Raw genomic sequence first — 140,601 nt, 5'->3', positions numbered from 1 at the left:
AAAAAATTACCATTGCAGATGCAACCAACTCTATTAGAAAACAAAAGTGTACCACACGGACCCTGGAATTGCATTTGCATCAAAGCAGACAAGAATTAAATTCACTGCTTCCACTGTTTATCTTAGACTTTTCTTTTAAACTTAGACAGTTAAATGTAGATCCATGCTTGTGTTCATAGTACAGGCATTGGCTGGGTGAAGTCCGAGGCTGGCTGTGACCATCATCTATATAATTTTAATGTATCAATACCTGTTTTCCTGATGGAGGTAACATACCTTTTTTCCCTCCCTTTTTACACCCACCATGGGAAAAATTACCTTCCTTACGACAGCAGTTTCCAACTCTGTAAAGACAGCAGTTGCCAACTCTGTTAATAAATATCTATCAAATTACAGAGATGAAAACTGGCTGCCAAAAATAAAGCCCAACCAGCAGCCAGATCAGAAATGAGGGTCGTTTTAAGTAGGTAAAGTTCCCCCACCTGACTTTGACACACGGAGCACATTCAGCCTGGGTATTTGTCAGTGCTCTTCTCCTTCTGATGGTTTTATTTGTTGGCTGCAAGTTAAGGCTTCCCCTTGCAGGACCTCTCTGGGTTCCTTCCACCAGTTCCCTTCTGCTTTGGACTGACTGTCAGCCTTGCATTTTCCTGGCTTGAAGGTAGTGAAGACCACTGGATTGGGAGACAGCCAGCAAAACAGCTCAGCCACGGTGCTCGCAGCCCTGGAACTTCAGCATGGATGACGTGTGCTCCAGTGGCAGAAAAACCTCCTCATGCCCTGGCTGTGTCAGCTCCAGGCTGAAAGTGGGGGACAGGTTCAGGGTACCCTGAATTTACTTGATGACTTCGGCTGGCTGGTCCACAGGTGGCTGTATTTCAAAGGGTGCCATTTCTTGCGTTGCCGTTTTTTATTTTCAGCACTGAAGTCAGTGGGGTTGTGCAGGGCTGGTCACTTGTTTTTGAGGTCTTTTCGGAAATAGGTGATACTAAAATGGGGACGGGATGATTTCTAATGTTAATTGCCTGGGAATAGAAAGTAAAACAAGTTTTGCTTTCTAACAAGCCAGTGTCTTCCCTTTAAGTGTTCATGTGCTCCGATTCTCATAGAGCATGTGCTGTGGCACTGCTGCTCTAACTTACAATGAGACTCTTTTGTACTTTTCCCATGGAATGGCATAATCGCAGAATCAATTAGGTTGGAAAACACCTCTGAGATCATTGAGCCCAACTATAAACCTATAAATCACAACAAAGTTAGAGTCAGAGCCATGCTTTAGATGCAGGCTCTGAGTGCATGTTAACCAAGTTTGCACACAGAAGGATTTAGCCCATAACCTTGCTTCAGGTGTCCAGGGAGAAGTGCTTTTTATGAAATTCCATGTCCAGTAAGAAGTGCTTTCTATAAAATTTCCTCTGTAGTTCAGGTTTAATTATCTCCTACAAAAATTTGCAGTAATTGCATATGTTTCAGCTCACATTTTTAGATAGTCTCTCAGTGGCCCCACCTTTTATTTTTTTTTTTCTTTTAATCTCATGGCAAATTTTTGACCTAATTTGAAGAGGGGACAGTTTTACCTGGGTGAAAACTGAGTGAGGGTGGCAAGGCTTGTCTTGTTGTCATGGTAGAAGGAGAGATAGAGGTTTATAGTTGAAAATAGCATGTAAAAAGCTTGGTTTGAATTTCTCAATGGAATCTAAGAGGCTGGGGGGGCCGGTTCTGCATCCCCTCAGATACGGTACTTAGTATTTATGCTTTCACTGCACCTTGAAAAACATTTCACGTAGTTATTGCTTTGCTTGAATATGGAAATATGTTAATTATGGCCTTTATTGCGCTGCCTGCTCTTTTCCTCAGCCTTTTCTATTCAACCCTCTAGGTGGCCCAGCACAATGTGGCTTCTTTTCTTTCAATGAGCTCTTTCCACACTAATAGGGTCCAGGGTGATGTGGAGAACCATGTGCACAAAATTGGTGCACCACCCCCCATTCCTTTGTGGGCATGTCAGGTTAAATTCATATCAGCAGGAGGGTCACTGCCATGATTTTCAATAGCTCGAGATGAGGTGATGACTTCAGACAATGGTGCCACACTCTCCAGTTGGAGACACTTGCCTCACCAGTTGCAGTAGTTAATTAATATGCTAAAAATAGAAGCCAGTGATACAAATCGCTGCCTGTTGTACAACAAAGACTGGGCATGTGTAGCTTTGATAGCCAAGTTTATGGTGCTTGTTATGGAGGGAAGTTAGTTTAGAGCTAGAGGCAATGTAAGACTTTCTGGATGCTGAGCTTTAGTCACTCTGGGCCTCTGGCCATTCGCTCGCTGTCTCATTTGCATTATGAATGACATTAAGGGAGCTAACAAGGTTATTGGGCATAGAAATGTTCGCATGTGACCCCACGTGGAAGCAGACCTACAGCAGTGCTAGTTGGCAGGGACACTGTGCCTCTTTATTCAGCTTCCGAGGAAGACAGTTTCTGGGAGTGGATCTAAAATCAGCCACGAGAACACCGGTGTTCGGATAACGTGGAGGTCGTGATGCGAGGCAAGGAATTTCAGAGGGCAGGTGGAGCTCTGTCCTTTGCTCAGCCTGTTCTGCCTGGACATGGACCCTCCCTCCCTGCACCAGCTTTTTACTGCATCCTGCCTGAAACTCAGAACAAGGAGGGGAAAATTACGCAAAGTCAATTGCTACCTGTAGTTCCCAGGCATAAGTGAGAGTGGTACGTCCAAGATAAAACATGGGAGCTGCTTCCCAGCTTAGGGGTGTGGTTATCCCTTAGGTGTGTTTGTATAAATCCACGTGAAGTAAACATGAAAATGATTTTGATCATAGAATCATTAAGCTTGGAAAAGACCTCTAAGACTCCAACCCTAACCCAGCACTGCCATGTTCACCACTAAACCGTGACTCCCAAGTGCCACATCTGCATGTTTTTTGAGCACTTCCAGGGGGGGTGACTCCACCACTTCTTTGGGCAGCTGGTCCAATGCCTGATCATCCTGAAGAAATTCTTCCTAATATCCAATCTAGACCTCTCCTGGCACATCCTGAGGCTGTTTCATCTTGTCCTGTCCCTTGTTCTCTGGGAGCAGAGCCTGACCCACCCCTGGCTGCACCTTCCTGTCAGAGAAGTGTAGAGAGCAATAAGGCTCCCCTGAACCTCTTTTCCTCCCTCAGCCGCTCCTCTTCAGACTCGTGCCCAGCTTGCCTTGCCCAGCTCTGTTCCCTTCCCTGGACACGCTCCAGCCCCTCAATGTCCATCCTGCAGTGCCAGGCCCAGAACTGGACACAGCACTCGGGGTGAGGCCTCAGCAGTGCCCACGACAGGGGGCCAGTCCCTGCCCTGGTCCTGCTGGCCACTCCCCTGGTGACCCAGGCCAGGAGCCCTTGGCCTTCTTGCCCACCTGGACATGCACGATGGTGGCCAGGCACTATGGACCAGCAGACCCAGGCCCTCTCCTGCTGGGCTCTTCCCAGTCACTTTTCCCCAGCCTGGAACTGCTGGGCATTGTTGTGACCCAAGGCCAGGACCCAGCACTTGGTCTTGTCATATCTCTGGCCTGGGCCCATCAATCCAACCTGTCCAGATTCCTCTGCAGAGTCTTCCTGTCCTCAAGCAGATCAACACTCCCACCCAACTTGGTGTCACCTGAGAACTGACTGAGGGTGCACTCAATCGTCTCATCCAGGTCATTTATCAAAGGTAACTGGCCCCAACACTGAGCCCTGGGGGACAGCACTGGTGACTGGCAGAAAGTGCAATCCTGGAAGTGTAATTCCCATTCCCTTGAGATCAGCATACTCAGGGCTGTGTCCTGCACTGAGAATTTGGGGTCAAGGTTCTCCTGTTGTCAGTTTGGGAGTCAAGGTTTTCCTCGTTGTCTCACTCGGTGGTGGAGGGCAATGTAATTTCACTTCCAAGAATCAGCTTTCCTATGTACAGTGGGTTCTTGTATTACAATAGTGCATAAGTTATTATTTTTGTAAAAATGGCAGTCTGTATTCCTTACTTTAGCCAGTGGGAATTTGCCCTTCAAAAGTGTGTTTCAGAGTGTGATGTTTGGTAGGAAGCAGCGTGCAGTGTTGGGCTTGCAGGTGGGAACCTCCTGGTGGCTTTGTGAGACAGAGAAATCCATGTCAGGGTTTCAACTCCTCCTTTTATCTCCCCACTTCTAACACCACCATTCTGGTCCATCTGGGTGAATGTTATGTCCCAAGAGCCATTCTTACTGGACTGCTTCAATCCCAGGGATATATTCCAGCCTGGAGAAGAGCATGCTGTCTCCACAGCTATTGAAGTATGTGCCAGCTCTGAGTTTGGGAGTCTGAGAACAACTCTCCATGTGTCTAAAACCAGAGTGGTTACACCGACAGCAGCAGGGTTACAGAATTCGTGGACAGAGGGGATTTGGGATCTGCAGCTGGGCAGTTTTCTGTAATCTGTTTCTGTTGATGGAATGTATGCTTGTAATTTATTTCTTATTATGTATTACTTTGGTTTACCCTTCCTTCTACTCCAGTTCCCCCAGCTGAAAACTCATAGAGAAAGGTTTGCTAATACTGAAAATTGGTAGAGAAAGGTTTGTTAATGAGTTGTTGTTGAACCAAAGAACTTGCAAATCAAGTTTCATTTTAGGAATATATCAAGATGCAGGAGAGCTGGTATTTAGCAAGATAAACTAGTGCTGATAAACCAGTGTCTGTGGCAGCATCATAAACCATAAAAATGCCTTATAAAGATCACAGGATTTTATTTTAATTTCTCTTCTTATTTGACAGATGTGTGAGAGGAAGTTCTGAAGTGTATTTTTAACTTTTTTTATTAAGAATTAGTAGTAATAACAAATGTGATCTTTGTTCTTTGATTTCATAGCTATGGGCTGTAAGTGTTCTCACTTCCTAATTGCTAAGGTAGTAAAGATGAACCGTTAATTAAAATCTCTTTCCCGGACAGTTCTTTAAATGCTCGAATTAATTAACTCTTGAAAAATTGACGTGACTAAAAATCTCATTTTGGTCTTTTGTGATACCTTATTCCAGTTAGTTTTCTGGTTATACAGAGAGGTCTAATGTGACCAAGACCCAAATTTCTGACATAAATTACAGAAAGCCTCCTTCTTCTCTTTCCTTTTTCTTTAAAGCTAAGGAAAGACTATTAAAAATTGTCCAGGTTTACTTTATGCATCACTGAGAATAAAAGACTGAACCGCATTTCCATTTTAATTTGCAGGTCTGTTCCCCCTCCTTTGACTGCTTGTGATGAGCAGTGTGACTAATGAGCTCCATGGGACCAAAAAGAGTGGCACTTTTCCCTTTCTTCTACTTCCCCGGGTTTTATTCTTGGGTGTGGTTTTTTTATGTTGCTTGCCTCTGATGTTTTGCAGCTTTTCTGGTCTGGGCTTGGACTAATTCCCAGATCTGTTCTTGCAGATTTTAACTTTGCCATGTACCCACCATCAATGATAGCAACTGGAAGTGTGGGAGCAGCCATCTGTGGCCTTCAGCTCGATGATGGGGACAGCCTCACGGACCTCCTGGCCAAGATCACAAACACAGATGTGGTGAGTGTCCCACATTCCTCTTCTCCTTTCACTTCCCAGGGCATAGTGGAGAACTGGGCCTGATCCTGGAGGCTGAGTGGAGAGAAAGGAGGGGGTGCTTCTGCAGGGACAGCACTTTGGTTTGAGTCTCCAAAGCGGTGGCGAGAGCCTTTGCTTGCTCAAGCTGGTGGTGCAGCAGGCTGAGCCTCCTCAGGAGTCCTGCGTGATGGGGTGAGCAGGCAGCATTCCCTGGGGCATAAAGCAAACCAGGAGGTGTTGTGCTGCTGTTAGTCCTGTGCTTGCAACCTCTGAAACTGCTCTTCTGGTCCTCCTTCAGGTATCACCTAAAAATTCTTGTCTTGGAGGAAGTGAATAATGAGCTAATTTCGAGGCAGGATGTGAGACAGGCACAACTCAAGCTGTCCTTAATGTGTAATAATTTACTGGTTTTAATTCACAGAGTAAATGTTGTGGCATTATTACATCTGTGATAGCGCTGTAAAATGAAGATTTGGGTTTGTGATTTAGTTAAAAAGGAGTAATTAGTCCAGTTTACTTAAAAGGGGAGAATTTTGATGTTTCTCTTTTTTTCTTACAATCAAATTGATTCTAATTTTCAAATGCAGTTCTGGGGTTTCCCATTTATTCTAATTCAAGTCGGATTTGCACAGAAAAAAGAATATTTCCAATAGAGAGTGCATGAAGTCTAAACCGTAGAACCTCAGAATGGCCTGGGTTGGAGGGGACCTTAAAGATCATCTCATTCCAACCCCTCTGCCACAGGCATGGACACCTTCCACTATCCCTGGTTGCTCAGAGCCCCATCCAACCTGACCTTGGACACTGCCAGGGATGGGGCAGCCACAGCTTCTCTGGGCAACCTTGTGCCAGGGCCTCACCACCCTCACAGGGAACAATTTCTTCCTCATATCCCACCTAAACCTCCTCTCTGTCAGTGTGAAGCCATTGCCCCTTGTCCTGTCACTCCAGGCCCTTGTCAAGAATCTCTCTCCATCTTTCCTGTGGGCTCCCTTCAGGCACTGCAGGGCCACAATGAGGTCACCCCAAAGCCTTCTGTTCCCCAGGCTGAACAATCCAAATTCCCTCAGCCTTTCCTCCCAGCAGAGCTGCTCCATCCCTCTGATTATCTTGGTCCCTCTGAGAGGAGAGATACCTTCTGTGCCTGAGAGAATTGAATGTAAGGTCTATAAGGCCCTTTTGCTGCATCTTGCAATTTGGAAAACTTTTATCTACTGTGCTCGTCTTTTCTATCCAGGTTCTTTAAGTCTGAAAGAAAATACCTACAAAAACATCTTAGTAGTTCTTAAGTGGTCAGAAGATGGGGTTTTCATTTTGCAATGAAAATGCCTTCACACCTTTTCCTTTAAATTTAGCAGGGGTTTTGTTGTCAAAAGCATGCTTTTTGTCATCCTGGTGAAAATCTTCCCAGATCTGACTGAACCTACATTCCTTCAGAAGACAAAATTAATGCTCTTCCCAAATAACACAGAACTCCTAACATTTTACTGTTCACATCTCTCCAAGAGTCTGTCAGCACTGGGTAGAGACCAGCTTCCTTCTCTTTGCCCCTGGTCTCAGCCACGGGAGCACAGACTATAGAGGAGAGTCTCACTCATCCCCCAAATCAGAACAAACTTGAGACGAAAGGAGCTTGGGGATAATTTAATTGCTAAAAAATATAAGCGTTTGCAGAAATCAGAGGTGCTGTTATTTTTTTCAAGGTGTTTTCATTGTTGAGGCAGAGATAACCTTAACTCCCTGCAAGGTTTGAAGCCTCCGCCTAACCACAGGTTGCCGGTTGCCAGAGTTTTTGAGCTTGGGCAAGATAGTGTATTTTTCATTAGCCTGCTGTTTCAATTTGGGAGAAATATTTTGGTAGGTATTTTCTAGCAAATACAAAAGGGAAAAATACAAAAGGGCCCAGGACTGGAAACTTTCATCCCACATGATACAGCTTGAGAGAGAAGCAACTGAAAAATGGGGTCTCAGAGAAGTGTGGGGCAGGCTTAGCAATAGGTAGTAATACCAGCCTCATGTATAAAATGGATTATTGGAAAAAATGTCCTGTCTGGATTGTGTAAGAGTTGGCCCAAGGCTGTTTTAATAAAGAGTAAAGACTATTGTAATACATTTTACACTGGGACTTTAATTAAAGTTGAATGAAGAGCTTCAGTTCTCTCACTTCCGAATTTCTGATGCCTGAGAGCTGTTCCTGCAGTGGTACAATTAATTTCTTGTCACTGTGTGAATGATATTGTTTTCCAGTGGGGGCTTAGGCAAGAGAGAGAAAGGAGAGTTACTGGGCTTTAGGACCATCATGCAGGAGAAAAGTGGGGAACTCACAGAAATTAACAGTTCTGCAGAGAAAAACCTTCTGGCCCCCTGTGCCTCATGGTAGCCCACAGGAACTATCAGGCGGCTGGTGAAGAGTCCTTCTCAGCCAGAGGGTGCCAGGGCTTCTGCTTCTTTTTTGTTTTGGAGTGTGTGATTGCTTAGCATGGAAGCAGATGATAGGACCTTCCCACTGGCTTTTCAAAAAATGTCACTGTCTGAGGTGAAGCATGAAAAATCTCAGCTTCAAAGCTGCAAGTAGATGAAAAGAAAGAATGGTAATGAAACCCTGATGCAACTTAAGTACAGTGAGCTTTTCTGAACTTTCACTGTTTTATAATGATAATTTAAGGAGGCAGTCTATTTGCTGGGAAATAGCAGCATTAACCAGGAGGCTGAAATCAATGGTGTTATTTTATATTTACATTAGTGTAACTGAGACTGGATTTGGCATTTACAACTCAAATGAACCTTTTAAATTTAGAATTAGGCCAAAAATACGTTATTAATAAACAACATGTAATTTAGAGCCCAGCTGTTGGGTAAGCAGATAACCAGCACGAGTTCCTTTCAAAAACATGTTGGTGTTGGCTATCCTTGTATGAATCCAGAGACGTGAGATGGAGTTGTCCAAGGCACCCTGCCACTGTCATTTTAGGGATAACCAGTTATTTCTGGTAAATAGCAGCCCTGGGCTCTTTGGTGAGAGTTCAGTCACAGGCTGTAGAAAATGTGACAACAGGGCCAGGACAACCTGGTTTCATTACTCCTTTCACCAACCAAAATAAACAGCAGGGAGCTGCTCTTGGAGAAGCTCAGCAGCCTGAAGGGCAGTGAAAGTAGCTCTGCACAGTGCATCTGAACTGTCTTCTCTGATTGTTACTGTCCCTAAAAACCACTGAGAGCTAATCCCACACAACTGAGGGAGAGTATTCTCCCCCTCTGCTCTGTTCTTGTGAGGCTCCACCTGGAGTACTGCTTACATGTCCTGGTGCTCCCAACATAAGGAACTGTTGGAGCAAGTTCAGAGCAGGCCACGGAATTGATAAAGGGAACTGGAGAGCTCCCCTGTGGAGACACGACGGGAGAGTTGGAGCTGCTCAGCTTGGAAAAGAAAAAGTTGTGTGGAGACCTCAGAGCACCTTCCAGCATCTGTGAATGGGCGACAGGAAAGCTGGACAGGGACTTCTTGTTATGAACTGTAGTAACAGGACAAGGGGGAATGGCTTCAGACTGAAAGGGAGTAGGTTTAGATTGGATATTAGGAAGAAATTAGGAATTCAAATTAGATTACAATTAGAATTACAATTAGAATTACAATTAGAGAGGGTGGTGAAGCCCTGACACAGGTTTCCCAGAGAAACTGTCTGCCCCATCCTTGGAAGTGCTCAAAGCCAGGTTGGATGAGATCCTGAGCAACCTGGTCCAGAGCAAGCTGTCCCTGCCCATGGCAGGGGGGTGGAACAATATTACTTTTAAGGTCTGTTTGAACCCAAACCATTCTGTGCCTCTGATTCTAACTTCACACAGCTCTGTAGGATGGGGATTGCATGTTCCAGTCTGTTCTGCCAGGGGATGGGAACATTTCCTTTGTGGTTGCTTGAAGAGGAGAGGCTGGTGAGCGAAGAGTTAACAGACCTACTGGCAGGAAGCTGCAGAGCTCCCTGTGCATCTCTTGGTGGGTCATTGCAAAGGAAAAATAAACAACTCAGGAAGTCAGGAATTCCCATAGCATCCCAGACCAGCACTCCAGTGTGAGCAGTATCCTGTCCCTGGTGGAGCCAGATGCTTTGGAGGAGGATACAAGCATCCCTGCTGTGCACAATTACGGGATGTGAGGAAGGATAGCTGAATGGGTAGGGCACATTTTAAGACCTTGCAATCAGTATTCTGTTTTGCTTGAGACCTTCCTTGGGTAAATCTATTCCCTCGCCTCCTGGAAGAGCAGTTGTCCAGGTTGCATCTGATGACACACAAGAGTTGGTCTCCCCAGCATCAGCAAGCAGGGAGAGGTTTTCAGGTAGAGCCAATGCCTGTATGTGGGCAGAAGTCATCTCTAAAAGTCTGTTCCCAGAGGGTAACTGGTGTGTATTGTGTGGTTTGGAAAATCTAAAGCATATTTAAGGACCTGAAGTAGAAAAAAAGCAAGGAACCAAGCATTTTTTAAAGGCTTGTTGAAACAGCTGGCTGTGGGCCCTTAAAAACATGGAGTGGGGCTGTTTTGAAGACTGGATCCATAATAAATGGCATTTAAAATATCTCCACTTATATGTGCCACATATGTCAGTGCCGGGATTTTTTTTTATTCCGAAGATCAGAGACATCCCTTCATAAGGATCTGCAGATTTCTGCACAGAAACGGAAGTGAAGAACCACTCATGCTCAACAATTCAGAGCTGCAGTAAAAAAATCGTGGAAATCTATCTTGAATGGATTGCATTTGAACATTGTCCCTACAGCACATACACCATTTATCCCCTCCTTTGTAGTGTCTAGGGCCTGTGGTTTTGGAAGCAAGAAACAGGACTCGCTGTATCTTATCCTGCCTTATTTGTTGCAGACCGCATTTTGTATGCAAGGAAACAACAGGCGAAATAGCCTCCCAGAGAAAGGAAGAATGAGATAGTTTCCTAAGTTGTCTTTGCCTGAGTTGGCAGCTGCTCCGTTTCATTCAGCTTTTTGTTCCCCAGTGAGTGCTGTGCGTGTGTAGCAACAATGGGGTGATGCAGTGACACCGCGGGCTCATGGCGGAGTTCCGTCGGGTCCATTGACAGGCGCGGCCGCGGCCGGCGCGCCCAGGGAGCCGGGCCCCCGAGGAACGGCTCCCATGGATCCGCCGCTCCAGCAGGGAATCCCTGCTCGGCTCCTGCAGCTCTTTGGAATGCAGGCAGGTCCTCCCAGCGTTTTGGAAACCCCCTTTTCCACTAAACGCTCAGGGTGTTTGTTACAGCGGCATGAATCCCACACCTTTTCACCTTTTTATGTCTTCAAAGTATTATTACCTGGTAGAGATTACCGGAAATCCCAAGTCACACTGAGCAAGGAGTATCATGGCATCTGCCCCTGCATTGCCCTGCTGGTGTGTTGGCTTTATTTTCTCTTTTCCCTGTTCTGAAAACATTGTTCTCTCCTGTTTGCAATGAGAAATACCCACAGCAGCAACAGGAAAACAGAAAACTGAGTGGTGAAGCAAACAGTGGAACTGAATCTAGAAAGGACGCTGTTGAAACTGCTGAAAAGACCAAAAAATGGCAGAGAAAAATGCCCTGTATTTCAGATTCTTAATGTTAGTCACCTTATTTATTGCATTATTGCAATAACGTGGATACAGTTAGTGGAGGATCTCTGACACAAATTAAGTTTTTTGCGATTTTTTGTTTTGTTTTTTTGAATGAGATGTCCTTGTTAGTCCACACGGAGTGTCCTTTGGAACAGCAAATCAGTGTTTTCTATACTTCCAGATAGAAAAAGAGGCATTAGACACTTTGCTGTGAATTGATGCTCTTTGTCACAGTAGCAAAAACATGCATTCAGGAGGGAAAATATTTCTGTTTTTTAACTGCATCCATTAGATGTGAGATCACTGTAAATACAGTAAATGGATAAGATATTCCCACAGCAGCTTTCCAGGCTCTTGCTTTGGAGAAGGTCAGTGAGGTAAAGGCCAGTGCTCGGCACACAAAGGCCCCACTTTGGGAAGGAATCCCTGTTTATGTCAACAATGAAGCATGTGCTTTGGAGAGGTCTGAATTGGGGCTTAAATGTGAACCAGTGGAGGAATCCAGCCGGCTTTTGTGTGTAGGAGTACAGATGACATGTTCCACGCTGGAATTTATGTAAATCCCAACTCTTTAATGCATGTCTGATTGCTGCTTTCTTAGATTCTCCAAGCAACGCATACATGACCAGTGAACAGTACTATAATTTTGGGTATCTCCAGCATCCTTTGCATTTATCAAACCAGATCCCGCACCTAAAAAATACCCTTTTCTGATTTCCCTTTTGAAATTAGTTTTAAGAAAGAGGAAGAGCTTGGGGGCCTTAACACTTAGTTGTGAAGTAATTAATATATATGTGGAAAACTAACCACCCTCTAACACACAAATTCCAGAAGGCTTTTTTAGCATTCCCAGCTTTGGGATTTTGGGCAGTGCAAAGCAAGAGCCTGTTGGTTGAGTTGAGTTGGGTTGAGTGGGAGGCCTTCCCTCATTAGCTTGCCAGTGAACCATAAAAGCCAGTTTAAAGCTGGAAGCTGGGGGCCAGTATAGGACATGAGTATACCACAGAAGTGTTGAAAAGTTCAAGAAAGTGAATTATGTGTAATATTCTCCAGGATTTTCCCTAGGGCTAGTGCTTTCTTTCAAGATTGTCATGAATGGAAATTGAAACCTTCAATGATTATTGACTTCAGTAAGTAGCTCATGCCATAGAGCTGCTGATTCCTCCTCCCAGTTATTTTCACTGCCAGCCTTTCCACCGTGGCCAGGAGGCTGCCCCTCATCACACACAGGAAAGCTTTTCTTTTCCTTCAAATGCATTTCAAGTGTACTAGTAAAATCACCTAGGGATGAAAGAGTTTCAGAATGAAAAAAAAAAAGAAACCCCAAAGTTAATTGCCTTTTTAGTTCTGTACATTCTGAAGTAAAAATAAAACTATGGAATGGAAAGTACCAGAACTATTTTAATCATTAAAACTACTAGACCATATAGAAGAATGGGGAAGTTGATCCATGTGATACACACTTTTAAAAGTTTTTTATAAAAACAACAAAGGCAAACCCTGCAGTGTTCTGAAGGAATGGCATAGCCCTTGTATTGCAAAGTCGGGGGTCATACTGCAGTCCATTATAGTATTCTTTCAAGGAAGATTTGTTGAAAATAATGTAATTCATGGGTTTTTTCTTTGATATGTTCTTAAATCTTAATTCTCTGTTGTCAGAGCCATCTAGAGCTTGCAAAACGAAAGTCCACCAGTAAAATATGTGCACATGCAGCAAATCCTCATGAAACTTGGAGGGGTTAAAAATACTGTCATGGGAAGGCCAGGCTGTTCATCCTGATGGGTCTTTAGTAGTTTTTTGTTATCGTGTCCCTTAATTTTGGATTGACAGAAAGTTCCAGTGATGCCCTCATCTATACAATAAAGCCACTTACCTTATCATACTGTGACAGCTGAGCTGATAAGATACTCTAAATTAGGGGGGTTTTTTTCCTTTCACCTGAGAGATTTAACATCCAAGGGGCTTTGGTATGCAAATAGCAACACTTTTTTGGAAAACTATTTCATGATGAATGCAGTGTGGTGGTCATTTTTGCTGTAGGTTTCTTTGTTTTAAAGAATTCAGTGGTTTTAAGTTGAAAACCTAAGTGTAGACAGGAGAAGTAATACATGGTGGCCTGTGGATTCCCATATGGAATAAAATCCATGTGACAATTCCAGTTGAGGCCACTTTATAGATTATATGTACAAAATGAAGACACCAGAAATGACCCATTTCTCTATAGAGTTACCTGGAGATTCCAGCCTCTTCATACCTGAAATGAATCATCACGCTGCCCATCAGAAGTTTGTACAGGGATGGTGTAAATGATCATAACATGAGTGTGTTTAGGAACAGACAAAGCTGACTCCAAATGCTCCAGCCTCATGTTCTGCATGTCACCACCCTTCCTTCCCCAAGCCTGCCTGCAAGGAAATTGCCTCATTAAGCTTTTCAGACTGAAGCTGCTTAAAAAAAAATCTGGCTTGTTTTCAGAAGAACACAGTACTTTGAAACTGTGCTTTAAAAGAAGAGGTTCTTATACCCAAAAAAACCACATTACGAGTGTCGTTTGTTACAAAAGTCTCCAAACTGGTGCCCCCATGCTTAAAAATGCCTTGACCCACACAGTGATTTGTTGTCATTGCCCTCTTACACACAGGTGAATGCTTACAATGGACCTAAAGCCCTCCCTAGCTGATAATGAGGGATTTTCCTTTATCTGAGGACAGGATTTTGCAGCCAGCAGCTGCTGGCTGGTAGCCAAGAAAAATGGGTGTTCATTACGCACTGGAGCTAATTGTGCCCATCACAAATGTCAGCATTGCCAGCGTACAGCTCCTGTTCACTGGATGTGTTTTTCCCAGTCAGGCTGGGATGGCAAATCAGTCCTCCTCACATGAATATTTCAAACTCTCCCCCCATAACCAGGTACTGTGTAGAAAAGGGGGTGTGTTGGTCAGGGCCCAGCTCCTTAGTGTTGTAGTCACATCCCATAGTAGGTTCACAGGTGCCTGTGGAACCCTGTGGAGGTCACTGTCCAGCTCTGTTCTCCAGCTCCCCTGCCTGACAGTGGGAATGGTGATGCTCGGTCTCATCATCCCTGCCAGATGCTGTGGGGGCTCTGGTTAAAGCACTGTGCTGTTGAAATCCTCCTACCAAAACCTGTGTTGCTCTATTCCCTGAAGACTCCTGGAGAGAGAGACCCAGCTCTTGGGCAGGCTGAGGCCGCAGGAGGTTTACAGTATTAGTGCCTTTTCCAGAAGGATTCCTCAGGGCTGCCTTTAGAAAATGCCATTTCTGTAGCACCACTTGTCCCCCTGCACAGTGCTGGATTGATACTCCCAGTGCCAGCACACTGAACATGGCTGGCATTGTGTTCATACAGTCACAGCTTGGGTTTTAGGTTTCTCCTATAACTCAGGGTTTGTCAAGGTTTTCTCTCACTTTCTTTTCTGGTTAAAAAACCACATTATTTGGTCTTCCAGCATATTATCAAGAGTGTGGAACATCCTGTAAGTATTTTAATAGTCATCTTCTTCATCGCTGTGTCTGGTTTAAATGCAGTGAATCCTTTGCATTTATTTCTGTATTTATACTTCATGTTAATTGTGGGACTCCTGATGGACAGGCTCCCGTATTTATGTTGCTGTACTGTACCCTGCTGTTTCTCTGAACGTTCTGTAGTTTGTAATGCAGTGGTCCCTGGGAACTGGTTGTATGTTCAGAAAATGATTGGACATGGCATTCAGTGTCTGGTTGTCAAGGTGGTGTTTGCTCAAAGGTTGGACTTGATGATCTCAGAGGTCTTTTCCAACCTAAATGATTCTGCAGTTCAGTAATGCAGCTGCACGTTTGGAGCTTGTGTGAATTTTCTCTTGTGTGAATTTTCAGATGAACTGACCTTTTTGCCTCTGCCTGGAGGACCCAAATGTGTGACAGATAAAACTCAGCCCCAGAGCACCATGCTTGTTCAGAGACCTCAAAACTTCTCCAATTTCCCATCAGCTTGCTTTGTATAAAGTGCGTATGTCTGTGTGACCTTGGTACACCACATGGAGGTTATTTCAGAATAAAATTGCAACTTTTTTCTTTAGAGAAGACCAACTTATGTGGCTTAACCCTGCATAGGAGAGTGAAAAATTATTTCTCTGTAATACTTAGGTTGCTGCTCAAGAACCACATAAATCACATAATCATAGAGTCATGGAATAGGTTGGGTTGGAAGGGACATCAAAGCCTATCCAGTGCCACCCTCTGCCATGGGCAGGGACACCTGCCACTATCCCAGGTTGCTCAGAGCCCCATCCAACCTGACCTTGAACACTGCCAGGGATGGGGCAGCCACAGCTTCTCAGGGCAACCTGTTGATCAAATACCAGTAAAATATTAAGATTTAGGGCCTAATCAATACAGCATGAACAGTGTTTAACCCAGGGAGTTTGTACAGAGCAGTTACCTCTCAGAATTCAAGGTTGATTCGTGTCAGAGCAGGCACTTCTTGGAAATACCTGACCAATGCACTTCCAACTTCTGCTGGCTCAGTAAGGAAAAAATAACCACCTTTATCTTTACTAATAGGCAAATTTGCTTTCTTTTCTCTAGGACTGCCTTAAAGCTTGTCAGGAACAGATCGAGGCGGTGCTTGTGAACAGCCTGCAGCAAGTGCGGCAGCAGCAGCAGCAGAGCAACCCCTCCAAGACAGTGGATGAACTGGACCAGGCCAGCACTCCCACAGATGTGAGAGACATCAACCTGTGAGGACATCGGCACACAAAGTCACGCTTGCTCCCCCAGACCCTTTATTTTTGTTATTATTTTTAGAGTGATTTTTTTTTAATCTGCTCCCACATAGAACATATTTAAAGCTCTTTTAGGTATAAAGAAAAACAAAAAAAAAAAGTACAAAAACTGAATAATGAAAAAAAAAAAGCATTTGGTGCCTGTGATGTTCTACAGAAGGGAATCCCACAATATATTTGGTAATTGCTATTTGATTATGTATCAGTGATATTAAATGCTTATAAAAGCATACAAAGTAGCTAGTTCAATGTAAGCCTGCATTTGTGGGAACAAAGTAGAGTATACTTGTCTGTGTATTATGAACTAGTGCATACACCCCTTTTTTAGATTTAAGAAAGGAATCGTGTGTGCGATTTTATGGCTTGACTAGATTGCAAAGCAATAGAATAAGGGGTTTAGGGCAAAGTGGGAAAAGATCCCTGAAGCAATTGAACCATTTTGAATGCAGAAGAGATTTGCTGATCTGTCACCTCTGTTATTAGTCAGAAGTGTTTGTTGGATCTCTGTATGTTAGTTTTGTTTACTCTTGCTGTCTGTGGTAGCTGCTACCTAAGAAAGAAGATGCTTTATTTTACCAGCCAGAAGAGCAGGTGTCTTTTGGGCTTTTTTTTTTTAGTTGATTTATTTTTCTTTTTTTTTTTTTTTTTTTTTTTCCCAGCTTCCCCTCTGCCCCTTTTGACTTTTCATCTACTTTTCCTTCTGAAATGGTTCATTCTAAACACAGCAGCATCTTTGGCATGAGAGCAATTCCCTTTACCCAGCCGTGGGCCGAGCCAAAGTTCCCAAGCGTTCATGGTCAGTGGGGGGAATGCACGCATTGATCCCAACCTGTTGGCTGGGCAGACCACCTTCAACCTTTGGATTGCAAGATGTGGTGGATCATCTAGGGATAGCATTATACTCCTTTACAGTGCAAATGCTTCACGTCCATGTTAACTTCTGGCAGCTTCTTAGCTTGGCCACAAAGACATTTAAATGATGCTCTGTACATCTTCCCTAGTAATAGCCCCTCACTGTGTTAAAGAAGATGAGGTTTGGTTTGCTCCCTCGTCTCTCTTTCCCCCCACTCCCCCCGCACACTTTTTCAGCATTTCATTAACTTTATTGATCCACAGTGAGCGTTTTTGTAAACCATTTCATTCGAAAAGCACTTTGAAAATTCTTCCTAAGGGATTAAATGAGATGGTTTATGACAATTTTGCCGAGGAAAGAGAAACAAAAACAAAACAAAAAAACAAACAAAAAAAAGAGAAAAATAAAGGAAAAAAGAAAAAAAAAAAAGAAGTCACAAAAGCAAGGCTTTGTATAGCTTTTTATAGTCAATATTTTCCAGTATCTGGTGTACTCGCCTAGCTGCGGTGTTGCTGGAAATACCAACACCCGCTTCAGATGACATTCCTGTCATGACATTCCGGATAAAAGCCTGACCATCTGTATTGTTCAGTGTCACAGAAGGATCTTAATACCACCCATGTGTTTATCTATGGACAAGGAAAGAAAATTGCTGGTGCAACAGCCATGGTGGTAAACATCGAGGTGCGCAACGTGGAGTTGTATTACAAAGGTGTGTTCAGTGTACTTGAATTTATTTTCCTGCTCCACCTGTAATGAAGAGGCATTTAGATGGCAAAGGAGTTGGAGCAACTTTTGGGTTTTTTGTTTTGTTTGGGGGGGTTTTTTGTTGTAGTTTTTGGGGTTTTTTGTTTTGGTGGGAGTTTTTTGTGGGGGGTTTTTTTGTTTGTTTTGGGGGATTTTTTGGGTTTGTTTTTTTTGTTTTTTGTTGTTTTGGGTTTTTTTTTTTTTTTTTGCACAATTGTATTAACAGTTTGCAGATATCCAGTATGAAGCTGTTGGTTGAAATGTTAATGTTTGCATTTTTAACACGAAAATCCAGAAAGAACATGCTACTTGGAAGAATATTATATGTATGGACTCAGCCTATTTGGCTAGATGAGGGTAGAAAATGGAGTAAGATTCTAGGGTTTTGTTATTTTTTTGGTTTTGGGGGGTTTTTTGGTTTCGGGTTGGTTTTTTTTTTTTTGCGCTGCTAAGAAGCTATGATTTGTTTCATTCTTATTCACATTAACAGTACTTAGCTGTATTGTTTCACTGAGTGTGCTGCTATTTTATAAACATTTTTATAATATATTATTTTACTGCTTAAATTTCAAATCCTGAAGTAGATGGTTAAGTGGAGATATGATGAGTTCTTTGATTTACTGGAAATGCCCTGTACAGGTTTTTTTTCCCCTAATAGCATGTTCATGATTTTTTTTAAAATTTTATTTTATTTTTTCCTTCTTACTTCTTCCTTTTTTTTTTTTTTTTTTCTTATCTCCTTCCTTCCTGATCACATCCTGCAAAGACGGTATACTTACCTCAGGTTTGCTGGACAGGAAATGGTTCCCATTTTCACAATACCTCACACAGTGACAGTTTGGTTGCCCCGGGGCCCACCGGGGGAGAGGTTGCAAGCAGCTGAGGCGGGGCACTGGCTCCTTTTTGGTCTCTGGTATACTTTTCATAGTGGAAAAAATGCATTGACTCTCCACTGGTGAGCAGGTCTGTCCTCCCCAAAGCTGCTGCTGGGCACAGCCTTGGCCTGGCTTCCCGCCTCGACGTTCTTCATTGGGAGCACCCGGAATTCTGCGGCAGTGTCTCTGTCCTGGAGGAAAAAAGTAGCTGATGTTGAAGCCAGACTGCAGAGCCACACACAGATCAGATCATTTCTTGGCAGCCCTGCCCCATGGCTTCCTGGAGAGCTGTGGCAGAGGGTCCTGGTGGTGGGGTGACCTCTCTGAGCCCTGACACCATGTCCATCATGGTTTGCTCTGTGCCCTAGGCCAGGTGTAGGCAGGAACTGTGTTTAGGGTGCCTGCCCCTGCTCTTCGTCCAACCTCCTGCACACCCTGGTCCCACAGTGGCCATAGGATCATAGGGATGATCCCTGCCGTGGATCACTGGGGTGATGCCTACTGTGGAACACAGGGCTGATCCCAAAGTGTCACCCCTCCTGCAGAACTGAAGGGGCAGGGGCTGAGGGCCACCTCTGTGGTTGGCTCCTCTACGGCAGGGTGAGGGCAAGCTGGAAGGGGCAGCACCATTCAGCATTCCCAGTCCTCCGTGGGGTCCTGGTGGGTCTGTGTGTGTCCCCACTAGGTTGAGGAATGTCCTTGGCTGCAGTGACATGCTCAGCCAGTGCCAACCCTCTGGTTACAGCGTCCTTTATGAAGGCTGCAAACCCTACAACTTGAGCGCTTTCACAGTAGCTTTCAGAATAAAATGACTGCCTAATACTCTCTTTCAACAGATGTTAAAGTGTGTTGTTACTGCAAATGAGGTGTGAGATTTTTCCCCCCCCGAATTGCAGAAATCATCAACCTCCCAACTGATTGATTAAAAAAAGAATAGCAAATGTGTTGCTGATTCTGCCTTCCCAAATGCCAAAGAATTGATACAGTTGCTAAAAGCGTTTCTCTCTCACCTTCCCATTGATGGTACTTTGATGATCTTCTCCTCCTTCCTGTTACTGTAGTGTAGTGTAGGAGCACCTCGTAATGTATTTATTTGTATTTCCAACATGCTTATGAAAGAGAAAAAGAACGATTAATCCCATGTCGATGTCGATGATTTATGCTTGAGTAATCTGATAACGCCTAATTACTCAGCAAACCACCTGGCCACTGGATTTTTTCCACTATGTTTATTACCATGTTCTCATGTACCTCAGAAATCACTCTCGGTTGCACAGTTTCTGTTCTCAAACTTTTTTTGGGTTTTATTTTGGTTTTTTTTTGGTTGTTTTGGTTTTTTTGTTTTTGTTTTTGTTTTTGTTTTGGTTTTTTTTGGTTTTTTTGCTTTATTGAGTGTGATGCCATATCAAGTCAACGTTATTCTCTCACAAATGTGCTCTTTAAGAGGTGTGGATGTTTATGTGGTCAGGGGATGCTAGAAAGTGTGGTAGTAGACATCAGTGTAAACAAAAGTATTTAGAAAGTACACGAGGTTGTTTTTGATGGATAAGACTCTGATACGGTGTAGTCTTGATTGCCTTTTAAAAGGTCTTTGTTCAGTGTTGTCATTTTTATTAATAACCTATTGTTTTGACTAGTTTAAAGATGGTTCTAAGAAAAGTGTTTTGGCGGGATTAGGTATGCTGTATGGACAATAAACTCACCTTGACCTAAATTTACTTGCCTTGCTTTTATTCCGTTAGTGAACTCGGTTGTATCGCTCACTCCATGGTGGTGTTTCCTTGGTGGGATGTGATTCTAAAGTCTCTGATGTGAACAGGTGGTGTTAGCAGGTATATAAAATGAAGGCTGCAGTCACAGAATGAGCCTGCCTCTAAAATGTAGCTGCCTTCCCACTGGCATGTAATAGGCAAATTCTGGCATGTAATCCTGTGACATTCAAGGAGAACAAAGTCCTAAAAAGTGGTAAATTGCAGAATCAAAATATTTTGTGGTAATCAAATTGAGCTGGTGAAAAGCCACATGGAGTGCACATTTTTGCAATTAATTGAAATACGATTTAAATCTCCACTCAGTTGTTTGTTGCACTGGAACGTGACTGCAATAATCAGATTGTTTTTCTTTCTATAAACCTGGGGAAACCGTGAGTAAAAGGAGTGGGATTTGTGGTGAGGCCAGTGGGAAGAAATGAGTCCATTGTCCGGAGTCTGCTTCCTCAGCCTGTGGCCAAGAGGGCAGGATGCTCAACTTCTCCCTCTCCAACATCTGCTTGTAGATGCCTGCTGTGAAGTGACCAAGCTCCTGTGTGGTGTGTTTGGCCTGACCTCTCCTCCACTGCCATCCAGTAGCAGCCCTTTTTCACACCTGGGGAGAGCAAAGAGACCCTGAAGAATGTGGCATTTGAGCAGACATACTGAGGAAACATCATCATAAAGTGACTTACACTGCAAAACCCAAAGATGAATGAAAGTAAAAACCCCCCAAAAGACAAACTTCGAGATAAAATTAACAGGGAGAAGGAAAAAAATTCAAAAGGAAAAAACAAATGTTGCTAAAATGAAGAAACATGAGGAAAAATAAACAGAAGCAAATAGAAAAAATCATGGGTGGAAATACAAATTATGGAATGAATATGAATGAATGAAAAATGAATAGAAAATAGGTATTAAATCAGGAGGCTGGGGATCAGGAGATAGAGATCTTTCTAGCCATAATCACACAATCTTTGGACCTGTGGTTTTAGGGAAAGTCTCTGAAGACTTCCCTGCCAAATGTCTTGTGAGTCTCACATTTCCCAGCTTATCTGCACCAGAGGTAGAGATTCTAAAACATCACAAGTCCAAGGTTTTCTCTGACCACCACTGAACAACATGGCCAGCAATTTCTGGCATTTAGTAGGCTCAGCTTGGAGCCTGTGAGGGACTGGAACTGCACAGTGACCAAGCCCTGAACAGATTGTCTGGAGAGGATGTGGAATCTCCCTCGCTGGGGATATTCCAGAGCTGTCTGGACACAATCCTGTGCCCTGTGCTTTGGGATGCCCTGCTGGAGCAGGGAGACTGTACCAGATGCCCCACTGTGGTCTCTTCCAACCTGACCCATCCTGTGCTTCTGTGATTGTGATTCTATTTAAAAGGGTTCTCAAAGGTGATTTGCATTCCACCTGGGCAACTGATGTTCCTGCTGATGCAACCAGAAGACAACACTGAAACTTGTGGGAGTCTCTGTGAGGACACTTGCCAGAGAGAACATCAGGTCAGTGCTCTGCTGAGGCATCCCTCAGCAGCAGTGGCATTCAATCAAAACCTGTTAGAATTACAAATTAAGGTGAGTAAAGCTGAGGTGTTTACACTGAGGTAGGAAAAAAGACTGAGATTTGCTGCAACCTGCTAGAGGGAAAGGAGCTGATGCAAAGAAGAAAACAATAAAAGGGAAAATGTCTGTCTCCTTAAATGCCTGTCCTTCTGTGGAAATGATGTGGTGCTAGCTTGATCTTGCTATTGAGTTTTCTCTAAAAATAAACTGGGTTGTTATTTTGAGCTCTTCGAAAATGCAACATGCAGAAACTGCAAGAAGAATTAGGCCAGAGCAGTGAAGGAGAGAGGGAAAGGTCGTCAGACCAGTGGTGTTTGGCTCCTCAGATTACTCAGGAACCCTTAGAGCAAAAGCTCTGGTTCATCTGACAGGACTCGCAAGCATCCCTGAAGAGCAATAGATTGACCTTTCTGATGAGGGTTTTCAGAACTTGAACAAAGCTGTGAGTGGGACATAACCAACTGAAGGATGAGGGATGAAATCAGCATTGTCATCCAGCACACTCAAAAATTTATCTCAGTTTGTCCAGCTTCCTCACATTCTCTCTGAGGAGAGAACTCATCCCAGTCCGCAGCGTCCTCACGAGGGGAAGAGGAGGGGCAGGCCCTGATCTCTGCCCTGTGGTGACCAGGGACAGGACCCAGGGAACGGCTGGAGCTGTGTCAGGGGAGGGTTAGGGTGCTTGTAAGAAGAGGCTTTTCCCCCAGAGGGTGCTGGGGCACTGAACAGCCCCAAGGCTGCCAAAGCTCCAGAAGCATTTGGACAACACTCCTAGGCACAGGATGGGATTGTTGGGTTGTCTGTGCAGGGCCAGGAGTTGGGCCGGATGATCCTTGCGGGTCCCTTCCTAGTCAGGATAATCTATGATTCCATGATTGTAAATTCAACTTGTTTGCTTCTCCGAGAAGCCTTTTATTCCAGTTACTTTGGATCTGCTTCTTAGACACAACGAAGTATTGATCTTTCTGCCGTGCGCTGATGGTGATGTTTAATCTCCCAGGTTTAGGTATTAGGCCACGGCCTAACGCTTTGCAACAGCAGTGCCTAAACCGCGGGGGTGAGTGTCCTCGGCGTGCAGCAGCGCCGGGGCGAAGGATGGGATGGATCCGTGCTTTAGGGAGAGGCCAGGGCTGTGGGATGGGGAGGGGCCGCGAGGGGGCGCCCGCGCACCGCGCACGGCCCTCAGGGCCCCGGGACGATCCCGGGAATCCCGCGCTGGGAAAGGAACATCCCCGGGGCTCCCACGGCTCACCTGAGCGCCCGGCCCCGCCACACAGCCCGCAGCCACAGCTCCGGCAGAAGGCAAGGTGTTCGGCCTAGGGGCTGGCTCTGCTGGCAGCCCGTATACCGCACTGAGAACCAGTTTAAAAACAATTAAAAACCTTCCCTAAGTCACTTTGCCATGAATGAAATTCCAAGAACTGTGTTCTCCAGCAGACGCAATTTGAGGCCTTATCTGCAGTACAATCAGTGTGTAGAATTTGCCAAGGTTATGCCTCTCTTCAGGCCAGCACATCCTTCAGAGGAGTGTTACGCAGGCAGAGAAAGTGCAATCGCACAGAACTGAAGAAATTCAGCCAAGGTTTCTGATGGCTGTATTTGCAAGCGCAAGGAGCAAGATCAGATCCCAAATGACAACTGAAAAGGGAAACCTAATCTAGTAGCTAAGCCACAAGGCTCTAAATCAGAAGGTAAAGGCTTTCCAAGCTGTTTTCTCACAAAGCCAAACTGGGTGACTTCAGACAAAGTCTCTCTCCCAAACTTTGCCTGAAGGGCTGTCACTTTTGCAAAAGGACCCATATGAAAACATGCACTTAAAAGAGAAGAGATGTGAAGAGTGTTGGCTCATATTTGAGACTTGATCCTTGAAACCACGTGTGAGACACAGCTGGAGTTTTATCACTGCAGCAAAACACAGCTCTTTTAATGATACAGTAGAGATCGGTCAGAGCTGATTCAGTTGGCACTGGCTCATTTACAGGTGAGACTGTGTCTGGTGTCACCTCTTGAAAACATCAGTTCCAAAATCTGTGGAGGAGAGGCACTGCAGAAATTTGAGGTTAACCCTATGCTGCTAAAGGAAGATAAAAAGGAAACAAAACTGACACAACTGTTGCATTAAATATTTAATTTTGCATCTGCTTCAAACAGCTGTCAAATGAAACCAATTATGTTTCAGTCTTCATTCAGAATGTGCCTGGTGTTAAAGCACAAACCAGTTTCAAACTGAGGTCAGACCTCTGGGCAACCCAGAAGAATTTCTCAGATTTTTAGATAGCATTTATTTGATCCAGTTGGGAAATCCTGAAGGGAATGCACTCAGCTGACCAACTAATATTTTAGTTACTCACATTAAGCCATAAAAGTAAACCATAAAAGTTTAGCTTTCTGTGGTGAAAAGGATGAGTCCCAATCACTTCTTGTGTTACTTTGTCCATTTTACCATCAGGAATTTCTAGGTTGCCCAGAGAAGCTGTGGCTGCCCCTTGGTCCCTGTAAGTGTCCAAGGCCAGGTTGGACAGGGCTTGGAGCAACCTGGGACAGTGTTGATGTCCCTGCCCACATGGCAGGGGGTTGGAACTGGATGATCTTTAAGGTCCTTTCCAAGCCAGGACATTCTATGATTCTGTGGGTTCTGTAGGACAAGACCAGTGTGGTCCCAGCTGGATATGGATGCTGACACTTCACACTGCTCTGCCTTGGATACTGCTGCTTTAAACTATTCCTTGGAATCGGCTTGCCTTTGCTGATGCTTACTCCGGGGTGTGATTTCGCTGCCCAGACTTCTGACTTGTGAGTAATGTCCTTTATCCACCTATACATAAATATCGATGTATTGATATTACTCGGAGCAAAGCGCTGCTGCCAATCAGTGTTAAGTGAGCTGATGTAACCAGACTGAACAACATCAAGTATTCTGTGTTCTGCAAAGGGGCAAACTTGTCCGTCCCCTGGTCCCGGTGTGGAGGAATGCACTCAGGGCAGGGAGCTCGGGGTGCTGCAGCAGTAGAGCCGCAGGCTGAGCTCTGGAGCAGCCCAGCTGAGACAAGAGCCTGGGAATTGCCAGCCCTTCGCCCAGCACAGGGCCCTGTGGTACCAGGCAGGAGATGGACGCTCAGAGACACTGCAGGAGCTGAAAACCCAGACTTTCCTACCCTTCATCTGTGAGGGTGTAAAAGTTCCCTTGCGCTGCGTCCTTCCTGGGAGGCCACCAGCTCGGGCTGTTGTTTCGTTATTTAGTAGTTGCACCCTGATCGAAGTATTTGAAAGATCTGGACATCTGAGATTCTGGTCAGGGAAACCTGGAATTGAGCCAGTAAGGAAACCTAGTCCGACTGTGAGTGTGGGGGATGCAGCTGGGAAGGGGCTTCAGTCCCAGCTCAGGCGCTGCGAGTGTCACTCAAAGTGGCTCCGGGATGCTTAGACCAGGAACTTTCCTTAACACCAGCGTCATGAGATGCTGCGAAACCCAGAGTTTTAAGGTGAAAGCCTCCTGATTGCTATCGCAGAGTGAGAATGCGGAATCATTTAGTGTGCACAAGTCCAGGTGTAAACCTCACGCTGCCACGCCCACCACCGAACCCTGTCCCCAGGCGCCACAACCACGGGGCGGTTAAATGCCACCAGGGCCGGTGACTCCCCCGCCGCCCTGTCTGAATGCTGCTCAACCCTTTGGGAGAAGAATTCCTCCCCGATGTCCGACCCGAGCCTCCCGCGAGGCCGTTCCCTGTCCCCTGTGGCGTGGGAGAGGGCCAGCTGTCCCCTACCATCAGAGAGGCAGCTCCAGGGAGCCATACACCCTTCCCTGATCCTCCTTTTCTGCCGGGAGCCGCCTCCGGTGACGCCAGAGCGGCACGCGGGGCGGGGACATGACGTCACGGCGAGGCGCGCGGCGCCGCAGTGCGGGCTGTGGGACGTGCGCTCACCTGCGCTCACCTGCGCACGGCTGGGCACGTCCGCGCTCACCTGCGCGCACATCTGGGCACACCTGCACGCGTCTGCGCTCACCCGAGCTCACCCGAGCTGCTCTGCGCCATGGTTCGGTTCGGGCTGACGGTCGTGCGGCAGTGAGTACCGCCCGCGCATCCCCGGCCGTGGCGGTGTCCCGGGGGCCGCGTCCCTCCTCGGTCACGGGCAGCGGGAGGGGGAAGCTGAGCAAAAGCTCTCAGGCTGGGCGAGGGTAGGAATGGTGGTGTGAGCATTTTTCCCGTGAAACGTTAAAGAATTGGTGGGCTGTGACTTGGGTGGAATTCCTAAGGTGATTTTTTTATCCCACTCTGTTGACAGAGGTTTGTAGCTGGCTGAACCAAGTAGCTCCAGCTTCCTGCAGCTGTTAGGAGAATACTTCAATTTGTAGGAAAGCTGAGCTTTTTTTTCCCCTTTACTATTAGACCCGCGGGCAGCAGGGGAGAGGGGATTCTGCCCCTCTGCCCCGCTCTGCTGAGACCCCCCTGCAGGGCTGCACCCAGCCCTGGGCCCAGCACAGCAAGGACAGGGAGCTGCTGGAGCCAGGCCAGAGCAGGGACACCAAGGGCATCAGAGGGATGGAGCAGCTCTGCTGGGAGGAAAGGCTGAGGGAGTTGGGATTGTTCAGCCTGGAGAGGAGAAGGCTTTGGGGTGACCTCAAAGATGGAGAGAGACTTGACAAGGGCCTGGAGTGACAGGACAAGGGGGAATGGCTTCACACTGACAGAGAGCAGGTTTAGATTGGCTGTCAGGTAAAAAATGTTACCTGTGAGAGTGCTGAGGCTCTGGCACAGGTTTTCCAGAGAAGCTGTAGCTGCCCCATCCTTGGAAGTGTTCAAGGCCAGGCTGGATGGGGCTCTGAGCGGGCTGGGACAGCGTCAGGTGTCCCTGCCCATGGCAGGGGGTTGGCACTGGATGATCTTCAAGGTCTTTTCCAACTCAGATCATTCCATGTGTCTTACAATTTCTTCTGCTCTGACTTCCTAGGCGCTTTTTCTTCCAGGTGTGCAGCTCTGCTGCTGCCCTTAATAATCTCTGGAACTGGTTGCCTGTAAAGTTCAGAGAACCAGCTGCCAACACGTGCTTGTCAAAAGAGGGCTCCAGAGTCTTCCTGCAGCTTTGTTCTCTCCAGCACGGAAGTGTAGTTGTTACAGATAAATTGTGCTGCATTGATGATAAATTTAAGAAATCACTTGTCCTACTTTTATTCCAGATGGCTTCGTCTCAATAAAAACTGGCAGCATGATTGGAATTGATTTGAAAATTGTTTTTTGTTGTTATAAAATCTTTGTGTGCATTGTTTTGAAAAGAGTTTGTGTGGCACTGTGTCTCATTTTTTTTACATTCAGGTGCTGCTGTCTCTTGTTGGTATTTAATACAACAATGTTTTTGAAAATCCACTAAAATTATAACAAATTCATTTTTTTTGTTGTTGTTTACAATCTCTTTCAGTGGAGAAACAAGATACAACAAGGAGAAGATACTGCAAGGTTAGTAAGAATTATTGTTAGCTGGTTAGGATGGAAGTCCTAGAGTTAGGATTTCATGGTGAAATTCTCTCACCAACTGCTCAGATGTTATTAAGCAATAATCTTTTAAACCATCAGAGACTTTGTGTAAGTTAGGGCATGGCTTTCATAATGTTACAGAAGATTTTAAATCACCCCCCACAGAATATCAACAGATGCTGATGCATTTTGTGTTTTAACAGGAGTGTTAGAAGAGTTCCTTTTTCTACACAGGGAAAAAATATGTTGCACATAATCAAATAAAATAGTAGCAACAGCTTTTGTTAAGGACTCCATAGCACTGTGTTAAATCCCAGTAATATGAAGTTCGGGAAAAGGGCTTCTGGAAGAAGGAGCTGCAGAAGAATGGATAAAGATCCTGATGTGAAGGAGGCTGTTGCCTCAAGAAGGGAATCTGTTACTTGCAGTAAAAATCTGCAGTAGGGCAAGGGAGAATGAAAAGTAAAGGTTGTTTAAATGCTTGAATTGTTCAATCCTGGCTCTTTCTAGGAAGGCAGTCTTGATTAGACACATTTGAAACTAGACTTCCTCAGTGGCTGCTGGCTTGTACACCCAGAACTGAACACACTGAGCTGCCTGGGATGTCTGCTGTAGGAAAATCAAGGCTGGGGTTGTAGTTTGAATAAATGAGCTTTCTGCAGTACTTCATGTTGTGAATTGTCCTTCCAGATTTTCCTCCCTCTGTGACATTGCCATTTACAGGTCTCGCAACATGGATTTGTGCTCATAATAAAATGAGTAAAGAATATTCCCCTGCTTTACTTGCTTAAAAATATTGATGATGTCCTTTGAATTCCTAGCTCCTTGGGTCAGATGCCATGTAATGTGTTCCTCTCCAGTGCAGAGAGAACATAGCTTCTGTTTTTGAGCAAGCCTCTTCTGTTTTGAGAGGTGTAAGGCCTTCACCAGCACACTGGGGTCGGATATCTCCGATGAATTACAGATGAGGTGCTCAGAACTCAGGTTCTGGACTTTTGGTGTCCTGTCTTTTGCTGTTGGATTGTGCATTTTCTGGGTGAAAATAGTTTATTTGCTTTGTTCTGAATCTGATGGGAATCTCACTCTCTCTGCTCTAGCTTCCTACAGAACTAGAATGGGTAAAAGGTGTGGATGTAGCAATCTGTTACACGTTTGTCACTCTGCCACAGCTCTGGGTTCTCCTGCAGACTCTGAGCTGTAGCAGGAGCACACCTGTTCAACTCAGGTTGGATTTCCAAAGTGCTGCTTCTCTCAACACTGTTCTAGAGCTCTGTGACCAATTATTCCCACAGACTTTTTGGCTGGAAACAATTTTTGGGAGGTTTACTGCTTTCCAACTGGATTTGCTCCAGCTTGTGTGAGCATTACTGTCAGTGTGTGAGGTGGAGAGGAAGAGACCACAACAGATTGTGTTTGCATCTCATTCTCTCAGTGGTATTGTCCTCTTGTGGTATTGTCCTCTTTCTTATTTACATTTAACAAATCTGTTTATGAGGTTTCAGCTGTGAGATACCTCTTGCAGGAACCCGAGCAGTGACCCTTCTAAAAATGGTCACATTTATTAAATGTAGGTCTCTGTTTTATGTTTAAATTTGTCAAAGGTATAGATTAATGTAATTATCATTGATAATGATCCTTCTGTCTTCCTAGACTTTATTCCTTTTTATCATTAAATTTGTGTGACTTGAGTTTAGGGCAGACTAGAAGAGCAGTGACTTTTCCTAATGATTGACTTTACTAAAGGAGAAAGATTTTTCTTATGACTAGGCAGTTTCTTTATTGCTGACATGCCTGGTCAGCTGCTGAATGGGCTAAAATTCGCATGTCTTAATGTTGTGGGGTTTTTTATTTTGTAGGTCAAGGAGTGGATGAGCCACTCTCTGCAACTGGTTTCAGGCAAGCAGATGCTGCTGGTTCATTTCTCAGTAATGTGAAGTTTACCCACGTCTTTTCAAGTGACCTCCTTCGAGCAAAGCAGGTAAGTGCTGCTTGAGGCAACAACTGGCTTCCAAATCTGGCATTTATTTGCTGCTGGTGATGCGAAAATAATGCAGTGACAGAGCCAAAAGCTGCCCCTGGATCTCCGGAAATGTCCAGGGTCAGGTTAGAAGGGACTCAGAGCAACCTGGGGTGGTGGAAGGTGTTCCTGTCCGTGGCAGGGTTTGGAACTGAGTGATCTCTAAGGTCCCTTCTGACCCAAACCAGTCCATGATTCCATGATTTGCCATTATTTTATATGGGCATTGTTCTTGCTAAAGGAGTAATGGGGACTTTGAGGTGTCACAGACAGAAGTTAGTTTTTCTCTGAAGAAGCAAACCAGATCAGCTGTGACACTGTGGTGCTGTCGCAGGCACTGTGGTTGCCTGTTGTGTTCTTCTGAGGGATGCAGACCAAAGCAGGCAAGGTCAAGTTTTGCTGTGAAATTAGTACAAGGATCATTAAATGCAGATATGTTGGATTTTGTCAGGCATGTCACACCTCTTGCCTTGATGCAGTAAATACACAATATAGATAAAATAAAGGGGAAAAATAACTACATGGGATTACGTATGATCTTGTGTGCAGGAATATGAAATACTCAAAATTAGGGAACCAAAAGTTTTAAAGTTAGAGATCAGCTGTTCTAGGAAGGTCATCTCTCCTGTGGAGGCCCTTTCTTTAATTCTGTCTTCTGGTACTAATTCTGTGATTTCAAGAGACATGTAGGGGGTTGAAACTCCTAAGCCATTCTTGTTTGCTTGCTTTTTGCTGTGTTGTCCTTCTGAAAGTCTGTGAAGCTGTGCTGTAAATCAGATCAACCAAATGTAGTATAAATTTCTGTTTTCTCCTTGAAACGTATACCAACCATCAACATTGCTCATCAGTTTTGCAGCACAATTCCAGAAGCTGCTGTAGCAGCACAACTTAAGCAGAAAACAAAAGAGACAAGGAGGGAAGAGTGCAATAGTTGGATATTTTAAAAATGCAGAATAGCTGCCTGAGTCACTTCCTTTACATGTGTGAATGGCAGTGATGATATTTTAAAGCATGAACAGTGCTTTCTAACTTCCATAAAACTGTCTGTGCTGTGTGCCTGCCTTATGGGCATTGGTTTGGGATTTTTTTTCTTGTATTGGAGACAGCCTTTTCCATGAGGAGCACTTTCAGAATTGCACTCTCCTAATGTGAAAGATCTGAATTTTTCCTTTACATACGGGAAATGTATTTTGCCATTTGTTTGACAGACTGTCCAGATGTTGGGAAAGCTTTCCCAAAGATGTGTAAAGCTGAAGTTTCCATGTGGTTGGAGCTTCCTGTCTTGGCAGCTGCAGTTCTGTGAAGGGCCTGTTACTACACTGTCACTCCACAGCTCGAGTATGGGAGGAATGTACAAGTTCTGATGCAAAAGAGGAAATTCCTGCATATATTCATACAAATAACTGTGCTGTGCATATGCACAAGGAAGTGGATTGAACCCTATCTTTATTTCTGTGTTATTCTTTGACAGAAGGTTAAAGTTCCGAGACCAGATTTGTCCTAAGCAATATATTAGATGTGCCAGTAGTGCAACAAGGCTGCTTGTTTGTGCCAGGATCCAAGGAGCATTTTTAAAATGAGTTCTTTAAATGTCAGATTGATTGGATGTGAAGGTTTGCACAGCCCAAACTGTCTGTGAAGCCAGTGCAGCCTTCACCTTTGGATGCATGTAAGAACCAGGAGCAGGTCAGCCGTCCTGTGGTTCCCAAGAAAGACAAGGAGCTACCAGAGAGGACCCAGTGGAGGCCACAGAGGTGATAAGGGGTCTGGAGCATCTCTCTTATGAGGAGAGACTGAGAGGGGATCTCATTAATGCATATAAGTATCTCCAAGGGGTGTCAGAGGATGGTGCCAGGCTCTTTTCAGTGGTACCCAGGGACAGGCTGAGGAGCCATGGACACAAACCAAAACACAAAAAGTTCCACCTCAGCATGTGGAAGAATTTCTGTACACTGACGGTGGCAGAGCCCTGGAACAGCTGCCCAGGGAGGGCCTGGAGTCTCTCTCTCTGAAGAGAATCCAAACCCACCTGGACATGCTCCTGTGTCACCTGCTCCAGGGGACCCTGCCTTGGCAGAGTGCTCTCCAGAGGTCCCTTCCAGCCCTAAGGATTGGCTGTAGCAGCCAGACAGGTGTCAGATGTTTTTTCAGTTGGATTAACTCAGCAGTTTCAGCGAACACAGCTGTGAGTCTGGCCCATTACTACATGTAAAGAATGTGTGGATATGATTGCTCTGTGTTCTACTCAAGAGAAGACATGGCTCTTATCCCAGTAAACCCTGCTGCCTACATCTCATGGGTGCTGTGTCTTCAGCTGTTCTGGACTTTGAACTGCCAGAAGATTGCAGCTTTTCTATTTTTATGGCCTGGCCTGGGTTGTCTATCCAATTCTGCCAGACTGCTAGCTGAAAAACTTTATATTTTGTTGTTTTGGGTTGTTGGATGCTGCTGCTGGTATTCAACCTTGGCTGTGGTGGTGTAAGGTGGTGTACCTATGTTCTGTGCAGTTGATGTGACTGTATATTCTCTTTTTAGACTGCTGCTGCCATTCTAGGGAAAAACAGGTTTTGCAAAGATATGGAAATCAAGTATGATGCAAGACTGCGAGAGAGAGTAAGTGCCAAAAGAATTTATCAAATATTGAACAATTTGAAAATGTAACTTCCTGCTGATGGGTATCTTGGCTTATTGAATGGTAGATTTAGCAGTGAGAGCACTATTTGATGTGGTTTTAATCACTGGAAACTGAACTGTTCACAGCAGAGATGATAAATTGTTTGCACAATGGTGAAGCAAAGCCAAAATTAAGTGGTGAGTGTTGTAACTATGATGCTTTAATGATTTAAATAAGGTAAGATTTAGCGTTTAAGGAGCAGCATATGACTGTAGCATTTCCTGTTTGAATTGTTTTTCTCTCAGCAATTCCAGTTCTTCCCTTGAAATCAGCCAGGGAAATTGTGATTTACTTTTAATTGCAAGGGTCTTCTGTGGTTTTGTTTCCTTTTTTTAATGTCTCTTTCCAAAATTCTCAATTGAAGATGGATCCATCCTCTGTCACAAAGACTTCACAGGTCTTTAGAGAAAATACTGGTCTCTTACATGTGAAAAATAATTTTCTATAGCCTTTCTGCAAGAAAAAAGAAAATGGAGTTTATCCTCATGTGAAGGGCTGCGTACTGAAGCACTTGCACTGTGACCTCAGTCACAAAGACACTTGAATTTTGTATGCTGGGGATGAGTGTCAGTGGAAGAAAAAACCTCGCAAACGTCAGGCTGAGGGTCACGTTTTGAATGTCCATGCTTTAAATGAGATGCTGCTCTGAGTGTACTTGTCTACTGAGCATATATGTATATGTATGTATGTATGTATGTATGTATGTATGTACATGTATATCTGCTGTTTAAAAGGATATGTATAAAGGTATTTCCTCGCCCAAAACTGGGATAAAATGTAAAAAGTAGCTAAGCCTTGGGAATCCCAGAAAAAAGAGCTGTGAAGAGCTGTTTGGAGCCTCTGGAAGGGGCACAGGAGAGCTGACACATCCTGCCAAATGCCCTTTCTCCCTTACAGAAATACGGTGTTGCAGAAGGGAGGCCTTTGGCTGACCTCAAGGCTATGGCAAAGGACGCTGGAGAGCAGTGTCCTTCATTCACACCTTCTGGAGGAGAAACACTGGATGAAGTATGGTATTTATTTATTTATTTATGCCCTGCTTTCTAGGCTTTTTTATCACTGCAATTGCAGCTATTGGGAGCTTCCCACTGAGAGCTCAGCCCAAGCAGAGATATACTCGAAGCTAAAAAATACTGCTTGGTCTGATAACAGTGGCTGCCAAGTGGGGAATCTCTTTATAACTAAAGTATTGATTTTGAGACTGACTCCTCATGAAGCTCTGTCTCACAGGAGAATGATAGCAATTGCTCTCTGGAGGGCAGAGGAGTTTGCACAGCAGTCAGGAACTTATATTGGCTTTGTCTGTGAGAAATCCTTGTCTTTTAACTGAAGTAGTTACGTGTCAGATTTCTGAAAGGCCAGATCTGTGCTTGCTTTACAACAATCTCTTCGTTCTTCACGATGTTCCTTTCCGGCCTTCCCCTGCAGGTGAGAGAGCGTGCGAGGGATTTTTTTGAGTTCCTGTGCCAGCTGGCTGTTAAGTTGGAGCAGAAGGAACATGAAAAGCCTGGTGCACCAGGCAGGAGCTCAGGAACATCTGGAGAACAGTTTGTTTTCCCTTGGACAAACCACTGCAGTGAGGTGGAGACGAGCTCTGAGGGCGGTGGATCTTCCACGGTATTAGATGCCAATATTTTGGTGGTGAGTCATGGAGCCTACATGAGGAACTGGATTGGCTATTTTGTTTCAGATCTCAACTGTACCTTACCAGAAAATTTAACCAAGTCCCAGCTGTCTTCTGTCAGTCCCAATACTGGAGTGAGTCATTTCATTATAAAACTTGAAAATGGGAATGTGTTAAAACCCAAAATCACGTGTGTCTGTCTTAACCAAGACTCTCACTTAGTGGATGTGGGAGCTGAATGTGTAGCTTCAAAAGTGTTTTAAGAGTCTCTGTTGGGGGGAAAGTGGGATTAGATCACAATTTTGCTAAGCTTGAGAAAAGTATCTATAGTCATGACTGGGATTGACTGGAATTGCTGCCACTAAACTGCAAAAAGGGAGACATGCAACTGCTTGCTGTCTTAAAAAACACAATTTGCATGGTCCTAGTGCCCAGTATAAGTTGGCAGTAGCAAAATAAAACAAATATTCTCTGTTCTCAGAAACATAACACTTGCATTCACTTGCATATCTGCTCCTACAGCACGTATTTCAAACAACTTTGCATTACTACATAATTATTTTGGTTACCTCCAAGTGAAGGGGTTGGGGAGGGGAGAGGAGTGGTACCTCAAAGCTGAGCTGTACTGTATTCTTGTTTTATTACAAAATGCTATATTGTAATATGAAACATACATGTTGTCTTAAAATAAATTCTTGAATGCAATAGTAGAACCTAGGAAGGAGCATTGCCAGGTGGGAAAGGTTTGGTGCAGAGCCAGGGGATGTGACTCTGACACTGAATATCTCTTGAGACTCTGGGCAAGTCTCCTTTCCATTTGTAAAGTGGGAATGATGATAAACCTACCTCGCCAGGAGTATTTCCTAAGAAATTGTTCAGGTTGTCGAGATCTCTGTTGAAGAGCACTGTACACAAACACAGAGTATTTATTTTTAGCTGTGAGCAGGATGAGGAACCTCGTGTGCACGTAGTAATGGCCTTTTTTCTGGAAAAGGAACTTTCTCTCTGGGGTGAGTTGTACCTGACTGGAATTCTTCTGTCAGCTGCAGTCATGCACTTATTCTATGAATTTTTTGCCTAGAATGAGGCAAGCTTGATTGATAGGTGATTGTTGGTGTTAATACTGCATTCTTTCCCCACTGGGGTGTTTGTGGTGTTACAGTGTGAGCTTATCTGGTTTATGTTATTTATAAGATTCACGTATTTTTTTCATTTACATATTTTAAGGCTGTTAAAAAAAATAAAGGCTCCTGAATAGAACTCCCATTTCATCTGTATTTCTTTTGAGGTAAAAATCTTTCTTAATATTACCCTGTGAAGCTTTGCTCAGATCACGTAACTTTCTTTTTTTTCCTTCCTGGTCTTTTACTGTGAAAAAGACTCTTAGGGCTGATGTTATTTAAGAGTGTCCAAAGCTCTTTTTCAGTAATAAAATAATTCCTTCTCAATATACTGAAGGAAATAAGTCTTCACAGGAAGCTAAAATGGGAATATGACTTTCGCATGGACTCCTCAAGCTCTTTGTGAAATGCATCGTCGTAGAAGGCTCCTCAATACTGAACTGATGGTCACAGCCAAGGAGGATAGAAAAGCTTGCATTGTGACTTCTAACAGAGTTAATGGTAGGAGAGCGGGGCAGGAGTTCACTCTGAGTTTGCCTGTCCCTGGTAGCGCCAGTTTATTTGAGGCAGGCCACTTGCATAGCAGGGAATTCTCCTGTCAGTGCTTTAAACCGCTGAAATTCCACTGGAGCTGCCACGTCCTGAATTTTGCCAGTCATTCCATCAATTCTTCCTGGAGCCAGACTAAGGAAGTTGAAAATACCTGAGGGTGAGTGGAGATGTGACACGTTTTTCTCCCTAAGTCTGTCATTTCATCAGATACTTCAACACACACTAGTGATTGGAGTGCTTCTCACTTTAAAAGGTTTCTTTTTCTTTCTCGCCTGCTCTCAAGGAGGTAATTAATGTTTTGTTCTTTTTGACAATGCCATGACTTAGGAGAACATCTACTACTTCGTTAAGGGCTTTGCCACTGCTTGGATCAAACTATTCCCAGAGGAATTTTTGACTCTTTCTCTATAATATGCTTTACCTTCTTTTTTTGTATTTATATGTTGTTAAAATTTAAATCCAGCCTAAGAAACCTGTCTGTGTGATTGTTTTCTTTAACTTACTGTTACCAAGTTCCTCTTGTAACTCTCACACAGCAAGTAGATGGTACCATGGTACCATGGTGCCTAACAAGGAAAAATACCAAAGGGTGAAACCACTAAGGTTTTCTAAACAGCTCCTATCTTAATGAAGTCACATTTTTCAGTGAAAATGCATCAGAATCTCCCAATTCAGACTTGGCAAAACACACTAAAATGCTGCAAAGACATCTGCCAGTGGCCAGGGGAGTACAGGCAGTCGAGAGTGTCCTGCAGTTGCCCAGATGTACTTTTTCTCCTCAGTATCTGCTCTTGACATTGCTGGAGACAGGGCACCAGCCTAGGTGGGCTTATAGCCTGCCCAAAAATAGTTGCACTTGTTATTTCTCCTTTGTTATGTCAGATATCACGTTCCCTCTGCATTAAAAAGTCACTAATTTTGGAAGCTTCTGAAGGTAATTCTTAAAGCTGTTTTCTTTAGGTCTGTGTGTAGTACTCCTCTTTTTAAGTTTTTACATCACCACTGAGACTAAATCTCTTTTTGGTCAAGTGACTATTGTGCATGTGTACAGTAACTCTGTACAGTTTATTGGGATCATGGGAAAGGAGAGCTGCAGCAATAGATGGGTCTGTTAGGAATACTGCCTCTCCTCGAGCAGCCATCAGGCAGCTCTGGTAGTGTCACAGTTTCCTTCCTCTAAAGCAAAGATATTTTCTCTACACCCACAGATCTCTATTGAACAATGTTTTCCAGACGCAGCCCTGCCTTTGCAATTGGAGGAGGGTTTTTCCCCTTTTTCTTTTCATTTAGAACAGATTCTTTTAAATCAGATGCATTCTCTATCCAAGCTTTTGGCTGCCTCAGATCCACAGCCCACATGCCTGGACTTAAAGTATGTCAGATTTCCCCCAGATGTGTACTGCTTTTGAGGGCTTTGGCCATGAGCCTGAGGTTTTTGGATCTCTGTAATCCCAGGCAAATGGCAGCTGCATGGGCACAAATGAACTGCCACAGTGATTTGTGAGCTGTTTCTCTGGTATCCGTGGATATGGCAGAGCCACTGTGGGGGATCTGTGTGTGTGTGTGGTGACTCCAGCGCCATTCAGGAGGGCCTCCTGTGTGACAGCTCTGCTGTCACCTGCAAACAGCTCTGGGCTTCCTGGGGTGCAGGACCCCCAAGTGGCAGTGGATTACTTACCTGAGTTCCAGGGGCTGGCAGCAGGGCTCCTTAGGGCACAGAGGGTAAGGCACAGGAGCATACTGGGATAAAACGCAGGAATCTTGAGCAGGCTGTTACTGGTCACCAAAGGAATGCACCCAAGGTCCAGGCAGAACTCCTTTGAGTGTAATGTTCTTTCCTTCTGATGCCCAGTTGGGTCATCCAGCCATAGCTGAATTGGGAGCAGGGTGGTGCACCAGACTTGACTGTAATAAGTCCTGAATATATTTTGGAAGAGCTGGCCATTGAAAACTGAATTTACTGAATTCAAAAGCTGAGGTGAAAAAAGGAGTCTGATTTCAGAAGGGCAGGAATCACAAAATTAGTTTTAGAATCATGGAATGTCCTGAGCTGGAAGGGACCCACAAGAATCATTGCCTCCAGCTCCTGGCTCTGCATGGGATAGTCCCAAGAATCACACACTTTCTTTTCCCAAAGAAATTTAAATAATGGTTAATGCAACAAATTCTGAAGGAGAAAGTAATTACAGACAAGAGAGGTAAATGAAACCTGTAATCTAATTAAATGAGTTTTTACCGTAAGTAGTTCACACTAGACTAAATGGGTAGTTCTTTGATGAAGTAACTAATGCATAGGCAAGGGAAAAATGAATTATGATCTAGGTGAATCTTAACTGAATGTCTAATGCCACGGTGGAAACCATCATCTCAGCTGGAAAAGATAAATGTTGCTTAGGAGAAAAAACATGGTGCAGAAGGTATGCAAGAAATGAGTGGGCATAGAAGTAGTAATGTCCAAGGTCACGCACTGAGCTGGAGTAAAGCTGCTATTTATATCCCTTAGGGAGCAATTTTTTTTTTTTTTTGTAGTAACTTCAAATAAAAATACAGGAATGTGGAAATTCTAGTGAGAAGGCATGATCAATAACTAAGTGGGGCAGAATAGCATGAAGAGGAGGAAATTATGAACTTCCAGTCTTAAAACTGCTTGAGTTGTATGTACCCATAGAATGGGTCAGGCTGGACCCTGGCAGTGGCTCAGATGGTTCTGGAATATCCCCAGTGAGGAAGACTCCACACCCTCTCTGGACAATCTGTTCAGGGCTCAGTCACTGCCCAGGACAGAAGTTCTGCCTCATGTCCGGGTGGAACCTCCTGGGATCAGTTCCTGCCCGTTCCTCTGGTGCCATTGCTGGGCCCCCCGGAGCAGAGCCCGGGCCCTGCTCGGAGCCCTCCCTGCAGAGGCTTTTAATTTACCAAGTATCTTTTATCAGAGATCTTTGTGCCAGGATCACATAGAATTCCCAGCAGGACTGAACTGATAGCCCTGTGGTTTCCCCTTGCTTGTAAAAGACATTTCCCAGTAGAGGTTAAAATCTCTTGATGGTCAGTCTAGACCTACTAAAACACAGTTTTTCTCATCATCTTTCACAGAACTTTTACATTTGGGGTGCATGAAACACCTAGGAAGCTGAAACCTGTAAGGCTGGAAGTCACAGGGGACAGCAGCACACAAACATTTTCAGACACTGCTGCTACCATTTATTTGTTCACTTAAGTACTTCTGGAAGGGGGAGCTTGAATAGACAATGCAGAATCCACCATTTGGAGAGAACGGAAAAGTTTATTGGTACTTTTATAAAAGGAAATTGGAGAAAATGGAAAAGTTTATTGGTACTTTTATAAAAGGAATTATAGTCTTTATAATACATTATTATAAATACTTATAAATATTCTGCGGGATTTAAGACCCACTCAAATAAATAAATAAATACTGTGACATAAATAAGTAATGCTTTCTTACTAGCTGGTGATTTCCAGCATCTCCACTGAAGAATAAATTCTTTTAAGTTTTGATACAGTTGCCTATAGTTAAAAATACTGTTTTTTTGATGGAAAATCAACTGTGTATTCAGTCTTAGCTTACTTATCCCCTGGCTACTGATAGAGTGAGCAACCCTTCTTACTCTGTTCTAGTGTAGAATGTAAAGATGGTCTATAGATGTAACCCCGCCAATATTTCCCATCAAAATTTAATGTGGGCAGAGCTTTTAATGGTTCCAGTTGTTGTAGGGCAGTTGCCTCAGAGTCCTAGGGGGGAGCTCTGTGAAGCTTCTGACAATTAATGCAAAATGCAAACTTTGCTGGTGTACTTGAAGTTCAGAGCTCTCAAGGAGCAAAAGCCAAGAATAATGGTATAGGAATCAAGTAAAGATGTCAAACTAGAACATAAATAAAATCACAACTCTCCACTGTATAGACAGCAAGTTTAAGAAGTCTTGCTGTATTTTGAATAAGCAAGTAAAAGCACAGCTGCCTGCCTGCCTGCAATTCCCTTAATTCCTTAGAATCACTCTTTCCCTTCAGAAATTAATCAAAAAGCACAATAACTTTAGAAAAACAAATTCCAAGAGATGGAATTCTTGAACTAATCCTGATCATTTGGCTTGTCCTGTGCTCCTAAGTATTTATACTAATTAGGAACCTCTCCATCTAGGAAAGCTATTCTAAGAGCAGAATCAGGACCTATGACTTTCCCAAGTTGGATGGATAAGTTGGATGTGGTAGATAAAGAGATATCGTGTATATATACAAATATGGGGGGGGGGGGGGGGGAAGAGATTATTTTAAAAGCTGCCAGCAGTCCTGCTGCTGTGCTAAATCCAGAAAAAATTAAATGAAAGCAAGAAGCACAGCAGGGTTCTTATTTTGACTTTGTTGCACTGATGTAACTCCATTGGCTTCAGTGAACTACTTCATGAGAAAGAAAGAACAGCATCCAAACTAATGTTTTTTGTATGTTGCTATGAGCACACTGAGGAGCAGTGTACTTCTTCAAATTGTTGTCAGGCTGATAAATAAATAAACAGAGCAGAAGAATCTGTGTTTTGACATGCAAAAAACCCCCACAAAATAAAAACCTCAGTTCTCTGCCACACTGGATTTTGTGCTGCTCATCAGTGCCTTGCACCTGCTTTCTGCAGAGTTCATCAAGAATAGCTTTTTCAAAGTGAACTTACCCAAAGCATAAACCAATCTAGGGAAGAAGTTTTGTCACCATTAGAGATGTCCTGATTAACAGTAATTTCACTCCTACAAGTATAAAGCATCTGATACCTGCTCAGAACTGAATACAAACAGGGATGCTAATTGGACATTGCTTTTCTAAATACAAACCTAATTTTCCCTAGATGAGAGTCTTCATTATAGTCTAAATATTAAACCTTTGATCCTTATAAAACATAATTTTTATTTATTTTTCCCCTGAAGAGTTCAGTATTATGCAAAACGAACCATACTGTTTAACACACTATTGATTATTATTAATCCTGGTACTTCTCTCTGGATTGGAAATATGCAAAGCTAATCATCTTTATTTCCATATTGGGATACTAGAATTTAGTAAATGTAGAACTGTGATAGAGAACCACTTGAGAGAGAGTGAGATTCTCCTTTTTTTTCAAAACCTCAGCTTGGATTCAGTGTCAGAAATTGCTTTTTTCCCACAGGACCCTTTAATCCTGTCCTGTTGTCCTGTCAGTTCCTCCAGGTTTCCATGTCTGCTGCTCCTGTGACCAGAGAGTGGCTCTTTTTTGACTCATAATCGTGAAGGGAGGATGAAGCTCCAACTTAAAAGCTAAAAACAAAGAGTCACAGAATGGGTTGGAAGGGACATTAAAGCTCATCCACTCCAACTCCCTGCCATGGGCAGGGACACCTTCCACTATCCCAGGTTGCTCAAAGCCCTGTCCAGCCTGGCCTTGGACACTTCCAGGGATGGGGAATTCACAGCTACTCTGGGAAACCTGTGCCAGGGCCTTCCCACCCTCACAGGGAGCAGTTTCTTCCTAATATCCAATCTAAACCTACTCCTGTCGGTGTGAAGCCATTCCCCCTTGTCCTGTCTCTGCAGTTTCTGATGAAGAGCCCCTCTCCAGCTTCCTTGTAGCCCCTTCAGATATTAGATACATGACATATATGGTAATTTTTACATAATAAAATAATGTAAAATAACACACCACCTGGCAGTTTGTCTGCTGTGCTTGGACAGGATGGTGCTAGTAAGAGGATTCCCTGTCTCTGCTGGAATCTTGGATGCTCATCTGCAACATAACATCGGTTTCCCATTTCATATAAGAGATTTCTTTTTTTTTGTTTGCTTGTTTGTTTTCCTCATTGATGCAAACTTAAGGTGATTCAGACCCCAAAAGATTTGATTTGTGTTATTCTTTTCAAAAATGGATCTTCTTTCCAGTAGAGCCCAGGCTGGAAAAATCCGACTTGTACTTACAGGTGGTAGTTTATTGTCAGAACAAGATTTGAAGCGAAGGAACTTTTCCCAATGTCTCCCAGGTTTCTAAGAGCCACTTTGGCATTCAGGCTGAGTGTGACAGACAGTTCCTTTTGCCTCTGTCTTCACCCGGCGAGCGCAGGGGCTGCGGTTATCTCGTGATGTAGAAGCGGGGGCTTGGGTACCTCCTGGCCTCCATCATGGCATGGGGGTCATCGGGGTTCACCACGTCGTTCTGGTTGATCCTCATGGGTTCCCTGGGCATGTGGGGAAAGTCTGCTGGCTGCTGCTGCAGGGAGCCAAACACTGGGGTCTTCCTCTGCGGGACCAGGATCTGGTGAGGATCTACCGGGTCAACATCTGCGCTCCTGGTGTGTCTGTGGGGCTCGGGGGTGTTGAATCGGAACAGAGGAATCTCATTCCTCCTGGATAAAAACTGGGAGTATGGTGGTGGGTTCATACCGGGGGAGAAGGCTTGTTTGACTCTGCCTAGGCTCACCAAGAAGTGATGTTTGGGGGATTGGTACACATCGTACCCATTTTCTAGTGTCCTGTGGTTGAACACACAGTCCTCTTGACTGAAGTAATGCTGAGGGGAAAAAATAGGACACCTGTGAGCAGAGGAGTCTGGTGAATTACTAACACTGGTTAAAGAGGGAAAGAGGGATGACATCTTGCAGCAGGTGTTTTTCTAATCTTCCAGGTCTGTGTCTGACACAAATGTAGATCAGAGTTGCATGTCCATGCTTATAGCAAAGGAATTTTAATAATAAACCTTGTTTTCTCCCAGAGGGTCCCCACCCATGGCTCTGGGCTACAGATTAGCCCTCACTGGATCTCATTCTGTCCTCATTTACCCAGGCAGGACCTCAGATGATTTTTGTCAGCTCTACAACTTAATACAATCAAAGGAGAGAGCAGACTTTGACCTAAGTATCAGATCTTCTCTAACACTTCCTCCTCCACCTGCAGCTACCCAGGCTTGCCCTGGCTGGGGAAATGGGCACCACAGCAGCAGAATGCAGTAGCCTCAAGGCTTAGGAAAGGTCACTCACCGAGCCAAATATGTTTCCTTTCATGTCCATACACAGGTAGCGTCCACTCTTCACACCTGTGATTATTACTGAGCCAGCACCCTCAGACTTGATCATTAGGGCACCTGTTCAGAGCAAAAACATCAAATCCAAGATCCATTTCAACACTGCATTTACAGATCCACAGATGGTCTCTCTGGAAGTGACCTCTGGGAGTCCAAACCAACCTCCCACATGACCTGGGATTGCTGCTCATCCTAAATCAGGTTTGCTGTGGCTTTGGAAGACTCCCAGGATGGAGGGCACCTCTCTGGGTGCCCTGTTCCAATATGGCACTAACCTCTCAAAGACAATTTTTTTCCCCTCTGAAGTCCCAAATCTGAGGTCTGAGGATGTTGCCCTCAGTTCTGCCATTGCCCATATCCAGGGAGTTTGTCCCCCTCATCTTTGTGACTGCCCTGCCCTGTGGTATTTTTTCAGTGTTGCCCAGCATTGGCACCAGAGTAATGGGCAGGAACTGATACCCAGGAAGTTCCACCTGGACGGGAGGCAGAACTTCATTGTGCAATGACCGAGCACTGAACAGATTGTTCAGAGAGGGTGTGGAGTCTCCTCACTGGGGATAATCCAGAACCATCTGGACACAATCCTGTGCCCTGTGCTCTGGGATGGCCCTGCTGGAGCTGGAAGGTGGGACCGTGTGACCCCCTGTAGTGCCTGCCAACGTCAAGCAGTCTGTGATTCCGTTATTACACTGCCCTTAACATCCTTTTTGCTGGACTAAAACCACAACAGATCATGATCAAGACCCCCTGAAAACCCTGTGCCAGACCAGCAACATTTTCTACTCATCCAACTTGAACTGGAGTTGCTGTAGTTCTCCAAGAGCAATGTCACTGGTGCCAGGTAAAGTGGGAATTACAACTTTCCTTGACCTGTTCCTTGCATTTGATTCAGTGCCTGTTGCCTTGTCCCATCCAGGAGATCTGTGCATACCCAGGCCATGCCACCCTGGCACAGACCTTGGCACATCCCATTGTCTGGTGGCTCAGTGACAGCAAATCTGTTACCCTCACTCTCAACATCCCTTTTATTGTCTGATTTCTATCTTTCCTTCTCCACCATTCCAAAGCCTGCTGTGCTTGTATCATGGCAGATAGGGGAAAACGGGATATTTTGCTGTCTGTTGTTCTCCAAAATCCCACATTGGTTCTTGACCAGCATACCTAAAATGAGTTTTATAAAATCTTTAAATATCTAGGAAGAATAACAAGACAGTGCCAACATTTCTGTGTTTCATTAATAATTCCTTAAAAAACCAGCAGAATGAGATCCTTTCTCATTAATTAAATTATAACTTTTAAAAATCCTTATTTACTTATGTAAAAGCTTCATTACCTAGGCTTAGATTTTTAACTGAGTGTATATAATAGATGTAATAATAATAGTAATAATAGTAATAGTAATAATAATAATAACATCAACAACCTGATTTTATGATACATAGCTACTTGTCATTTGAATGCTGCTAAGATAGAAGTATTTTTGAAATGCTATAAAAGAACCCTAAGTCTTAAACCCCACCACATTTGTCTACTAACTAAAGACTTTGGGCCAAGTATTTAGCAAAGGAAGAAGAATAAACTATTCTCTGTTGAAATAGAATAATAAAATATGTAATAAAATAAACTGTGAAGACACAATTTGAGAACCTTTTAGTGATACTAGGGCATAGTTTCTTCTCATGAGCCCCAAAGGCTCAACACTTCTTTTAGAAAGACCAGTCTGGTCTTTCATAGTTTCCTCCTTTTCAACTGACCTTTGCATGCCCATGTTCTGTGCACATTGAAACTTAAGTTTTAGTAGTTTTCAGCCCTCCATCCCAAAATACAGATTTTATGGATGCCATCAGTTCTCTCTGATGCTCTGGTGAGTTCCTGTGGTAGCACCATCAGTGGGAAGTAACTATTTGGGGGATATCATTACTAACCTCTAATAGGAACTTCCACCAGAAACTGGGAGCAAAATCATGAAGTGAAGGATAATTCACGTGGTTTTTCCTTGCAGGGTATTACAGGAACCATAGGACTTTAGTTGTCCTAGGCAAGGAATGAAATTCCCAATCCACTAGATTTCTTTAGAGCGATTTTATTTGCTAAACAAAAGGAGAATTATAATGATATGTATTTTCCATCCTATGGCTGTGCTCCTCTGCCTGCCTGCCTAATGAGTAGAGGGGATTTTCTATAGGTGGTGGGGAAGTAAAAAACCTTGTTGTCCCTCCCCTGCTCCCATGGAGGTCTGTAGGAAGCCACTTACTGTAGATGGTTTGGTGAGGAGCGCCATCGACGTAGCCATCGGCGTTGATTTGGAGGTGGAAGCTGCTCCTCTCTGCGTCGGTGTAGAGATGCATCAGGTGATCTCCACTGCCCCAGCTGGGACTCAGCAGTGGAGAGGAGTTGGGAAAGGCAAGGGAAACCTTCAGGCTGCAGAGCAGCAGGAGCAGGGAGCTGCAGGGAATGCCCTGGGCAATGGTTCGCCGTTCCATGTTGGATCAGTGTCTGGTCCTCACCTCCGCTCGTGCGTGGAGTGTGAATCCTCAGACTGGATCCCTTCTTCTCTGCAGAGGCTTATAAAGGGCAGCAATATGACATCACACAGGAAAACCTTCTCCACATCCTTGATTTTTGGCAAAGCAACATTTTAAGTGTCCCGAAACCTCAAGGGAAGGATCTCTGGCTAAGGTGTGTGGGGGAAAAATGTAAGGTTTCTAAAGACAGCTCACGAAAGCTAATCATATGTTCAAATGTTATCTACAACCCTGTGACATCTGAAAGCTTCCCACGCCCCTACTGTTGGATCCAGGAAGGGCAATCTACTGCACTTGAACTGAAGGGAATGACCCTTCGGACCTGAATTATCTTTCTTTTTTGCCAGATGTGTTTATTCAGACTCTTACCTTCCCTCACTGTTTCCAAGCTGCATTCTGATTTACAGGAAACATCAAATACAGCTAAAATTTTGTTGCAAATGTACCAAAAGTTAATATTAAGTTGTCCTGAGCGTGATTCCCCTTTATTATGGTCTAAGTTCCACAACAAGCCTGTTGGGCTGATGTTTGTGTCACTCCATTTAAGTGAAGGGAACTTGATATGAGCAGAGCCTACTTCAAATAAACTCTCCCTTTTATTTCTCCTGTTTCCTTCTGAGTCACATAAATAATCTAAAGTTGGACAAAAACAGCCGAAAATAATGTGTAAAACACTTAAAAGCTGGATGTTTGCTCCTGCATTGCACATCTGGCTGGCAGTTTGTAAAAAATGTTCCAAGATACAAGACCCGCTTCTCAGGTGTTCTGCCAATGTTGTGGGTCTTTACAAATAAATTTTCTGATTAAAAAAAAAAAAAGATGGTTCCATTTATTACATGAAAATGCTGTACTAGTGGGACACCTTATTTGGGTGAATCAATGATAGGAGTGACAGGTTCCAAAACCAGACTGTGTTAAGGTTTCCTTCAAAATTTAATATAAACTTGACCAAAGTACCAAACAATAAAAACAAGAAATGTATTTCTTTAATGAAACCTGAGGATTTTAACTGTAACAGTGTTGGTTTCAGTTTCAGTCTCTAGCTGGACACAGCATAAATAACTCATAGTTTCATTTACAAGCGGTGGAGCTGTACCATCACCATATAATGGATTGATAACGTTAATGGATTGATACAACTGTAACTTACTGCAAAAGTGGATCTGATTTTGGTTTTTTTTATTGTTTAAAATTAGTAAAATCCTGCCAAATTCTTCTGCCACACCTGTGTAAATCCAGAGACTTGCGTCAGAGTATATTCACCTGTGTAAATGACAGCACTTTTTAGCCAAAGTGTATAAGGGTCAGATCTTAAACTGATCAGGCTGACAAAGCTGGCTGCACTGAAAGACAATCCTGGTTACAACATCTGAAATGCTTTAAATTAAAAGGTAGCTTAGAAGGAAAGCAGAGTTAATTTTCTTCTTCTTCTTTTCTTTTCTTTTGTTTGTTTGTTTGTTTTTTTTGTTTTGTTTTTTTTTTTTTTTAAAGAAATACCTCTATTTGCTGTTGAAATTATCCACACATATTTTTCACTCTGGTCCTAGAACAAATGTTTGGGTTTGTTGGTTAGTTGGTTGTTCTGGTTTTTTTTATTTGCCCCCTTGATTAGACTCCTATGGAAACGTGGATATTGATACCTCAGTTGCAGAAGTGTCTCACAGAGGCACTGTACTCTCTTGGAATATTCTCTCATTCTTTTGTGACTGTAGTTTTTCTGGTTTGGTGTTTCATATTCACCATGACATTTTGCTGTGCTTGCCAGCATGCACTGATCTGATCTTTCTCCAGTGCCTTGGTGGCACAGAAAACATTTTCAGATGTTTGAGAAATTTCTTCAACCTCATTTAAGCACGTGCTAGTCGTGAGCATCTGTTTCTCTTTTTGTAATAGTCAGACAAGCAAAGATTACTTTTACAAGCTTAAATTGCTTGGCATTTTCTAAAGGTTCCCACAGCGTCAGGAAAACTATAGATTTTACCGAGTTCTGTTTAATCTGCTGGGCTAAAGTGAATTTAAGTCCCTGCTTGTGAGAATGATAATACAAATTCTGCTTTTTCATAGACCTTTTTTCTATGAATGTACAAATGTGGGGTTTTATGGATTTGGGTTTTTTTACAGTCCATGTCTTTTTTATTTCGGGCTGATCCATTTATTCCTTCTGTGGGTATTTCACTTATCCTCTACCCATTCAGCTGTTGATGGGGTAGCCAGGTGTATGAAAGCTGCTTTACTCCTTCAGCCAAGTCTGTTATAATAGAAGTGATAACAACCTTTCTTGTCTTGCATGTTATGCTGATACATCAGCAATAATAATATTTCTGCAACTTTTACCACAGGAGTTGTTATTGATTTTTCAGATTTCTATATTGCTGTGTGGTGTTTGATGAATTGAGATGGCTTTTCTCAGTTCTCAGCTAAGAAATTGCTGATAATTTTACAGAAATTGCTTGTTATAGGGAGAAATAAAGGGAAAAAATGGGACTGAATTTAAAGATCACAACCATTTCACATTACCACATTTTCCACTTCCCACTGTGGGGATGCTACACAGCCAGTGTCAAGTGCCACAGTGGTGATGCAAGGCACTCCTTAGACATATCCTGGAAAGGGAGCTGGGAGACAGGCTGGAGGAGCTACCACCTATTGTGAACATCAGGAACCAAGGTAAAGTGAGGAAATCCTCACTCCAGAGCAAAAGATGAAAGGAAAAGATGGATAAGACAGACCCCAGCTTTCAGGATGAAATTTATTCGAGGTAATCATTGAGCAACCTGGTCTATGGGGAAAGTGTCCCTGCCCATGGCAGGGGGTTGAAACAGGATGATTTTTGTGGTCCCTTTCAACCCAAATCATTCTATGATTCTGTGGTTGATCTCCAGCCCCTAGTGAGTCTCACTTCCCTCCCTCCCTGCCATGCCTTTGTCCTAGGCCTGCTCCTGCTGCCTCCTGCTCCTTGCTCCAGAGGCACCTCAGCTCAGCTTTAGCCAGGTATTCTGGGCACTCACCTGGACCAAGTGCCTCAGCTGGAACATAGATGACATTTAGGCCTCCCTGGAATCATCATTTAACTGCAAAAGTGTACATAGAAGGAAGGAGCAGATTGAGGTCTGACTTTCTCCCATTTTGGCTGCTTTGAGTTTCAGCTCTAGGTCATTTTGCAGTCCAAACTAACCATCCCAACTCTGTAAAACCCTCAGCAGCTAAATGTCATCCCTTGTGCTGCTTTCTTTTACTGCTTATCCCCTCAGTTCTGGAGAGGACTCACAAGGTAAAGTCAAGCTTCTTTTTACAACAGACTTAAGTTACTACAAGTGACTTGCAGTTATTTTTTGGAAGGGATTTGTGGACCATCAGAAATTTGCAGGTTAAAAAAAAAAAGTTTTCTACACAGTCTAATGGATTTGCTTTCCAGGATTCTCCTACGAGTAAAACCACACGTCCCCTCAGTACTGGAGTTCCTTTCATCACGTAGGAGCACCTGTAGCACTCTTGCCTAATAAAGCATATTGATTTATATTTAAACATGTGGGTGGCTTGCCCTTTTGCAGCATTCTGTGCCATCTGAGTGCCTGTGCTGGCCTCAGGAAGCCTCTTGCTCTCTGCTGCTCAGCTCACGTGGGAGTTTGGGTTGGCAGATTCGAAACCACCTCTACTCTTAATAATTTCCTTTGCACTGCATCTCTTCAGAAGAGGTCACAGAAATCAAGGGCCTGTCCCTCTGCCTCCCTTAACTTAAAATCACTGTTACAAGTGGCTCTGGGATGATCACACCCCCAGTGTTGGAAGCACAAGGGTGGAGTGCCTCTCCAGCAGTTATTCTAGGCATACTGACGCACTGAGCCCAGGGAATGTACAGTGGATGCTCTGTGTGTGTGTGTATGTGTGCAGATGCCTTTGCCACAGACTTCACCCGGTGTTGTTAAACACATCCTGAGTGACCTTATTTGGAGGCCCCATTCTTGTCACACTGCCCACGACTAAAGAAAACATCCTGGCTCAGCTCACCTACGTGAAAAAGATGAGGTAAGCACAGCCCACTGGGTTCGGGACCGCAGCATGTACCAGCAGTTTCTGCAGTGTGCCTGCTCTAATGAACCGAAATGAAGGGCCTCATTCCTCCTCCAGCTGAAATCTTTGGCACACCTCCCAGGCAAAGCAGAACCAGTCCCTAAAAGGTTTTGTTTTCTGAACAGAGAGTGTTTCTGTCATTTTAAGGGGGTCTGAGTTTTCTTAGGTGTTGAGGGAGAGAGGATGGGTGCAATTTGTGGTGAGAGCTGCTGATACCCTCAATTTCAAAAAAAATCACAGAATGGCCTGATTGGGAGGGATCTTAAAGATGATTTCATTCCAACCCCCCTGCCATGGGCAGGGACACCTTCCACTATCCCACGCTGCTCAGAGCCCCATCCAGCCTGGCCTTGGACACTGCCAGGGATGGGGCAGCCACAGCTTCTCTGGGCTACCTGTGCCAGGGCCTCCCCACCCTCACAGGGAACAATTTCTTCCTCATATCCCGTGTAACCCTGCACTTCTGTCAGTGTGAAGCCATTGCCCCTTGTCCTGTCACTCCACGCCCTTGTCAAGAGTCTTTCTCCATCTTTCCTGTGGGCTCCCCTCAGATCTGGAAGAAAAATGTTGTGGTTTGGTGTTGAGGCTTGGAAGGCCTGAAGTTTGTCTGGATTCTGAAATCTGCCCCGTGCAAACCCAGTCCTGCTGACCTGCCTGTCCAGGCAGTGTGTCTCGTCTGAGAAAGTGTCTTTTTTCTCTTGGTGTGCTTGCTTTCAGGTGCTAAGAAATCCTGGGGACACAGATACACAGCCTCAACAAGAAAGTCACTTCAGTCACATATCTCCTATTGTAATACATGCAAGATGCCTAAAAGCAGGCTGATGGTTTTATTTTGGGAAAACTCTTCAGTTTATTTAAAGTTTCCTATTTCCCAACATTGTTATCTCAGCTTGGACTAGAAACGTCCAGGAGCCCCTTCTGATCTAAGTATTTCTAGGATTCAATGACATCTGCCACTTCATTCATTGGCAGTTTCCAATAAACTAAATGGTTTTGGTTTTTTTTCCCTTGTGAGGCAGAAGGTTTTTGGTTTTTTTTCCCTTGTGAGGCAGAAGACAATGATCGAGAATCAATTTTGTTGTAACCTAATTTTAAACTTTCTCCAATCTCTTGGTTTCACATGTTTCACTCAGATCTGTCTCCTTGAAGATGAGATAAAAAAGGCTTAGGCTAAGGAAATTAGGAATGGAAAATGAAAAGAAGGAGAAGGGGATGCAGTGAAACAAGAAGACAAAATATGCAGACATCATCATCAGCCAAGGGCACTTTTACTGTGGGACAGTAATAACAGCATATGACTGATATGGTTCAAGCTGCCTCAGTGCAATTGCAGGTGTTGCTCTTTGGCTCTGAGACTTATTTTTTTGTGGGATGTCTTAGAAACTAAAACTTCATTGGAGAAATTTTTGCTCTCTGTAAGTTTTAAGAGTAATCTTTTTTAACACAAAAGCCTAAATAATAAGTGAAGAAAGTCATGACTGAACATTGTCTTTGTACTCAGTGTTTCTAATGCAAGGAAAAAAGAGAGATTCCCTAAGCCACTGCAAGACCAGTCTGATTCTGGAGTCCTTTAAAGAAACTTGGAGATCAAAGTTTGTAAGGAGCAGGGCAAGACAAGTAATAGTGGCTTCATTTTTTCAGCTAAACTCTGTTAGTTCATCTTTTTTCAGAAGCTGGGTTCTGTTTTCTGAGGTATTTCTGTGACAGGGAGCACATTGAGGAAGATTTATGAGACTGCACAGAAATATGGCAAAAATATATCTTGAACTCTGTCCCTGATTCAGGTTTTCCTTCACAAAATGACTTTTCAGGTAGATGTGCAGCTACATTTTTTTTTTCTTCAGTGTAGACACAATAGTTTTTCATGTTGCTTTCTCAGCCTGCCACGTTGCTGGCGAGGAGGAACTTGAGAGTCACATTGTGCAAAGGTTCATCAGCTGCTGGGACACTGATCCTGCACCTGGGCCCTAATGATCTTTGGCCATTTTCACAGCTGTCACAAGCTGATGCCATGCCAGGGCTCGTTGGGAAATGCATTCTCTTTCAAATGAGTCAAATCAGGCTGTTCTTCTTATCTTTATTGAAGTTCTGGACTCTTATCAAACTGTTCAATTCTCCAAAAGCAAAGATTTCTTTGCTGATGATTTTTTCAAAATTTAGAAATACAACTTAATTTTTAAAAAAATTTAAAAAAAAAAATCTTCTTTATTATCCTTTCTATTATGCCAAATGAACTTTCTTACATGCCAGAGGCTGCTTAGCCCATCTGCCTACCCTGAACATGACTATGTCTCTCTGACACTGGTGTCACTTCATGACCCTTTGCTCCACGGTTGATTCCTCCCGCAGTCTCCACTTCTGGTGGAAGAATGGAAATCAATTTAAGGTACCACCTTCATGACCAGCTGATGACCATCTCAGCATGAACTGAGGTTGTGCAGAATGCAAACATACGTGAGAAATGTCATGCACAAGAAATTCCAGTCACCCAGGTGGCCTGTGGACCTGCATGTTGATTGTTATAGGGGTGTAGGGAAAAAAATCCCATTGGAGATGAGCTTTTTTATTTTGCAATCTGCAAGTTTCTTTTTAAAATCTACAAACACATCTGCAGATTTACTCAAGATTTACAGAAAGTGACACCCAGACATGCCCCATACATATCCATTTTCCCACAGCTTCTATTTCTGTAGACATTTGCCTTTGTAAAATCATTGTCATCATAGAGTGCCTTGGTTTGGAAAGGACCTCACAGCCCATCTCATTCCAACTCCACTGCCTAGGGCAGGGACACCTTCCTCCACCATCCCAGGCTGCTCAGAGCCCCATCCAGCCTAGCCTTGGAGACTGCCAGGATGGGGCAACCACAGCTTCTCTAGGGACCCTGTGCCAGGGCCTCACCACCCTCACAGGGAAGATTTTCTTCCTCATATCCAATCTAAATCTGCTCTCTGTGACTTTGAAGCCATTCCACCTGTGTTTTTACCCTGGGTTAGATGTAAACTGTCTTGTCCCTCACTGGATAACTGAAGTAGTTAAAGTGCTCCTGATCTCACCGAGTGATACCTATGCTGATTAGCATTAATTCCCTTCTTTGGGTTTTTGCATAATTGGGGTTTTGACTCTTCAATAAGCTGGAAGATTTGTGTCAGACCAGTGAGTCCTGGGCTCGGGTCATAGGCAAAGTAACTCCAGGAAAAAAGTGAGGCTCCAGCCAACTGGAATGTGTCAGGATGGATCATTTCTCATTAAAAAAAAAAAAAAAAAAAAAAAAAAAAAGACACCCAACCTCTTCTCCAGAGTGCCCTGAAACAAATATAATTATAAACTGTGTTGTTTTAGATATCATCCCTAATGATTTCTTGTTTGACGCAAGTTGGTGTGGTCTCATTGTCCTTGGAGAAGCTATTCCAGAGCTGTCAGCTATGGTTCATGAAAGTATACAATAAAATTGTGAGTTGTAAATAGTTAATTGTGAGGGGGGTAAAAATTAGTCCTAATCAAGGCATTTTGGTCCACGCCCTGTGACAAAAAATAACCAAGAATTATATGTGCTCATGAGATCCAGGACTGAATAATTTGTTCAAATCTCATGATCCAAGGACACAGCCTGTTCAGCTCATCTGGACTTATTGGCCCCTTGGATTTTGGCCAAACGCTTTTCAGCAGCCTATGGCTTCCAAAACAAACATGCTTTTGGACTGAGCTGGATGCAGAGCTTGGCTGCAGAGAAAAAAGAAATCTCTGCTTGTGGCTGCATACTTGGTTGTTTGTTTTTATAATTTTTTTTTCTCCAATGACAGCTATTTCCTTAGCCAAGATTGCTCACTGCAGTTCACTGCAATTCCAGTTTGCATTACGTATATTAAACCTAGAGATTCCCAGTTTTAAGAGTTTTATCTTAGCCTGAGTCTCTTTGGTCATCCAGTAGCTGGAAGAGATTCTTACTTCCTCCTTTAATCTTGGGTTCTGACAAGGAAACCAAATGTCCTCTTGGCTTCTGCAAGTTGTTGTGATTCCAACATGGAGCACAAGAATTTGCAGTTGGGCCATTTTTTGAAGGGAAAAAGTCACCTGTAGTTAAATATCTGGGACCTAATTTTCTCCTTGTTGCTCAAATTGATGCTGAGCAGAGTGGCTTCAGCAAATGCCAAAAGTAAAACAAACAAACAAACAAAAAAACCCAGAAAACCAATGCAAAAGAGATGTGGGGCCGTTTATTTCCTTTAATAAGCATATCTTTAATTAGATGGCCAATACTTACCCCAGGTTGCTCAGAGCCCCATCCAACCTGGCCTTGGACACTGCCAGGGATGGGGCAGCTACAGCTTCTCTGGGCAACCTGTGCCAGGGCCTTACCATCCTCAGTCCCTCACAATTTCTTCCTAATATCCAATCTGAACCTCCTCTCTGTCAGTGTGAAGCCATTGCGCCTCGTCCTGTCACTCCAGGCCCTTGTCAAGAGTCTCTCTCCATCTTTCCTGTGGGCTCCCTTCAGGCACTGTAAGGCTACAATGAGGTCCCCCCAAAGCCTTCTCCTCTCCAGGCTGAACAATCCCAATTCCCTCAGCCTTTCCTCCCAGCAGAGCTGCTCCATCCCTCTGATGCCCTTGGTGTCCCTGTTCTGGCCTGGCTCCAGCAGCTCCCTGTCCTTGCTGTGCTGGGCCCAGGGCTGGGTGCAGCCCTGCAGGGGGGTCTCAGCAGAGCGGGGCAGAGGGGCAGAATCCCCCCTCCCCTGCTGCCCACACTGGGGGCTCAGCCCAGCACAGGGGGGGTGGGGTTCTGGGTCCCAGCACAGGCACTGGTGCTGCCCCTTGCTCTGAATGTGGTCTCAGGCTGCACTGAAGCCACAGAGTTCATGGACCTGTGTCTCCCACCGAGCTTTGTGTAGCTTCACCTGAGCTTATCCTGTACATGTGAACTATCAGAAAGCCTTCTGTTTTCCTTTTTTTTTCCCTTTCCCTTCATGGTACTGAATCCTTCAGGTGATTTCTGCAGCCATTTGTGTTGGTAAGAGTTACCTCCAGCAGGAGGGATGCTTTCTGTCAATGCACAGGACTGATCTATCTTGTGTCAAGACCTGATAGAAGACCTCTTAGACTCTTTCAGCAAAGCATGGGCTGCTCTGGTGACCCTTTTGAGACATCTGTGTGTGTTTGATCCCCTTTGAGTCGCTATCCAGAGCTTAATGAATCATGACGCTGTTGCAGGGGCTTGTTGCAGGAGGTGGGTAGATGGGATTCTTCCTGATATGTCTTCCCCTAGCTTTGAAGTTGGTCCTGCACTCATCTATGAGGTTGGATTCAAGCCCTCCAACAGTCCTTTCCCATCTAAATATCTCCATAGAAACAGAGACATTATTAAGTTTCGAATCACCTGTGAGGAAGCAGAAAATGAGGTAAACTCAGCAAAATGTTTCCTATTCTTCATAGAGGTGTGAGGCTTATCCACCATCTCTTGTCCCCAAAATTTCTGGGAGATTTTTCATCCCCCAAGCTGTGAGCACAGAGTGGGAAAGGAGCATGGGAAGTGCCCATGCCTCCCAGGATGCTGGGCACTTCCCAGGCAAGAAATCTGAATTACACTCAAGTCTACAAAAATTTGAAGTGTACCAATACATACTATGGTTCTAGAGGTGAATAAAAACTAGGTTCGGAGGAGGAGTTAACACAGCATTTCTGAATCAAGGAAAAAAACAAGTGGTAAGAGGGATTTAGAGTCAAAACACTACCAAAAATGTATAAAATTTTATTTTATTAATACATTAAACTACTGTGCGCAGCACATACATATAAAAATAGAAGCAATTTCACAAAAAATTGATCGGACAATTTTGTGTTTCTTGCAAATTTACAGTCTCAATTGTGAGTCCATATCGAGTCAGAATATGAGGTATATTTTAGAGAAAAGAAAAGTAATCTGAGAACTTTGGCACCATTTTACTGTGCAAAATATAATCTTGGAATTGAAATAGTTAGTGAGGTATACAAATATTACTCTGCTTTTCCACTGTGTGTGTGTGTGTGTGTGTGCATGCCTAGGAAAAATACATTTATTTAGAACCATGATTCAGTTCCAGCCAAATCTGCTTTCTAACAGGGGTGGATTAAGTCTTAGAATGTTATGGGTTTTGCCTGAGGAAGAAGAAACTGAAAATAGGCACCAACTCCACAGGAGAGTCCCATGTGCAAAATGTGGGCATGACCGGCTGCTGTGGAGTATTCACAGCAATGTTTTCAAAGCTCATAACCCATGACATAACCCCTGTTAACTTACACTTGAGATGAGATATGTTTTAAAGTTCCTAATTTGGCCCTGATTTGGGAAATCCCTTTAGTTTCATGAGCTTTTTTTACGTAGTCACATACCCTTCTTTGATTTCAGCTGTGATTTCCAGGTTAATCTGGCTGGCATTGAGGTGTAATGAGGAAAAAAAGCAGTGATGTAAAGAGTAACTCAGCAGAGTGACTGATGGGGCTTTCCAAATGCCCACTAAAACTGCATCCAAAAGGGTCTGCAGTTCGTAAGAACAGTCTCAGTCTAGCAGTCTGTGACTAAACAGATTTACAGAATCACAGAATGACTGAGGTTGGAAAACACCTCCAAGATCATCAATTCCAACCTTTGACAAATCCCCACCTTGTCAACCAGAGCAGAGCCAGTCATTTCCTGAACATTTCCAGGGATGGTGAGTCCATCACCTCTCTGGGCAGCCTGATCCAATGCCTGAGCACCCCTTCAGTGAAGAAATTCTTCCTGATGTCCAACCTGAACCTGCCCTGGCACAGCTTGAGGACATTTCCTCTTGTCCTGACTTCCTGTGACCTGGTCTACAGTTGTCCTTGCTTGACCAGTGTGTGCAAAATGGAGCCAGTGAGTCTGATTCCCACCTTCTGTGCCAGCTGTCCCAATGCTTACCAGTCCGGGCAACAATCACTTTCTCTAGGCTGCCCTGGTTTAAGAGGGAACAGACTTTATCCTGTCATAAGGATGCTGGATTAAGCTGCGATCAGAAACAAACTTGTGTGCCAGCATTTGAACTCTGTTTCCTTCTACATCCTTGGACTCTTCCATACTCCTTCAAACTTCATTTCAAAAACAGTTAGGAATATAACACCAGGATACAGGTTGCCAGGTAATGTATTTCAGCACAACTCTCTGCACCTTAAAGGATTCTAGGCCATTGTACTGCCTGATACCCTCCAAACTTTTCTTTCACCCACTCTTTCCCCACTCAAAACATCCTGATTTTCATTTCAAATGCACATTTTTCCAAAGCAAACTGCTGCACACGTTGTGGATGAACAAAGTGTGTCATCTTGGCTTCTCTCTGAAGTACTGCAAGACCAGAAAATGAAGAACAATTCCTTTCAATTCCTTTCCTTCCAAAGCATCCCATTCCTGTACTGTGAGCAGCATTCCACTCTTTTTTTGCTTTTCATATACACTGTGATCATCACTTACATTTGAACCAGATAAATTCAAGTATAAGTCACACTAGAGATGCTGGAAAACTGTATCTTGTTCACAAAACAATTCCCTTGACAGCTTCTCAGGAATGGTGGTGGTGAGTACATCCTTGTGGGTGTGTTCTTTGGGCCAAATCTTCTGCAGCTATAAACTGATAGTTTTCCTGGGCAGATTTACTCCAGCTGAGGATCTGGCCCTGACAGTGTCTCTCATGCATGTCAGAAGGCTCAAATTCATCATGAATAGACAGTCCCTGCAAATAGAATGGCATGTCAAGGCTGGACATAGCCCCATTTTGGCTGGACGTGGGAGATAATCTTGCACTCAGATATTCACTTCTGCAGCAGCATGGTCCATCTATGCTGAAAATGCTCATGCTCTGACATTGCATTGAATCTAGTTTCAAATTTAGGAGCACGCCACCAATGCAGGAATCCCAAGGCTTCTGGCAACTGACATTTATAGTGACTATTGACTTAGGGTCTCTTAAAATACTCTTTCAAAGGCATGGAGAATGCAGCTTCATTGGTGATCTCAAAAAGGGTTGTCAAAATAGCAAGGTTATGTGCCATTTGTATAGCTTCTAGGAGAGCTTTGAAGAGTGTTTCATATAACTTGCTGTGTTGTCTTTGAAACTGATGCTTTGCAAGTGACAGAAATTGGAATTATGGCATGAATTCCCCTCTCCCAACATGGGAAGGTAAGCTTGTGTAGCCTCCTTCTTTCTCTGTCCTTCATATCTCAGGGAGGTATGATAGAGAAGAATCAAATATACTTAAGACAGTGAAAATTAAACACAGAGGTTTTCTAAAATAACCCTTTGCTGGAAGCTTTCATGAATTTCATATGTCTTATAGCATGCACCCCACAGACCAATTCAGGTTCCTAGAGATTAACAACATTCAGGCTAAATGAAATAGAATGTCTTTAAATATTTCTTTTCTTTTATATAAAGGCACCTGGGCATCAGGAGACTGGGATGATTGATTCATTAAAAGTATGTCATTGCATAGATGCACACTCACTCATCCCATGTCTATATATATACAAATATTAATATTAAAGATGTACACATCTATATTGGAGGTAAGTCTAAACTAAGCTCACAAAATGCCATTCAAAATCCTCAGCTCCAAATCAGTTTTGCATTTGAGACCCATCTGTGATTTATCCTGTGGCCCTTCGCATAGGAAATTGATTGTAGGTCTTCATTTTGCCAACCAGTCCACATGACGAGACCCTGGAGAATCCCCTCTGACACAGAAGGGGTCAGGGAAAAGACAGTTTGCTTGTGTAAAAACAGTTGTGGAATTGGCACCTTAATGATCAAAACAGGTTGAGGACTTTACAGGATAGGACACAGTCTGTGGAAGGGGGTGCAGGCAGGTATTCAGATGGAGTGAACTGCCTGAAGCTCTGGTGAAGCAAAATCATCGGGTGATTTGGCCCATGATATGTAAACAGCGCACTACTAAGAGGTTATTATCTGAGGTAAATAATATTTAGTAAATCACCTATGATTGATTAGATGGTTGCCCACAGCCATTCCGCATCTTCCAAAAACTTCCTTTGCACTCCAGCTTGCATTTTTCTCTGTACAGCACCAAAGGAGGCACAAAGCCGTGTAAAATTTGTACCGAGTAGAAGAGCAGCAACATTGTACTATATATGCTATGTGATGAATCTAGTACAAATATTTTTATCCAAATATACACATACACAGAGAGATTTCTTTTTGTTTTTTGAATGACCAGTATAAATACTTTACCTGGGAGATTATTCCCCATGTGCAAAATGAAACAGTTTGTCCTGGGATTTCATCTTCTGTTGTGCTGGTGCTCATATTCTTGGTAAGAAGTGGGTCACTGTCATGGCAGGAGAAACCTTGTTTCCTCTCTTCACCCTGCCGTGTTTGCTCAGGGCTATGTAAGCGCCACGGTGAATGTTGGATTCATACGCGTTGTAGTTGTTGGGCAGCAAGGTTTCCTTGAACTTGCACTCATCTTGGAAAACAGCCTAAGGAACAGCAAGGGCAGGGGGTGGGGATTCAAATCAGGTACAATCAATATTCCACCGTGGCCCAGGTCATTTTTCCTCCTTGCATTTTTACACCAGGGCTCGTTGCAGTGTGCGACAGGTGGTGCCGCAGCCACTGCGGCCAACAATAAATCTCCCTCCTCGGTGCTAATTTGGTGTCAGATGAACTCAGATGCCACCTGTCCAGATAATGGGCTGTGTATTTCCTGTGGCAGATCGAGTTAATTCATTACAAATCATGGATTTCTTCATTTTATTTGCAAGTAATGATTTCTGTCAGCATCACACCCTCTTGCCCAAACAACAGTTTTAAGACCTCCCCTCTGCCAGAAGTTCCATCATTTATTAAAAAAGTGATAAGATGGCTGTCGAAACCTTCAGAGCTCTTCCAAACAGCAGTGTTTGGAAAACTGTTTGGAAGCAGGGACAACTGCTTGCTTGAATAAGAGATTTGGTTAGCATTAAATCTTTTCTTTCTTAAACCATTAGTAATATTTAACTATGCAGCCGGTTCTAAGCTGGGAAAATAGTTTGATTTTTCTCCATGTCAAAACATGAAAATCCAAGTAGAGGGAGTTATTTGGGAGAGGAGGTGCAAGGACAAACACAAGACAAATGCAGAGGAAATTAAAAGAAAGCAGAATAATTCTCTGACTTCAAATGTCTGGCACATGAGATGCCACCAAAACAGTTCTTTGTGGGCATCTGTGTGATAAGACCACGCAAAGCCTGTAAGAGTTTACCTTAAGGCATCGTGCTGTGCAAGGGAAAATGCAAATCTCTTACAGCTTTTGAAAGTGTCTTTGAAGATAAACAAAACTCTATTGAAAGTGGGGGGAAAAAAATCAAAGAGATTTCTGAAGCCAGACCCTGGACTTCTTTAGGAACACCCAGCTAAGTAAAGCAGTTGAACTTGAGGCACTATTCAGGTGCTTATGATCACTTGTGATTGAAAGAATATTCCTGAAGTGGGACCTTAAAGTGTCCTACTGTCATTATGAGTGTGAGAAGGAATCAGTCAGGTTAGGTCCCTCACAACATTTGGCATTCTTTTAAACAATTGCAATGCTTTGTTGAAATTACAGCTGTTCCAAGGAAAGGACTCTGCTGTTCCTTGACGAAAGAGATTGATACAACCAGTGCCATCCATTACTTTGAGATGGGCTGATTTTGCCTATTGCCCAGAGCCAGCCTCTTTCAAGTGCACCTACCTCCTAACAAGCACTTTTTCTGCTGGATGTTGGGACTGGAGATGTGTTGCTCACATCTCAGAGGTAAAACTGCATATAGATAGGAAATCATCTAGATGAGGATGATGGTGTTTCAGTATGATTTGCATACCATTGTTAATAGTTATTATTATTTTCTCATCCTTTGCAACTGATCTCACAAAACTGATCATTAAAATAACCCCAGCCACACATGTTGACCTTGTAGGGTAGACTTCCTATTTATTCTTGATGGTGCGGTTGTTTTTGGTAGCAGGGAGCATGTGCTCATTATTTAACTAAGGGTAGCCATTGGAAATAGCTATAATTGTGCCTCTCCTACACACAATGCAATGCAGGATGGAATCAACCAGACTCAGCTTTACTACAATGTGTTTGCACCCCTGTGACCTTAGAAGAAGCCGTCTAATTAATCTGTACTACTTGCAGAATATGTTCATTTTCCTAAGGTGTCCCCTGTACAGTCTTAGAGGAAAGCTTTAAAACTCCAGCCCCGAAACAGCCTCGCTGCTCGTTGCATTAAATAGCACTGATGACAGCAGGCTGGGCAGGCTCCCTGTAACACCAGGGCTATTTTCTCTGCTTGTAATCAGAGATTTCCATAAGGAAAAGACTGAAACAAACAAAACCAAAACAAACTAAATCCAAACAAACAAAGCAAAACACTAAACCAAAACAAACCACATCAAAACCTTTTTTGTTTAAACTGAAAAGCTACTTGCACTTGTACTTACCGTCCCATACAACCTGCCCTTGCTGTTCATTGCAATGAAGAGAGCACTTTTCACACCAAGAAGACTTACAACACCTCTTTCTACAGTGGATATTTCAAAGAGACCTGAAAAACATGAAGTTTAATAGGAGTGTTATCACAGAATCTAGAGCTAATGGAAGGCAATTCAGATATCTTTTTTTAAACCCTAACAAACTTGTCATATTTTTCTTTATAAGAGTTATATCCCTAATGCAGCAAAATAAATATACACAGAGAAGATCTTGGCTTTTCCTACATGTCACAGGATTTGCAAATAATTATTCTAGAATTGTAATCGCATTCTGTATAAGCCTTTTGCTTTATCAAACTCTTTTGATCTGCCAAACTCCGGACCTTTGCAATAAGAAAATGATTTTTATGCTATGCTAAAAATGGTAATAGTTATATGCTATACTTACAAAAGGTTTTTTCTGAGCCTTAAAAAGTATGGCTTGCATTTTGAGGTCCCTCATGTCATCTGCTGCAAAAGATTTTACAAACTGCCCTCTACAGGAAATTTAAATCCACATGACTAATACTTTCCTTAATTCTTAGGGTAACAGAACAGCACCCACAAGCATGAGCAAACCAGGACCAGCAAATCCCTTCCATGGGACACACTGAGTGTCCCAAAAATACTGGTCAGCTAGGATTCAAGAATCATGCTTTTGGCCCTTTGGACTCAGCTAAAACCTCCTGGATTCAAAAGACAAATGAGAAGGTGAGAGCAAGAAAATGCAGCAGAGAGTCGGTTTTCAACCTGGTTTGTCTTTTCTCATCTGTGCAGCAAAGCAGGTAAAAATAAATTCTATGTAAATTTTTCTAAGCATTTTGTCCCACATTTCAGCCTGAAGGGTTCTCATGTTTATTGATCCCAGAGACTTTTAAAAGGCAACAGATGCAGCACAGATTAATAATATCAAGTCATAACATTTGCACTCTGTGAAGGGTAATTACTAGAGTTCACAGCAATTAAGTGACATCTATTCTATTTCATTTCTGGATGCAACTCACTGTATTGGTTTTCATTGTGAACTCCGCTTATCCTTCCGTCTGGGAGGATTTGAAGGTGAAACCCGATGCCCACGTTGCAGTAAAGCCTCCGCTGCCTCTTGATTCCTAGCAAATAGTCACTCTCCCAGTTCACATCTGCCTTCTCCCCTGACATCCCAGCCATGGACCTGGACAGCAGAGATTGCCATCCTCTCTCCAGCAATGTGCCATTAGCTCTGCCTACAGCTGGGTGCGTGACAGCAATCCCGGCTAGCAAACCCAGAAGAAGGAACACAGGCAACGTCCGGTGAGTGCTGGTGTCGCAGGACATAGTGATGAGAAGTCTTTGTGCCGTGGCCATCCGGTTCACCTCCTGGGCACGTGGTCAGAATTAATGGCCCTAAAAATACCGCCCTTCTTGTTTTTCTCCCTTCAGCATGGTGGCAGAGGCTTATTTTTGGAAAGCAAATAGAGCTTGCTGACCTGAAACTAAAGCCTGATAGCAGTTGGGTTGGGAGCGGAGACAGGCCAGCAGGACTCCAACTGGTGGGGACCATGGTTTGTAGATTCTGCTTTCCGCTGGGCAGCCTCCGTTATATTTGATTGAGCCATCTTTATAGTGCAGGGGCTGTCCCTGCCCACATCATCACTCTGACATCAACAGCCTGCCCAAGGTGAGGCTGCCAGGGCTGTAACACAAACCTGCCATCCTCCCTGCCTGCTGGGGTTGGAGTGCTGTCACCCAAGACTGGAGGCAGGAGTGGGATTTCATTGGCCGTGAGAAGCAAAGGAGTCAAATTGGTCGGGGAGTCAGAGGCCTCACAGGCAGCTTCCTTATTTAGAGAAGAAGGTGTAAAAACAGTTCTGGAGCTCATCAGTGAGCAATGAGAGGTTTGCAGCCACTTCCTTGGTGGCACGATCAGCGGGTGCTTGTCGGGACACCTCGATACTCGGGGACAATCGGCTTGAGGTGGCCTCAGCTCCTTTTGTGCACACCCTGCAAAGCCAAGGCACCTCTTACTGAGCAACCCAGTGCTAACCTCTGTCTGAGTACCCCTGGCTGGCTGAAGGAGAGGTAAGCCATGCTGCCGGGACAGAAGCCCCAGCTCCCGCGGGTTATATCCCAGCGGGAATTCTGCTGAGCAGGGCACACAGGCTGAGCATTGATCTTGCAGTGACACGTAGCTGGGAACATTAGGTCTTCCTGTTTTTCACTGAGGTGACTTCCAAGTGATCACATTTACCTGGGGAGGGTGTGTGCCTCCTGCAGGGGGGACAATTGTATTTGTAGGAGCAAGACAAGGACATAGGTGATGTGTTAAATGTGACATGGCCACAGCTTCCCAGTGTTTCCCTGTCTCGTTTCCTCAAGCCCAAATACTCACTATTTTTATAACTTATGACCATCTTAATTTGCCTCCCCTTCCATTTGCTCAGACTGTCTTAATTGTTTCCCCTCATTTTCCACTAATATTCTTTCAGCTCCTTTGGAGTTGGACAGCTTAGACTTTTATCTCAGTTAGTTGCACAGAACTAGTCCAGACATAAGTCAGAGGAAAACAGCTGAGATTTGTACAAATACTTTTGTCAATATGTCTGTCAGCTTCTCATAGCATAGGCCTTGAATCTTCTGTATCACTTAAGAAGCCTGCTAATGAGGAGAGTACCTGGAAGCATAATTAAACCGAGCACACCCAGTGTGACAGAGTTTCACATTAGCAGAGGTGTAATAGGAGGGCTGGGACACTGCAGACTCCCCAGCAAGCGCTCTGTGAGGTGAAGGGGAGCCCCTGGCAGCCCTGAGTCAGGTGAACAGTCAGAGTCAGTGTTATATGTGCATATTGGTTGCTCTCAGGAGGCAGGCACAGCTATAAAATAATTGGGAGCCACAGGGCTAGGCCCTGACTTGCCAGGTGACATTTCAAGGTCTCTGTGCCTTTGCTGAAGCTGAACTTTGACTATCACAGAATCACAGAATAAACTGAGCTAGAATGGACCCACTAGGATCATGCAAGTCCAACAGCTGGCTCTGCACAGAACACCCCAACAATCCCACCCTGTGCCTTAGAGCCCTGTCCAAACTCCCTGAATTTTGGCAGGCTTGGATGGGTGGCCAAAGGAAGGATATCTTTTGCTGACAAAGAAAATCCTGAGGGTTTTTTTTCTCTCCTGCTTTCTACTTTATCTGATGATTTTTCATTTATGCAAAGCACATATATAATTTTTAGGAAGGAATAATTCTAGTATTTTACACCCTCTTATCATAGTTAGAGTCTTCATGAGAGGCCAGCATCACTGGGAAACAAAGCCCAGGGTTCCTGTTACAAGCATGGAGCACTGATCTCCCAGTTTTCCTTATGCTGCAGTCTGAAACCTGCCCATTCCCAATGCGTGTGACTCCTGGCAACACTGCCTGATCTCAGAGCCATCACTGTCTGTAAAAACATGCATTGTAATATTTTCTTTCCTGATTATTTTTCCCCCTAGAGAACTTTTCAAGTGCAATGGGTGCAGAGCTGAATTTCCATCCTCAGCTTTAATCACCTTTGCATCTTTATGTCTCATTCATCGGGTTTCTCAGAGCAAACACAAACCATAGGCTAAATGAGCTCCTCTAACTTTTGCTGGCATGTCTGCCACTGCAGATTCCCCACAAGGTGTCCTGATGGCACATGTTAAAAAAACACTTTGTGGGATGCACCATGTCTCATCCCAGTACCCTTGATCCTAGAAATGAAACCAAATGGTCAAACTCAAAACAAGCAAACAAAAAAAGATAATTCCTGACAAGTCAATGGGATGCATTGCTTTCTCTTTTAGTCAGTCCTGCTGGAAAGTGACCGCTGAGGGCTGTGGTGACCCAGGGGACAGCCTTGCTCCAGCAGTTTCCTGCTGAGCAAGTCCATCTGACAGCATTCTGTATGGAAAGGGTGCACAGATCACCTGCTTGCAAAAATTCATGAATTTTCTTGCCTGATCTGTAAACCAAACCAAATAGCTAAAATTTGTGATTTCACTGGGACACCTGGTCCTCTTAAGACCAGAAGTCCTGGTGTCTGGCCCCAAACCAAGTATGTGCAGCTGGGAGATGAAGTGCATTCTGCAGTCTTGTACTGCTCAGAAATCCTGCATCAGAGTTGAAAGGAGTCTTGAACCATTCTCCAGCTGGATCTGTGCCCAGCAGGTTGCTGAGTTTCTGTCTATTGGCATCTGAACTGCCACGTAAATTCTTGAGCTTCTGATTCAATTAGGCAAGCCTTATTTGCTCTAAAAGGTTTCTCATTCTGCTTAAACTTGTCCTCTTGGCCCCTGAAATGACTGTTTCCAGAAAACACACTGTAACCTTCTGATTTGCAGGTAGCATGTTGTCCTGGCTTCACGTGCCCGGGGAAATTTGGAAGGGAGACACCAATAGAGCCTGCAATAAAATAAACCCTGTGAACTCCAAACTGGTAAAAATTTACTTCAGCAATCAAATTCTGGTTACTTGAACTCCTAAGACCCGGGGTGACAGTGCTCGCTGCCTAACAAAAGCAACAAGTTTTCATTGTCAGTATTTCAGCACAATATTAAAATAACCCCTCTTTGGAGCACAGCAGTTCAGATCCACTTTCAGATAGTCTAAGAAAAGTCCTGCAGCTGAGCAGTAACATGATATAGATGCAGAGCACGTCTTTCAAAAAATGCGTGATGACTTAGGGTCCTAAGTTCCATTTTCAAATCTGTTAGAAGTCCCTCCCTGTTTTAAGGCCTGGAAAGAGCAATCCTTCATTCAAACACAGAAGGATGTTCTTTGCCTGCAAAGACCCAAGGTGGTGGTAGACAGTGAAGAAGGGAGATTTCCAGGAGATGTCTGCCTGTTATGGCAGGGCAGGTGTTGCAGACTCTGGACAAGTTGCATAAAAATCTGTAAGCCCACGTATGACCATGGAGCTCCATCTGATTGTCTTTAGGTTAATTGGGTTTGCTGGCCAGCGTGGAGAGATTTGTAACACAGATACCAGGACTTTTATGAAATCACAACCTGAAAGCATCAGAAAAAATAACAGTGCAAGTGTTGCAGAGCTGTATTAACACCCAAGGACCCCACCAAAGTGTAGAACTGGTAACACTGAAGAGGGTGTCGTCGGCATCAAGGCTAATTTGGATAGGACCACAGAATAGATGATTAATCAGCAGAAAACCTGAGCTCTGGTAGCAGAAGGATGACAAAAAGAGTTATAGCACACTGTATTTGTTATTTCTCTTCCCATTACCCAACAGAGAGGCAGATTTGTTGTCACACTGATCCCCAAAATGAATAAACAGGACAACATACAGCAATCTTGGCTAAGAGATTGGCAGCTGATGAGCTCTTGGAGACTGAAGCAAGCAAACTTCTGACCCAAAACTATCCCCTCATTGCAGCTGCTGACTCCTAAAGCATGTAGAAGACCAGCTCAGACATGGTTTGTCATCACAAATCATGAGGAAGTCAAAATATTAACAGGGAACCTCCATTTTGTCACACACCAAGAGGTCCAGGTTAGGCTACTCAGACACACCTGGGCAGGAGAGTGTGTAAATTTAACAACTTACAGTCATCTCAAGTAATTATTTTCCCATTTCTCTACAGGGAAATCTCTCACTGAGATTTCACAGGCCAGTTTCTTACAGGCAAGCACGAATCACAGAACAGCTTCCTGCAATTTTCTTTTTGGAGGGAAATGGGAAAAAGGATCTACTTCCACAGGAAATTCTGGAGGATTTAGGACTAGGTGGATCCTAGTTTGCTTGGAAAAAGATCTTGGTTTACTGCTTACTCATGCTGAACTCATTCTCTGGAGAGGGTATGTCAAGCACAGAGACAGTCAAATACGCCTTTCTTTGTCTCCTGAGCTGGCCAGGTCTGCCTCTCCATGTCCCACAGAAATGGGAATGACTCTCAGAAAACAGAGTGGTGACTCCACAGCGAGCCTGTGACTTCCCACCTGGTAATGTGCCCACCAGCCCACACTGCTTCTCTCATCACCTCCTCAGCTGTTCCCACTCCACAAGGACAGGCAGCCCAAGGGTAAAAGGCTGAGCTGAAGAAAACAGAAGTGACAGCCACCACCCCCACAGTGATCTGCCTGGTGTTCATTAGAAGAGATGAATGACAAGGGACATGTTTAACTTAGTTTGTTTGTTTTGTGCACAGTTTTCTCATTACTGCAGGAACAGAGATGCTAAATGCCACATTTAAGTAACATTTTGAGCAGGAAAGCAAAAGAACCCCTTGCTTTTACTGTTGTTGGTGATGAGATTTTGTCCAGTGGCCCAGCTGACCTCTGTGTGATTCCTGGCCATAGAACTCTTCAGATCAAATGATGATCCCTTTCCATAGAAGGGAAAAGGCAATTTTTGTCATTTGCCAGGTAATCGTGTCTTCCTTGTGTTGTGCACCATTAGCGCAGTTGAGGACTCTCTCTTGCATGTCAGTTCTTCATCCATTGGTCTGGATCCTCTCTCATATTTCAAAGGAGAAATCTGAAGCCTTTTGTCCAGTCAACTGAACTTTTTACTGGGTTTTTCAAGTGTTTTTTTGTTTTGGTTTGGTTGGGTTTTTTTTCCCCTGCATGGCAGGCAACACCTGAAGGTCTAAAGCTTGTAATTCATCATTCAAGCAGTTGAGATTTGTAGCTTAATTTCCATAGAAAGGATTGTGGTTTTGGCATCTCCTCCTTTCCTCTTCTGCCACCCTCTTCCCATTCCCACTGCACTCTGTTCATTCTACGAGACCTGCACTGTTCTTGCACGGAGCTGTTAGGGTTGCACCCTGTTGGCATCCATCTGTGCTTGAAGAAGGGATGCATTTATGACACAATGTTCTGAATTCTCCACAGAAGGGTGACAGAATTACTTCCATGATGATAGGCAGGACCTCATTCATAAGGCATCTTTGCAAGGCAAACAGAAGATTTTTTTTCCCCTTCAGTCAAAAATGTTCCAAACAGCTTAGCAGTCTCTTGATCCTTCAGAAGGTGCTGAGAACACCTTCAGCCTCTCCTTGAACACCTTCAACATGCTCTCTGTGCATCCTTGGGGCTCTCTACTGGACTTCCTCCAATCTGTTGACTTCTGTCCTGTGCTAGGATGTCTTAAACTGACCATAGGACACCGGATGTGCCAGTGACGGGAAATAATCCCGTCTCTCACCTCTTGACCTCCTGGCCACCTTTGGGCTAATACAGCCCAGTCTGTGCCAGTCCTGCCTTACCACAATTTACCACAGCTGGGTTCAGCTCTCTGTACCATGATCCCTAGCCTCTTCTCAAAGCAAAGCTGCTCCCCAATCAATCAGTGCCCAGCCCGGACTATTGCCAGCAATAATGTATTCCCAGGGTCAAGGCTCTGCATTTCTTAATGCCAGGCTGCACAAGAATCCTGACATTATTCCAGCTTCTCAGGGGCCAGCTGGATGCCAGCCCTACCCTCATTGTATCAACTTTTCCTACAATTCATTGTTGTCAACTGCAGACTTGCAGGTTAGGGGAAATAAAATAATATGGGGGTAGTGATGGATTCTTCCTCAAATGCCTGCCACATTCATGCAGGATGTTGTTTCCCCTCTCCAAATTATTGTTCATTGTGATTTGGTTCTATGTGGTCATCACACATGGTGAAATACAATGGTAAAATGCAGTATTAAAAAAATGGATTTGGTTTCTGCCAGCAAAGACCTCTTTCTTTAGCCTCATCTTTTTACACTCATGTTTTCCTTTGTGTGATTTTAGATGTTTTCCTCATAATCCATGACTATACAATACATTTAAATAGACTTGAATCTTTCCCTCAAGGCATAGCCCAAATACAATGTGAGATGAGTAAATACAGTTCTAATCTGGTTGATTACAATGGTCATTCCATATTATTTTTAAAGACTGCAAGTCCTGTTTTCAGAAAGGAGCCCATATGTCTGTGTCAAAATATCCTCAGCTTTCAGTGCATTGAGGAGACTTCAATATTGGTGCCATTTTTTCCCACTGGAGTCTGGGATCTGTTGAAGAGCTGGCTGTGAGTAACTAGAACATCAGTACCCTCTCTACAAAAATCATGCAGGTTTGTGAGTTTCTGTGGTTCAAGGCTGTCTCCTTCTTTGCCTTGAAATGATAATTTCCAGTAGTCACTCTGAACAGTAGCAAATCTGAGTCCAAAGCACACTTTTTGTGTTTGAGGCTGCTGCTACCTTGTTATTTCATTGTCAGGAACCGCAGTGTAAGGTATTTGTTGTGATGGTTTTTAACATATGGAAGATCAAGATCAGATTCCTAAAATATTCTGAAAACCAGTTATAGCTTTAGCAGTGACCGTGGTTAAATATAAAGCCTAAGTAATTTGTTCTATTAAAAAGCCCAAGTCTTATTTTTATCAAGTGATGTTATGAGGGCATGTTCTAAATCAGCTAAAAGCTCTTGCAGCTACAATAGCTTCACTTCTGCGATTTTTAACAGCCCAGTTAAGTTGGTGCAGCTCCTTGTACATGTTGTTAGTACAGATTTCCTCCTCTGACACTGACCAGATCAGGCAGACTCCAGAAGATGAAACATTTGAAGAAGACAGGCAGAGAAAATGCAAGAGCTGAATGACTATGTTGAGTTTATTTTTCCCCTGCAAAGATGAGTCTCATCTGGACAGGGTCAGGTTGTGATGGGTGCACAGGACTAGAAAATAAACTCATACATTTCATGCATTCATGGAACACTTCTCCTGACATCCCTCTCCATGCTGTCCTGCACTTCTCCCTGTGCACGGGCCCAGTTTAGGATTACGCTGCTGCTGCTGCTCTGCAGCTATTCCAAGCATCCTTTCAGCAGAATGCGTATTCCACGCAGGATTAGAGAATGGGTTGTCTGATGCCCACTGGACAGGCGGTATGGAGCAGGGTCAAGGCAAGCATGCAGCAGAGCTCTGAAATTTCCTTTTTGATCAAGCAAGGAGTGAGCATATGTTGGCAGATGGAATGTGTGCTCAGCTTACTTTAGTGGAGTTTCAGCACTGACCTTTTGCTGCATTCCCCCAGCAGCAGGAAAATTGTTCTGCTTAAGTAAACTGACATAGACCACGTGCAGACCCAGCTGTCTTCTCCGGCCCACCATTTCTCCTACTGTTACAAGAAGCCTGGATGCATGGGAATGTTGTAATTTAATGTGTAATAACCTCTCATGGAAATAATGTTGTGAAAATTAATGGTGCTCATGACACAATAATCTCTACCTCAAGGACCCAGTTTAAGGACTGGCAGCAGGAGTGCATGTTAATAGGTCCTGGGTTGCTGTACTTTATATTAAAGTCTTCCCGACACAAACAGGAAGTTAAAGGGTCTTACACCACTCCAGCTTGGCCCATCTTTACCTCTCTTTGACTGCTTTATGTTTTCCACCCTTTGTTTCTGTAAGTGTCTTTCAGGTCTGGCTGTGTATGACTCCACTATAAAAAATAAGATGGATTAGGCAGAAGTAGGTGATCAAGCAGGCCAGTTATTAATAGACACAATGCTTCTCTAAAGAGCTACTCGTGACAGCATCACGAGTAAAAAGAAGAAAATACAAAAAAACGTCTCCACCATGTATTGCACTGAGCCTGCTCTTCCAAATTCTTGATGCCTTTTTCATGGAATCATAAAATCATTTGGGCTGGAAGTGACCTTTAAAGGCCACATAGCCCAACCCCTCTGCAATGAGCAGGGAGAACTTCAACAGATCAGGTTGCTCAGAGTGCTGCCCAGCCTGACCTTGAATGTTTCCAGAGATGGGACATCCTCCACCTCTCTGGGCAACCTCCAATCACCTTGGTGTCCCTCCTCTGCACTGGCTCCAGCAGCTCCATGTCCTTCCTGTGCTGGGCCCTCAGAGCTGGGCCACTTCTCGAGCTTGTCCATGTCCCTCTGGATGGCATCCTGTCCTTCAGGTGTGTCACTGCACCCTCAGCTTGCCATCATCCGTGAACTTGATGAGTGTGCAATTGTTCCCACTGTCCATGTTATTGATGAAGACATAAAAAATGACTTGGTCCTATTACAGACCCCTGGGCGACACCACTTCTCAGCCATCAGGAGATGCTGACTCACCCTCTGGGTCTCACACCCAGGCAAAGGGGGTGATTGTCCTCATCCATAAATTCCTACCTGCTGTAAAATAATCATGGGGAGAAGAAAAACTAGAAAATGTTGTTGTCCTCTTGCAGCAAAAGATTTCCCACTGGAAGCAAAAGTAAGGTATGTATGTGGTGTGTGCCATTTTGCATGTAACAACATCAGTTTGCATGACTTTCTCATAATTTATGGATTGCCTGAAAGAAAGAACCACTTCCAATGGGCAGGGAGAAGTGCCCAAAATGGCTAAAAACACATCCAAGATAACAACTGGTGGTCAGGCAGCGGTTTCCAAACAACTACTCAACAGAAGCACTCACATCCTCTTGTGTAGCTGGTCCAGCTTGGGGCCAAGCTCCTGCCAATGACCCACTGCAATTTCCATCTTTGATTGCTGAGCGGGGAGAGAGATTCATTTCTCAAAAAGGGAGGCTTGGCTGGGCTATGCTGGTAGGATTTCCGCTGTGGGAGTAGGCACGGAGCACTCTGATAACTTGGGTGCTGCACACATGAGGAGTGGCGGAAGGAAGCAGCCCCTGTTTGTGGGGTCAGGCTATTTCTGCTGGGATTTAAAACTGCCCTTTGCAACAGAGTTGAAACAGTCACTATAAATGACTTGCATGAGAGAGTACAGAGCATTTTGAAGGATTACAATTTATGCCAGGCAGGAGCTGTTATGGTTCAGTTTAAGGAGCTTAAAATTAGACTTTTGGGAGACAACCAAACCAGCTTCAACTCTGGTAACTTCCCAGTTCAAGATACTCCTAAATTGATATGTACAAGGTCTGTTCCTGCCTGGAGCCAAGGGCCTTGAACTCCTGTTGAAACCACTGGATCTCAAAGATGCTCTCATGATAGTTGGCGCTGTTAAGAGTGAGCCATTAGAAATGCCCATTAGGAAAGAGCTGATAGTGCCTTGGAGCATATGATTCTATTTACCCTTCATCTCAACCCGAATTAATTTAACTTAAGGATTTCTTCCCCCAAGGCTTTGTCTTTCATGGAAGATACCTCTTGAAGGAATGTAGAGTTTTTCTCCATGGGATCCTCGTTTCTGCAGATTTAAAATCAATCAATTTATTAAGCCAACAGGAGATGAAGCACCTCTGTCTGGACCCAGATGGTCATCCACGTGCTTCCCAAAGATGGAACAGAGGGAGGGAGAAACCAACCCGTTTCTGCTGACCAAACAGAAAGGCAGACATGAAGCCCTGTCTGCCATCTCCCAGGCAGCTTAAGAGTACTTTACAGCACAAAGGCATAGCTGAATTCCTCCTGTTATCTTGCAAATGACACAGTGGCTATCACTCCATTCTCAAGAGAAATATTTGTTCACTGTGAGACTGATTTCTAAGTTTTCAGAAATACTGCTTCTCTAAATCGTCCCCATTTTCCATTGTTAGTTTTATGCCTGTTAGTTAAGTTGAAACTCTTACCGGAACATGCAGTCCAAACCCGCCTCCTCTTTAGTCTTTGCATCCTTTAAATATTTACAGATGGTTTTCATATTCCCCTTCAGTTGCCATTTAGGCAGTGTTGCTCTGTGTGTATCTCTTCAAACTTAGCGCCCTTGGAAGGGCACACAAGGCCAAATTCTGTTCTCAGTTACATCTCTGTAATTTTGGAGTAACTCAGCAAACTTGATTTTGACACGAGACATGGAATTAACACAAGCAACACACCGAGCAGAAGGTGAATGCCAAAATAAAAACCAGGGTGACAAACAAAACTAACATCACATCCTGCGGGCCATAGACTGCACAAGGTTGGTGCCTTTCTATCATGGTCTTTTTTGCTGCATTTCCAGTGACTGGAGTGAAGATTTAGAAGAAATTGTGAACTGAAACAGCCATCAGGAAGATGCCAGTACCAACCATGGCTCCTCTGAGAAGTGAGATATAGCACATCATTGTGTGCTGGTCCATGCAGAGTGCTCACATGATTTAACACTGATCTTAAGAGATTTTTATACGTTGCCTAGAATATTTGATTCTAGATACTTCATATTTCTGTGTGTGTTACAAACATGACACAATAACTTTGTTTTGTTCAGTGACTTTTTTCTCCTATGGGCATTGATAATTACTCCAGCAGAGAATATTTCTCCACCTTTTCTCAGCCCTTCACAGGGCTGGTTGAAAATACTGCTCTATGTCTGTTCTGACAGCAGAGAAACTCACCAATGAGACCAGAACTGAGCATCACAAACTGAAGTCCACAAATTAAAAACATACATCATGTGGAAAGTGCATGCCCAGAGGAAGTTTTGCTTGCTCAAGCTGTCTCATCTTCTCCGAGCTGCACTTGGCAGAGCTTGCAACACTGACTTCACATCCTAAGTTGATTCATTTCCATGGCTTTTCTCTTTTGGAGCCTTTATTATAAAGGGTGAACATTGTTTTATTCTCATTGCAGGTCATTCTGACAGAAGTGGGAAAGGAAATAAAGCACAACAAATCACCATTCTTTAACCAGAATCTGACCTAACCTTGAAGGAATAATCTTCAAAAGAACTTGCTTCTAAATGTTGGGGTAAGATTACACCTTGGTGTTTAAATGCTGTTATCTCATAAAATCAAGCCCTTCAGCTTATGCAACCAGAAATAAAACTGTTTGTCCTTAGATATTATAATAACATATTCTTTTAACTCTCTGGTCCCATAGGACAACAGTCCCGTGGTTGCTACTGACTTCTATCCATCCAGTATATAGTATGAAGTAATAAATTTATTTTTATGCAGCACTCATGGTCAGTCCTGAGAGCTCCATGAGGCAAAGATACAAGAAGAGGACAGGCATCTCTTTACACAGCTGACCTGGTGTGAATACCAGGGAATAGCTCTGTATTTTTGGGTATAGCACTGGTAAAAAATAACGGTAAATGAGGCATGAAAGACTAATGCTCAAAATACTACGCAAGCATAAATTAAACTTTCTTCTAGTGAGGGGAAAATGAGGTACAGACACATTAAACTGATCAACTTTTAAGATCACAGAAATACCAGAAATGGGTTAGAATGTACAATCTCAATCCTCTCAGCCAGAACTGGATGTTCTTTAAAGCCCCCTTCCAACCCAAACCATTCCATGATAATTTCCTCCCTAACATTATATCCCCTCTCCATAATCACCTTCTTGTGGCTTCATTCACCTCCCATATAACAGGACAAGTTATAAAATAACTCTTTCATCATTAAGATTTTGCTGTCCAGAGTGAACTACTGCAGAAAAAGGACCTCGGGTACAACTCCCACCTGTCTGGGCAGTGCCACCTTCTAACAGTGACATTTCTGGCACTGCAGCAGGGTAGAGGCATCTGGCCAGGACAAGGTCTGTGCATGTGTTTAACTGCCTGCATTCTCATCCTGTTTGTCACCAGCTCCCACAGAAGCAAACAGACACAGGTTGCAAAGCAGGTAACAAGAGGTGAAGGGCACCGAGTTGTATCCATGACAAATTCAGACTCTTGGCTTTCTTTTTTTCCTTGCAATAATCTCAGTTCAGACTCTGTAAAGGGCACCTGCAGTTTACAGTGGTCACCATGAGCAAGTTAAAAAAGCTAAACAATGGCATTTGAACCTCACCTCTCCCAGTGGCAAGAATTTTTCATTTGATTCAAGCCATGCGTATAATTTTACACGACATTTTCAAGGCATTAAATACTGTCACCCTTCCAAGGAATCTGCACTGCATATACAAATAGAAAACCTCATGGCTATTAAGTCATTTTCCTCTTAATCTTGAATAGCTTTTCATGACTGAAACAGAAATTCTAAGGTGGCTTTACAGCCATAAACTGCAGCCTGTATTCTGCAGCTGCCAGGCACAGACCAAACAGAAACTACAGTTTAGGTCAGCCCATCTCTATATTTTGCTTTTCTCCAAAGACACCTAAAAATCTGCTGTTAGCACCACTTCCTTGAGAACAGGTATGAAAAATGGGAATATTAAAGGCTCTGTCATGGCTCCTCCAGACAAAGATTCCCTTTGGCAGGCTTATTCAGTATTTACAAGGGTAACACTTCAGCGAGCAGAATTAATAGTTTTCCCATACCATTCCTTCAACTTTTCTAAACCTCATCACTAAAGCTTGCTTGTTCATTTCAGTATCAAAGACCAACTGGTTCTTCTAATGACAAGTTTAGATGAAATCTACTGAGGACTGAAAACAAACATTTCAAAAATAAAAGGCAAAAAGCTGAGTCATTTTCCTAGAAATTAGTGGCAGTTTCACCCAAGTGCATCTAAATTTAATGGAGTCTTCATGCTTTGGCAAAAATACCCAACACAATTTTTATTACCAAAGAGTCTAGAAGTGTAAGCAAGATATTTGCTCAAGAATTGCTGGTGTTCCTTGTTGGTAGATTTACTGACTGAAGGAAAATGTAAACTAATATAAGTAGGTAACAAAGATATTTTTCACACACAGATAAACCTTATGACTTCTGAAAAGGAACAGTTCTGCCGCCACACCTTTCCCAGATAGAATAGTGTTAGAGCACTTGCTTTTCTGGGACCAGAGTTTGATTTCAGTTTAAGGCCAGCAATGTAAAATGAGCTGTAACAGGATTAATCCAGCTCCTTCTAGAAGAATTCACATCCTTCTTTTCTAGAACACCAAATTAGGTCACATTACTTGCATGATTCTTCTTTAGAAGCTGCTGGCAGAGGAAAAGAAAGTATTTGACAGTTCAGCAAGAGATGTTTGCTGGGTCACTTACATGGCTTCCTGCAGCATGCAAGACTTGATAAAAATACTAAGCTGAGTCTGTTAATTACACAGTGACTTTATAATCATCATGAAGTGGTGAATATTCCTTTGGTTCTCCATTTTAAATTTTAAAGAGAATTTTAAATTATGCTGCTTCCCCAAAACAGAACTTTCCAATCTTTGCATTTATTAAGCTAAATAACATTTTTTAAAAATCACTCTGAAGACAGAAGATAAATTGGGTTTTAATTGGCTTCCAGGTTCTCCAGTTTCCAGTGCAGAATTTCAGCAGTACATAGGAAGAGGTTTCTGATTCAAAGCCAAGTCTGCCAGAATCCCCATGATTCCCACACAGCAGAACTGTGCATTTGGAAATCCTACCACCTGGAACCCTCACCCCCACAGCTGCTTTGCTGTGAGCTCAGTGGTTCTGGCAAGCCCAAGAATTCCAGTTCCAGACAGGACTTTCCCAGTGGCCATGGAAGGGCTGCTTCCAGCTCCTGGGTCCACAGCTGAGTTCCAAGATTGTCCATGGTGGGGGAAAAGGAGTTCCCAGTGTCCCCCTTATCCCTCATCACTGGGATGCACAGGTGGTTTGGTTGGGTTTTTTTTTTACTGGATTCAGGTTTGTCCCAAGAAATTTCATGGCTGCATCTTGACTTGTCTCCCTGGCACTTCTGATATGCGATAAAACGTAAATAATCAATAAGCAGCAAATTTTATCTGCATAACAGGGTCCAGAACACTTTAGTGTTACTATGACGTTGTTCATATGATAAACCTGTCAATGTGAAGTTTGGAAATAAAGCAAAAAAGCAAACATAGTTAAAAAAAAAAAAAAGGAAGAAATAATACTTTAAAATTTCTAATTATTGTCACAAGTGTCTATTACTTAGATTTTTTTTAACACTTCCACAGTCTACAAAATGTAACAGGGTAAATGTTTGATTCAAGTCTTTCATTTTGTAGCAGTAAAATCACCGTGGTCACTATGACAAATTCCATTGGTTATTCTAAGGAAACACCTGATGTGCTCCATATTTTTTAAAGTCACTGAGAAAATTCAGAAAATATCTGTAGAAGCCAGAAGACCCCATTCCTAGCATAAGCTCTTATTGCTACTACCTGTGTATGAGAATTACCTATATATTTCTGTAGATTTCATACAAGTTCTATTGAATGTCTTTCAGATAAAGGTGAGGAATCCTGTGCAGAAACAAAGCAAGAGGCAAAAATCAGCTGCTACCAGCCAAGTACAGACAGCATTTATCTTTTATTACAACATGATTCTTGAAAATGCAACAAATGCCACTTTGGGGTCATCAGTCCACAGGAAAGAGACATCCTAGTCCAGGATCTCCTTAATCTCATCCTCTGCCAACAGGATACAGGTTAGTGCCCCACAGAAATCAGTGCTTGGAGGTGAGAGTCAGTGTGGAGGATACTCTGAAGATCTGTGGCAGCATGTTACTCAGCTGGTAAAACATTTCCTCAGAAATGGTCTGGAAAATAAACCAATACACAGGTTAAGCTTTGGCTTTTTGTAGTTTGGAAGAATTAAGTCTCTCTCAACTTTGTTTCTTGGTATTTAAGAGAATTGCTGCTGTTCAGAAGACAACTAAAATAATTTTCAAATTGTGTCTTATAATTCTACTGAATTCAGTTAAAAGATTGACCTAAAAATACTGCCTGCATATTTATTTGACATATCCATTTCCAGGAGATTTCTCATTCCAGGGATTGATTATTTCTGCCAAACATAAGCAGGACAGTGCTGCTTGTTATCTACAGGACTCCTGCTCTCTGCATTTCAGGACTAGATTCAACTTTGGAATTTATTTGTGGCTTCCTCCTTGCTCAGCAGCTTTCCACTTTGTCAAGAAATACATGTTACTCCTCTCCTAACGTAACTCTACTTTTACTGCTTTTTAGAACAAGCCTTGTGCTGTCCTTCTTTGGATATCTTCCTGTTTCTGAAGATCAGCCAGAACTCCAAATTAAATAATTTCAGAATCTAAATTAAACTAACTTAAAATACCTCGAGAAATTAATGTTTTTGTGGAAGCATGATGAGCTTCCTGCATTGCAGTTTTCCATGTCGTCAGACAATATGACTAATAAACAACTCAAGTTACGTAACACAAGGTTAGCCCATCAGAGTAATTAACAGCAAAAAAGTCTTTTTTTTAAAGGTTCATCATTTGTAAAGGTGAACTTCCCAGTGTGAAATTTTAGCATCCTCTCAGAAAATACTACTGGATATTCAAAAATATAAATCCACCCTTACTCCTCTTTTATAGGCAAGGAAACAAAACCAGATTGATTAAACTCACTCAAAAGGGGCAGGTAATAGCAAAAAACCCACAACTAGATGTGTTGACATGTGACTTTTTTCTACCAGCAGTCTCCTAGGTTGGATATGACTTTGGTTTCACTTACCTGTGGTACCAGGAATTGTACAGTCCGAGAAATTCCTCCATCCCATGAGGCCATTTCCATCATGAAACCTAGAAAACCAGCATTGACACTGTCTGGATTACCTGTGCAGTTACATGCCAGCAGTTACAGCATGAGCAGGCAGTGAGGGAGTTTTCACACACAAGTAGGGTTTGAACTGCCTTAATTAGGGATGCTCTCAACTGCCTTTAAATCAGACTTGGGCAATCTGAATGAAATGTAGAAAAATCTTATGAGGCGTTCTGCAGAATACCTACACTGAGGACAGAATAATCAGTCCTACTGTGCAGCACAGTGATACACAGCAGAAGTGAGGGTTTCTCCCAACAGTGTGCCAGGAATTACTTCCATGGCTTCCTTTCACTGAGAAACAGGGGTGACCCTCACTTTGGCCTCCCAATGTCTGAAGGAAGCCCAGAGGAAAGATGGAAAGAGACTCTTGTCAAGGGCCTGGAGTGACAGAACAAGAGGGAATGGTTTCACACTGACAGGGTGGAGGTTTAGATGGGATATGAGGAAGATATTGTTCCCTGTGAGGGTGGTGAGGCCCTGGCACAGGTTGTGCAAAGAAGCTGTGGCTGCCCCATCCCTGGCAGTGTCCAAGGCCAGGCTGGATGTGGTTCTGAGCAGCCTGGGATAGTGGAAGGTGTCCCTGCCCATGGCAGGGGGTTGGATTCTTCAAGGTGCCTTCCAATCCAAACCATTCTATGATTCTATGATAATACTGTAGGGAAACAGCTCAGCACTCATTTATTGCTCAAGTGATGAACTACCAAAGGCCACAGGAATCCTCTCGTGGCAAATAAGGATGCTCAGAAAAACACTTGTTTAATAGAAGTGGATGATATAGATGACATATCCATTGTGAACTACTAAAGGTCAACTACCATGAGAAGAGGTTTCTCAAGCAGGTGGTTAAAAGAAAGTGACTGGTTCAACTATTTAAGTGCAGCATACAAAAATGCAGAAAGTAAAAACATCACTGAGAAAGACAGAAAACCATGCTGAGTCATGAGGACTATTTTTTCCTAATATACAACCTAAACCTGCTGTCAGTGTGAAGCCATTGCCCCTTGTCCTATTACTCCAGGCCCTTGTCAAGAGTCTCCCTCCATCTTTCCTGTGGGCTCCCTTCAGGCACTGCAAAGGCACAGTGATGGCCCCCCAAAGCCTTCTCCTCTCCAGGCTGAACAATCCCAACTCTCTCAGCCTTTCCTCACAGCAGAGCTGCTCCAGCCCTTTAATGAGTTCATCTCACTGCTCTGGCCTGGCTCCCCAGATCCCACTGGAGCTCCACTCCCGTACCTTTGACGCACTTGAACACGAGCTCTGCCCTCTTCAGGCACCATGGAATGGTCATCTCCTAAAATGAAGAAATAAAAAGCCTCAATGCCCCACAGATCTAACCAGCAAAAATAGCAGTGAAATTATTAAAAGCAAACAATTTTTTTCCCTAGAACATAATTTTCAAGCAGCATTTGGGACCTAGTTTTCACAACATTCTAGGCAGGTGTACACGTCTTACAGGTGACTCTAAAAGCACCACCACTCCTTATTGCTTGCTAGGACAGCCAGTGTCAGAACAATACTATACATTTTTAAGCTGAGATGTTGAATAAAAATGCTGCCGAACCCACTGAAAACTGGGCTGTTCAATTCCCCTGTGGACCTCCAGGAAAAGTCTACTGTTCAACTGATAATTGTCAGGTTCATGCTTCAGCAAACCAAAGGCAGGCTCCTGACCACATCTTAATAACACAAGGATGACTCCTATCTGTTCTCGATTTTGTTTAAGGTTTCTTGGTGTACCCACAACCTTCAGTAAAAACTTCTCTCTAATACTGGAACTGGAAGAAGCTCTTCTTCCTTAAGATGCATTTATGGTAAGAGTGAGAACAAACAAAATTCATCTTCATCTGATGAGTTTCAGATATCAACAGCAAATCCTTACCTGAAGTTAAACAGCAAAACATGACATGAAAACCCCAGTGGTTTAAGATATGGTTACGAGCACTGGGCTAAATAATTTAAGTTTAAAGTTCATGAAATGTTTTTTTGGCTGTATGCTACAAAGCCAATTACACCATGATGATGTAATTCTATCAGAGACAGAATGACTCACTGCAAACACTTCTCAGAAAGAAGAAAACAGTATCGGTTTCTTTCTGCTGTACTCTTCAACATGAAGACGAGCACTCTCTACTCTGAATACAGGAATATAGATGTGGAAACCAATTTATCATTCCAAGTACCTTTTCAAACTTAAGCTTTACATAGCTTTCTATCCACTAAAGCCAGTCTGTGCAACACAGTGCAATCTGTTCTTATCAGAAAGCTTAATTTCAGGATTAACTAAAGATATTTGAGAGGCAAGGCGATCTAAGAATGCCCAGTGATAACACAACTGATAAACTGAATGTGTGGCTTCATCAAACAACTACTGAAAGCCAAAGTTATTCCTTAGGTGGGAGGATCTTCTGCCATTCCCCCAAAATACACTGTATGTTGAAAACAGGGTAAGTTTGAAATATCTTTTCATAAAGCTTTCATTATGTAAATCCCTGCAACCCTACATGCTGTTTCTAGGGTATACACCACATCAATCAGACAGAACAGTGCTGGACAAGCTCGGGTTTGTACGTTTTTTTGTTGTGGTTGCTTTTAGACTTTCTAAATTTTTAAGCATTCTGGAAGCAACACTTGGTATTTATTATAACTCATCTGCCCATGTGTGCTTTCTGTCACAAGTAATGTTTATTGTTGCTTTTGATCACTGCTCTGGCTTAGTAAAAAGCAAGTGACTAAGAAGAAAAGTTCTCTCTCAGGAGCACCTTGAGCAATCAGTGATGGGAACTGAGCCTAACAAGGACGGATCAACATAGCAGGATATGACACCATTCCTTGGACTATTTTAGAGGAACAGAGAGGTTAAATTTTGTGGGCACTCAGGGAAATAACAGAATGTTGCTCCATGCAAGCCACAAGAACTGAAAATGACATAGTAGTGATTCAGTTCTAATCCATCCTCACAAACTCATGAATTCACCATGTTACCAAGAGTTTTCTCTGCTGTGGAAATGATGGAGGATCAGCTAAGCACCAATTCAAAACACAGAGAAGGGCATAAGCAAGCAGAAAAGCAGCCAGCCAACCTCTTAGAGGGAGTTTTGGATAATAGCATTCAAGAAAGTTAAAAAAAAACCAAACACCTGGAACTTTGGGTGTTTTTCACTAGCAGAGAAGCTTAAACACTTTTTAGGATGCAATTATTTTGTCAAATTAAGATTTCTTCTATTCATTTAGGAAAAAAAAGGGAGGTGGGGAGACTGGTTTCACTGATTAGAAAGATATGCTGCAACCCTTTTGATTTTAATTTGTGACAGGCTCACTACATGGGGCTGCTTAGGGCTTTGGCCTTGGCAGAACCATGTCATAATCAGGTAATTAAAACAGTAAAGTCCACATACATCATGTGGGAAAAATATTTCAAGCCAAATTTCAATGGGTAATTTCAGTAAGAATTAGCAAGGTGTTTAAATAACAGAGGATCTGTGCAAATCCTAAACATTGGATGAGCAGATATAAATTTAAAGGCAGGAAACTCAGATGAGAAACATTTGAGGTCAATACACCCATCAGTAACCTGTCTATGGACATAAACTGTGTTCATAAATATTTGTTACACAGCTTACACTCATTACATTTCTACTTTTTAATTTTTTTTTTTTTAATTATGGTAAATAGAGGCAACTGGACTGAGATCACTAAAGCATCACATTTTTGTCACTGTTGCTGTGTGGATAAGAGCAATATTGAAACTACCAAGGGAGGGTGCCAGCTCTGGCATTTTTAGCAGTGCCTTGCAGTTAGAGCCATTTCATTCCCCAGTTTAAAGCAGATTCCAGTGATCAGACAGTAACACCTCACTTGTCCTGAAATCAAACTTGCCTGCTTTTGCCTTTCTCAGGTATCAAATGCAGTTTCTTTTCCTCATTTAACTTAATGATCAGACCAGAGAGATCTGTTTTGGTTGTTCTTGCCATAAGAAAAACAAAGGAAAACAGAATTCTTTATTTTTTTTCATAGAAATAATAATGAAATCTAATGGCTTCATTGAGATCAATACAGTCAAACTGACAGAGAGGAGGTTTAGATGGGATATGAGGAAGAAATTGTTCCCTGTGAGGGTGGTGAGGCCCTGGCACAGGTTGTCCAGAGAAGCTGTGCCTGCTCCATCCTTGGAAATATTCCAGGAAAGGTTGGAGGGGGCTTGGAGCAACCTGGGATAGTGGAAGGTGTCCCTGCCCTAGGCAGGTGATGGGACAGGATGAGCTTTTAAGGTCCCTTCCAACCCAAAGCAGTCCGTGATACTGTGATTACTTTTGTGAGGTCATATAAACACCACTCTTCCATCTGCATTAGGAGAAAATCTTTGGGAAAAGCACAGAGAACACTGCTAATGAATGCCTGTCCCAGGGAAGCATGGAAACCTCTCTGCAGCTGGGCTCCTGGTTAACCACCTCACAAAAATGTTCTTCTGTAGGTGGTAAATGCAGAGTCAGAACTGCGGCTGCCAAAGGCACCGAGTTCAGGGTAACTTTCAGAAATCTGTCATTACTCACTCTTCCCTCGACAAGGAGCTACAGATTTGTGTGTTTCAAATCAGGTCAGCCAGCTGCCAAGCACTGTAATAAGCAAGCTGCTAATCCAAGTCATCCAAAGCAGCTGTGCCTAAACACACACTTACCATCCAGCTAACCTTCTGCAGAGACTTACAGCTTAATACAAAAGGTAAATTGTTTTACCAGGACCTTTTAAGAATCCAGCACTAGACAAGAAGATAATTCTTCAGTTTCACACATCTCAAGGCATGTTGAACGCTTGGTCGTGTGTTTTATTTGAACTTTAAAATACAGATATGCAAACAGAAGCTAAAACTAACCATGTTTAAAGGAAACAAAAAAACAGAAGAAGAATATAATCAGGTGGCACCCTGATTAAGAAAAAGGTCAATATATTTAATAAATTTCAGAAACACAGCAACTGGGTCCCATGAGTGACCCAGGCTGCTGTCCTGCATGTTGATTACTTGCATTTGTGCCCAAAAAAGGTTCCAGTACAAGAGATGAAAAATTTCAGATATAATCTCATCTGTTCCTAAAAGTCTACTTTTACGTAGGGAAACACATCCTTTAGAACCTTGATTATTGGCTGTTTTTTACCTTTATCATTCCTTGCTTTTCATAATTATAGATTCTGATCCTGCAAAAATGGGTCACTTCTACTGTGTTCCAGTTAAATTCTTTTATAACACCAGTCACTGTTAAAGGTAATCACTGGTGAGCATTCATCTTGCTGTGAGTCAGCCACTTTCCATGAAGTAAAGGCAGTATTGAATTTACAAGTGAAAAATCAAAGGGTTATTTAAAATAAACTCCTCCAATAGACTAATTGTTACTGACATCCTTGCATGGGTGACAGAATTATCTTCTTTTTCTCATTTCTTTAGGTTTACAGCCTTTCCAGCTCCTCAGGATATGAGGCACTGGGCTGTACTCCCTGCCCATGGCTTCTTCCCCTGCCTTCTCACCTCTTTTCTTCTCTGTGAGCCAGCTGTGACAGCGAAAAGAGGCTGCTAATAGTTTTAAATTGCTGTGCACTGAGAAATGTTACAGCTGATTGAGAGACAAGCCCTACATCAGAGTCCCTCTACAGAAGAAAATACAAAACTCAGCACAGTAAGTTAGAACACAAGGAGCATCAGCAATATGCTGCCTCTTGCCCAGCCAGTATTTGAGGGGACTTAGGGAGGAAAGGGCGACAGAAATTAGGCAGTGAAGGAGGAGACAGTTCAAAGTGAAGGTGAAATTTGGTTGCTCCTGTGTAGGGCTGAGGTGGTAGAACATTTACAGAAGGTAAAGGTGGTGGTTAGATTCACAGAATTCTAAGCCAAGCTTTGCCAGTTCTGCTGCTCTCAAAACTCAAGTTTTAATGTTTTACAGCTACTGATAATTAAAAGTGGGGATCTGGTATCACTACTGCATCAGCAACTCTGAAGGTAGAGTTTCTAAGCAAGAGCTTCCAGTTGTGTAGTTCCATCTTTTATTAATACTTGTACACCTGCAGTGAGCTGGATCCAGGAAGTGAATTGCCCAAAAGGATGGGTGGAAATAAAAACTTCGAGTGATTCAGCTGGATGAGATGTTTTCAATTGGTCCAGCTCCTTAATTTGGGTCACCATGTAGATACAAGTGCTATGTGGTGTGGCAGAAGCCTATGAGTGAGAAAAACCTTCCCACTTGGCCTAAATCAGCATGAAACACCCCCTTTGCAAAAATCCAAGGATATAAAACCAGCCCAAATGTGTCCATTCACTTACTTCTGACATCTCATGCACCAGCAGGAGGGGAATGCTGATGGTGGTGATGTCGTGTGTGCAGCAGACCTTGAGGATGTTCCTGAGCCCCATGATGGCCGGGTCCCGAGCGGTGACGTTCACGGACCTGATGTTGTCATCCACGCACAGGTGAAAGGCAACGTGGATTTCTGAGAGGTTGGAGTGCCGTGTGATGTAGAACTCTCCTGCACAACAAGGAAAACCAGGAAGGCAAGAAATCATGGTAGTGATCTGTGCTGAAATCCAATTGTTTGGCAATGTAAGAAAGATAAGAGGAAAATACAAATGTATAGCAGAGATGAGGGCATACACAGGAGATCTAAAATCTCTTGGACTGTCACTGTTATACATCCATCCCACACTCCCTCCACTGCTTTGATGGGTTCCACTGGCATCATGGCCACATGGTGTAATAAACCATAACGCTGCCAGTACAGGATATGACCTCTATATAGCACAAAACAGAAAAACAAACCCAGAGGAGGTGCAATACTCAAAATACACAATGCAAGCACGGAATTGCAGACAGATGTGGGAGGCGGAAAGGCCAAAAAAGGATGGGCTCAAATAAAGGATGCACAGAGCCTGTGGAAAAAGATAGTGGGTTATACAACAACTGAGATAGGGCACTAGAACACAAAGGGATCAGTGACCATTAGAATTTAAAATAATTCAGAGTAGTGAGAAGGTGAGTTACTTGGTTGTTTGAAAAAAGTAACCAAGACATCTTGTTGGGGGTATTTTTAGACTTGGTATTAATTTATCGAAGGTGAGAGGCAGTGAAATCCAGGTCTCTCCATCATTCCTTTGCACTGGAGATCTAAAGTCTACAGTACAGTCAAGGAAAAAGCAGGAGTGCAAAGCCCCCACCGTTTCAGTCAACAAATAAACATCTTCCTTCAAACCTATTCCCACTGACCACTGAAGTTAAGATCCTTTCTTTGAACTGGAACAGCTGCAGAATGGGTCTGTACTCCTTCTGGATGACTGCTAAGGAGGCAGGAATCCCCAGCAGTGACCATCTACAAGCAGTAACAGACAGGCCACTGCTGGAAGACACACCTGGATTTATCTGGTCCAACTTGATTTATAGTCCACTCCCACTAACAATATTTAAGGCAGTCATGAAATCAATTTTAATAAGCCCTCACTCAACCATGGGTTGTATGGCCTTAATTCCTCTCCCCTCCCCCTGCATGTTTATCTTCGAATTCCACAGCAGCTTTCCTTACTAAACATCACAATATACACAGAAGGTATTTTCCCTGAGAGAAGGATTTCTCAAAGATAAAAAATCCACTCAAAAATGCTTTTCTGTACCACAACAGTGATATACGTATGGCCATTTTCAAAAATAAAATTAGCTGCTAGTATTGAAGTTTCACCTTTTCCCCAGGATGCTCGGAGATCTTTTTTTTTTTCACCCTCAAATTCCAAAAGGAAATTTTAGGCAAAGAGATGTGATGCAGTGGTGAAGCTGGGAATAGAAACCAGATGTCCTGACACCCAGTTCTCTGCCTCAGCCACAGGAACATCCTTCTCCTCTGATTGAGGTCAGCTTGGGTTCAGTTTATAATTTATGTTCTGACTCTAGAGCTAAAAATGTGGATGTATGAAACACAATTTGCTTCAGGAAGAGGGGGTCAGTGCTACACAACTCACCCGGCAAAATGTTCGACTGGTTTCGTTCGATATTCTTCACTTTATCTTCATTCCCACTGATTTTGTTTTCTGTGGATGAACACACAGAAAAAATATTAATCATATCCTCTATTAACTTGGGCATGGAAAGATTCATGTACTGATATCTGGCTTGAATTTTGACGATGAAGTTACCATAAAGTCCTCAAAATGCAAGCGGGATGGGTAAAAGTGTTTTTCCTGTCTTCAACACACCCCAAACTGAATCCTACCTCAAATCACTGCCCTTCTTACTTACTATCCCATGATATTTCTTCATTTGGACAAAAGCAAACATGATATTCTCAGACATAAAAAGAAACTTTGGAAATTGCCCCCACAACCACGTAGTATCTTGCAATTTCTCTTTCAATAATGTAATAAATTAAAACAAATTTGTTCCTAAGAGATTTACATAAATAAGCAGTATAAAAGCAGCTTTCATCATTTCCCTCGAGATCCAGCAATGCACAGGTTCTAAAGGGAACTTGTTTTTCTGTGTACTCGTATTTGGGCACGTTCCTGATGCATTTAAATCACATAAGTAGCTCTTTGCAGGGAAAACAAAGTTTCGTGGTGTACAACTGCACTACCTAAACACCATGTGGTCAGAGTATTTCCCAGCCATTTGCAAACACAACTGCAAGGAAAACCATTCCCAAAGCTTTGATCAGCACTAAAAAGCTAAGTACACATTTAGGCAATTTGTTATTTGGTTTTCAGCATTCACTTTAAAGGAAGGGGGGAAGTTGTAAACTCCTTTTCTGCAATTTTTAAAGATTTAAATGTAAATGGCAATAAAAAGGTAAAGACAAATACAGTTTGTGCTGCTACAGGCAGTTTAGGAAAGCAGAATGGCCTGATGTATTTCCCATGCTGTTAAAATGTGACTTTGACATGTTGATTCATTTTAAAGGAGCAGCAAAGACACCACCCGAACATCACATTCTCTGTGTCAATTTCATGCAGAGTTTCTTGATGAACCCAACACTCCATTTTTCAGATGAAATAATTACAGAAGAGTGGCATCAACTCTGTCCTGCCCACAAAGATCCAGCTGACCGCTGTTCTATTTCAAGGAGGGTAATTTCGGTTGTCACTGACCGTGGTGTCTTTTTGTCTTGCTGCTACGCTGTGCTCTGGCCTTAAGTACAACCTTCTGGACAATTTCAAGTTGTTCTTGGATTCCAGGAAAATGGAAATCCGTGCATTCTTGGCAAACAGTTGCGAAATCTAGGAAAAAAATAAGATTGAAATGCATGTCCTGAGGTTGTGCTCTGTAACATTATGTAATTCTACTCTACTGATCAAGTAAATCCAGCTATAAAGGCAAACTCTCCAAAAGCAGATAAAGCCCTACTGGACTCCTCTTCCAGAATTTACTGAGGATTATATCTGCATTAATTGTGACATGGTCCCATACATTCCCCTCTACTTTGACTGCAGGATCTAGTTGGTGGCTAGAAGATGCAATTTTGTGTTTAATGGCATTGTTTAAATGTCCGCCTTCTCTCATCACCTAAAATTTAGCATAAAACCAGTTTTTCTCCTTTTGTTATTCATTTAAATATTTAAATAGTCAAAAAAGGATCTGCAAAATAAATACAAGTACAAAATAATACTGTTACAATTAAACAACTTGGAAACCATCAACACTACAAATGCAACTGCAGTTTTTCCTGGTACACTTCACTCTCCTTCTTGCTACAAGCCTGATTCCAACTGTTTCCAGGAAATATCAAACACCACATGACATTTTTTAAATGGCATGCAAGAATAATGACAAGTAATAGTCAAAAAAAAAAGACATTCCAAGTGTGAGTATTCTGGTATTAAACTTCAAGACGGAGGTGGGAAAGTCAAACAGGAATAAACAGAAGTTTCATTGGTTAACCTTGATAGAAAACACCATCATAGTACCCACTTACTCAAAAGACATGCACTTAAAATGGCTATTAATCAAACTTTCCAGGAGCAGGGAAGTCATATTCCTATTGTTCATTTTTAATGCAATTCACAGTATCAAAAGCACATGGTATTTTTTGTATGTTTTCCTATCACTTTTAAATCTGGGCACATTTCTTTTTCATTTTTGCAGATAGGTTCTGTGTGATAATCTGGTATTTAAGAGTTAGAAACTCCTATAATGAATTTCTCTAATTCAATATTGAAGGGTCCTCTTCAATACTGATTTTTGTTACTCAGACACAAAATGTAGGGAAGAGATGAGAGAGAACAGCACAACACTATCCCCCATCCTCATCCATATCTTTTTGCATTTGTTACCCTTTAGCAATACCATATCCAAAACATGAGTGCCTCCACTGAATTTTAATTTTACAAAGAATATTTTTCTATGAGAGAAGACAAGATTTGATTCTCATTTATTATTTTATTAATTTTCCCTGACATGACACCTCCCATTAGAAGGCTCACCTCTTTTGATGCCGCTGTACGAGCTGATCCTGTTATCCACCAGTAACACCAGGCCACAGAGGGAAGTTGAGTAGAGGGACATTGCAGTCTGAAGCCTGTGCAGCTTCACCCCACTGCGGTGATTGCGCTTGTGTTTGCAGAAATCCAACATGTCAGCTCTCAGCAGCCTCAGGTTGTGCATGGTCTTCAGCTGAGCTCCTGCACAGAGCACACATGGCTTGAAATGCAAGGACACAAAGTGCTTCCCTAAAGATCTGTAAGGGAGCTGTAACCAGTAACACCCAGAGGAAGTTCTTAGCCACACGCTGTTTTACAGACACATTAGCAATCTGCAAAGTAGCAATGAGAACACAGTGTTTTCACAAAGTGAGGCTTGTCCATGCCTGAAATGAGCCTTGTTCCCATTGCAGAATCACAGAATTATTAAGGTTGGAAAAGACTTCCAAAATCAAGTCCCACCTGTGCCCAATCCCCACCTTGTCACCAGCCCAGAGCACTGAGTGCCCCATCCAGGCACTCAGTGGGATGAGGACTCCAAACCTCCCAGGGCAGCCCCTTCCAACCATTTCTGTGAAGAAATTCTTCCTGAGGAATACTGCAGGGCTAGGGAGGAAATACTGATATAGTGGGGTATCCTTCCCCACCCTCCCCAGAACCACTCCACAAGCCCAGGAACTCCTGCTAGGCCTTAGCAATGAGCTGGGTGCTGAGGCATCCCTTGGCCATCCCAGGAACTGCGCCATGGCTGAAGTGGGAGCTCCATGGAGGGGAAAGGATCATCAGTCAGCCCCTCACAGCCTGGAAACATCTCCTACCTCACCCATGGCCCAAGGAGAACAGAACCATTTGGAAGTTTTGGAAACTCCAGCAATCCAACCTGAGGATGAACATTTTCCAAATGACTCAAGGCAAGCATCTTATGACCCTAGGGACAGTGGTCCTAAGGGATATCCTTGGAGCTTTCCTGCACCACAGAAGGCTGCAACAGCATCTCTCTCTGACAGAGATGCCTCTCAGAGCCTGAAAACTCCCAAATCCTTGTGATACGAGGATTGTTGCTGCCCATCACTGCCTAAATCATTTTAGATTTGGTTATAATCCAGTTTTCCTCTCCGTGTTTTATCTATATAGTAATAGAGTGAACCCTGCCTTTGAATTTTTTGGCTCTTCTGCAAATTTGTATCAAACCTGCTTCGGCTAGTGCCTTTGCTGGTGATTTTTTAAGTGACCTAAACCACTCCTGCACAACATAACATGGTCAAAACAGCACAAGAAGATTCTACTGCACAAACAAAAATACAAATTGCAAGTACCTATTCTGCTGTCAACTGATCGTGGGAAGTGAATTTTGTAAACACATTTTTCTACCAAATGTAAGAAAAGTCAAAGCATCATTTTTATGCAATATATGTTTTGCTGTTGCTGTGCTTTTTTACGTGAGTCACCCAACCAAAATGGATTTAAATTTGCTTTTAGAATGTTTTCCATTAAGATATCCACCTATTTCAGACATTGCTTGATACACTTTATGCTGTTCTCTTTCACATGTAAAGAACAAACACAAAACAACTCCAAACTATGGATTATACGCATTGAGAGTTAAATACTGTAAATAATACATGCCCTGGACACATTATTATTACCTGCTGTTATTTGGTTTACTCCACTTACCTAAGTGAATAGTAAAACTTTCTTCTAACAGCCTTTGCTCTTCATAGATTCTCCCATTCCCTTCCACAGATTCCCTCAGCTGGCTGGGCTGAACCTTAATTTCATCACTAAAATAATGAGAAAAGTACCAAAAAATTAATCCTAATTTTTATTCAGGACCAACAACTTTGGGAAAGTTATCCCAAGTTTTCTCAGCTGGTCTGTGGAAACCAGGAGACCAAACCTATGAGCATGAGCTCCACACGTGAGGTTTCACCTTTACCTTCCTGGCAGCAGGAAGAGGAGACTCCACTGTTAGATTTACATTACTTGGCCCATTTGTAAAGCATTCCAAGACTGAGAAATAAAAATAAATCACAGTACCCAGTTATAACAGAGTAAGAATGTAGGAATAAAAGGAAAACAAGAAGAATTCTCCTCAGCCTATTTACAACAAAACCTTATTTATGAGGTTACTAGATAAAGTGTTTCTTTTCTCCTTCCCACACAAAATGGGAGATTAAAAACCACCTTATCAAATGTTCCACAGTGTTCAAACTACCAGGAAACATTTCAGGTATCAGTTTTATTTTTTTCCCTAAATTCAGCTTTCTGGTAGTGATACAACAAATACTGTTCCTAATACATCAGCATCTCTCCAATTTGTTTCTGCATTAGTGAGAAGTTTCTCTGTTTTCGAAGTGCCTCACTTCCAAAAATCTTTTATAAACTTGCAAGCAGTTCTACTGACTTCAACGGCCAAGTAACATTGTACTAGTGATAAAGAGTAAGGATCCCACGCAATTTACAAATTCTAATTTCCCTACCATTTCCTCAAACAGAGGAAAGCTTCTCATTCAATTCTCTCCACAAGCAGTCACACTAAAAAAATCCATTTTTCAGCTGTCCAGTGACATAAACATAGGAAAAGAAAAGAGGCTTGTTAATTTGAACCATTCTTACCATTTTCTTAAAGTATCATTATTCTCCAGAACATGCTTAGGTGGTAAGAGAAAGCCTTGTGAAACAGTGTTAAAGACAGACATAGGAAAGAAAGGCAAAATAGGAGGAAATTCCACTCATGTCAAGTTGTACTTTAGAGCATTACAACACTTTCTGGTACAGAGAGGTTGTAGCATCACACAATGAAGAAACTCCTAAAATTACACATATTTATTTATGATGGTCTATTTGCCTTTGGTATGGTTTGTAAATATATAAATTATTTATAGATATGATTGTATCATAATAAATAGGACTATAGTATCCTATTTAAAAGATTATGTAAATGCAAATCCTTCGAACTATTTCAGCTGGAATTAAGCATCACAGAAGAATTAAATACCTGACTGAGCTGTTGTTGGGATTCTTTAGGTCCTGATGAAGCTTTATCACCCACTCCTGATATTCCTGCTTCTGGATAGCAGTAGTCTGTTTCAATTCATTGGTCCATTTGTTCTCCAAATCCTGACAGGAGAGCAGTGATAATTTGAGTGGTGGGGGTGTTCTTTTTAAGGTGATTATGTGCATGACATATTCTAGTTACCTGCTGAGACTCAAAATGCTGAGCTGCTAAGGAATTCACATCCTGGTCAGACAGTGACTTCCCAAGCTCCTGCATCACCTTATCCATTTCAGCTCCTTGCCTGAAAGAGAAGCAAACAGAGATTTCAGAAGACTGGCAGCAGAACACCCTTTGCTGTGATACAACAACAAACTTGGTTGTTTGTCGCTGACAAAATAAACAGTCACAGATTTAGCAATGAAAATCCACAAACAAACTGGAGTTAAGGGTCAGGGATTCAAGTCAGCTGTAAACAGAACACTACTTACCCTCATTTGGGACAGCCTCAGCTGCCACCAGCATAGGGATGTGATAAATTCCAACAGATACATAAATTCCTGCAGAGTCAATACACAGCTACATCGCACCTGAGCTCTACAACAATACTGTTCTTTCCTCTGTATCCACACTTGAGAAGAGGCAATGAGCAGCAAAAAGATTTGCTAACACCTTACTGGCAACATTGACCCCCAAACTAGAAATACATACAATTCAGTCCAGAAGAAACCACAGTATGAACTGATTATGCACTGTCTAAGGTGAGCTTAAACACAGCTCAAGAGGAATGTTGCCACTGAGAATGCTAAACCAGACCGACTGAAACTACGCTGGCACAAAAAGAAAAATCCACATTCAACGTGTTCCCTCTTGTGGATAAAGGAGTCACCTGCAGCTATACAAGCTTATTCCAAAACTCAAACTAAACACTTTCTGGAAATCAAGATTTATATTCTCCTCAGTCACTGAATATAATAGAAGGCCATCAATATAAGGTAGCTGACCCTAATGACATCATAAAATTATGGAATGGTTTGGGCTGGAAAGGACATAAATGTTCATTTCATTCCAACCCCTACTGTGGGCAGGGACACCTTTCACCAGACCAGGTTGCTCAGAGCCCCATCCAACCTGGCCTTGGACACTTCTAGGGATGGGGCAGCCACAGACTCTCTGGGTAACCTGTGCCAGGGCCTCACCACACCCTGAAGTAAAGAATTTTGGTCCTAACATCCAATCTAAATTTCCACTCTTTCAGTTTGAAGCCATTTCCCCTTGCCTGATCTCTACCCACTCTTGTGCCAGCCAAGTGTTTTATGACTTTGGGTTTACACAGGCAAATTCAAGCTACACACATTGTCCTATGAGTTAACACACCCAGTGGCAGGTACCCCTACTTAATAAGAGAGAGGAAAACTTAAAAAAAAAAAATGTAATACCTTTCACGTAGCTTTTTCAGTTCCACATCCCTTTCACTTATTAATTCTGAGATGCTAACAAAATAATTGTGTTCCAGGTTCAACAGCATTTCAGAAGCTGGAGAATGGATCAGATCATGATAAACATCTGCAAAATCTTCATCCCAGCTGGTTTCTTCAGGTTTGGCATGTTCTAATGTTGTCTAAAGAAAAGGTAAGAGATTTTACAGGATAAGATACTTCTTAGGACATATAAAGATCCCTTATAATGGTGGGATAAAACCATGGGAGGCCACATACAGCCTTTACCATACATAAATTATCTTCCCTAATTTAACCTTTCTGCATTCTACTTTAGCTCTCAATTTTCTCCTCTCCCATTTTTTCTCTTTCAAAGCAACTAAAGTCAGAATCATTTAGGCTTGGACTACAGCGAGGAATTACCAATTTTCACAAAATACCAGCTTGGAAAGAATAGCAATATCCACAATAATATTTGCATCTGATGAATTTTAGATAAGGCCCAAAAGACCAGCTGTGCAAACAAAAATGCTTTGCTAGTAAGGATGACTAACCTCTGATGTCACTAAGAATTTGATCAACAACACTGATTTAAGAAAAGCTATTTTTATTGAATAAAGAATGGCCCAAGAATGCCAGTTTTGCAAGCTTTTTATGGAATTTTTCACATTTTTCTATATTTCATGAGAAGTAAATTCAATTCCTATAAACTTTTCCTCAAAGACTGCATGTTTCTCATTTTTTTTTCTCTTCATTAGGACTCCTCCAGTTCTTTTGCACTCCACTGTTTTTAAGATCCCATGTGAAACTGGAAACATTATTCTAATTAAAGCCTCATCCTTCCTAAATAATGTGAAATAGTCATATGAACTCAAAAAATGAACTGAAAAGTGTCTCTCAACTGTACACTTTCTCCTTCTAGCTTTAATTGCCGTTACTGAGGTTTAGGATAGGAGTGTCACTTCATTATTTCTTGCTTTAATTCTAAGCCACTATAAGCCTTATACCTATTTTTTGTTTATCAATTGTTAAATGAACAAACAGTTTGCCTCTCTGTTTTCTATCCTTTTACTCTATTAAATTCAAGAAAAATCTGACTAAGAACTTTTAGGATGAAGACATAATGCTCGCTTTCAGATAAAAAGAGAAAACTGCAAGAATTGCAATGAAATTTAGTGTAATATTTCATGCTCACAACTGTGATTGCACACACACACTCTCTCTCACAAAGCAAGCCTTGAACATTAACTTTCCAGCCTTTGTCTTACCTCTCTATAAGCTTTAGCCCAAGTATCTGCCAGCTGGTTGATGTCTACTTTTCCTGATTTCACTGCTTCCAGAGCCACTTCAGCTTCTCTGTCATAATCTTTAATAGTTTCCTCTTCTACAAATTTACTAAGAGACTGCTTCAGGTCTATTAAAGAAGAAAAAAACAGTCTATCAACAGAACACATCAGTAATCACCGAGGAAACTTGTAAGTAAAGTTTTACACCTGAAACCCTTTCCCTTGCTAGCACTTGCTAGCCCTGACAATAATTTTCTCTGATGTTTTGGTGTTTAAAAACCAATTTTGTAAACACCGTTCCAGTAAAACACTCTTATTTTGGTATCTTAGAGCAAGCTTTAAGACACTTGTGGACAAGGATACATGAGATTAATTTAAGAAATCAATTCACACCGTTTTCTATAAAGCATGGCAGGTTGTGCAGAACCATCAGACGTCCATGCAAATGGCTGATATTCTCTTGCACAGGGAATTTGAGAGGCACGGTAAGCACCAAATGTTCATTTCCAGCACTGAATTTGTACACAAAGTCTCTCTCTCTAGTTAAAGTTTTTCCTTTATTAGGCTTCATCCTCTTGAGTTTGTTTTCTGCAATAGAAATGAAAGTAACAAGAAAGTAAAAATAATTATTTTTGTAAACTAAGAAGTAAAAAATGGTAATGAAAAGCCATGGCTTTGCTAATAATTAACAGAGAAAAATACTTAACCCCCCCAAATGTTCATAGATACTCAGTTTTGACTTCCGAATACATGCATCTGGAACTGAATAAATACCAGTTTCCAAAATATCAAGTACTTCTAAAATGCATTTGAGTGTGTCAATATATACATTTGGGTAATTGCTCTTAAAAATTACAGCGTAAATCTTCTGACTTAAAAGCAGAACCAGGGCAGAGGGGAGTCCTGATAAATAGAAAATTAACTGAAACACCCTGACTTCTGTCACGGATGCCTCAAAAGCTGAAATCCTGCAGAGTGCATAGAGTTTTTATTTCCTCCTTTCTGCAGGTGCAAGGCCTGGGCAGTGGGGGAGCAGATGTTTGCAACGATTTTTAGAAAGAGCTGATTTTGTCCTTCTGTAGCCTGTATTTAAAAAAAAGCTAAAAGAGATGCAAGGGAGCTGTGTACAGAGTGAAAATACAGGCTGGGATAGCTGTGCTGGTATTTTTCCCCTCCACAGGGCTCTTCTGCTCATTTACATCCCTCTGTTTTGAACATCACCTGCAAAGCTGGACACATTGCTCCAGCCGAACCCTCCCAGTGCTAAAAACCACACCCCGAGGAGAAGAAAAAACAATAAAGATAAAAAATTCTACAGCAGAATTCACGGGGGTGTGGGGGTGTTTCGGTGCGGGTTTTTCTGTGAACAAACATACGTGTTAGACACAGATGAAACAAGTCAGTTTCAAAACATCTCAGGACAACCAATATTGATGCGAGGCGGCGTCCCGGCCTCCCTGGGAGTGGGATTCAAAGGGAAATCCTGGGAAACACAAACCCCACCACGCTCTTTCTACTGCCGCCCGATGCAGCGAGGAGGTGGGGAGGAAGCTGATGGAGAGGGAGAGGGGGACAAACCCCCCCGTTCCAAAGAGGACCTCCTGCTCCTGAAATCGCAGGCTGGAAGCCGGCAGGACACGGCCTGCGGGACCCCATCCGCCCCCTCCCGCCGCGGGGAGCTCCCGGTGTCCGCATTCCCTCCGCGGGCACCGGGAGCGGGCCGGTGCCGTCCCGACTCACCTGTCCCCGGGCGGGCAGCCGCGGGTTAACGGGGCCGCGGGCAAGGGGGAGCCGGGATGTTCCGCCTACCCGCGCCCGTCACCGCAGCTGCGCGTCCGCAGCGGCACTTTCGGCGCTGCGCTGCGCTGCCGTGATCGCGCCCAGCGGCGCCGGCGGCGGCGGGGATGGCGCGGCCGGCCAGGAGGTTCGTGTGCCGGGGCTGAGGGGCGAGGGGCGAGGGGCTGCCCCGACCCCCTCGGGGTCTCTGGGGGGGTTCCAGGGTGGCCCCTTTCCCTCCTAGCGGAGCGGTCGCGATCAGTGGCACAGGGCCGTGTTGGAGGCCGGGCATTAGTGGTGTCCCCCGGGGTTCTGTCGTAGAATGGTTTGGGTTGGAAGGGACCTTAAAGCCCATCCAGTTCCAACCCCCTGCTATGGGCAGGGACACTTTCCACTCTCCAGGTTGCTGAGAGCCCATCCAGCTTGGCCTCGGACACTGCCAGGAATGGGGCAGCCACAGCTACTCTGGACAATCTGTGCCAGGGCCTCACCACCCTCACAGGGCACAACTTTTTCCTAATTGTTTCCTAATCCAGTCTAAACCTCCTCTCTGTCAGTGTGAAGCCATTCCCCCTTGTCCTGTCACTCCAGGCCCTTGTCAAGAGTCTCTCTCCATCTTTCCTGTGGGCTCCCTTCAGGCACTGCAAGGCCACAATGAGGTCCCCCCAAAGCCGCCTCCTCTCCAGGCTGAACAATCCCAATTCCCTCAGCCTTTCCTCCCAGCAGAGCTGCTCCATCCCTCTGATGCCCTTGGTGTCCCTGCTCTGGCCTGGCTCCAGCAGCTCCCCGTCCTTGCTGTGCTGGGCCCAGGGCTGGAGGCAGCCCTGCAGTTGGGGTAATACCGGGCTCAGTGTTGATAAAGTTGCACATCCATGACTTGGATGAAGGGGTTGATGTCTTATCAGCAGTTCACAGATGACACAAAGCTGGGAGGAGTGGCTGATACCTTGGAGTGCTGTGCAGCCCTTCACAGGAACCTGGTCAGGTTGCAGAGATGGGCAGAGAAGAAATGTCTAAAATTCAACAAAGGCAAGTGCAGTAGTCTGCACTTGGGAAGGAACAGCCCCACGCACCAGCACAGGCTGGGGTGACCTGTTGGCCAGCAGCTCTGGGGGTCCTGGTGGACAGCAGGCTCTCCATGAGCCAGCAGTGCCCTGGGGGACAAGAAGGCCAATGGAATCTCGGGGTGCACTGGGAAGAGCAGTGCCAGCAGGTCAGGGAGTGATCCTGCTCCTCTGCCCAGCCCTGGGAGGCACATCTGGAGAGCTGTGTCCAGTCCTGGGCTCCTCAGCACAGGAGGGACAGGGAGTTCCTGGAGCAGGGCCAGTGGAGGCTGCAGAGATGATTTAGGGGCTGGAGCATCTCTGACAGGGAAAGGCTGAGGGAGCTGGGGCTGTCCAGCCTCGAGAGGAGCCCCAGCTGAGAGGGGCCTCAGCCCTGGGTGTCCCTGTGAGCAGGGAGGGCTCCGAGCAGGGCCCGGGCTCTGCTCCGGGGGGCCCAGCAATGGCAGCAGAGGAACGGGCAGGGACTGATCCCAGGAGGTTCCACCTGGACATGAGGCAGAACTTCTTCCCTGGGCAGTGACCAGAACAGAACAGATTGTCCTGAGAGGGTGTGGAGTCTTCTAAAAAAACCCTACAACCTACTCCTAATAAGCCATTGTGTACAGTTGCACTGGTTGTAGGTTTATTTCTGCTCTCTGTACCCAGGGACAGGACCCAGGGAATGGCTGGAGCTTTGCCATGGGAGGGTTAGGTTGGGTATCAGGAAAATGTTCTTTCCCCAGAGTGTGGTGGAACACTGGAACAGGGAATGGGCACAGCCCCATGGCTGTCAGAGCTCCAGGAGCATTTGGACAGCACTCTTAAGGGATGCACAGGGTGGGATTGTTGGGGTGTCCTGAGCTGGGCCAGGAGCTGGACTGGATGATCCTTGTGGGACCCTTCCAACTCATGGAAAATCCATGATTCCATGATTCTGTCCACCTGAACATGTTTTCTCCTTGTAAAACATTATTTACCCGAAAGTGTTACCAAATCAAGATGCTCAGTCAGGAAGGATTAATAACGTTTTTTGGGTTGTTTTTTTTTGCCACAGGAACAAGAAAGTTGTTGATTATTCTCAGTTTGGGGATTTGGAAGATGATGGTAAGCGGGATGTCCTTGTACATCAAGAATTTGAAATCATTGCCTCTTACATAAAAGCACATGTTAAAGAGGGTCTGTTGAATTTTCGTTTTAAATACATTTAAGGATAGTGCAGTTATAGTTGTTGTGTTCTTTTAAAATACTATTCATTTCCAGGAAAGGTTGTGTTGATGTATTTTCAGTGTGCAATGAAAATTATGACATTTGAGAATATAGGAAAACTCATGAGAGCTTGTTGCTGTTTTCCAACAGATGAAGACTTTGCACCTTCAAGCAAAAAATCCAGAACACGGCTCAAGGAATCGAAGAAGGAGAAAAAAGAGAAGCCAAAAAAGCCCAAAGAAGTGACTCCGTCACAGACACAGACACTTAGTAAGAGGTAAGAGATGTTGTGGTCAACTGTGTGTAAAACTGGATTTCAATGAGAATATTTGGGTTTGTTTTCCCCTAAAGTTTTAAGCAGCTGAGAACAAACAACTAATACATGACTGTAATAAAGATTTTGAGCCTTATTGATGCATCTTCAAATAACTCTAAAAATTCTGAGTTTCTTTGGGACTCCTAAACCAGAGAAATACAAAGACAAGTTTGATTCCTTCCAAAAGAACATATTTAAAGGAATATATGAAGTCAATGTCAATGAAAAAGAGAAATCTAATTTTTATTAGTAGAGTTGTGTCTAAATATTACATTTTGGTGTGGCATTTCAAGCAAAGGTAATCACTGTTTTTTCCTGTAGTAATGCCAGTTAATAGTTCATATATAGATATATTTATCAAATATATGCACATATACTCTGTTGGCAATCATAATGCTTTTAAGTATAGAATGCTTTAAAAATTAGTGTGTTTTGTCTAAATAATTTGAAAATTTAATACTTGTTATACGATATGGTATAAATATGTATTGAAATCTTAATCTCTTCACAAGTATCTGAATTTTAAAGAGTTTACTGAGCCAGAAATAGTTCTATAATGCTCATATAATTGTTTTATTATTTAACATGTTGGCATTTTCCCGCAGGTTATCCTTGGATGACAAACTTTACAAAAGAGATTTGGAAGTTGCCTTAGCCTTATCTGTCAAAGAAAAATCTGCAGATCCCCGAGAAGTGCAAAATTCAGAAGAACAAGGTTACTTTACAGTTCCATGCAACACTTTGTTTATATGCAGTGAATTTGAACATGGCAATTTACACTGAAATAGGTTGAAATCATGTTTTATTTCAAGATGTCATGACAAGAGAGAGTTTCTAGGTATTGCCTGTTTTCTTACGTTCTTGGTATTTTCTTCTGTGAGAGAAGTAACTCTTCTATAAGATCTTATAATTATATACTTGGATTAGAGACAGATAAAAACTTCAGCTATTTTAATTTCTTAATATTTTTACTTCTTTATAATGTGTTTTTGTATAGTAATATTACATTTTTTTCCTGGATCTTGAAACAGATAAGAATGTTAAATCAGAAAATACACAGAGGAGACCCCTTTTTTCCAACTGCAGTGTAGACAGTGAACTTTTAGGTAAGTTGTTCTCACAGTCTTTTCACAAAAAGATTTAAGTAGCTTATTTCTTCTTTGTTTCCACTGGTTTTTTGGGTTTTGTTTGTTTGTTTGTTGATATGAAAACAAGAGTCTTTATCTTAAACAAAGGTTAAAGGATGTGTCAATTCATTCATTAAAAATTAGGTCCCAGTCTTAAAATGAGCAGACCTGTGAATTGGTGAATTTTTGGTCTTCTTTTTGTTAGCCTGTTTACAGATAAATGTTGATAATTTTGGCACTGAGAAAATACAATGAGAAGCACATGAAAACAAGTGTCAGTGATATGTTTCTGAATAGTATAACTTCATCTCACCAAAATGAACTCTGGGGACTCAAATACCAAATTATTTTAGAGGAAGAGGATAGATTTACTGTGAATTTGAGGTGATTGAACCACTTCCTGGTTTGTAGGTCTCAATCAGGTTATGGATGATGAGGCACCTGAGGGTGATGATGGGAGGCAAAGAACAGCAGCAACCAAAATCCCAGCACATCACAAATCATTGGTGGTTGACAGTGATGACAGAGCCCATGAAATTGATTCTGAGCCAGAGTCTGTACCCAGTAAGTTTCTTCTATTTAGATGTGATGCCTTACATTTAGTTTGGATTTTTAGTGAAACTTCTGCTGCTTTTACTCCATTTTCCCTCACCCCCCCCCCCCCCACCTTACTGAAGCATTATCCCCTCATTCTCGACAAATGACATCTCATTTGCACTTTCACACTAAATTTTTGCACTGGAGTTTATTCTCTCCCAAACCAGCAAAATGTCACTGCTTCTCTGCATTTATATGTCAGGAGAAATTCCTTCTGCCCTTGTTGTCCGGGAAAGTTTCATCTCTTTAAGGGTCCTCTGTTCATTTTTTCAGTTGTTTTCTGGGGTTTGTGTCAGAACAGTGACTCTGCAGCAGTATCAGGTGGTGGAGCTTTCCCTGTTGGCTTTGTTTAAGCTTATTTTAAAAAATAAGTAGCTTCTCTTCTTTCCTTCTTGTGACTGTCATCTCTTGGAAGAGCAAGCTGCATCCATGTCTGTCATTCCCTAACAGGCAGGGTGTCTGGGTAAATATTTACTGCTTCAAGATGGGACAGTCTCGTACCATCCTCATTATTTCTGCTGTGCAGTGGTCTGTCTTCTTAAGTGATGATTTCTCTGCTGAAGAGCATCTTTCTAAAGTAATTTTTTTTCCCATCTCAGCATCACCTATAGTTTCTCCTTCCTGGATAAGGGAACAGGACTCTGAGCCGAGGCAGAAGGTGATGTCCAGTCCCTCAGAAGCAGCTGGGAGGCCTCTGCATGCATCAAGTCCTGTCACAGACAGAAAGCCTAAATGGACACCACCAGGTATGGGTGAGGCTGCAGCTATAGACACGTACATGAGTCGACTTAAGCTTTTAGCAATCTCTCCTAAAAGCAAACAAAAAAAAAAATATTCCAGGAAAATGCCTGCGCTTTATATACATTTTATGAATAATTTTCTTTGAACAGATTTAAAACAAAAAAGAGAGAAAGGAAGAAAAGCTATATCTATGCTTCTTTTATAGCATTATCCTTAATTCCTTTATCTGCATGGGGCTTATAAAATGTTTTCCAAACTGTGGATCAGACCTTAATCAAAAGATCTTTTCATGTCCATTTCTCTCTTATTTAGAGCTTTCTTTATCTTTGGTATGTGCTGAATTATTATCTCTTCTAAACAAAAAATACTAAAAAAAACCTAGAGTATTTTAGCTGCTCTAATAAAGCAAATGCTTAAAAGCTTTATTTTCTCAAGGTGTTTGAGCATGCTGCTGCTGACTCCTGATTCTTTTGATTTTTCTTCATATTTACTCTTTTTCTCTGTACATGGTTCTTTCTGTTTGGCTCCTTTCCCTCAAATCCTTGTTTCCTCATTGGAGTTATGTTCAGTGTTTCTCTGTGGAGTGCCTGAAAATGCCCAGGACACTGGGAACAGTTGCCCAGCGTAGCTGCAGTGTGCGGCTGGGTAATTAACCTGTGCACCATTTCTGCTGCACTGGCTCCTAGAGGGCGGAATCCCTGGGGAGTGGTTTCCTGGTGCCTCTGTGGTTCAGACCTTTGTGCACTCTCTTCAGAATGCTTCTTTTGTCCTGCTAGGAAAATTACTAGAAGACAACAGTCATATGATATTTTTTCCCCTTTAAACTTGTAATGCCATCTTTCTGTTTTAAAATCCTCTCCAGCTCCATCAGGAAGCAGTAATGCCTCTGTGAAATGTGTTCCTGTTAAGTCACCTACTCACTGCCTTAGACTTGGCCTCTCCAGACTGGCAAGAGTCAAACCACTCCATCCCAGTGCTCCAAGCAGTTAAATGGTCAGTCACAAAGTGCCACACAGAGGAAAAGACTGTGGAAAGAGTTTTTCCTGATAAACAGGGTGGTCAGCATCCTGGAATCATCCATTTTGGAGGACTCTTGTTATGGATGTGTCTGGTGTTAGGGTGAGTTTTTATTCTGCTAATTGCGAGTCATCTTTAAGTGCTACTGAAGAATAATGTTATTTAACCAAAGCCACCAGCTTTTTGATGTATTATATTTAGAGATGTTGGTTTGTGATAATTTTAATTCTTTAATACCTAAACTCCTGGCATTAACATAGTCTATACAGCACTATGGCAGTATGGATAACAGGGAAATGTATTTTAGAATGTTGTTTTTTTTAAAAAAAAAACAAACTAAAATAAAATACTTTATAATATCTAACTGTATTCCTTGAATTTATTAATTTTGAAGGTCACTTTAATTGTTGGTTGCAGCCTGGCAGATATTTTTGCCTGTGTATGCTCTTACTGGAAGTCAGCAGCATTAGTCAGGCTCAGACAATGAGGAATTTCCTTGGAGCTCCTGGGGCTTCATTGAGGATCATGGTACCATGCTAAGGTAGGGAGTTTCGTAAAGCAGTGAAGTGTTTGCTACTGATTAATGAAACTGAGCTTTTACTAATCCACAGTGTCAGTAATTTCCTATCTAAACCTATTGATTACAGAGGATGGCTGCAGATCCATTTCTCCCTGTATTACTCGTCAATCAGGGAATTGCATTAACAAAGGACTATCATAGAATCATGGAATGGCTGGGGTTGGAAGGGATCTTAAAAATTGTCCAGTTCCAACCCCCTGCTATGGGCAGGGACACCTTCCATTATCCCAGATTCTTCAGATCCCCATCCAGCCTGGCCTTGGACTCTTCCAGGGATGGGGCAGTCACAGCTTCTCTGGGCACCCTGTGCCAGGGCCTCACCACCCTCACAGGGAAGAATTTCTTTCTCATATCCAACCTAAACCTCCTCTCTGCCAGTGTGAAGCCATTTCCCCTTGTCCTGTCACTCCAGGCCCTTGTCAGGAGTCTCTCTCCATCTTTCCTGTGGGCTCCCTTCAGGCACTGCAAGGCCACAATGAGATCACCCCAAAGCCTTCTCCTCTCCAGGCTGAACAATCCCAATTCCCTCAGCCTTTCCTCCCAGCAGAGCTGCTCCATCCCTCTGATGCCCTTGGTGTCCCTGCTCTGGCCTGGCTCCAGCAGCTCCCTGTCCTTGCTGTGCTGGGCCCAGGGCTGGATGCAGCCCTGCCGGGGGGTCTCAGCAGAGCGGGGCAGAGGGGCAGAATCCCCCCTCCCCTGCTGCCCTGGGGCTCTGGATCCCAGCACACACGGCTGGGCAGGGCCAACTCTCACCCACAGCACCCCCAAGTCCTTCTGCCAGGGCAGCTCCCTCTGCTCATCCCCACCTGGATTGATCCCAGAGGTTGTCCTGACCCAGGTGCAGCACCAGCACCTGGTTTTGTTAAACCCCATGAGATTCCCATGGGCCACTTCTGGAACTTGTCCAGGTCCCTCTGGATGACGTCTCATCTTTCAGGTGGTACCTATGCCTTTGCAAAACCTTCTGTTAATGGTTTCACTGATTCCTTGCAGATTGGTTGTCTGTTTGCTCTTGATGCATTATCAGTCAGGTTATTGTAAGGCAAAGATCAGTGTTCCAGCTTTCATTATTTCTGAAGAAAACAGAATTTAGTTTTGATTCAGAAACTCTTAAGGGTTTGATTTTTTCCTTCTGTAATTGGAAAGGTCCAAAACCTTCATTTCCCAGGTCTGTATTGGTTATTCTCAGATATTCTGTTAATATGAAAATCTGTATCTTTAAAGTGGCTAAATAATAAAGATGTATCTTACTGCTTACTGAAAGACATGGGATTCAATAAGGGAAACAAATCTGCTCCCATTATTTGCCTAATAGAAACAAAAATGCCCAAATGCCATTTCCTGAGATCAGCTGCAGCAGGAATTCCATCAACTGCTCTTTAATTTTCAGCAGAGGGGTTGAGTGTGATTTGCTCTAAGCAGATAAATTTATTCTGCCTTTCATGTCAGAGCACTTTTCTTGTCCTAGCTTTCATTAACCCAACAGACTTGAAGCGTATCAGTGCAAGCCACAAAGATGTAAACAGGATGTTACCACTTCTGGTGACCCTCTGTACAAAACCTTGCTCTTTGCATTTAAAACACTTCGTCCAGCTGCTTACAAAGAATTTCTGGTCTATCGCCACTCAGGTGTGACGACGTTCTCTTGAGAGGAAGCCAAAAAGCTGTGATAAAAAAAAAAAAAAAAAGAACTTTTTTTGGTCAAGGCTGTTTCTGCTGTGCTGAATCTGTCCTCACACCCCCAATATTTACAACACTTGTGTACATTTAAATGAAGATTTGAAGCATTGGGGTTTTTTTGTTCTGTTTTGTTTTGTTTTGTTTTGTTTTGGGTGGTTTTTTTGGTGGGTTTTTTTTTTTTAATTGTTTTTGAATGTAACTCAAAGGTTAGTTTTTTCTAGCCTCAACTGAATAAGAGCATGGAAGGACTTAACTGGCCTTGAGTGTATAGAAGAGTCTATATGGTCCTTAGAGTATTAAAGCTCTCTTGAATGCTCAGACATCTCAATTCCTTCACCAAATTCTTTTTCATACTGACAGCCCTTGAGCACACTTAAAGTACTCCAATGTACAAAGAAATCATGAGAAATAGAACTGATTGAAACCCAAATGATATTTATCTGCTTGGTGATAGACCATCTTGTAGAGCCAAAGATGACAGATTCTCTTTCTGTTTACCTCCTTGAACAGATGAGAGATCTACTTGGGTGTTAGAATTTTTTTTTTTTACTTCCAGTAAGTCTGTGTAAATCTTGCTTTCATTTTATTATCTTTGCAGAATTCATTGAGGTGAAGATTCTGAAGAGTTAAAATCAGGCAATTCTTTCAGAAATACCTTGTGAAGCCTATCCCAGCGTAACTGTTAGTAAATAGGTGCATATTTTTTAGAATGTTAAAAGTCTGTAGCTGTAGGAGAAGGGAATACAGGTGACCTTGTCCCTGATAAGTAACAGCTGTGTTAATTATGCAACACAGCCTCACTCCTGATGAGTCACAGCTATAACCAATAAAGATAAGTGTGATAAAAGGGAGTGGGTTAGCTACGGAGGGGAGAATGATTATGGATGGTTGTGAATGTGAGGATGAAGAAGGATCCTGAGGGGAGAGGATTGCTGTTGTGAGCAACAGTCTGGGTCTGCAGTTAGAGCCTGTTGTTGGAACCTGCAGTCTCACTCTAGCTGGGTAAAATCCTGCATTCAGAGTCTGCAAACTAATACACGCAGTCATAGTTCAGCAGGAAATAACCAGCAGTCAGAGGCTGTAAGGGAAACCTGTAGTAGGAACTTGCTGCAGGCAGTTAATGAATAGTTGGAGTCAGGATGGCTGAGGTGTAAAGAGGAATAAACCAGGACCCTTTTCATGCTGTGGTGAACAAGAAGTCTGTGTCTTGGCTCATTTCTACCCTCTAAGAAAGAGCTGCTGCAACATGTACCTATGTACAAAGTCAACATTAGAGGGCATAGTAACATCAAGTTGCCATTCCAGTGCAGTAGAGCTATGTGGCTATCACTTGTGTTTACATATCAAAGGGTCAGATGACAAGTGTGAGCAAAATATCAAGAACAGAAAAACAAAAGGGAATTTAATAAGCCTCAACCTTCTTAACTTTTGTCAAGTATTATCAACAACACAGCCTCACTCTAATGCATTTTCACAGATCAGTGACTTATAGTGTTAGTAGGTATTTCTTGCATCAGTTAATTTAGTTATAAGCTTTAACATACAGTTCTTTTCCAGATGTTTGCTATAATTTTTCCTGAGCATAAGTTAGCCCCTCCCTGGGTGAAAGTCATGTTGATTTTTTCACTCAATTTGTGAGTGGGGTTCAGCTGCTTCAGTCTTTGTCACTATTTCATAGGAACAGAGTAGCCTGTAAGTCAAAAAAATGTAGGAATGAACAAATCTTACACAGTCCTGTGAGGCACATCTGGAGCGCTCTGTCCAGTCCTGGGCTCCTCAGCACAGGAGGGACAGGGAGCTCCTGGAGCAGGGCCAGTGGAGGCTGCAGAGATGATTTAGGGCCTGGAGCATCTCTGACAGGGAAAGGCTGAGGGAGCTGGGGCTGTCCAGCCTCGAGAGGAGCCCCAGCTGAGAGGGGCCCTCAGCCCTGGGTGTCCCTGTCTGCAGGGAGGGCTCCGAGCAGGGCCCGGGCTCTGCTCCAGGGGGCCCAGCAATGGCACCAGTGGAACGGGCAGGGACTGATCCCAGGAGGTTCCACCTGGACATGAGGCAGAACTTCTGTCCTGGGCAGTGACCAGGACAGAGCAGATTGTCCAGAGACGGTATGGAGTCTCCTCACTGGGGATATTACAGAACTGTGTGGACACAATCCTGGCTCTGGGATGGCCCTGCTGAAACAGGGAGGTGGAACAAGGCGGTCCCTTCCAGCCTTATCCTTTTTTTCTGTGATTTCCCCAGCATATCTAAGTCAGGAAAAGTAATGCATTCAGGACAACAAAGTTAGGAGAACTACATAAGCCCTAGAAGATGGAGGCAGAAATGGAACTTCCCAGGAACTTAGAATGCTATGGTGCTTCCCTGTATTGAAGACAGGTGGCAATTGGCCAGTTTTCAGGAAGAACTTCTTCACAGAAAGGGTGATTGGACATTGGAATGGGCTGTGCAGGAGGGTGGTGCAGTCACTGTCTCTGTGAGGCTGCTGAGGCCCTGGCACCGGTTACCCAGAGAAGCTGTGGCTGCCCCATCCTTGGAAGTGTTCAAGGGCAGGCTGGACGGGGCTCTGAGGAATCTGGGATAGTGGCAGGTGTCCCTGTCCATGGTGGGGGAGTAGAACTGGATGGACTTTAAGGACCCTTCCAACCCAAACCATTCTACGATTCTCTGAGTATTATGATGAACCTGCTGTGTCCTCACACATGGTTACAGTGTTTTAGTACTCATCACCATCCTCACAGGAAAGAATTTCTTCATAATATGCAATCTAATCCTACTCTGTCAATTTTAAGCCTTTCCCACTTGTCCTGTCACTCCATGCCCTTGTAAACAATCTAATCACATCTAGAAGTCCTGCAGTGATTTTAGGTAGAACTCAATTCCCTTGCAAAAAATGTTCCCTTTGGCTGTGTTCACATGGCTGTGGAGATGTAACCATGAAGCTACTGTCAGGTTTTGGGAAGGCAGGCCAGCTGTTTTTCTTGAGAGAAAGATCATAAGTGGAACCCTTTTAAGCTCATTTTCCTGCCACGTGGATTGGTTCTGGTGCTCCCACCCATTCCACCTGCATTTCCACCTGCACAAAGCCTGTTCTAGGAAGGTTGAATCTTGCCCATAAATCAATGGCAGATGAGATATATTTACCCAGAGTTGGCTGCAGTTAGGCTACCTGCAGAGGAGCCCCAAATGTGGAGAGCTGCCAAAGATCCTGGGAACATTCAAACCAGCAAGAGAGATATGTAGCACTGAATAGTTTGGAAGTGATCATTTTAAGAAGAATCATGGCCAGTAGGACATGTGTTTTCTACCTCTGATGTGGGTGGAGGGTTGTGTATGGAAAAAAGTCTGATTCTCCTCGTCCATAACCTTTGCGCACTGTACCTTCATTAGCCCCAGTGAGGTTGCAATAATAAGTGATAATGGAGAGCACATCCCCTGCTGAGCTGTGTCCCCTTTAGAGCTTCTCTGAGATCTCCTCCTCCTTCTCCTCTCCTCCTTTGCTTTGATTCATCTTTCTTGCCAAAGAAATTTGGAGGCAGATTTTTCCAGCTGCTCCCAAAAGAGTGGGGAGGTGTGTTATTGAAGTTGATGGGAAGCATTCTGTCCTCCACACATCACAGCCTGTTCCTAAGTGGGAACACTGCCTAACTCCCAAATTTTCATCCATATCATTCCAGAGACACATTACCCAGCACATATTGCAGTAGCTCCTCTACACAGAAGAAATAAAGAGTGTACAGAGGAAAAAATTGATTTATGATCAAATTTTGCATTTTTTAACATGTGATATGATTTATTACTGTCCTGATGATGATATTAGTTTGCAGGGAGGTCTCACACAGGATGTAAAAAGAGTAGTGTTGTGCAAAGAGTGAGATGAGGCTGTGGTAACACCTGAAAACACAGGGTTGGTGTGGTGAGAGTGACACTGCAATATCACTGTCACAGAATTGTTTAGATTTGAAGCCGCTGCTTGAGATCCTCTACTTTAATTATTCTTTGTACAGTAATGTGTATGAAGCAGTTCTCCTATGAAGTCTCCCTAGTATTCTGAGAATCTATAATGCACGTTAGCAGAGCACTATTAAAATATTTTCTACAAATAATAGGAAAGCTCTTTCAATAAATACATATTTTTCCCTCAAACACCACTGGGGGATGATTTCTGACAAATTCCTCCTCCCCAAAGAGAAAGTGAGGCAAAATATGTACTTGAAATCTACTATTTAATTAATGACAGCAATACACATGTGCCAGGCATGGCCTTTTTGGCTCCTTTATTGTCAATATATTGAGATTACTGTATTAAAATTCAGCGTATGCAGATACTGAGATAGATACCTAAAGAGTGAGTCCTGTGGGGAGTGACTGGGGTGTTTAGCCTGGAGAGAAGGAGGCCAAGCATGTTATTCAAGATGTATCTGAGTACACAGCATGTGAAATGCAGACAGCAACCTGAATCCCAGGAGTTTCCAGTGCTCTTCTCTGGTTGGGAGTGGGAAGAAGTGGACAGCAGTGAGTCACTGCACCAGGCATGTGCCTGCATTCCTGAAATGCTCAACTGCCTGCAGCATTCCTGAAAACTGGCTTTTAGCATATGCAGCTAAATGTAGACATCTTGCGAAAGCTAAAAGTAGATTCCAGCAGAAGGCCATCCAACCTCCCTAAACAAAATCCCTGGTCTTTACATACAGCCCTTGCAAGAGGACAGAGCCATTCAAAACACTCAGAGCTGGTCTACAGGAAAATGTAGACACAGGGATATGCTTGGAGGTTGCATCCTGTCTTTGCATATTTCCATGTAATAAATAGATCTGATTTTAGTTCTGTTCAAAAACCTATGGATAGTACTGTCTTTATATTTTTTTAGTAGGAGCCATGTAATTGCCATTGTGATGACTGAGGTTATAAGTGAAGTGAGGTTTGGAGAGAGAGGTGATTTCTTTCATGAGCCTAATTGAAAATGTTGGGAAGCCACAGACTTACTTCTTTTTTCAGTTGTTGTTATTGTTTGTGTTGTTTGGTTGATTTTTTTTCCTTTTTCTGGTCACAATTAGTTCACTTACAGAGCTGAAGTTCACTCCTGTATTTTTTCACTTGTTCTGATTACATTTGTCATATGCCTTTTCTGTTAAATGGTTCACTGGCACGTTCATGTCAAACTGGTTTTCCTCCTGTGGGGAAAAGCTGAGGGAATTGGGATTGTTCAGCCTGGAGAAGAGAAGGCTTTGGGGTGATCTCATTGTGGCCTTGCAGTGCCTGAAGGGAGCCCACAGGAAAGATGGAGAGAGATTCTTGACAAGGGCCTGGAGTGACAGGACGAGGGGCAATGGCTTCACACTGACAGAGAGCAGGTTTAGATGGGATATGAGGAGGAAATTGTTCCCTGTGAGGGTGGTGGGGCCCTGGCACAGGTAGCCCAGAGAAGCTGTGACTGCCCCATCCCTGGAAGAGTTCAAGGCCAGGTTGGATGGGGCTTGGAGCAACCTGGGATAGTGGCAGGTGTCCCTGCCGATGCAGGGGGTTTGGAATAAGGTGATCTTTTACGGTCCTTTCCAACCCAGGCCAATCTATGATGCCATGATTAAAAAAGAAAAGCTGATTTAAAGATTTCTTTTATGGTTATTTTTGGGGGGGTTTGTTTGTTTGTTTGTTTTTAATTCCAAACCCACTGTGGCTTTATTGTTTTAAGGCTGGCGTTGCTCCTCTGTTTTTTTTTTTTTTAAATCTTTCACTTTAGTAAAATTTGTGTCTGCATTTTTTAAAATATGAATTGCTTTATCATTCTCATAAGAAAAGTAAAGAAAATAAGGAATTGAGACTAAGGATTAGATATTTCCCCGTGGAGTCTGTCAGGAATACTTGAATAAAAGACAGTCGAGGTCAGTGCCTTTAATATCACAAGCTGAGGCTACTCCAGCTGCAGCATTTTGCTGATGGAATATCTAAGGGGTCTATAGAGGATTAGGGTGTAAACAGAGACAGGACTACCTAGAAATGCTCATTTCAACATTTGAGTTCTGAGTGCTAAAAGGAAGTTGTGAGTGTGGTGCTCAGGGGCACTGCTGAGATTCTCAATAACACCGGGAATTACCTTGGATTTACTGTCATTAGACAGTTCATGTTCAGAGCAGGTGAGCTAAAGCTGCAGCTGTGCTTTTGAAAAAGAATAAGAAACAGAAGGAAGGAAAGCAAAGCATATGAGGCACCCCAAGGGATGAGCTTGCAATGCTGCTCAGCCTAATTGCCAAACATGTTGTGCTGGTGTAAAGTCCTCAAAGATTTCATAGAGCATCAGCTTCCCAGTTCAGCTCAAATTGGTTTGTGTCATTGCTAGGGAACATGATAAAACAACCTGGGACTTGATTCCAACCAGCTCACCCTAAAAATCATCAATCAGCCCAGGCTTTTATTCACAGAGGGGCACAGGTTGGATCAGATTAACTGCAGTGTCAGGTTTAAATCACAAAGAGAACAATTTGATGGAGACTGATTTAAAACACGGAGCTTTGTCATTATGGGAAAAGCAAGAAGGGAGCAATGATAGCTGCTGTGATTTCAGTTTCTTCAGTAACTCCTGTTTACAAGTGAGAAGAAATAAAAGAGTCCAGACTAAGGTAAAAATGGTTGGCATTTTTTTATTGTTCGATGTACAAATGTTTGTATTAGGTTGTGACATACCTGTTGTGAGGAACTGGAAATAAACAGAAGATACAACAGACCGAGCTATCATCTGCCATCAATTCCATATGATATTTTATTGCATTAACCATTATTTAAATTTCTTTGGAGAAGTAGAATTAAGATGTGTGATTCTTGAGACTATGCTGTGCAGAGCTTCAGTGATCCTTGTGGGTCCCTTCCAGCTCAGGATGCTCTATGAATCTATGATTTTATGATGGCAATTTGTAATGAAAGCAGTATCATTACCATTGCTGAAAAGGTAAGAAATTAAGATTTTTAAATTACAGGGGTATCTTACAGGTTTCTGCATAAATAGTAAGCAAATAATTAATTTATAGAATCTCAGAGTACCTAGAGGTCTGCAAAAGATTTCAAACTGAAAAACGTTTTCACAAACTTGGTTTAAGTAAAAGGCTTTGTGGTGTATTAAAAAATATATGTATATTGTAGACAGCTGGTCTGTTTTTCATTTTAGAGGAAAAAAAGATGTTCTGTAGAAATACTTAGGGTGAGTTGCATTACTGTGAAATCAAATGCCCTACATTACTTTTTAAAAGTGTGTTTCTGAGCTTAAAACTGACATTTGATGCTTTTGTTTGAAGTGACTTTCTGGAGAAAAATCACTGTGAATGGTCACTCATTGCTGAGGTACTGATTTCATACAGTGTAACCCCTCTGAAGTGATGAGGCTGGGGAATGAGTTCCCTGGTTTTCCTCCTCAGAGGGCATTATTTAGGAAGCATATCTGAATACACAGGTAAATGTGTGATGTCAGTAGGATTTGGGGAGGTATTTTGTAACTGTAATTGTGAACTACACAAGCTCTGAGAGGCCTTGGTTCTCCTGGATCGGCCTCCAGCTTCTGCCTCAGGCAGCACAGGGATAACACAGGCAATCCCCACGTTTCACCTGCAAATAGGTGTAGAAACAGATGGAGTTCTTTCTTGAAGGGAAGTTCTTGCAAAGCTTTCAGAACTTGACAAACAAGCCAAAAATCCTTTTCCATCATGATAATGATCTTACCAGGGCCAGTGAGGGGATTGTCCTGCTCTGGGCTGGGACGGCCTCACTTGAATATTGTATGTGGTTTTGGGTGTCACAATATAAGAAAGACCTAAAGCTGTTAGAGAGTGTCCAAAGTAGGGTTTTGGAGATGATGAAGGGCCTGAAGGGGATACCACACAAGGAGTGGCTGAAGGCATTTGGTCTGTTCAGCTGGAGAGGAGGAAACTGAGGTCAGAGCTCACAGCAGTTCTGCAGCTTCCTCATGAAGGGAAGAGGAGGGGCAGGCCCTGAGCTCTGCTGTGTGACCAGGGACAGGACCTGAGGGAACGGCTGGAGCTGTGTCAGGGAGGGTTAGGGTGGATATCAGAAAAGGTTCTTCCCCCAGAGGGTGCTGGGACACTGAACAGGCTCCCCAGGGAATGGTCACAGCCCCAAGGCTGCCAGAGCACCAGGAACACTTAGACAGTGGTCTCAGGGATGCACAGGGTGGGATTGTTGAGGTGTCTGTACAGGGCCAGGAGTTGGACTGAATGATCCTTGGGAGTCCCTTCCAACTCAGGATATTCTATGATTCTATGATATATTTGCCTATTAAATTTGGGGGGTTTTTTATTCGCCTACGAATTTTCAACTTACCTAGATCTACCTTTCATCTGTGCACCCCACTTGCTTTAAATCAGCTTATATGGTTCATGTCCAATTCCTGCTTCTCGTGTGATTCCTCTTCAGTTTGTGAGTCCAGGAAGAACCGTATTTTCTGTTCTTGGAATAGTCCTGAGAACAGATTGATGCGTTAGAGAAATCAGTTGGAGCACTGATTTCTGGGCTGTCATTTCTTTGCCCAGTCTGTTTTCTAGAAATTATGATGTCGCTGGGGTCCTTTTGGCTTTATACAGTCAGAGCGCTGTTTGGAAAATCCCCATGTCCCCAAATTCTACTTGAAGTCAGTCAAGGACACTTACTCACATGTTAGGAATTATCTCAAAAGGTTCTAGCAATTACATCCTTAGCAACACAGTGCCTTCATTCCCTCCTATGTAAAACTACATTCATGATTCTTACCCAGCTTTTGAGCACATTTAGAACAAACAGCATTGTAATTTTTTTTCCTTTTTGCTAGGAAAAGGAGCAGATCTTAACTGTGATAGGAATTGTTAATAAACTTCAAAGAGCCAATTTACTAGCAACTTATTTAAATGTTAAAGTCTTGAGTTTATCGTATCCCAAACTTTTGCACTCGTCTGTGGAAGAAACATTCTAAAGGAGCCAGAACCCATGACTGGCTTTTCTATTTCTATCAGACTTGGACTGATTGGTTCATCTGGTGGGTTCTTTGCCCAAGTAAATGTATGCAAAACCTTAAATCACTCATTCCCTTTGCACTGATTTTGCAAAAGACAAAAAGCATACTTCCTATGTGTTATTAGAGCAAATAAAGCAGGAGTGGTTTAAGAAGTTTTCTGTCAACATCACTCAGATTGGGAATTTGGTATTTATCTTCCCTGGTTCAGCCTGCAGTGGCAGCATTGGACGTTCCCTGTGGCACTACTCAAGCCTGGAAGGATGCTACAGCACAGCACTGAGACAGGGCTCAGTTCATTGTTCCTCTGTGCTTTTTGCCCTCACTCAGATCAGGAAGACTGAAGTGCAGAAGAAACAGAGTAAATGCTATAAAGAGTAGAATTAATCTAATTAATTCTAGGGATGTAAAAGTTTGGGATATCTAGTCTACATTATTGGAACAGCAGATCTGTATTTCACTCTTCTCTGGAGGCCATCCTGGGACTGCTAATGGAGAGAGACCATTGACAAGGGTCTGGAGTGACAGGGCAAGGGGGAATGGATTCCCACTGAGGCTTTATATGGGATTTTGGGAAGAAATTCTTTGCTGTGAGAGTGGTGAGGCCCTGGCACAGGTTGCCCAGAGAAGCTGTGGCTGCCCCATCTCTGCAAGTCTCCAAGGCCAGACTGGACAGGGCTCTGAGCAACCTGAGATAGCGGCAGGTGTCCCTGCCCATGGCAGAGAGTTGGAACAACATGGGCCTTAAGGTCCTTTCCAACCCCAGCCATTCTAGGACTCTATGATCTGCATGCCTTCCCTGATGGCATGACAGCCTGAGTGATTATTTGGTGAGAAAATGAAAATTTTCTCTTGCACATGAGGTTTATAATACTGGGGAGGATTTGTTGCTTAGAGGGTTGCCAAGCCTGGATGAATGGAAAAGTGGGAGTAATGGAAATGGGAGCAATGTGCCTTTTAGGAAGATGCAGCCCAACAATTACATCAGGAAAGGCTTTGCAGAGACCACCATGGGTGCAGAAGGAATAACTGTTTGTCCTTTGACCATTCCAGCAGCATCTGTAAAAGCAGCAGCCTTCAGTGGGTGAGCATGTATTTCCTCCTTGAAAACCCTGGTTTCTGAGTGAAAGTAGGACTATTCTGGGTTGTTGACAGATTTCAGACCAGCAGGGAACATGCCATTCTTTAGCTGTATGAAGGAGGAGACCACACGGTTTTTTTGCTGAAGATATTCCCCTAAGACAGCTGGGGAGTAGGGATGCATCCATCAGTGCCCCATCACATATGCACAGCATCCAAAGGAGGAAGAGGAAGACAGGAGGGCAGCTAAGCTCTGTCTCATTATCCACACCAAAATAATCCACACCCCCATTATCCCACAGGCAGAGCAGCTCTGTACCGATGCCCTCAAGAACCACAAACCAAGGTGCCACAGTTTGGTCCTCATTAAGTGACATAAAATGCCCAATGAGAAACCAACCCTTGAGGAATTAATTAATTTTCATTTTCCAGTCTGTCAGTCTTGCTGAAGAGATTTTGCTCACTGTATAGCAAGGTCGCTGTGACAAATTTTGACAAAATCCAAGTTCAAGTGTTTTTTGGTTTCGCAAGCACATGAGCTCAGTGAGAAAGAACAGACTGAGATGACAAGGAGAACAGCCAATCCTGTTATATTTGTCTTTCTTATTACTGACTTGCCATGATAAATATGGAAAATTATATTTGGCTAGAAGGAGGCTGAGAAAGGGAACAGATGGCCACCAAAAGAATACTAGAGCAGCTAATAGTCACTGGCATATTTCCGGGAGAAAAATTTAAATCTGAAGCCAAGCAGAAGCATTATCCATTTTTTTCTGCTCAGGGCACTGTGCATGGAACTGCTCCTGCTATGCTCTGACTAGATGAAGGTGGGCTTCCTGAAATGCCTTCGCCGAATGGAATAAACAGCTCCTGTCCTGCACTTAACAGCTCTTGCAGTAATGCTGACAGAAATAGTTGACAAGGTGGGGAAAATGTTTGTATTCCTACTGTATTTTGAGTGAGAGAGTGTATTTGCTATGGCTTTTTAATGTGTTGCATGATTTAACACCTGTGTTGTATTCTCTCCGTGTATTCTACAGGCTTCATTCGATTTTGAGAACGGGGGGAAGAGAATGCCTGTGTGAATGAGGAAACAATGGGGTTTTTTTTTAATGTAGTTGTGTATTTAAAAATTTCCAGAATTTTAATGCATTTCTGATTTCTATGGTTAACATGGTACTGAAAAAAGACTCTTATATTTTGAGAAATATGCAAGTGTGTTTTGATGTCTGATTTTACTGAATGCTGTAAAACTAAAACTTTGTGACTGCGGGCTGGGTGGTGGATGAGGACCTCGTTCTGTTTCTTTGGTGGTAACTGGAATGAGCAAGGTGTTCCAGGATTTGAAGGGCTGGAATAGCAGGAGATAATAGTCTGGGATTGCAGCATTGGAGCTGTAGGAGAAGGCTGAGTGCCACAGGAGCAGGGAAACCAGGAATGAAATGGAGTGGAATAGTAACAGTTGCTGCAGTTTTTCTTTGGAGTGCATCTGCTAGAACTAACCCAGCCACAACAGCTCAGCTGCAGAGCCCATAGGGCAACTCCAGGCTTTTGCTAGAGCAGCTCTGCTGGGTCACCTGGATCAAGACTATCAAATAAAGTCACTGTGTGGATTATCCAATAAATCCACCTGCTCCCCATTCATCCACAAGCAGGACTGGTGTAGGCACAAATCAGTTTTTCTACAAATAAAAGTTTGTTATTTACCCATTTGGGGGAATTTTAAGAAGGTTGGTCACTTACTGATTTTATTTGAATAAATTGCCTGAAGAGCAATAAATCCTTAGTAAAAAGGTTTTGAGAAAGGGAGACAAAGAGGACCACAGATTTCCATGGCTAAAAAAAGACATGGACTGGTTTTGCTTTTTTACTGTAAAGGAGAAGTGTCCACCTCAAAATCTCGTTAATCTTTCCCCGCTGAATGGAAATTAAAGGGCTTCCAAATTCTGGCAGCACATCTTGGAGCCCACTCACCTTCTTCCTTAGCTCTTGCTCAGTTTTAAAGACTTTTTTTTTTCATTTTTCATGCTCTGTTGGCAAGTCTACTTCTAAAAAATTCAGTAATATAGACATAACTGCCTAGCTTTTTTAAAGTATTGCTAAGGAATAAAATATCATTTCGGAGTGAAGATTCTGCAGTCTGCACAGGTACGTGAAGTCATTGTTTTTTTGGTTTTCAGTGATAGCTTTTACTCTGTAAAATCCTGGCTTTGTATTGACTTGTAGCTAGAAAAGCATGAAGCAGTTAAGAAACTACCTTTAAATGAAATGTAATATTTTTATCTACAGAAATTTCAGCTACAGAAATTGCAAATTATAGCTTGCTGGGAATGAAGTATGGATGAAGTGTGAGGAAAAATTGTAACATGCACTAAAATTCATAGTCTTACTAAGAGCTGGCTCTTACTAATTATATCTACTAAGATATAATTAGTAGAGTTTTGAATGTGTATCCCAGACTTACCTTTGTAAAAAATGTAACTGTCCCTTGAAATGCAAGATGCGTAGATTGCATGAGAAGATTGTCTGTAGATTGTCCGGAAAAATACTGTGGCATTGTTTTCCATGGAAACATCATCTAAAGAGATTCATACAAGGATATTTGGCGCTCTGAGCAAACTGTGTCGTGCTCTAGGATGCTCCTGTTTAGGATGCAGTAGTGTAGTGGCCCTCTTCTGTGGCATTTGCTGTGGTTGGTACTGGGAATATTTTGGATATAGAGCATATTATCCCTTATCCCTGACTGGGTGATCTCCACTTCCATAGATGGGAATTACTGCATCCAGCAGACATGTTTTAGTACTTATTCCTTTCCTGCCATTCTTCTGTGCTTCACAGCCACCCATGACCCTTCATCTCTAGCCAGAGTTGTTCTCAGTTTGTTCTAAATCTGAGGTTTGCCCTCGCAGAAGGGTTTGTTTAATACTTTGTGAACAAGAAGAGCACACACTGAGCACAGTTATCTCAAGGGCAGTTTCCAGCTGGTCTGCCTAGCTTGAGTGGTGTCTTCCTGGCTGCTGGTGAGACAGCTAAACCTGTCAAAGGGCACCATTTCCTCCATGTGGTCAGGTAGATCTGTACACAGAGTTTTATCTACATATTTAGTTTGGAAAAGTCTTTTAGAGTCTCTAATCTAAGTGCATGTGCAAGGATGGATATGCCACAGCCTCTGGAGTCAGTTGAGAGGAAGCCATCAAGATAATCAAAGGGATGCAGCAGCTCTGCTGGGAGGAAAGGCTGAGGGAATTGGGATTGTTCAGCCTGGGGAAGAGAAGGCTTTGGGGTGATCTCATTGTGACCTTGCAGTGCCTGAAGGGAGCCCACAGGAAAGATGGAGAGAGACTCTTGACAAGGGCCTGGGGTGACAGGACGAGGGACAATGGCTTCACGCTGACAGAGACGAGGTTTAGGTTGGATATGAGGAAGAAACTGTTCCCTGTGAGGGTGGGGAGGCCCTGGCACAGGCTGTCCAAGAGAGGCTGTGGATGTCTGGAGCTTGGGGCTCTGAGCAACCTGGGATAGTGGCAGGCATCCCTGCCCATGGCAGGGGTTGGAACTGCTTGGTTTTTAAGGTCCCTTCCAGCCCAGACCAGTCTGTGATTCTGTTCAGGGCAGGATGTGCCAGAGCCATTGTCAAGGTATGTTCAGTTTGATCTCCCTGTTGGTAGCAATGCTAATGTACCCTACCTTTATCAAGGTCAGGTGTGTGTGTGTGGATCAGTTTGCATGCAAGCATCCCTCACCCACTACAGCTTATATATATTTCTATTTATCTCTGTCTATACATGGATATCTGCAGTGTATTGGCCCAGGTGCAGCATCTAATCTGGCTTGTCCTTGCTTCGTCCAGGCTCAGACAGACTCTTTCAGGAGCCCTTTTGACAAAACCCAATGGGGTTCACTCCAGCCTATAGAGCAGAGCTCCAATCTGCTTTAGCCATGGAGTTTTCATGGTCTAAATTATCCTTAAGATTTCTTCACTTCATTGCAGTTTGTTATTGGGCAGAAATGTACAATGCTACTTAGCATGTTTATTAAAAAACTGCTAAAAGCACCAGCAAAATTCTTTACAATGGTGAGCTGCTTAGCACTTTCCATATGGGCTTTTTTTCTATTTACTGCTAATACTATCTGCCCATTGGAGCCAATGGAGTTTTTTCTGTATTTCAGTAAATTTAAACCCTGATTTTGTTTCTACAAAATCTGTACCACAAGCTGAATCAGTTTAATGCTGCTTTTAGCAATGTATGGGCTCACAATCTACCTCATGAAGCAATGTAAAGTTGGCCTTCCAAGCAGACTCACTACCAGCTTCCAAGTACGTACTTAGAGATGGCAGAGGTGCCCCTTCCCCTCAGCTGAGTACAGGGGCACACCAAGCATCTGAGGCATAACACCAAAATAAACTGTCTCTGCCCCAGCCCACAAAACAGCTGCTCAACTGAGGGAGGTATTCCCAGAGTTTAATGGGTTTTCAGCAGCTTTTGTGGCCCTCTCTCACACCCTGTGTTGTCACAGACATTACCACAAAGGAGGGAAACACAGAAACCATGCAGGAATTCCATATTTTTTTCCTCCAAAATAATTTTTATTAAAGCCTTGCTTCATGTTTGCAGTCTTCCCATGTGGATGCTTTTTCTCAGTCTCAGCTGACTGTTCAAGAGAGGGATCATCTGGGCTCTAACAGAATCTTCCATCAGGTACGTGACCCTTCAGCTGACTTCAAAAATACCTCAATGCTTGTTTTTTAAGTGATCTCTTATAATAAATGAATATGGGCAGAATCAAGTCCTCTATTCCCTGTCCTCTTCCATTTCCCCTGTGGCTGCATGACTGTCCCAAATGCCTGCAAGTATTTTGGTTTTGCTGTGTTCAGTAGCATTTGAGGTACGTCTTCTGCCAGATCACCTTTTTTCTTGAAGCTTTCAGGAAAAGTCCATTGGAATCCCAGTCCTAAGCTTTTGAAGGCTATTCCACATTACTGGAATAAAAAACATACTCACTGAAATTGATTGGCTTGAGAGCATTGCTTCTTTGCTTTTTGAGAAAATATCAAACCTCACCTTTGTTGTCCAAAGCTTGCCAAATATGTTTCTGTGCTTCCCCAAGGAGAAAAATCTCACAGGTTTATGTGGGTTGTAGCTTTAGCTCTCTGGACCTTATTCTGCATTTCACAGTGCACAGGCGATCTATTTCAGATCTATTTAAAATATTTTTTTATTTATTTATCAAAGAAATAGTCGACCTGGAAGAGTTTTCTTTGCTGATAAGAGTGTGACTTCTCTGACTTGAGATATTCAAGACATTGATAAAAGACATTCATAAAACTGCACCCTTAAATGACTGACTGTAATTAACGAATGATATAGAAGTGTTTCGCAAATAATAAATGGGAGAAGTCAGGAAGGACTAGTAATGCTGGATTATTTAAATAAGCATAAGCATTTATTTTAAAGCAAAATTTGCTGAAAGCTTACCTTTTCCTTGCTAATAAGGAGTGCAACAAAGGGGCCCAGTCAAACTGAGCTTCATAGGAAATGAGGGGGAAGGAAATATGGATCAACCAGTGCAGGGAAAACTTCCCACTGTTTCCAGCCCTGGTGTTTGGCAGCAGTCCTGTCCCAGTTTCTCTTCTGCCACTGGGAATAGTTAATGATATTTTCTGCCACTGACACTTCATGCCTACTTATTACCCTATGTGGGCTTTATTTTCCCCACTTGCAGGAGTCCTCCTGCCTGGAACAGCTGCTGGGCTTCCAAACCCAACCACCCTTTGCAGGTGAAGCAGTCACTGCTCTGATGCTGGATGGAAGTGTTCTTGTGGGGAGTATTATTCCCTAAATTGTGCTGGATTGCCCAGGTCACCTCCTGCTGCCCATTAGTACAGCTGGAGCTGCCTTAGTATCCGCTCATTTCCTCTTTGCCTTTAGGTGTCAGAAGTGAACCACACACATTTTCCAAGGGTTGAACTTCCTCTGGCGTTTATAGGTGTGGCACAGAACTGCTTGCTAGATCGTTATGTAACATTTCCTTGTGCTTCCTATCTAGAGAGTCAGTCGTGGTGTCCTTTCCCTCCCACATCTGGAAGGTCAAGTGAAGCATGGTCTGGCTGCAGACACTGCAAACCCTCCCTCCTTTGAGAGCAGCCTGTCTCAAATAGCAAATAAGAGCTTGCAGACTGTCATCCCATCTTTTCAGGTGAGTTATAAAGCTGCTGGACATCCCGTTTCCCTGGTGAAGCAGCCTCTCTCTAAGCACCACTGAGAGAGTGTCAGTGGCAAATTGTCACAAGTGTGTGAGTGTGGGGGAAGAGAGAAAAAGTGTCAGAATTAGAGACAAGTATGGAAAGATGCTTCATTTTCAAAAGAACCCATTTTTACTTGCACACATCCTTAACTCAAACCCCACAAGCACCAAGATGCTTGTATTGAAGTGGTACCCGTCAGGACTTTTTGCAAGGACGTGGTGGACCTAGCTCGCCCACTTGTTAGTCCATATCCCATCACCTGGGTTCTCCTTGCCTTTGCAACTACGTGCTGGTTTTTGAATACGGCTTTGGTACCCTTCTGACACTGACAGACACTGAGCTTCTTTTGTCTCCATCCAGCCTCGCTTCTATGAGGATTTTCGCAAAGGATGAGAAATAAATAAATTAAGGAATCTTTTAGGTTGGAAGAGATCTCTGAAGGACATCTGGCCCAACTCACTACAAGCAGAACAAACTTGGACCAGGCTGCTCAAATTATGATCCATTTATCCAGTTCATCTCCCACTCACTGGGCTCCAGTGTCACAGGCCCTGCTCAAGGCAAAGTCCATGATGCTCACTGCTTTTCTCCCACTGGCCAAACCAATCACTTCATCAGAGAAGACAACCAAGTCGTTCAGACACTATTTGTTGGCATATCTATACTGGTTATTTCAAATCAACTTCCCGTCTTTCATTTGATTTGGCATGGTTTCCAAAAGGAATTGTTCCATAGCCCTCCAAGGCTGACCAGCATTGGTAAAGATATCATTTCTAGAAAGACCCTATACTGAATGAATCTGGAAGACAAACTTCTTTCTCTCATTTAGAGAGATTTATCTTTCCATGGTCCAGCAGCCTTTAGTGCTTTTGGCAGAATTTGCTGTCTGAATAAGCAGGGTTTTCTAGTGCCCAAGCTTGCTTGTTCTGTCTCAGCACAAAATTGACATGGAGATTACTCAACTAATCCAAAATAAATATATTGTGGCTTTGTCTCTGTGAATATAGCAGATTTTTTTTTTTTTTTTTTTTTTGGTGATTGGCAGGAAAATGGAACTCAAGGCAATTTTCCCCAGTTTAGCCTTCCAGACAGTCTTCCTGAGAGTGATACCAGAGTCCATACAGAACCATCTGAACTGGAGAGCACCAGCATTGGAGTCAAGCTGCCTATGACAGCTTCAGGTAGAATATCCCTGGATAAACTGAGAGGACTGGAGTGACGGGCTGCCTGCACAGATGAGGAGTGTGTATAGTCAGGACACTCAGGGACCAGAGGTGCCATGCTAAATGGCTGCCGAAATATTTAACCGTTTAGAGCACAGCAATATGGATGGGACTCAATGATTTCTAATTATCCGGCTTGGGGAGGTACCTAATAGGAGAATGATTTGACTAACAAATACAGAAGAGAAACATGCAGTATAAAAAAGAATGTATATTTGTCTAAGACTTTGGTAGGGTAGGAGACAGTAGTATTCCATTACAGGTATAAAACCCTTTCCCACTTCCTTGTGGCTGTGTCCCATTTTATTGATGTGGGCTAAATTGCATTTTGGGAGTTCTCAGATCTAGAAAGTTTCTGACAGAGTTAATCTATTTCTAGAAGGAATCTAGGGGGAAAAAAAAAAAAAGTACTGGCCTTTTGCTTTGAAATGATTTAGCATCCCTGCATTGCTGGATGAAGATCTGCCACTGTTTAACAAAACACCCACACATGCATGCAACACATTGATTTATAATGCTCCTGTCTGAATATATATCCACATTTAAATGATGGGAGTGGAGGTGTTAGGGCAGCTGAAATTCTATGCAGGAAGAATCAGAACTAGGAGAAAAGCAGATTTGGGCTCCATTTAATTCCTAACCTCAGGCATCTGAGCTTGATGATTTTTATCAGAAAAACAAGTACTTGAAAGCTTTGGTTAACTAGACATTACTGACATTTTCTAAATACGGCAATCAAACCAATAAAAATGTAACTTTTCATGTAAGTTATGGAGCCTGAGGGAGCAGATAGACAACAGATGGAATTTTCAAAAACATCTATATACATAATTTCCCTCACAATTAAAAAATTTTTACCTAAGCTCTCTTAAAAGTCTTGCTGACAGATGATGAATGCTTTATTGATCTCAATACTGGACAACAGAAAAAAAAAATAGAAATTTGTATGAAATTGTAGAAGCAGAGAAATCTTAGTTGGAAGGGAACTCTAGCAGCTTTTCTCAGCAACCTGCCCAAAGTGGTGTGCTCTACTGTGAAATGTTCCATTGTAAAAGCACTTTGCCATCAGGTTTCTGACATTTTATTGATTTTTGGTTTTACGTTCTTGTTTTCTGATTTAGAAGCCTTGAAAAATTTTAGAAACCAGTTAACAGTCTATGAGCAAAAAGAAATTTTCAATTATACAGAGCTCTGGTTTCTTGGCCTGGAAGCTAAAAAGATTGAAGGTTTGCCTGAAACCCAGAATAATAATTGTTATGATGATGAGCATGGTTCCTACTTAAAGGTAAGTGGAAAAATTATGGTATTCATTTTGAGCTCAGTAAGTCTGTAGTGATTTTATGCCAACTCTTAAGTGTTGTCTGTGAGATTAATGTTGTTTCTAGAAGATAAATATTCACAGTGAACACATGCCTTTTAGAGCTCAGGGGAAAATTCATTTTGCATGTCATGCAGGGTTGATGCAAGGTAGGTGGGCTGTGGAAGCATTACTCGGGATTTTCCTTGTTACCCTTATTTGATGTAGACTTCACCTGTAGGTAGCCCACCATCTGTCATGGACAGCAGACTCACACACACACACACCTGGGCTACTTGGAAGCCTGGTCTTTGTTGTACTTTTTGAATCTGAACTCTTTGTGTTCTTTTGAAGGTTTTACATGACCACATTGCCTACCGCTACGAAGTCTTGGAGGTCATTGGGAAAGGCTCGTTTGGGCAGGTGGCCAAATGCCTAGATCACAAAACCAATGAGTTAGTGGCATTGAAAATAATAAGGAATAAGAAAAGGTGAGATACCTGCTGACTTTAAACCAGTATAGTCATCCCTGTTATATAGAGGCAAACTGTGACAATTTGAACAAATCAAACCCATACATTCATTGGGCACAGTAAGGGCACAGTGAGGAAAGAGGTTGTCAGGAGCTTGCCTGGACCCAAAGGAAAGTAAGCACAGTTTCTCTAGGCTCACAAGGAGGTCTCTCTATCTGTTGTATAGTGAATACACAACCCAGGTGACCAGCCGTGCAGGTCTGAGAGCAGGGAGCATGCCCACAAGGTTCCAAAACCACAGGAATATGCTGGAAGGCACCCATCACTTGCTTGAACATGAAAAATTCTACACTGTGGTCTTAAGCAACCTGTTCCTGTTAAGTGGCTGGTAACAAATTTGTGAGTTTGAAGCAGAGTCAGTGAAACAGATGTTCAGCTGTTCCGTTTTCCCCCACAGTGAACACTAAGTGTAAAGATGCTTTTCAAAACCCACTGTCTGACTGTGGTAGGTGTGAAACATGGCCTTGTTCAAGGGAAGTGAAGCACTCCTATAGACTTGAGACCACCAGGATTTTAGTCTGGATGCTCATTGGAAATCTTTCCATTTAAAGGTTTTTTCAGACAAGTCAAATTAGGTACCCTGAAGTGTTATGTAAGGCCAGTGTATTTAGATTAGGAGTCAACCATCAGAAATTGAAATTACAGTGGTTAACAGGGTTGAATGAAACATTTTAATAATTGTCCCACCTGCTGAGCTTACAGTAAGCTTGTGATGTTTGTAGCATTTGCAGAAATACAAATGCTACTCTGAGTTGATGTCACCATCCCTGTGTCATGTGGTATTTCAGATTTCACAGCCAGGCTTTGGTAGAAGTGAAGATCCTTGATGCTCTGCTGAAGAAAGACAAAGATGATACTCACAATATCATCCACATGAAGGAATACTTCTACTTTCGCAATCACTTCTGTATCTCCTTTGAACTGCTGGGGTAAAGTACATTTTCCTTTACACACACCTTGGGGAGAATTGTAGAACTTATGCCTTACAAGATTTAATTTTTATGTCTTCTTCAGAAGAATTGGCAGCTAGAAAGGAACACTGTCTAAATACAGACTGCATAACTGAGCCTTTGATCACCCAAGGTGAACTGAAAAAGGCCACGTTCAGACTTCACATGGGCAATGACATGATCCAACCCTTATTTTCTGTGCTGAGTATTGAAGTCTTCTTCCCCGAAAGACCTGTGAGGAAAAGAGTAAATTCAGGACTGGTAAACTTCAGGGTATATAAATATGAATAATATCAAATAATTTAAAAATAAAACTGCATCTTGCTTTTTATTAATCTTTGCTGCAGGGCATCATAGGAGGAATTCTGGAGGAATTTGGAGAAGTCCGATCATTTTATTCATCATCCTTCTTGTAATCAGGGAATCAAACTGGAATTAAACTGGAATTATCCAGGCTACCCACACTTCCCCAGCCTTTAGAGTAAAACCCCCATTGCTGCATGTGCCACAGCCCCTGCTGAAGATTCAGCATCATAGGGACTGCTTGGTCCCAAAGAAACCTAAATCCCTTGTGTTGCTGCATGTGAGTCTGTCACTTACAGGCACACAGGGTAAGAGGTGATTCCTCTCCAGGGAAGACACAGACCAGTCTTTTCTGAAAGCTGCTATGGAAACACACAGGGAAATGGGATAGCCACTATCTTTAGCACTTTACAGAGGAGTTGAAGACTGGTTGTCATAGAAAAATGTTTGTCTGGTAAAATTTTCATTGCCTTTAAAATACAGTGAAAAGCTTTTGATTTGTGATCTTTTTCATTAAGTCTTGGCAACTTTAATTCCAAAGGAATGGGCTGTGCCTGCCACCAGTGGACACTCCAGTGGGGAAAGCAGAAAAGCTCCAGCTGGTCATGTCCTTGCAGGCATGTGCTGAGGACACCTCTCACAGGGAAGAATTTATTCCTAATATCCAGTCTAAGCCTATTATCCCTTTTTCAGTTTGAAATCATTGCCTCTTGTCCTATCACTATCAAAAATCTCTCTCCCTCCTTTTTATAGGCCCCCTAAGGCACTGGAAAGCTGCAGTGAGATCTTCTAGAGCTGCCTTTTCTCCAGGCTACTGGGCAGGGCTACTGGAAGGAGCTAAGATGTGATGGTCACAGGAGAGATATAAAAACCAAATGAGACCTGAATTGATGGGGGGGTTATCTAGAAATATTTACTGCTGGTTAAAAACCTTTAGACAGAAGTTATTTACTCAAGATGCCAAAGCAAAGAGAAATGACAGCAGAATGAGACAGAAGAAAATTTATTTCGGTTCCTGAATGATTATTGTTCTTAGTGAAAATCAGCACAGCTGCTTAACAGCAGAGTTTAGCAAGCAAGCTCACTGATTTTACATCTGCTTTAGATCTGGGAGGTGTTTGTGAATATCACATGCAGAGCAGCATTCTCAGGGAGGAAAATAGCTGTCATTTTCCTCTGTATGAGTCCTCCATGTGGGAAGACAAGCTCTTAATGCACTGGAAACTAATCAAGCCTTTAAAAATAAATTTCCCAATCTCTTATCTGCCCTCTGTCTGCTGCTTCTTCCTCCCTCACAGAATAAATTTGTATGAGCTGATCAAAAAGAACAATTTCCAAGGCTTCAGCCTGTCTTTGATTCGCCACTTCACTCGGTGTGTGCTGAGGTGTTTACAAGTGCTGTACCAGGAAAAAATCATTCACTGTGATCTGAAGCCTGTAAGTAAAATCATTTCATCAGCTGGTATTCTGTACAGAATAAATGAGCTTATCCTATTCTTTATTGATTGAGAGGATCTGTCAGGAAAAACTCTAAAACCCAGTATGATGTTTGTACAGAAGCTGTAATTTATTTCAGATTATGTTCATGCTACAGTCAACTGATTATTGCCATTGATTCAGTTCATTCACCGAAGCATTAAATGAGATTATTTGGTTGCCAGAACATATGCAAATATGAATCAAATTCAGGTAATGAGTTTTTGCTTAGAGAAAAAGAAGTAATTTTAAAATTAAGTATTTCAAGGTGGGGGATGTTGTAATGTGAGGAGTATTCACATGGCAGCCTGTTTCAGGTTATCCTGTTAAGTCTATTTAATTTCTTAGGAATAATTATAAAAATTTAGTAGCCTAGTAAATGGCAAAGGAATTCTGTGGAACAGTGTTTAGGGTGTTCACCTGTTTCTAAAGGAACATCTGTCATCCAATTCCCTCTACTGTATCTGCTAAGCATTCATGCTAGGTGAAACATTTCCATTCTTCTTAAGCCCCAGATTTAAATTTATGCAATTTTCTGAGATTTCTGAAGGATTTTAATTATATTTTCACTTCAGGTGAAAGTTTCTCTTTATTTCCTTTTCAAAAGGGCAAATGAACCAATAAAGAAATAAAAAAGTTCTAAGGTAAAAATGCTAAGGATAAAGTTCTGTTCTCACTTTGCTAAATGTATCTTGATTTAGAATTCTGAGAAGTCACATACTATCTGTATCCGTTGTCTTGCCAATACCTTTGCCAGATCAATTTGTAGTGAGAGGAGAGGCTTGCAAGATAACCCAAATATCTGAATCAAAAAAAAAATTAGCCCAATGGGAAATCTTGTTTCCAGGCAGCCACTGACAAGGAATGACATTGGCAGCATCAATTAGTGTAGTCTGTATTTAAATAGAGCAATATATTAGTGAAAATGTAGTGAGTTAACTAAAAGACAATTTTCTTTTCATTCAACAATTGTACAGTTTCATGAATTTATGTTGCCTGAAACTCACATCTGTTATCCCATCTGTCTCCTATGATATTTCTCAGCATAAGGTAGAATATGGAGTTTCTCTGGCCTTTATGTTAGGTAATCACTGCCTCCAAAGCCTGTTTTTCCAGTCAGTCCTGGTTTTCCAGCTTTGATCAGCTCTGTTGCATTGTGAGGGATTCAGTATTAGGGACAGTGTCCTACCGTGAGTACAAAGGGATATTGAGCTGCAGAGAGGGGATGCTGCCTCCCTTAGCAGCACCAAGAGCACCTGGATTGTGGAAGTCAGTCCTTGCCTTGACTTTCATCAGTAGCAGCTTCTCCTTCCTGGCACATGAAGCATTTCCTTATGAGCTAATTACCCAGGAAACCACTTCATCATTATTTGGCATCCACCTGGGAAGTGTTCAGTCATTCAAAGCCCTGACATATAATCACTGTAAAACTGGTTGACATAGGTAGCCATCTGTCTGCTGAGGAGTGGAGAAGGAAATCCTTCATCTAGACAGACTTTTAATGAGGATAAAACTCAGCTCTGCAGAAGAGAGCTGAAGGCTGTGTTTGCTCATCAGTGCACATATCCCTGAGCTGGCTGTTTAAGGATTGCTTCTCCAGCTGGGAATTGCAGGAACTCAGTGCTGTACCCACCTGCACCCAGCTAAGAAGCCATTGGACCCTGCCTTCTCCATTTATCCCTCCCTTGAGACGTGTGCATCACACAGCTGGGGAGGGATGAGCTGACACAGAGTCTGGAGCAAGCAGTGCAGGGAAGAACTGTGGAGTGTGGCTCCTTCCTGGGCCAGGGGCTTTCTCTGCTTACAAAAGAGTGGTTCTGGTTAATTCAGCACAGCCCAACGTCAGGTGCAGTTTGGCTTCTACTAGATAAGCAACCCTGAGTTTTGGGGAGCTTGCTGGTGCCCTGTGTGGCTCACCTGCAGCCTGGGTACCTTTCCAAATCCCCCCTCAGCTTCACACCATTGCACATTATTGGCTATCTCCTTGTGTTAGCAAATGCATTCCAAAAGAGGTTGAATTTTGAAGCTCTCATTAATGTAGAGAAGTGTAAATGTGATTTACATTCTGATTTTCCCAAGTGTTCACTAACTGAATATGGTGCTAAACCCTGCTTTTCCCTGTGATTTTTTTTTTTTTCTTTTTAGGAGAACATACTATTATACCACAATGGCCAAGGTTCAGTCAAAGTTATTGATTTTGGATCAAGCTGCTATGAAGACCAAAGAGGTTTGCAGAAAAGTCAAATTGATGTAATTTTCTTAATAAGCTTTCTTAATTTTAAATAACGTGGAAAAGCTATTTCTTGGATTGGGCTAATATATTTGCCTATGCCCCTAATTATAACCTGGTGAACTGTTCAGCCACTGGTGGTGGAGCAAATACTGGTAGAGACAAGTAAGGTATTGCCATTCTTTTTTCTTTATCCCAAGCCTGATCGGTTCCTCTGCTCCTGTTGAAAACAGAATTGCACTTTCACGAGTGGTTAGCTGGAACAAACTTAGGAGGATAATCCAAATATTTCACTTATCAAGAAGTTTGTCAGGTCCAGAGAGCCTTTCTCTGTGAGATGGCTAAATTATAATTGATACTTCTTGTATAAATACCACGGGGAGGGAAACGGGAACTGTGCTTTTAATTTAGGAACTGTTGATTGATGCAAATGGACACCTTCAAATAGGAAAATGAGCATGGATAAACTGAATCACAGCATTAGTAGAACAATTTCCTTCAGTGAAACTGGTTGAAGAACAATTTCTATATAGAACAGTGGAAAGTATATCACCCATTACTTTTAGGATGGGATTAGAAAATGTTTCCAGAGCCTATGTGAGCAATCTGTGGATAGACAGATTTTTGATTCCTGAACATATGCCACTTTTCTGTGAAATCTGCAGTTGACATTTCAGTCCAAACTGTGATATTTTGCTTCTTGTCTAATTTTTGATTTAGTGTACACCTATGTTCAGAGCCGCTTTTATCGCTCCCCTGAGGTGATACTTGGTCATCCTTATGCTATGGCTGTTGATATGTGGAGCTTGGGCTGTATCATAGCAGAGCTTTACACAGGCTACCCGCTGTTCCCAGGGGAAAATGAAACTGACCAGCTTGCATGCATCATGGAGGTAACTTTTGGGATTGGTTTGCATACCCATTTGATAAACTGCACCACCAGAAACAAAGAGAAACCTCAAGCAATAATGAAGTATGTCAGGCTACAGCCTGGCCTTTCAGAGGGAGGTTTAATGCAGCCAAATGGCTCTTTGAGCCAGAAGGACCTCCCTGAGCCTCTTTTCCTCCAGGCTGAGTCCCCCCAGCTCCCTCAGCTTCCCCTCATCAGGCTTGTGCTCCAGCACCTTGCTCAGCTCTGTCCCCTTCCCTGGACATGCTCCAGTCCCTCAATGTCCTTCCTGAAGTGACTGGAGACAGGATTTGAGCTGTGGTCTCACCAGTGCCATGGAGAGAGGGACAATCACTGCCCTGGTTCTGCTGGCCATGCTATTTTTGATACAAAGACATGTACAGGCAGCACTAAGGAATCCCTTGGTTCCATCTGCAATAAGAGGAAATATTTTACAGACGTTTCACAGTAAATCGCAACATTCAGCTTCTTTTCATAAGGAGGACAAAATGCCACATCTCACCTGATGGTTGTTGTGTATCTTTATGAAATGAGAAGTAACTCTATGAATTCATTTTTTATGAAGGTATTGGGTCTTCCTCCAGCTGATTTTATCCAGGCTGCATCAAGGAGGAGAACATTCTTTGGTAATTTCCTCTGATCATTTGTCCTTGCTGGATCCCTCCCCGGTAGTTAACACTAATTAATAGCCCTGGTAGAGAGTAGAGACAGAGATCTTTAGCTACTTCCTAGCTGATAAAAATACTTCAGGAAGAGGTATGGGAAAAAAGCAAAAGGATAAAATGAGGCCTATAAACAAACCTGGAGCTCTGCTCTTCATATCTTATTGGCATCTAATTGCCAAAGTGATAGAGAAGTTGCTCCTTAAAAATACTGTTGTTGAAAGGAATGCAGTGGGCTCTGGGAACTAATTTACATTATTCATTTCTCTTTGTGTAATTTGGGTTTGGAAATTGCTTAAAGCAAGCAAACCAACAAAGTGTAGCATGTGGTCTCTAGGATGCAACCAATCCTGCTTGCCACAATTCTGGCAGATTATCAATCCAACAGGGCAAAACTGGAGTTAGTGGGATGGACATGGATACTGTTTATGCAACTTTTTAAAGTATTTAGTGAAGGTTTTAAATGAAATTTTTTGAGGCTGTCCTTTTTTTTTTTTTTTTTTTTTTTTTTTTTTTTTAAAGATTCCAAAGGTTTTCCTAAGATTGTAACTAACAGCAAGGGGAAAAAGAGATGCCCAGACTCCAAGGATCTAAGCACAGTGCTGAACACCCATGATGCTGGTTTCTTGGACTTTTTGAAAGGATGCTTAATGTGAGTTCATAGTGTACACAACAAGCTAGTTTTGACTTTGCTTTCATTCTTTTGTGCCTTTAAAGCCTTTGTATCTGATGTGTTTGGGGTTTTTTTTGGTGGGGTGTTTTGGGGTTTTGTTCTGTTTTCCACATGGCATTATTTGTACAACTGTTATTATTGACACTTTACTATGTCTTCTTCAGCAGTGACTTCAGATTTCTTTCTAGCAGTTCAGTAGCACTTTCCTAAAGAAATTCTAAAGAAACTGCTAACTTGTGGTTACATGGGGAGGGAAGAAAAAATCATCCCACTCTGTTTCACAAGAAGGTTGCTTTCAGTGTTCTCTGTTTGCCAAGTCTGTGTGAATCATTGATCCATTTTGGTTTGCTGGTTGAATCAGAATTTTCAGGAAATAATTTCAGTGGAGCAAAAAACCAAACCTTAAACAAGGAATTTTGGATCCCTACCCTAATAGAACTGGGAACTGCATATTAAAAATGGTTTGATCCTGCAGAGGGTTTGATCAGCACAGTGCTGACGTAAATAGGTTTTTGAAGGACGGAAAAGATCACGTAAGATTTTTCCATGGTTTTGAGTAAAAAGATAAAATTATTTTGTTTCAAAAAAAATGTCCTCGTGACCTGACTTTCAAAAGAAAAAGGCTGAATCTTTTGCCTTGTACTAATTTTCAGATAGAAATAGTTGAATAATGATTCGTCTTCCTTGGATTTAAGGTGGGAGCCTTCCCTGCGCATGACTCCTGATGAAGCGATGAAACACGCGTGGATCCAGGAGCCAAAAATATTCCGGAAAACTCAGGCTCCAAGGAAGATGAGTGATGGCTCATTCTCTGCACTGGAAAATAGGAGAGAGACTATTCGTAAGCATGTTCTACCTCAGAACTAAGGGCATTTATATCAGTGTTTTGTGTTTCTTTGTGTTTAGTGTCATCTGCCTGGAGGAAGGGGAGGTGAAAGTGTGGAGGTAATGGATGGCCACTGAAATGGGATGGGTAAAGGCACCATTCCTCACTTGTATAGAACCGCATGCCTTATGTTTTAGTTCAGCTGCCTGCAAGAAGACTGCAAGTACTGAAGATTCACATGGAAAGCCCTTTTCCCTGCTGAGAGCAAAAGGGTATCTGACACCACACCACAGTGCATGTCACTCAGAGCAAAATAATGCAGCAGTGGGGGTTGTAAGATCACTGAGAAAAGTGATCTTACTCAACAAACAACAAACTCCCCTGATTTGCTGGGAGTTTGTGTCAATCCTGTGTTTCACCTGCTGTGAAAAGTCTGTGGTCTTAACCCTCTCATTTTAATGATTTATTGTTGCAGAGAATCTCTGGAAAAATGCAGCTGACAAAGTGAGAAGTGAACTGGCTGACAGACTGACTCCCTTCACAGGCACAGCAGAAAGTGATGTGCAGAACACAAGGAAGCATGCTATTCCAGAGAAATATTTGGAAAACCACATGGAAAAGCCTATTAAATACGATCAAGCAGAAGACAGTGGCGAAAGAGCTTTTCCAAAAACTTCTCTTTTTTTCCCACCAATTAAGTAACACAGAGCACAAGCTATGATTGGCTCAGTTGCATACCTAGTATATTTTGTAGGTATTATTTGTACTCAGGAATATAAGCTATATCTGTCTGTTCATGGGCTGTGCACATTGTAAGTATATTTAATGTTCTTTTTACCCTGAAATCATCTAGTCAACCAAAACAGAATTTGAGAACCATTTCTTTTCCTCATCTACATCCTTGTGATCAGAGATTCTTCACAACCAGCAGCAATAAAATGGAGACTGTAGAGGTGGAGAGTGGCTTATTCTTGGTGTTATAACAGACTTTTGAATTTTTTATTTTCCTGGATCTAAAAGAACAGATGTGTTGACTGAAGAATCTGAATTCTTTTACTTACAGCAGCATAAGTCATGGATAAGATTACTGGATTTACCTATGTATAAAAAAAAAAATAAGAGCAATCAAACCCAGCATCCTTGTTTTCCTCCTTCTCCATCTTCCTCTTTTTATAGTGAAGCTGGTAGATGGAAACCATTGTCACACCTTCCTAGCAGATTTAGAAATGTAAATTATGCTCTTCAGCTCTCTAGCAACAACAAAGCAGAGTGGTATTCTGGGCCCATTTCTGCAGGGACTCAACAGGAAGAACGGATTAAAGCAAGCTGGTTTAATTTTTGGAAAATTGTCCTTCATGGCAAGTTTAACTTAATACTCTGAAAAAACCCCAACAAAAACCAAACTAATTTCTATGATCCCTATGGCTTCTGTGTTTACTGTGTTTAATTTAGGTATTTTGCTCTTTGAACAACAGACTCTCTTTTCACTGCATTTGTAAAGCACCCACCTCATTACACCTCTTACATTTACTGGAGCTTATAGATAGAAATTCAGTTGAAAAGGAATAATGAGAAAATTGTCCTACCAAAAGCAGCTGCTACTTTAGCAGTGACACTGCAGCAGCCCCAAGGGACAGAGGTGTTTAGAGTCACCATAGCAGCAAACTCCCACAGGCACTTTTGCAAAAGGAAAATCCAAAGGATATGGAAACGGTCCTCAAACAGTTCCAGTGTTACCCGAGTAAACAAGCCACCTGACAGGTACAGCTGAATCACTTAATGGTAGAAGTCACCTCAGGGAAAATGAACTGCTGTGATCATCCCCTCAGCTTCAGGCAGATCCTGGGACTCCTGAAGAAACACCTGAAAAATGAGTGACCCAAGAAGGGGAATAGCCCATTATTGAGGGTAATTGAGCAGAGAATTACAAGGGCATTTTGGCAGACAAATACCACCCTGCTGTGATGCAGACATTCTTGACAAGCAGGCCAGCTTGCAGTGCCAGAATTATTTCTACCTCTTGTTTCGGAGAGACTCCTTTGCAGCTGAACCCTCCTGGAGACCATAAAATGCTCCCATTCCCATTTAGCAGCAGAATGAGGTACTGGGAAAAATGAGTTCTGTTCTGCACCATGTTATGGCACAGCACAGCCAGGTGTGTGCACTGCAGAGTGTGGACAGAGCCCTCATCACATGTCTCAGACCTTTGGAACAATAATTTAGTAGTTTGGTGCGGTTGCTGCTCATTCTTCATCTGCTGTGTCACATTCCCTTCACTGCTTAGGCTGCCCCAAGTTACAATATCTGATTCTCACAATTATGCACTTGGGTTTTTGTCTGCACTACCTCAGGGGCAATTGAGGTGTCTGTGACACCTGGAATGGATGTCACCCTAATGAAGGTGTAAGCCTCAATTGATAAATGGGCTTGTGTGCTGAAGCCATGTTTTCTTCACAATTAGTATATTTCAGGAGCTCTTTGTAGTAAGAATCATCATATTATTTCCCAAGGGATATGCTGATGGGTTTTCCAAGGCATTCAGTGTTGAGGGAAAAGTGGCAAAGTCATCTGAGCCTGTAATTCAGTTTGATCATGCTTCCACACAGAAGGTGGATGGCATTTCACTGTAGCTGACATGAATTTGCTGTCTTCCCTTCCTTGCTGACCTGCTGTTCTAATTCCTGCAGCCTTTATGGTGATCTTCATCTTCAAAATCTTTCCTAATAAGGGCTTTTTTGGATAACTGTTGGATTTTTTTTCAGAGATGACAGAAATAAATAGAAATTACTTGGCAGAAATATCTAGCCCTGAGATATTATCACTGCTTTCGCATTCCTCTGCAGAAACAAGTAGACCTGTGTTGCGGAATAAAGACTTTACAATTAGAAATTGTAAAGCAGGTATGTTTTATTCCAGCGGGGACACATAGGGGATATTTCCACCAAATATGTGTAGCTGGTCAAGACAAGGTCCAGGTTTAAATACACATTGATCCCACAAACCCACACCTCCCCACCCTCCCACTCCTCGCCTTCTCCCGCTTCATATTCTAATTAGCTGTCACACCTCCTGGTGGTGTGAGCTGGGGTCTTGGGAGGAAGGCCGACGTCTTCCCCAGGTGTCTGCTGGTTGACCTTCAGTTCTGGGCAGGTGCAGTGGAGGTCTGGCTATTTTTCAGGTCACTTTGTTCTTGCCAAAGATTAGGAGCCCGATTTCGCTGGATTCAGGTCATACCTTTCTGCTTTATTGATTTTTCACAATACCTAAGTCTTGCTTTACTGAATTTTCACAATATACATATTATCTTAATAGTTTTCACCTAGCAACTAAATTCTTATGTGCGCTGCTACCAGTTCTTCCTGCGTATCAAGTTATGTTCTATATGCTGTTACAAGTTGTTCTTTTGCAAAAACCATTACACAAACCATATATATTTCTGTTTCCCCTTCACCTGCTTCAGCCTATTATATGCTTCTAAAATTCTGAATTTTCATAGCCATATATGTTCCCCGTCCCAGATCCATCAGACACAGGTAGCATCGTCGTGTCTGTGCCATTTGAAAGGAGATAATGAAAAAATTCTCTGTGTGAGAGAAGAACCTACAAAATGCTGAGAAGAATCCTCTGACTCATGCTCAGCTTGAGCCACCCTCAGACTTTTCATGATGCAGACTCACAGAGAAAAGAAGCACTGATAATCTCCTTTCTTGAAGAGCCCAATCTGTGCATCATGTTTTCTTTCTCTAAGTATTGCCATTTTTTAACCACATTTGCCAAGAAAATGAAGTGGCTGCTTTCTTGTCCATCTCTGCACATTGGCCTGTCTGTCTTGTCTAAAGTGTCCCTGCCCGTGGCAGGAGGGTTGAAACAAGATGATCTTTAAGGTCCCCTCCAACCCAAACCATTCTATGATTTTATAATTCTGTCTTCCAGTTGTTGGAGATTTTTACAGCACACATAAGTGATTTGGGGTGTAAAGCTGGGAGGGGTATCATAGTATGGAGAAGTTCTAGGGATGCACATCACTGAGTAGAAGAGAATGGGCAGGGACCAGCACTGTTGCAGCAGTGGATGTTTACAGGATCTCTGATACAGATCTTTAGGTGATCAAGCTGTGAGGACACAAAGGGTCAGTGACCAAGCTGAACACCTCTGTTTCTGAAACCTCATTACAAAACTGTTTTCTGTAAATAACAACCTTTCTGGAAATTAATCCTTTCTGCATAATTGCACTTCACTGCTCCTGGGAGGCTGCATGGGTATAACTGCAATACCTCAAATGCACAGTCATTGTAGAGCCTACGTTGGTGGCCTTCGAAAGCAGAGACTCTTCTGATTAGTCCTGATTTACCATGCAAGGATTTTCCAGCAGGCATCAATTTCTGCAGCTCTGGGTGTGCCTGTGCTGTCCTATTCGCTATGTGAGACAAGTAAAGCCAATTTGTCAGCCTGGGAACTGCTCATCTTTGACCCTCTTTGTGTTCCCAGTACTCTGAGCTTTCAAGTGACAAGTCTGTCCAAGAAATGGCTACATAGACACTGTTTATATCTGCTGCAAAATTCCTTTAGCCATCACCTGGGATGCCCCTGCCTTCAACAGTATTTTTGGCACCCCTTTAAAGCTTGAAAAGGGAAAGGGGGATAAAGAACTGCAGTCCTACAATTCCCTATTCCATAAATAATCCCTCACATGCTGATGTATCTGTCCCTGCTAACCCACTTTGCAAATTACTTATTATAAAGAGAATCTCCACCTCTATCCTTAGGTTTTTTGGGCATCCAGGCTTTTCAGGCTGTGAAGAAGGAAAGGGCTTTTCACAGCTGCAGTGGGACAACTCCTGGAACAGGAGGATTTGTGCAACACAGCTACAGATAAACAAGCCCGGAGAGCTGAGAAATTACGTTAAGCAAAGGTGAAGCCCTTTCATGAGGCAGCTTGTGAAAAAAATTCCCTTATGCCACCCTCTTTCCATCAGGATTGCATGTGTTATTCAACAAGGAGCTTTACATCTCTTCTGCTGCTTCCATATGGTCTGTAGGATTTGGAAGAAGTAGCCCTGCAGATGTGTGGCAAAAGGTGAGTCCGTTTGGCACCATCTTCCACAAGGGCTGTAGCTTTTTTTAAAATAAAGAGAACCTGGGATGGATTCAGATACGGGAAAGAGGGCTGTCAAAGAAGAAAGCAACTGAATGTAAGGATATCTTTTAGCCTGGTTACAACAGGTTCAAGTTACCACTCTGTTAAATACCTATTTGGGTATCAGCCTTCAGACATTTTTAAACCAAATTTCTTTTTAAGTTGATTTTTTTGTTAAAATTTGTCCTAAAAGAACAGAGGTGTTAAATAACCTCATCAGAATGCAAATATTGTGAAGATTGCTTCAACTGGCTCTATATAACAGGATTCTGCTACTTCCTGCACCACAACACGGAGTTGCTGAGCTGGGGAGGCGTGGGGTGGAAGTTGGCTGTGAGTCAGGGACGTGTGTGCTGCCTGCAAAGGATTTCAGCAGTGGAACAATCAGGGCTGTTTTGAGAGTACTGGGCATAGCATTTTTCTTCTTCATCATCTCCTGAGTTTGTTGCACGTCATCATAATCCCCAGAGAGAAAACTCAGTGAAACTTCACTGCTTTCCTCTCCCGTCTGTCTCTGTCTGTTGCCTGAGGCAGATACTCAGAGGTGCCACTGCATCCTGTGGTTCTGACTCTCCTCTTTCTTTTCACACTTGGCTCCTGTACGAGCATTTAGTTTTCTAAAGGAAGCAGATTTTATCTTCCTCCCTCTTCTCAGGTCATCTATAATTTTAAAGTCTTCCTTGGCATGCTGCTCACTGCCAATCTGTGTTATCTTCCTGCTCCTGCACATCTCTCCCACACTCCTCAGCAGTGCCATGCAAACACCACCACATCCTGTTCCACCCAAGAGACCATGCAATTCCAATCCTTGTCACACAGCTACACCACTTTTCCCTGTAATTCCGGGACGGTTGCACATTCCAGCAGTGTCTCAGTTGCATCCTCCAATATCACACTCTTCCCCATGTGAGGAAGGGATTTTCTGCCTAAAAGTGGAGAACAAGCCATAGTGAAAATTTCTCATGTGGGCAGCTCTGCAAGATGCAGATTCCCTTGCCTTTTCCCCTCCCCACTTCATGATTAATTCTGTTTTGGGTTCATCTCCCAGAGGGGTCAAAGTCTCTCAGGTTTGACATCCGTATGCTGTCCTAACCTTCAAATACTCAATTTGAATTACTGTATCCCTCAGCCCTGGCTCTCCCCAAAAACAGTCTAGGGCCTCTCTGGAGCAGACAGTATAAAAAATGTCAGCATTTGATTGGAGAACTGAAATAAGAAATCATAAATATACTTGCAGTCTAAATCAGGACTGTCAACAACATGACCTGGGATTCAAGCAATCTGTACACAATTTGATCTCTTTAAACCCTGTCCCTGAGAATCAGATCAGAGGTAACTCTCCTTCTCTGTTGTTCATCTGTTCTTCCAATGCTTGCCCCAGAAAAATAATATAAATGGCTTTTCTACATTTTCCCTGCAAGTTAATAGGAATAAACTACCATGTCCTCCAAAATCCACAGATCTGGCATAAGTTTTGTAGTGGATTATGCAATTGGGCAAATTGGAGATGACGGACAAGGCCCTTCCTGGCAGAATTGGTCTGAAACCTGCTGAGGGTTTTTGTTTTTATGTCATTACCCTGAAAGGTCTCAGGCAGCACAAGAGATGATGCACTTTTCTCCTCTGACTCACTCCCACCAAGGTACAGCACATGGAACAGAGGCATTTTTCTTATTCTACTCTTTCAGATTGCTTATCACAGGAGCCCTTTCCATGTGCCACAACAGCTTCCTCTGATAAGCTGTGGCATTATGACTTAGCTACTTTCCAACAAATTTGTCCACAATCCCACCACAATCAGGGTTCATTTCAGAATCTGCAATGGCAAGACAAGTTCGTCAAAAGAGCCCCTTTCCCTTGGCGAGGGGAACCAACATTTCACCCACCCTGAGGGGTACTGGGTAGGAGGTAAAAATTTGGCCACCTTGTTTTGGTTCTGTTGTACAAAACAGCTGTTAAAATGTTTAAAGATGTATATGAGATGGCTTAGTACGGTTTCACTCAGGCAAGGTGCCAGGGCATGTTGTGCAAAGTGTTGATCTTTCCTACATTTTAAATTGAATATATAGAACAGTTGGGTTCCATCCCTCATTCCTGGCAACAGGCCCAGCCTCGGGCACTTCCATATAAACTGGGCTTCTCATAACTGCCCAGGGTATCAGCAAGACTCAGAGACTGCAGAGATGATGATGATATTCTTCTCAGGAATCAAGGGAATGCTCTTCCTCTTGTTCTACCCATGCTTTTGTTCTGGCCAGTTTTCATCTCCAGTGTTGCATTTCCCCACCTTCCTGGATCCTTCCAGCATGTTCTACCTCTGCTGGGACCACAAGGAACAGGAGCTGATGGGGTTGAGCTGCACATCCACACAACTGGCTGGGTGGCATCTGGATTCAGCCCTCATGGAGAGCTGCCTGGATCTGACATTGTGTCAGGAGGTGCCTTCTGAAATGGCAGCATCTGTTTCTCTGTAAGGCAAACAGATTTCCTCTTCATCCCCCTTTGCCAAGGGTCATGCTCCAAGTACGTTGAAAAAAAGGTATATTGAAAAGCTAAGAGGATTGGGAATCCTCAGCCTGGAAAGGATGAGGGAATTGGGATTTTTCAGCCTGGAAGACAGAAGACTTTGGGGTCACATAATTATGGCCTTGCAGTGCCTGAGGGGAGCCCACAGGAAAGATGGAGAGAGACTCTTGACAAGGGCCTGGAGTGACAGGACAAGGGGCAATGGCTTCACACTGACAGAAAGGAGGTTTAGCTTGGATATTGGGAAGAAATTGTTCCCTGTGAGGGTGGTGAAGCCCTGACACACTTAAATCTGTCAGGCATAGGATAGGATACGATATCCTTGGGAATTCTTGTTTTTTTCCACTGTCAGGCAACCACTAAGGATAGAGGCCTGATGTTAAAGCACCTGGAGTTTCAAGAGGGAAAAATGCCACGAAGGCTGCTAAACAAAAACCAGGCTATTGGTTTGTTTTGCTTTAATTACAGAAGAGAAACAGGCAGCTTCATTTTATCCAGATACAGAGAGAAAGAGTTTATGCCAGGCAAGTGTTTGCCAGTTTGCAGTGGTTTTACTTTGTTCAGCTGTTTTCAGTTCCTCTTTCACATAACAGTAAAATAAATTTTGCACAAAATATATCGCAACATTGGTCTAAAAATGGGTGAACTTTGGAGGGAGTGAGGAAGCCAGCCTTCCTTATGGTCATCAGGTGGTTGCAAAATAACCACTTTTTAAATCTTCTTTGGATTGTGACCCAGACAGGGACCTTTTGGCTGTGAATCGCTGCAGAAGAAAATAGAAAAAAAACTTCTTATTTGTTTAATAAACCCAAAGCATTTAACTTCTCCTAAAAGCATATCCTGAAAGGAAAAATTGAAATGTTTGATTTCAAAAGTATTAAACATTCCATTATTTTCAGAAAACATGTTTAACGTTAACAATGATGTTTTCCTCCTTGGTAGTGGAAACTCTTTGTTTATATTAGAAAATAATTTTGGTCCCACCAAAAGTTACAGGTTTTTTCAAATCTTTTACAAATCAGAAAATATCTCCCAATTATTTTAGATCTGGATACAGTAAGCAAGCACATTAAATCCAGAAAAATCCACATTTGCTCAGCTGTCAAGCACATCCAATGAACCCAAGGAACAGATAGTTTGAGGGAAAGACATCCTAGTTACTGTAAGTGGAATTTAAGTGATGTTTTCAATTTAAAATCTTCCTTCTAAGCCTCTCTCTCGCATCCTTGGTTTTTATTTTAATTTTCCTTTTAACTACAACCAAAAAGTCATTATCAGAACATTGTCAAGGGGTGAAAACCAGCCCAAAAGGCTTGCTTTCACAAAGGAGGGTTATTCTTCCAAGTGTTTACTGCATCCCTCATTCTTAATGAATATTTCATTTTCAATATTTTATCTATTTCAGAGTATCTGATTTGCAGACTACTTATCTTTGAATTTGGATCTTGTAATGAAATCTTTACCAAATCTGTTTTCTTGGTGGGGTACAGTGACCCATTGGACTCAACTGACCACAGAAGATTCTTCATCTCTGACCTGAGGCTGCATAATATAAGTATTGGATAAGAGCCTGGTATGTTAAAAATCTCCCCTTCTGTCTTTCTTGGTCAT

At 42.8% G+C, this 140,601-nt stretch overlaps 7 protein-coding genes across 11 annotated transcripts in view; 4 read left to right on the top strand and 3 right to left on the bottom strand.

Annotated features, from left to right (window-relative positions):
* Positions 1-20,150, top strand: part of CCND2 (cyclin D2) — a 31,228-nt gene extending 11,078 nt beyond the window's left edge. The window contains exons 4-5 of the mRNA XM_066183789.1: positions 5,438-5,568; positions 15,765-20,150. Coding sequence (XP_066039886.1) covers positions 5,438-5,568; positions 15,765-15,920 — 287 coding nt within the window. The 3' untranslated portion in view covers positions 15,921-20,150. The remainder of the gene's footprint in view (positions 1-5,437; positions 5,569-15,764) is intronic.
* Positions 20,151-25,645: 5,495 nt separating this feature from the next.
* Positions 25,646-34,800, top strand: TIGAR (TP53 induced glycolysis regulatory phosphatase). Of its 2 annotated transcripts, none has more exons than XM_066183788.1 (6): positions 25,646-25,818; positions 27,170-27,207; positions 29,082-29,203; positions 31,778-31,855; positions 32,814-32,929; positions 33,345-33,433. In XM_066183788.1, the coding sequence occupies exons 1-6, from the start codon at positions 25,787-25,789 to the stop codon at positions 33,346-33,348; spliced, it is 390 nt and encodes a 129-aa protein (XP_066039885.1). In that variant the 5' UTR covers positions 25,646-25,786; the 3' UTR covers positions 33,349-33,433. The 2 variants fall into 2 exon arrangements, with proteins under 2 accessions (XP_066039885.1, XP_066039884.1); XM_066183787.1 differs by having other exon boundaries at positions 25,705-25,818; positions 32,814-32,924; positions 33,345-34,800.
* A 6,514-nt stretch (positions 34,801-41,314) lies between these two features.
* Positions 41,315-44,745, bottom strand: FGF23 (fibroblast growth factor 23). Its single transcript, XM_066184637.1, has 3 exons — positions 44,517-44,745; positions 42,219-42,322; positions 41,315-41,752 (listed from the first exon to the last, which is right to left on the bottom strand). The coding sequence occupies exons 1-3, from the start codon at positions 44,743-44,745 to the stop codon at positions 41,315-41,317; spliced, it is 771 nt and encodes a 256-aa protein (XP_066040734.1).
* A 13,422-nt stretch (positions 44,746-58,167) lies between these two features.
* FGF6 (fibroblast growth factor 6) lies at positions 58,168-61,702 on the bottom strand. The gene is made up of 3 exons (XM_066184635.1): positions 61,363-61,702; positions 60,329-60,432; positions 58,168-58,344 (listed from the first exon to the last, which is right to left on the bottom strand). The coding sequence occupies exons 1-3, from the start codon at positions 61,700-61,702 to the stop codon at positions 58,168-58,170; spliced, it is 621 nt and encodes a 206-aa protein (XP_066040732.1).
* A 14,727-nt stretch (positions 61,703-76,429) lies between these two features.
* FERRY3 (FERRY endosomal RAB5 effector complex subunit 3) lies at positions 76,430-95,667 on the bottom strand. 2 transcript variants are annotated; one of them, XM_066183783.1, is made up of 14 exons: positions 95,592-95,667; positions 94,245-94,439; positions 93,834-93,979; positions 92,566-92,747; positions 91,331-91,430; positions 91,130-91,251; positions 89,806-89,912; positions 88,135-88,332; positions 86,803-86,931; positions 85,681-85,749; positions 84,001-84,203; positions 78,927-78,984; positions 77,604-77,671; positions 76,430-76,666 (listed from the first exon to the last, which is right to left on the bottom strand). In XM_066183783.1, the coding sequence occupies exons 2-14, from the start codon at positions 94,420-94,422 to the stop codon at positions 76,574-76,576; spliced, it is 1,653 nt and encodes a 550-aa protein (XP_066039880.1). In that variant the 5' UTR covers positions 94,423-94,439; positions 95,592-95,667; the 3' UTR covers positions 76,430-76,573. The 2 variants fall into 2 exon arrangements, with proteins under 2 accessions (XP_066039880.1, XP_066039881.1); XM_066183784.1 differs by lacking the exon at positions 95,592-95,667 and adding an exon at positions 95,228-95,248.
* Positions 95,668-95,675: 8 nt separating this feature from the next.
* RAD51AP1 (RAD51 associated protein 1) lies at positions 95,676-102,004 on the top strand. Its single transcript, XM_066183785.1, has 8 exons — positions 95,676-95,775; positions 97,725-97,774; positions 98,027-98,153; positions 98,798-98,907; positions 99,224-99,298; positions 99,731-99,883; positions 100,516-100,662; positions 101,520-102,004. The coding sequence occupies exons 1-8, from the start codon at positions 95,756-95,758 to the stop codon at positions 101,645-101,647; spliced, it is 810 nt and encodes a 269-aa protein (XP_066039882.1). The 5' UTR covers positions 95,676-95,755; the 3' UTR covers positions 101,648-102,004.
* An 8,368-nt stretch (positions 102,005-110,372) lies between these two features.
* Positions 110,373-132,283, top strand: DYRK4 (dual specificity tyrosine phosphorylation regulated kinase 4). Of its 3 annotated transcripts, XM_066183782.1 has the most exons (15): positions 110,531-110,545; positions 114,779-114,920; positions 118,614-118,697; positions 120,046-120,195; positions 121,290-121,425; positions 122,589-122,752; positions 123,119-123,255; positions 124,086-124,226; positions 125,849-125,987; positions 128,172-128,253; positions 128,977-129,149; positions 129,732-129,792; positions 130,351-130,480; positions 131,197-131,342; positions 131,803-132,283. In XM_066183782.1, the coding sequence occupies exons 2-15, from the start codon at positions 114,897-114,899 to the stop codon at positions 132,027-132,029; spliced, it is 1,794 nt and encodes a 597-aa protein (XP_066039879.1). In that variant the 5' UTR covers positions 110,531-110,545; positions 114,779-114,896; the 3' UTR covers positions 132,030-132,283. The 3 variants fall into 3 exon arrangements, with proteins under 3 accessions (XP_066039877.1, XP_066039879.1, XP_066039878.1); XM_066183780.1 differs by lacking the exon at positions 114,779-114,920 and having other exon boundaries at positions 110,373-110,545; XM_066183781.1 differs by lacking the exon at positions 110,531-110,545 and having other exon boundaries at positions 114,590-114,920.
* Positions 132,284-140,601: the final 8,318 nt, after the last annotated feature.

This window comes from Chamaea fasciata, unplaced genomic scaffold, assembly GCF_029207755.1.
Source record: "Chamaea fasciata isolate MVZ Bird 193981 ecotype frontalis unplaced genomic scaffold, bChaFas1.0.hap1 SCAF_5, whole genome shotgun sequence".
NCBI classification, from domain to species: Eukaryota; Metazoa; Chordata; class Aves; order Passeriformes; family Sylviidae; genus Chamaea; species Chamaea fasciata.
The sequence above is the reverse complement of the archived record's forward strand: the minus strand, read 5'-3'. Positions and strand labels throughout refer to the sequence as shown.

What these genes read in the sequence shown, in the direction of transcription:
- TIGAR (XM_066183787.1), top strand. Translation starts at nt 25,787, where the DNA reads ATGGTTCGGTTCGGGCTGACGGTCGTGCGGCA. An exon ending in GGGCTGACGGTCGTGCGGCA is followed by an intron (nt 25,819 to 27,169) that starts GTGAGTACCGCC and finishes AATCTCTTTCAG; the next exon opens with TGGAGAAACAAGATACAACA. An exon ending in CAAGGAGAAGATACTGCAAG is followed by an intron (nt 27,208 to 29,081) that starts GTTAGTAAGAAT and finishes TTTATTTTGTAG; the next exon opens with GTCAAGGAGTGGATGAGCCA.
- FGF23 (XM_066184637.1), bottom strand. Translation starts at nt 44,745, where the DNA reads ATGGAACGGCGAACCATTGCCCAGGGCATTCCCTGCAGCTCCCTGCTC. An exon ending in TCCTCACCAAACCATCTACA is followed by an intron (nt 42,323 to 44,516) that starts GTAAGTGGCTTC and finishes TGCTCTGAACAG; the next exon opens with GTGCCCTAATGATCAAGTCT. An exon ending in AAGGAAACATATTTGGCTCG is followed by an intron (nt 41,753 to 42,218) that starts GTGAGTGACCTT and finishes TTTTCCCCTCAG; the next exon opens with CATTACTTCAGTCAAGAGGA.
- FGF6 (XM_066184635.1), bottom strand. Translation starts at nt 61,702, where the DNA reads ATGGCCACGGCACAAAGACTTCTCATCACTATGTCCTGCGACACCAGC. An exon ending in TCACAATGAAAACCAATACA is followed by an intron (nt 60,433 to 61,362) that starts GTGAGTTGCATC and finishes CATGTTTTTCAG; the next exon opens with GTCTCTTTGAAATATCCACT. An exon ending in AGGGCAGGTTGTATGGGACG is followed by an intron (nt 58,345 to 60,328) that starts GTAAGTACAAGT and finishes GCTGTTCCTTAG; the next exon opens with GCTGTTTTCCAAGATGAGTG.
- FERRY3 (XM_066183783.1), bottom strand. Translation starts at nt 94,422, where the DNA reads ATGAAGCCTAATAAAGGAAAAACTTTAACTAGAGAGAGAGACTTTGTG. An exon ending in GCCATGCTTTATAGAAAACG is followed by an intron (nt 93,980 to 94,244) that starts GTGTGAATTGAT and finishes CTTCTTTAATAG; the next exon opens with ACCTGAAGCAGTCTCTTAGT. An exon ending in CGTGTTCAAGTGCGTCAAAG is followed by an intron (nt 77,672 to 78,926) that starts GTACGGGAGTGG and finishes CTGGTTTTCTAG; the next exon opens with GTTTCATGATGGAAATGGCC.
- RAD51AP1 (XM_066183785.1), top strand. Translation starts at nt 95,756, where the DNA reads ATGGCGCGGCCGGCCAGGAG. An exon ending in ACACAGACACTTAGTAAGAG is followed by an intron (nt 98,154 to 98,797) that starts GTAAGAGATGTT and finishes ATTTTCCCGCAG; the next exon opens with GTTATCCTTGGATGACAAAC. An exon ending in TGAGCCAGAGTCTGTACCCA is followed by an intron (nt 99,884 to 100,515) that starts GTAAGTTTCTTC and finishes TTCCCATCTCAG; the next exon opens with CATCACCTATAGTTTCTCCT.
- DYRK4 (XM_066183780.1), top strand. Translation starts at nt 110,411, where the DNA reads ATGGAGACTGATTTAAAACACGGAGCTTTGTCATTATGGGAAAAGCAA. An exon ending in CTAACAGAATCTTCCATCAG is followed by an intron (nt 118,698 to 120,045) that starts GTACGTGACCCT and finishes CTTCCTATCTAG; the next exon opens with AGAGTCAGTCGTGGTGTCCT. An exon ending in AAATAGGAGAGAGACTATTC is followed by an intron (nt 131,343 to 131,802) that starts GTAAGCATGTTC and finishes TTATTGTTGCAG; the next exon opens with AGAATCTCTGGAAAAATGCA.